This window comes from Castanea sativa, chromosome 4, assembly GCF_040712315.1.
Source record: "Castanea sativa cultivar Marrone di Chiusa Pesio chromosome 4, ASM4071231v1".
NCBI classification, from domain to species: Eukaryota; Viridiplantae; Streptophyta; class Magnoliopsida; order Fagales; family Fagaceae; genus Castanea; species Castanea sativa.
The window spans coordinates 2,897,419-3,008,892 of record NC_134016.1 but is presented as its reverse complement, the minus strand read 5'-3'; the positions used below and the strand labels follow the sequence as shown (position 1 = coordinate 3,008,892).

Sequence of the window (111,474 nt, the reverse complement as noted above, 5' to 3'; positions counted from 1 at the left end):
AACATTGCTGCCAGCTTAGGTGATTTGAACATCAGAATGAACAGAAAATCCATATCCTTTTTATTAGTCTAATCATTGTGGCCAAGAGTTAAATGGACAATGTCTAACAGGAAACACAATTTAATAATGAAACAACATCTTGAAAATGATCACAACTACAAAACAAAGCATTCCTGATAAATGTTATTTGTATACAACGAGCTACAATGACAAATTTCTCAATATCAAGAAAAGGGATAAACACTGTAAAAGCTTTTGATCATGACCCATATACTTGACCTGTAATCTTGCGAGTCCCAGTTTTGTCTTTCTAAGGGCAAGTTCTAGTTCTGACTTCTAAGTGAGTTTCAATGATGATTGATGATGCCAAAGAAAGCATTAGACATAGAAAGACATGGTTGAAGTGGCTATATTGTTAGATGTGCTTGTGCAACACTGAGTAGAACCTGTGTATGCTATTTTTGGTTAGCGTTTTGTATAATCAATCTCAATATTGCTCCAACTCATTTCACAAGAATCAGAACTTACCCATTTGTCAGAAGCTCTAACAAGCTAGCATGGTCATGCATATATCCAGCCACTCAGGTGGGTCAAATTAAATAAGGATATGCCTTATACCACACTGTTGTGCATCTTGCTTCCCCCCCCCCCCCCCCCCCTAAAAGATGAATGAATGTGAAGTCATCAGAATCCATCAACACAATGAATCTTCAAACTATTACACGTCAGTGTTATTCATAACTGACTTAATTATTAGGAATTTAAAGTCATATTTGTTAGTAATATAGTTAATGTTTAAACCAAATGTCACTAATTGAATAACAACAAATATAATTCAAGCTACAGAGATATATGTCCATTACCTTATCTAGTAACTGTAGGGAATTATCCTCCGATCCTTAGTGTGAACTGGGGCACCCAAACAAGTTGTCCTCTTAGTTAAGACAACAAGGCTGATGAGAAGAGAAGGCTGCAATAGAAGACACATGGGAAATCCATTAATTGATGCTAGTAGTATTAAATGCTCTGGTCGAGATATGTAGAAGAGATTATCAATGAAATGAAATCAATGTGTATAAAATGGATAATCTTCATATGTATACCTCGGTGTACAGTAAAGTGTTGAAGTCATTGGAACAAAGGGCATTATGAGGCCATGAGAACAGCATAAGATTAGGTGGATGAGCTGTTGGGAATTCTGTTTAGTAGAAAGGATCCATGGTTTAGCATATAGATAGGAGATGGAAGTAACGATGGTGTAGAAGCTAGAAAACCTTTGCCTCACCTGACATATTTTTGGTTGTCAACAACTTATGCCAACTTCAATCCTTAGAGAGAAATGCGGCAAAAGGAAGGAAAATTCATGGGCCAATCCCATCATCTCCACCTTGTAGGAGCTAGGAGATCATCCCAGGACACCTATGGCATCCAGGGGTCGCAGGCCGACCAAAGAACCCTGTTCATTTAGTGGAATGCATTAGCTGTCCCTTCTAAGGTTGTTTAGTGAGGGCTGGAGAAGGGAAATCATTCATTCTTCAAACCAACATTTTTAAGAACAATTATTGATTTTTAGGTATAAAAATAAACAATATACAAAAGAAAGAAAACTCAGAAACAGTAATATGACTTACCAAAACCCTTAACTTGATCTGAGGTAAAAAAAATGCATCAAATTTGAACATCAAGTTGCTCTTCTTTATTGGGCTCTTTATCTTTTGGCTTAGGTCTAAAGACATCATAGTTTATCATTAATTATTTCTAAAGCTTGAACATTCAAATCAAGATATATACGATGATAATTTGTATGTAAGAAGGCTAATTCATCATGTAAGTGTGATTTATAAATGTGTTGAAGTCACCAATATGTCCAATTAATTCCAATTTATTATCACAAAATTTTCAGGGATAAAAATAAACAAAAACAAAAGAAGAAAGAAAACTCAAAATAGTTATAGGGCTTACCAAAATCCAAAACTTGATCTCAGAAGAAAATGCATCAAAACAAGTGGTTCTTCTTTATTGAGCTCTTCAATTTCTTGCAGAAGTCTAAAGACCGAATTTCATTGTTTGTGTTGTTGAATACTAAAGTTTGAACATTCAAATTGAGATATATATGACAATAATCAATATGTAAAGCTAATCACAGATGAGTACCCCATAATCTAGAAGAGTGCTGAAGCCACTACTACAGAGACTTTAAGTTAGGAAACCATAACATAAGATTGAAAAGTGGATGAATTGTCAAGATTCCTGTATATTCAGGAAAGAAAAGAGTTATTTTTTATTTTATATATAATGGAGATGGAAGCAACCATGGTGTAAAGTGTAAATGCTAGGAAAGCCTAGGCTTACTTGATGCATTGTGAATGGTGATACGTAGAGCCAATCAACACTTGCAGATACATTCAAATTATGGTTCCAATTGATCCACACCTAGAAAATTTAAAGTAAAAAAAAAAAAAAAAAACTCAAGAAAATAAAATTAATGTAGCTCAATAATAACTACAATCTTGAAGTAATCCAATGATAAGCAATACATCTTACCCAACATTATAAATTGATCTCAAAAGAAAAAAGATGTTAACCTCTTGTTCAATTTGATTCGAATCCCAAGTTGTACTTATAGTGTACTGTACAGTAAACCGGACTTATATGAATTCAGAACATTAACAAACTTTGGTGAAGCTTGAAATTTGAATGACTAAAGAGCCCTAATTAATCCAAAATTGATAAGTCAAAACTTAACAATGAAGACAATGTAATAGTAACAAAAGAGCCCTAATCAATACATTGTTGGTAGACCAGAATAAACACACACACAAATAATCTCAAGAATTTTCAAACAAAATACTTCTTTTTTTTTTCTTTTTTTTTTTGTAGGGATTAAAATTTGAAGATATAAGTATGCTATGCAACAAAATATGTTACACTATATGAGCACACGATTGACACGAGTTTGAAACAAAAATTCTAAGGATATTATTAAGAAGAAAAAGATGCATAAGCTAGTCTATTTTTAAGCAAAAAATTTGAGCTTAGAATAGGAATCAAGAGTTATCTAGATATTGGGATCATGGGTAACCTTGAACTATCTATGCTGAAGTAAATGATCTTGAGTTAAGAAATGAAAGATTAACAGCATCTGTTATTTTCCCTGCTAGTAGATATCTTAGCTTCCAGCAACCATTCAGTGACAGCTCATCAAATAAATGAAAGGTTCTCCAACTATATCGGAAAGTCATCCACTCTTTGATTTCAAAATATGTTAATTTTGCTTGTTTAAGTAGATGAGGCAGCAACTTGAGCCTAGGCCACACTCACATAATGTTTGATTTGTGTGCAGCCTGAAATGTCAGACATCCTTTAAACAAAAATAAAAAATAAAAAAATGGTTGTCAATTAGCCACTAACACATTAACAAAGAACTTAATATAGGACAGCAAATTTAAAACTAAGTGATAATAAAATTTGTTGGAAGAGAAGAAATAGATGAGTAGAACAAAACTCACAAATTAAGTGAGAAAAAGAAATAGCCTTAGAATCAATTTAAAAGTCTGCCTATTATGATTCTTGGACTATGACCATTCTTTTATCTCCTTCCTTCTCCTTTTCAAACTGAATAGTTTGAAATATCCAACTTTGACTATACTGTAAAGCTTCACATGCCTTTACTCAAAGGTAGTGACCCAACAGACCAAATTGGATCGAGTAGACCGAAATGAACCAAAATGTATCAAAGTGAACCGATGGACCGAATTCAGCCGAAGCGGACCAAATGGACCGAAGTAACCGAATAGACTGAAGTGGACAAGAATATACCAAATTGAACCGAAATGGACCAAGTAGATCGAATTCGACCAAAGTGAACTTAATGGACCGTATTGGACTGAAGTTGACCGAATAGACCAAAGTGTACCAAAGTGAACTGAATTGGACCGAACAAACTGAAATGGACCGAATTTGATAGGTTGGGTGGAATTAGGCTCGATTTCAAGTTCAACCTACTTAGATTCAGATCAAAATTGGGTTTGGATTAAAGCTATATATTCTCACGTATTGTGTGAGGTTGCAACTAGCTAGTTAAATTTTTTATTTTATTTTTAGAAATAAACACACACAAGAGAGAAGAAAATTGGTTCTAACATAAAGGCTCTTCACAAATTTCACTCAAAAGTCATGGTAACTTTAAGCGGCGAATAGTTAAGTTAAAAGAAAAAATCCATAAGACTAATTTTGTATCAATTATGCTCATATCCTTCAAAATGTTAGGTTTTTAAAACTAACACATTCATATTGGAAATGTAGCTAAAATAAAATATTTAGATGGATGTGTGAAAGAAAAAAAAAAAAAAGAGAAAAAAAAACTAAGAAAGCTAAGATAAAGAATTAAGTTATCCAATCAAAGTGATTCCTGTGGGGAGTAAAAGGACCCAAGCAGGCATTTGGGCCTTTGGGCTCTAGCAAGGAGGGCCGATCTGTTCTTGAGTTAAGAACTTGTTAGTACTGCAAATCGGCCCATCCGCCGAGGGTCCGAGGACATATCCGAGGGTAAGTTTCTCCTCGGACAGACCCAAGAGAACTGGGAGGTTCACTATGAAGGTCAAGGCAAAATCCTGGAAAGACTGTTGGTTAAAAGGGGGAACCCTTGAACTTTTTAGATACACCGGTGTTAGAAAAATATTATAAGCAAAGGCTGCCACCTCCACATTAAAGACTCTGCACCTACCTCCCTGGCCGCATTAATGGGGAAGTGACCCCTGAACAGTAGAACCGAAACTTCTGGTTACTATTCAAAGCACTAAGAGAAGAAATATCTAGGGGGAGGAGATTGGAGCAACACGTGGATGAAACACCAAGAGAAGAAGTATTTAAAGGGGGTGAAGGCCAAAGAAAGGGGAGGAGTCAGTTGTAAAGAAAGAAATTAAGAATTGTAACCTTTAAGAGAGGAAGAGAAATAATACAGAAGGGGTCCTCAGCTCACATCCGAGGAGGTCCATTTGCAATTATCATCTATTATTCACAAGTATTTTTTTGTACCTTAGCCTGTTGTCAAGTTCTCAGTACCTCTAACTTAGATTTCAAACCCACGCTCTACAAATTTCATTGTTTAAGGCTCATTGGGGCCTGAGCCCATAATTGTCTTGGGGTCCAGGTGTAATTGTGCACTTACAATTCCCACTGAGGAAAAAATTAAGAGAGAATAACTTATAAAGTTTCGACTGTGTAAGTATTTTACTTTTTACCATTAAGATAAAGAATTAAGTTATTCAGTCAAAGTGATTCCCACTGATGAAAAAATTAAGAGAGAATAACTTATAAAGTTTCGACTGTGTAAGTATTTTTACTTTTTACCATTAAAATAGAATTATAGAATTCAATTTACAGAGTGATAAATATAAAGAAATAATTCTTCAAAAAAAAATATAAAGAAATAAAATTGTGAGGAATTAAACTCCGCATGTCTTTATTGAAAAATTAATAAGTGTTAGTTGAGGTACAAAACTCTTGGCTTGATTAAGCAACAAGAGTGAAATAAAATTAAGCTGGTTTAAAAAATAATAATAATAATAATTGTGTTGGTTTATTACTAGTTGTATAATGTGTATGGTGTATTCCATATGAGGAGCCTGAATCCAAATGAACAAGGGTAATTCGCACTATTTTAAAAACATATCGGACCGGACTGAATCGGCTGGTTCAACCAATTGAACAAGGCATGGAATCGGTCCAATAGAAACTAGGAAAGCTAGTAAAAAATGGTCAAAAACTGGGAAAAATAAAAAAATCAGTCCCTTTTTCGATTTTTTGACTGGTTCAGTTTTTAAAACCATCATTCGCCCAAGACTTAGACCAACTGAGCCCAACTTTATGCAAATGAGGCTGCAATCGCCTCACCTTTATGCAAATGAGGCTAGCTAAAAGGCCGGACAAAGAGTTTTGACGAGAAGAAAGAATTGGTCTGGGCAATGAGTTGTGCAAATTACAACACAACCCAACCCAACCCAATTTAATTCCTATCTTTGCTTTTTATCAAGTGCCAAGCAATAATTTGACAATTGTTTCTTTCACTACTAATAGAGAAAAAATGAACTACGGAAAATATAGGAATTCCCATAAGGACATAATAACAATAATATGTTTTTTGCATAATAAAAACTAACTTCCTTCCGAATTAAATCTTCATTTCTATGTTTTCCTTTTGTTTTTAAGGGTAAAAAAGGAAATGTGGATTAAGACTGTTTAATGGAAACCTTAGGTGAGTTAGCAACACTTTTCAAACCAAGAATAGATATGGGTTACTTCAGCGCTGTAGCGCCTAGTACTCAAACATTGGCTCGAGGCATTTTCTCTACCCTTTCTTACCCTGAAAAAGCAGGGGCACCTTGCATCCTTGAACCGATAACCATCTTTCGGCTAACTTAGCCTCCTCCGTCCCTCGGGACCAACAAGGGGCAGTACAGGAATATTCATCTGTTGTCCATCGACTACGCCTTTCGGCTTGATCTTAGGCCCTGACTCACCCTCTGTGGACAAACCTCACAGAGGAACCCTTAGGTTTTCGGGGCATTGGATTCTCACCAATGTTTGCGTTACTCAAGCCGACATTCTCGCTTCCGCTTCGTCTATCGTGTTTCTCGCAGGTGCTTCCCTCTAAGGCAGAACGCTCCCCAACCGATGCCTCTTTACATCTCACAGCTTCGACAAATCGCTTAGTCCTGTTCCTCAAAAAATCTGATTTGTGCGGATTCTTTCCCCAACTAAAGAAGAGATCTTGGCGGAATTGCCACATATGAAATTGAGCACAATTTTGCAAAGAAATGGCCCACTTGTTTCTTGAGAAGAGACCTAGATACACATGTCGTGATATTTTATTTCACAATTGAATCAATTTAAAAAATACCTAAAGTTAAGGATTTATCAATAGGTAATGTTGCTCCAATACCCAACCAAAGGGCTACTGCGGTACCAATCAAAAAGACTGTTGTTGCTACTGGACGACGAAATGGATTTTGGAATTTATTAACATTCTCCAAAAAATGATACCATTAAAACGGGTCTAACCACTAGTGGATTAATTGCAATGACCTTTTTTTAGTATTGTGGAACATGACTTAATAATTAATACACATTGCTTGACTTTGACTTGTACTTGATTATCCTGAACATGGAGAAGACAATGAAGATTATGAAAAATGAGACAATGAAGAATATGAAAGATGGTAGTCATTCTTAATCTTGATTCTCCATAGGCACTTTTATAGCATGAAGGATTTTATAATAACATGCAATTCAATAGTTAGATTTTCAAAATTCACATCCAATAAAAAGATATTGGCAGAGTTTGAAGAGAAACCTTTTCCCTACCCAAAAATATGAAAGTTTAATTTGTTCTTTATAATGGGTGAGTAAGTCCAAAGCACTAAGAGCCTCTTTAATACTTGTTTGAAGTGCTAACATAGTGCTTGGAAGCTTGTTTTGGTTCTCTTGAGTGTTCTCTTTTTGAAGGTGTCGGATTGGGCTATCCCACCAGCTTTCAAGTGGATCCTTGAATTATAGCGGAGGGTCGAACTCCCTAGCATGAGCTTGGACCTAGCTGATGTCCAATTTCTCTCCTCAGCTTTGTACTCTTCAAACGTTAACATAGAATAGTGTCCAAAAAGAAGATCAATTGTCAATGGAGTGAAAACATTTCCTTTAAAATTTTTGGGGGAGAAAGTAAAATCAAAGGAACAAAATTCCAAAACAGTGCAAGCAAGCATACAAAATTGAAGCAAATCTAGCTATTAAATGTGAAGGAACAATTGGTATAACTTTGCACATAACAAGAGTAATCATTTTGAGGTGGCATGGATTATAGTTAATGGGTATCATCCGTGGTGGGATGAGTGCTTGTATAGGAGAAAGCCACAGGCCCACATCCCACAGCCCACAGAGAGGGGATAATTGACGGTTCACATCACTTAATCAAAGTGTTCGTTTAAGCCCGTGAATGGTCATTTTAAAGGGAGATCAAATATCCATATTATGAGATAAGTGTGAGAGCCCACAACCTCAAAGATACATGTGTGAACAAGGTCAGTCATTCTAATTGTCTCTAAGAAATGATGGTTTAGCTAATGATATTTTCTCTCCCTAAATTAAGAGTTTTATATGGGGTCATCATTTATTTATATTATATATAATAATAGCAGACTTACCTTTAATTTTGCAAAACCCTTGTTGTGATATGTCATTAGCCACGTCATCAACCTTTTATCAACCAAATTTTCTTATAATTTCTTTTTTTGGTAATATTATGAGAGAATTTTACTTAATCTAATCTCAGTAATGATTTAAACCCCAAATTTGAAAATTACGGCTTAAATCACTTTTAAGTTAATCCAACAATCCTTTCTCAAAAAAAAAAAAAAAAGTTGATCCAACAATTAACAACAAATTTAAGTGATTAACCAATTATATAGTACATGGACATCAAAATTAGCATGGATAAACATGTAAAACATAAACAATTAGCAACCCACATAAATTTAAAGACTCTGTGGTACCCCTACTAGAAACAATCCGCTAAAATGTGGAGCAATCGTGTATTCGAAACCAAGCACTGATTACACCTTCAAGCCTCATGGCTAAATATGGGTGTGCTCCACTGATTCCCAAAACTCCAATCAACACTCAATTGTAGTGATGGAAATCATAACTGATTTTTCTCTCGACCAAGACTCCCATGAAAGTCAGCCGAAGTTGTCTCTCAACCATAATTCAAATGCCCTGACACCTGCAACTCCAACTCGTTCGACCAAAACTTCTTCTTCAGCAACTTCCGTTTTAGCTCTTGAACCCTTATAACCCAGTTACAAATGAATCCACAAAATACAAAAATACAATGCATCTCTCCTGCTAATTCAGGGTTTGAGTAGTTTGTATCCTCTGAAGCTTTAATTTGTTTGCGTAGTGTCTCTCTTTGCCAATCACCCACTTTCACATGCACGAAAATTGTTTGATAAAATACCTGACTGAGAGTGTTTTGTTCTTTTTCTTGATTTTGATTTTGTACAATGCCCAGGTTTAATAAGTGGACAAGTACACTTCTTCCTACAGTAAATTAATGATTTGGTTATGGCCAAATTTAGCACGTGGTTTTTTGTTTTTGTTAATGTTTGATGTACTTTTATTGTAGAAAAGCTAAGGTTTTTCCCCCTTTTGTTGAGTATATAGATACTCATTAAGCATTAACTCAAGCTTGACTCACATTACAGATCAATTATAGTATACATGGTACACTAAGGACAGAGCATGCTTAATGTCTTACAAGCATCTACACTCGACAATACATATTCCATGTCTTAGAGATAACCAATATTCAAAATCCATTTGCAATCCTTGAACCCAGTACATATTCTATAGAAATTAAGTTCTTGGTCTCAGCTTCTTAAAAGATTTTCTTTGAATTGTCTATATAAAATATTTTTGAAAAATTATGTTAATCTATAATTTTATAAAGAACACTCTTCCACCATTGAGTTGCATGATCAGAATTGAAATTTACGTAGTCTTATTTAAATCTAACCCACATATGTAAGAGGTTTGTGATGTTGCCGTGTTTAGTGTCCATATGTTGTATTCCTTTTTTTGGAAAGAAGAGGAGACATCTAGACTACATGGCTTAGTCTTTTGTGACAGGGACCAGTTATAAGGCATCTAAATGACTTTCTATGGTTCAAGTTGAAGACACCACTAATTTGATAGGAAGGCCAAAAGGAATTTGGTGGAGGTTTTGAAACATGATGGTGCCATATAACCTTTAGTCTTTTGGTTAGAGTAGGGGTCAAGAGAGAGCAGAGTATACCACCCTGCGATTTTAGCCCAAGTTGGGGTTAGAGTGATGATGCCTTCATCCCTCTCTATATATGTGCCTAATTTTGGTATCTTACTGGGCACATTACTAATGGCATAAGCACAAGTGTAATGAGAGTCAGCTGATCATTGACATAGCTTTTGTCTAGCTGAAAAGTAGTTTTCTTTTTCTTAACATGCCTTTATTTGAATGCCTTTCTACTAGAAGTTTCTGCTTTTTATTTCTTTTGAGAAGCCTTGAGTAGAGTTAGATAATGCAGTTGCTTCAAATTTAGTGATGGCATTGACTTGACATGTGATTATCTCTGTCCAACATTTAGTTGATCTATTCTAAAATTCTTTATTCACCTTTGTCTTTAGATATCAGAGCAGATTGAAGATGCTACTCTTTACTTTGATGCTGGATCTACAGAGAGTTTCCAATTTATGGGGGCATTTCATGTGTTGCTGGACCTTGGAGTACGTGCTATTTGTAGTTTCTCTTGATACAGTAAGCTAATAGTGTCATGTGTCTCCTGACATGTCTTTTATTGCTTCTTTCAACCTGATATGGATAAGTTTAAATAACTTCACATGTGAACATACTTCATAAACAGATATGTCTGTTTCAAAATATGTGTGTGCGTGCATGTGTGCCAAATATGGTAGCAAACCATCTTAGAGATTGCCCAGTTTGTTGCTCACATCTCAAGCATGTTGTAATTTGCATTTGCTTCAACTCTAGGTTATTGATTGGAATTCAATCTGATGCTGCAACAATGAATCGTTTATATAGTGATTTTTTTCGCTTTGTAAATCTGGTCATTCCCAAAGGAGATTGAGACAGTCTCATTAAGCTGAGGAGTTCATTTTTATTTTGTAGTTGCAAAATAAGTCCACCAAAAGTTGTAAATTTGATTAGGTAAATTGAAATTGAAAGTGACCTCTCTGTTTTTTTTTTCATTGGACACAATATATATGTAGAGAAGAGAAATGCATAGTGATTAGTTCTTTTAGATGCCTCCAACCTTATTAGATATGTTTGAACAGGTCTACTTTATCTGAAACCAGTAGGGGTAGCTAAATTGGACTCTGATTCAGTATCTCATTAGCAAAATTCATGCCTTGTTGTTGATTAGCTGATTAACCTCCAACGTGATATTGATGAAAGGTCAATACCATTAGGCCTAAAATGAATTTTCAAAATGTATTAGTTTATGTTTTCCTTTAATCTGTTTTAGTTCTATATCTATACTATCCTGGAGTAACCTTGAGTACCAAGGGAAAACACTTCACTCTTCTCTATGCTTTTTAAGATATTATTGGTATTCATTCTAAAATGGAACTCAATAGACCAAATTTATTTTTATGAGATTTGAAAAACTCATTGGTTTGTGTGGTCTGTAATTGTTATTTATATTTTCACAAGAAATGTCCTTTTATTTTTTAGTTTACAAACTTTGGCATTACATTTTTATTGCTAAACAATACTATGCGAGCTTATTTAATTTAAAATCAAATGATTATTTTTTTCTTGCTTTGTGTGTGAGTGGTCTTAATAGTCTACTTGCCATATATTAACTTACATAATGTCATTAATAATTTGAAATGAAAGGTTTAGGACCGTGAAGAGATCAAACAAGAGGCGGTTCCAAAGCTACTACATGAATCTTCAGAGAACAAGAGTATAGTAAAGTTGAGCATAGATAATTTATATAGCTTTTACACAAAAGCATAGACTATATGTTCAATTAATGGCTAAATCATGATCAAAATTATCAAATGCACACATCTAACTATTACTGATAAAATTTAATTAAAAAAAATTGCACACATCTAACTCTTGCTTTGAGCATGAGGTGACGGTGTTATTTCTTTTTCTTACCATTATCCTGATTTAAAAAAAATATTGACATGTATAAACAGTTGTGCCATAAATTAGTTTGCTTCTTTTAATCCCCCCCACCCCACATTATGCTTTATTATTGATTGACTAAGATCTTCAACAGATTTTGGGGAGAAACATTTTTGTAATAATTGATTCTTATATTTTAGTGTAGTGATTATAAAATAAAATTAAAAAATTATGAAAACTTCATTTAATAATTCTTATGTTATAAAATGAAAAAAAAGCTTTTATAAAATGCTTGATAACTCTCCAAAAATGGTAAATAATGTTAGCTTCCGTATAAAATAATCAAAGATCAATTGCATGTTCTAGTTAAAATTATACATTCTCCAACTTTTCATTTGCATACACATCTCACTATATTATAAATTGTATAATACATTATATTTCCTTGAAAACAATTTTTAAAATAGCTATTCGCAATATGACGCACAGATTGTTGCTGAGGCTGTAAATGGATCATGTGACGCACCAATAGCTATTCGCAATATTGTTGAGGGGATTCAACATAAGTAAAAGGAATTCAGGGGAGTACAAGTCTCTCATGTGTTATGTTAGAGAAGAAAATAATGCCTTGGGCAAAAAGAGAGATTTATGTACCTGAACTTGTTTGCAGATAAATATATTTCAGCCCCCCCATGGCCTCAATTGGATAACAACCATCGAATAACCTAAATTTTGTGAAGTAAACTAGAAAAGTGAGTGAGTGTATGCTGGGAAAAGGAAAAAGAGATTGTTTCTGAATTATGGAAAAATGGGCAATCTTGTCTTGGGCTATTTTTCTATGACTAGAGAGGAGATACTAAAAAATCTGCCATTTTTCTTTAATTTGGAGAGCCTCTTGAATATTAATCATCTGCAGCTATTGAATGAGAAATTAATGAAAAAAAAAATAAAAAAAATTAGGCCTAGAAAGAAATAAAAGGACTAAAGAGATTTGATAAATAATGGAATATGGGCACTCTTGGACCAATTTAGGAGACAGAGAAAGAAACTTTTTTTTTTTTTTTGAGAAGAAGCGACAGAGAAAGAAACTGGGTGATCTTAAATGAGAGAACAATAGAAGAGAAAAGGATTTGCAGGTGTAAAGGTGTATACAGTGTGTGCCATATGAGGAGCCTGATTCTAAATGAACAAGAGGTTATTCGGCCCAGACTTGGACCAATTGAGCCCAGCTTTATGAAATTGAGGCCCGCAATCACCTTGCTTCATGGACCTAAGGCATAAGTATGTGCCATGGACCAAACTAGCTAAAAGGCCGTCCTAAGAATTTCGACAAGAGAAGGCAAAATTGGTCTGGGAAATGAGTTTTACAAGTTACAACCCCACCCAATCTTATTCCTATCTTTTGCTTTTTATCATGTGCGAACTTCAATACAATCTGATAATTGTTTCTTTGACTACTAATAGAGAAAAATTGAACTTTGGAGTATTTAGGAATTCCAAGGACATAACAACAATATATTTGTCCCAGAAAATGAAAGATCCTCTGTGGAACAAGACTTCTTTCTTCTTTTTTCTTTTTTCTTTTTTCTTTTTTCTTTTTTGAGAGAAAATCTAGTACTGTGGAATACAGTTTTATATAATTATATATAAAAAGTTCATATTTCATAATTAATCTCATTCTAATTAGCCAACTTCATAAAAGATATTACATTTAAAAAAAATTAAAGTACATAAACTCTTATACATAATTAAACATATTAAAAGTTAACGAAATCTCATACATAATAATAATAATAATATTGTTTTTAAATTTTTTTTATAAAAAAATCTCATGCATGATTAAACTTACCAAAAAAGATTATAAAAACTAGTAAAGTGTTTTTTTTTCTTTTTTTTTAGTATAAAAAGCCACAAAAGCAATTACAATTCATAAATGCATATTCTGCCCAGTATGCAAAATTTCGTTAAAATGGAAAATATAGGCCAAAATTTGGACCGAGATGAAATAGGAGTTTAGTGTATCAGTTTATAATATTCCAACTAGAACAGCCAGAATGGAATGTAATTTAAAATTTGTTCATATCAAAAGTATCTAAATTTAAACAAGTCACTTTTTTTTTTTTAGTTCTATGAGAAATCAACTTAGTAGTAGGTTTTAATTAGTTCAACTAGTAAAATCTCTTGTTGTTGAATAAAAAATCTGAGACTCAAACTTCGTCTATATCAAAAATTAATTGGTGTCTTCATTTGATAATACAAATAAATCAATATAAAGTAGATTCCATAAGATGAAATTCTATTTTATCTATAAAGGTAAATAAATCAATATGAGTTTTGGTTAACGCACGAGCCCTCTCTCTCTCTCTACCTAGATATTAATAAATATCTGGGGGAAAATATTAATAATAATTTAATCAACTAATTAGTAACATGAAAATTGATGAATGCTTGCTACATCCCTCATGGAACCTCAAGTTGAATAAATCCCTGCTCAGTTTGCATTAGAATGTTGTCTGTTATTAGGAAAAGTTGTGTTTATAATTCTTTGAAGTTTTCCTATTAATTAAGTGAAGTTTCTCTCATACAAAAAACTTCTTGTATGACAGTAACGTAGACAAGTATGCTAGGTAAATTATGTTCTTGCAGGAATTTTTCTTTTTCTTTTGGCCACCATGATCAGCATCTACATTTCACTTTGAATTGTTCTTTTATCACTTTTGGATGAAAAGGCCTGGGTTTTAATAATGAGCATTGTTATTATACTGGAAGAAAGTTAGAGCACCACAATATCTAGGGACCAGGAAACCAAGTAAGAACCAGTATCTCTGACTTAACTACGCATTTTTTTTCGCAAAATTGTAGCCTGGCATTCATAAGTACCCTTTCAGATACCTAATATTTTTGAAAGAAATGCACTAAGGGGGAAGATACAGCATCATTTTAGCATACATATGAAAGTTCATTTTAGTATTCATGAACTGTACAGGAAAATCTATACAAATATTTGATTTCTTCAAAATGTGTTGGACGAATCATGGACACTATCTAACCTCTGTACACCTCTAAACATTACAAAAGATATATACAAAGCCTAGATTAGCTGTTTGGCAAGAGGACAACTAGAAGAAATTTATTTAATAACTTTTTACACAGCTCATCAAGAACTTCCGCTTTCACAGTTGTAACAGAAATTGGATTGGGTATATTCAGAGTCAGATTGACTGAGTTTGATCCCACTTGATGCCTATTTCCACCAAAATCTAGCTTTGCTCAAACACCCTCCAAGTTCTGGAACATTAAGAGAGGAAAAGATTGTTTCAGATGAGAGACCCCCTTGGAAATTAGGTTCAGCCAGAATGGTCACAACTGGATGATAATAAAATAACACTGCGTGCAATACTTCTCTTGTATTGACATACGTTTCTGTTGACAGCGGATAGTCTTCCCTTTCTGCAGATTGGTTCGAAGATAGAACAAATCAGCCACCTTCTTGGGCAATATGGATCATTGTAGCTTGCCATATCTCCCTTGCTTCGGCTGTAGGTCGAAAATAAATTTCAATGCCTACATATGGCAGCATAAGTATTAAACAAAAGACTGAAAAACTATAGTTTGTAAGGAAACTCAAGAACATAAAGGGAATGCTGAACAACCCAGTTTAGACCTTATAAAAACACCTAATTGGGAAAATGGTGATGAATCATGCTAAATTATTCTATAGATATAGTAAATTATTTTACAGATAACAGCACAAAGTACACAAAAGAGATTTCTTTGTATCCTACAATGATGTTAAATTGAATGACAAAGGAAAAGACATTAAAATAACAATCACTAGGAGTTCTTTTATTAGTAACTATGACAAGACTGTAAGTAAAAATGACAAAAGGTATACCTTCAGTATATAAATCAGTTCTTAGAGAAGACATTCTATTGTCGCGGCAGATGAGGTCACCTATTATCAAGATTGGAGTCTTAAATACAGGCAGCAATGATGTCTCTGCTGATCAGCACACTTCACATTCTGATGCAATTGGCATTACCTTTTGATGTTTTCCAAGAGTCCAGCCCATGGAATCGAAAACTAGAATGGCACTAAAGAGTGAGTATCCAGCGCTTTTAACTATTCCCTTCTGGAAGTGGACTTCATATTTACCCATTTAAGTAAAAAACTGTCAACTTTTCAGAGCTGCATAAACAAACATTCAACATGATTCAGTCACAAGAAGAATAGAATTACATTTTCCAGTGGGTTATATGCGTCACAAGAAAATGCATTACAGGGAGTAATAGTAAAGCTTAAAGCTGGAAGTATTGACTAGGTACAAATTTGTTCAACCTTGATTAGCAATTAGCTACTATCCCTTGTTCTTTTCTGGGTAGACTGCAAAATTAACTTATGTAACCATTGATTGAGCATTCACACCTGTATGTTCTAAATTTTTCCCTAAATTTGTGATGCCTCCCTCTATTTTTTCAAATCAGTTTGCAAATTCTCACAAAATAATCATAATTCTATGGCAAGAAAACTGCGTTGTGTCTTGTTTCAACTCATCACTGACAATTGGGCTTTTAGTGTAGGAAATACAATTCAAATTGGATAAAAAGCACAGCTACGATATTTTAGATTTTTAGTTATAGAAGATTTCATTGATAGAAGTTATTTTTTTTGGTAGAACATTGATAGAACTTTCAGTCTTATTTCTGAGTAATACAAATTAAATTATAAGCCATATTGTATTAAATGAATAATTACAAACAAAATTCGGTTTACAGAGACTTATGTCCATTGCCTTGTCTGCAATCTGTAGGCTGTTACCCTCCATACAGGGATATCAAGTGCAGCACCCAAACAGGTTGGCCTCTTAGTTAAGACAACAAGACTGACAATAAGAGATTAAGAGAATACTGAAACAGAAATTTGGAAATCCATTAATTGAAGCTAACTATTATATGCTCTTTGCAAAGATTTGTAGCAGGGATTAGTGCATAACTTGATCTCAGACAAAAAAAATGCGTCAAATTTGAGTTTCAAGTTTCTTTTCTTAATTGAGTCCTTCAATTTCTTGCAGATGTCTGAGGACTGGATATCATAGTTTATGCCATTGATTAGTACTAAAATTTGAACATTCAAAACAAGATATATATATATGATCATAATCAGTATGTAAGGGTAATCGTTGATGTGTACCTCATAATCTAGAAAGCTGCTGAAGTCACTGCAACAGAGACTTTAAGTTAGGAAACCAAAACATAGGATTTGAACAGCAGACAAATTGTCAGGAATCCTGTTTATTCCACAAAAAAAAGGAGTTATTTATGATTATATATATAGGAGATAGAAGCAAACTTGGTGAAAAGTGTAAATGCTGGAAAAGCCTAGGCCTTACTTGATTCATTGTCAAAGTGATACCCAATTGACCCTTACAGGTACATTCAAGTCATGGTTCCAGCTAACCTACAACCGGAAGTCTTTTAGGAAAAAATAAAAAGAAAGAAAACTGAAGACAATAAAATTAGCTTAGCTTGAGAATAAATGTAACTGCAATTATGAAGTAATCCAATGATGAATAAAACAGTTTACCCAACATTATAATTTGATCTCAAAAGAAAAAAGATGTTAACCTTCTCGTTTAATTTGATTTGAATCTCAAGTTATACTTCCTTATAGTGCACATTGTACAGCAAACCGGACTTTAAGTTCATCTACAAATCTGTTTAAAATAGAATAAATAATTTGTCTCTGAGTATTTCACACATTTAAAACTAACTTCAAATGAATTCATTACATTAATTAACTTTAGAGAAGCTTGAAACATGAATAATGAAAGAGACCTATTTAATTCAAAATTGGTTAGTGAAAACTTAACAGTGAAGACAATGTAATATTTACTAAAGAGCCCTAATCAATGCATTGTTGGTAGACCAGAATACACACACACACACACAAATAATCTCAAGAAGTTTAGAATTGATTGTTCAAACAAAAATACTTGATTTTTGTTGTTGGATGGAAAATTTGAAGATCTAAGAATGCTATGCAGAAAAACGTGCTACTCTATATGAGCACACAATTTTGAACAAAAATTATGGAAATTAAAAATTAAGTGCATAAGCTAGTCCATTCAAAGTGATATATTAAACCTAAGGACATTTGAGCAAAAATACCGATTTTAGATTCTTTGAGCTTAGCATAGGAGTCAAAAGTTTGTCTAGATAAATGGAACATGGGCAATCTTGATCAATCTATGCTGAAGTACATAACCTCTATTTGGGAAATGAAGGATTACCAGCATGGCATCATCTGTTATCTAGTGAGGCACCACACCCTTGCTGGTAGATATCTCAGCTTCTTGCAATTGTTTATAGACATCTCATCAACTAAATAAAGGTTCTACAACTATAGTGGAAAGTCACCACTCTTGTTTACTCCTTTTGATTTTAAAATATCTTACTTGCGATTGTTGAAGTAGATGAGGCAGCAACTTGAGCTTAGGCACACATAATGTTTGATTTGTGTGTAGTCTGAAATGTCGGACATCCTTTAAAAAAATAAAGGCTCCACTAAGTATACATCAACTAATTTTTCTTTCTTATATGAGATTATTCCACCAAACTCAGATAACACCACAATGCAGGGTTAGTATTAAGAGCATTTACTCTTGAAACTCTGAAGAGAATCTAACAAGGATACAAGAAGGTTTTGTTTTCCATTAACTGGATATGAGAATCTTAAGTAATAGGGAAAACTTAGATTTCACAATCTGTAATCCAGGAATAAATCCATGTATGTCGTCAGAAATGGAAAAGAAAAAAGTTTCAAAATGAAAAACATGGAAAAGAGCAAATTAAGAAATGTGTACATGATTCTGAAGAATTCCATATAACACGAACAAGGTCATCAACACTCCCTATTGCAGTCAATTTTCCACTGAAATATAAAGAAACAATGAATTTGAAAAGAATAACAATTTTAGTGAATAGTATACAAAGTTGAGAATAGGAAAAAAAATTGATAATAGAATTTTTTGTAAGAGAGACAATAGAAGAGAAGAAGAAAACTCACAAATTTTAGTGAGAGGAAAAAAAAGCACTGGAATCAATTTTAAGTCCGCCTTTTATGATTTCTAGATTATGACCAATTTTTTGCCTGTAATCTAAGGCTTCACAAGATTATAAGTTAAAATAAATCCTCAACCACTATGCCAAATCTTCCACTTAGGTTTCAATTGAGAGGGATCCCACCTTTCTTTACTGGAAGGTAGTGCATTCTTGTTCTTGGGTTTCATTTCTTGAAAAGATATGAAGCTGCCCCACTATTGTTGCAGAAGCTACAAGAAAACAAACACGTTACTTTCTAAATAAAAAACAAATTAAACACGTTAACTCCTACATGAGAACCTCGAATCCACAAAGGGTTCCTTGAATTCATAAATTCAAAGGGCTTTATGAAAGAATTTACCTGAAAAGCACGTTTGATCATGGCCGAAGGCTATGAGTTTTACTCCCAGCACCATTTCCCTTCATGTCACCAAATTTCACGCAATTTTTCTGTGATCTCCGATGACTTCTAATAGTACTTTTCTACTTCTTGAATTTCCCGCAAACTGACTTCTAACGAGCTCTGTTCTACATCACCCACCACTCTAGAAAGGTTCCAACATCATTAACATTTAGTGACTCCAACTGATGATATAAATAGGTATCAATATAAAAAAGATGAAATGACATTTACTCACCATAAACTTTTGAAGGAATTTATAATAAGTAGGGGAAGAAAATGAATGGTTCCTATCCTTGCCGCCCTGACTAAGTTCAGCACAAAGTCTCATATTTCATCTTTTCCCTGTCTTTGCCTTCATCAAAAAGAGAACATTATGGAAAGTATTGATGTAAAGAGTCTATTTAAAAACTTGAAGAAAGTAGAATGTGATGTAAGAAATAGCAAATAATTTATGAATAAAAATCCTCTAATATGAAAAACAAAATACTAGTATTAGAGACGAGAGAGAGTAGAAAGTCAGTTTTGGATGGACTCACCACCAGCCTTTCCTAATATTACAGAAACTTCAAGATGCTACTAGAAAACTTGAGGCATTACATTTGCCACATCCTTCCTCTTGATGATGTAATAATGTGGTGAGTCGTTGTGTGGGTGTACATGCATCAGCTTTGTGCAATCACATAATTCCTATATGCTGGTCCTAAATAGAATCTTCCCCTACGACCATCAACAATAGCTAAAAGTTAAAACAATTATAATATATAATTATTATTCTGAATAACCTTCTCAAATGAAAACATTGCGGTAGCACATGAACCAAGCACAAATGATTCCTTAGTTTATTGTTATTAATGTCTGGCCTGGGATTAATACCCAATAATTTGGCATGTATTTTATTGAGCTAAATCGCTGGTCTAGTTTATTGTAATTAACGTATGGTAGAGTATAAAACTTCAAGTTCTTCAAAATTTGAACCCATCATGAGTAAGGAACTTTATATGATATTGAAATCTCAAATGCTAAGAGGTTGAGTCTTGGTGGGATGGCAAGTGTCTTTCACCAAAAGCAATAGGTCATGAGTTCAATGTTTGGGAATCACAAAAAGTGGGAGCTTTGTGCACTGTATAAGACTTTTTTTTTTTTTTTTAAAATCTCAAATGCTCAATTTAATTAGCTAGATTTTAGTTTTTCTATAGGGAAAAGTTTAATATATACACACCATTGGTTGTCAATGATTAAATGGCTGAATAAAGAACACAAAATTTTGCTAGATTCATAAGAGAGACAAAACACGTTAACAATTTTAGTTAGAAAAAACAAAGAAAAAAGATGAGGTTGGTGATGATTTGCTAAGTTTAATTACCTTCAAGACCAAATTGTATTCCATTATTACAAAATGGTGGTCTCAATTGTTGGGATATGAACAAAATGAGATTTCATGTGTTCTTGGCCATGTTGACTAATAGAATACAACCAACACTAGTCATGCCAAAATAATTTCATAAAAATATTTGGAAAATTTTTTCTTCATCTTTTTCTAAGTAAAAAGTTAGAGAATGTTGTAGAAAAAGTGATATTGAAGAGAGGATCTTCGGAATGAATACTATATTATTTGGATTGAAAAAAATACTTCATAAATGAGAAGAAGTGAAAAAAACTTACCACCTTTGACAAACTTCTATTAAACTCCATAAAATTAATTAATTCTTCTTCCAACTGAATATAATAGAATTTGGCCAGCACATCAAGGCAATATATTTAAGTAATAAATAAGAAATAGATTCTAAAAGATCAGAGGACAAAGAAAGGAAGATATTAGGGAAATTATGAATGTAATTAGTTGATTTAAAGTAGATTGTCAGAGAAGAGAGGGGGATTAAGTTTAAGATAACTGACCACACACATTGTTGTGATAATATATGTGTTAACTTCATACAGCTTCCTCTTTAATCCATTCCATGTCATTGGACAAGAATTGACTAATACTCTCAGCACTTCTATCATTTAACTTGAAGCAGTTATGAACGAATAGGTGTTGCAAATTGGTGAGCCAATACATGGCATCCACTTGCATCCAAATAAGTAACCAATGTTGAAGAGAGAAAAGGTTTTTCAACCACTCTGCCTATTTTACTGTCAATATATCAACAAATTCAGTAAATGTTAGATGAATTAGAGAAATCAAGAGGGTAGATTTTGTTAAAACTTAAAAGGTTGATATCAGAGGAAAAGAAGATGATATTTTGATGAACTTCACTCAGATAATAATTAAATTCATACCTCACTAAACTGTGTGCAATCGTTAACCATTCTGACAGCAACCAACAAAAAATATTCAGCTTTTACTGTAAAGTGAGCATAACTTCTACCGAACTATCGACCACCAGAAAGAAATCCGTAGAGCATCTCTTTAGTAAGGGATTGGTCCTCTTCCTTTGTTCCCTGAAAGCAGCATTCTTGTACCCAAAATTCAGATCTTGAAGAGAGAAAAAGTTAACCCTGTGCCAAATCAGAAGCTACCATTGACGCCTCATATGTGCAGTGTAAAGATCCTCAAAATATGACTCCTCCAACTAAGAACGTGCTTAGGTGTTGAAGTTTGGCTGATTGAAAACCGGGGCTAGAATGGCGAAGAATACTCTGCCAAATCAGAAGCTACCATTAACACTTATATCAAAGAAATGCTAAGTACCACTAGTGGCTTATATATTTTAAAATATTGTCTAAGGATGCATTGCCATGAACAATATACACTACATATATCAGAAAATGAACACAAAATAGATGCAACGCTACCCAGATTTACAAACTCACTTTTTTTTAATTTTTTAATTTTAAGTATTAGAAACAAATAATTTTTGAATTTTAGAATTATAAACAAAGAATTAGGCTAGCATTTTGTTATGTTGGAAAAGAAATAATGCCTTGGACAAAAGGAGAAATTTAAACACCTGAACTTGTGTGTCAAAGAAATAACCTAAATTTTTGACAGTGAGTGTATGTTGGGACTGAAAAAATAGAAATCTATAAAAGAGAAGAGGAAGAATAGGAGATGGATTTACCACATTGTTTTTGTATTACTTTGACCAAAAATATCTTCAACTTCTCTAATTTGGTGAACGGCCCTTGAATTTTGATCGTTTGCAGCTCTTGAAGAGAAGAGAACTTTCCTTCTTCTTTTTTCCCTGCGAAAGAATAAGGAATAAATCAAATTAAAGAAAAAAACAATGCGTAATATTTGATAATTGTCTATTTGATTAATTCAATATGAGAAAACTTACCACTCTGATCTGTTTTGGACCAATATGCACAACTCCCCTTTTATCCATTCTCAGTAGAGAGAGATATTTGCTAAGTTTAATTACCTTCAAGACCAAATTGTATTCCATTATTACAAAATGGTGGTCTCAATTGTTGGGATATGAACAAAATGAGATTTCATGTGTTCTTGGCCCTGTTGACTAATAGAATACAACCAACACTAGTCATGCCAAAATAATTTCATAAAGATCTTTGGAAAATTTTTCTTCATCTTTTTCTAAGTAAAAAGTTAGAGAATGTTGTAGAAAAAGTGATAGTGAAGAGATGATCTTCGGAATGAATATTATATTATTTGGATTGAGAAAAACACTTCATAAATGAGAAGTGAGAAAAACTTACCACCTTTGACAAACTTGTATTAACTCCATAAAATTAATTAATTGTTCTTCCAACTGAATATATTTAAGTAATAAATAAGAAATAGATTAAAAAAGATTAGAGGAAAGCAAACAAATGAAGGAAGACATTAGGGAAATTATGAATGTAATTAGTTGATTTAAAGTAGAGTATCAGAGAAGAGAAGAGGATTAAGTTTAAGATAACTGACCACACACATTGTTGTGATAATATATGTGTGAACTTCAAACAGCTTCCTCTTTAATCCATTCCCTGTCATTGGACCAGAATTGGCTGATACTCTCAGTACTTCTATCGTTTGACCTGAGGCAGTACTGAATAAATAGGTGTTGCAAATTGGTGAGCCAATACATGGCATCCACTTGCATCCAAATAAGTAACCAATGTTGCAGAGAGAAAAGGTTTTCCAACCACTCTACCAATTTTACTGTCAATATATCAACAAATTCAGTAAATAGTAGATGGATTAAAGAAATCAAGAGGGGTAGATTTTGTTAAAAGGGTTATATTAGAGGAAAAGAAGATGAGATTTTGGGGGAACTCACTAATTTTGATGAACTTCACTTAGATAGTGATTGACCATTCTGATAGCAACCAACAAGAAATATTCAGCTTTTACTGTAAAGTGAGCATAACATGGCAATAACTTCTACCGAACTATCGACCGCCAGAAAGAACTCCAGAGAGCACCTCTTTAGTAAGGGATTGGTCCTCTTCCTTTGTACCCAAATTCAGATCTCGAAGAGAGAAAAAGTTAACCCTGTCCAAATCAGCAGCCACCATTGACACCTCATCTGTGCAGAGTAAAGATCCTCAAAATATGACCCCTCCAACTAAGAAAGTTCTTAGGTGTCAATGTTTGGCTGATTGAAAATCAGAGCTTAGAGTGGCGAAGAATCCTGTGCCAAATCAGAAGTTACCATTGGCTCTTATATCAAAGAAATGCTACGTACCACTATTGGCTTAAATATTTTGAAATATTGTCTGGATATATTGCCATGAACAATATACGCTATATATATCAGAAAATGAACACAAAATAGATGCAACGCTACCCAGATTTACAAACCCACTTTTTTTAATTATTAGAAACAAATAATTTTTGAATAACCTAAATTTTTTAAAGTGAGTATATGTTGGGACAGAAAAAGGCAAAATCTATAAAAGAGAAGAGGAAGAATAGGAGATGGACTTACCACATTGTTTTTGTATTACTTTGACCAAAATATCTTCAACTTCTCTAATTTGGTGAGCGGCCCTTGAATTTTGATCGTTTGCAGCTATTGAAGAGAAGAGAACTTTCCTTTTTTTTTTTCTTTTTTTTTTCCTGTGAGAGAATAAGGAATAAATTAAATTAAGGAAAAAATCTATGCGTAATCTTTGATAATTGTCTGTTTGATTAATTCAATATGAGAAAACTTACCACTCTAATCTGTGTTGGACCAATATGCACAACTACCCTTTAATTCGTTTTCAAATGAGAGAGATACTTGGAATATGGGCAATTTTGAGCCACTCTGCGCCGCTTCCCTTCTCACATCTGTCCTTTAATTTGGGGCATTGCCAAATATTTAATTTGGTGAGGTGTTGCATGGCTCCTGCTGTTGGCAGATACATCAGGTTCATGCATTTGTAAAGATACAACTTTTGAAGAGAAGAAAGGTAGCCCAACCACTCAGGCAAAGCTTCAATCTGGTCAAAATTCTGTATCCAAAGTTCTCTTGGGGCAGTAAATCGTTGAATATCTTCTGGGAGAGAGTTGAGTTTAGCCCATCCAAACAATTCTAGCGTTTCAAGGGATGTGTGTTGGATGGAACTGAGACTAGGGAAAGTATCCAACTCCTCACAAAACCCACCAATACACAAATACTTCAAGCGGGTGAGGCAGTCTAACCCATCTGGCAAATCCATCAATCTTTTATCATATGCAATTGATAAAGAGTAAAGCGAATGCAAATCCTGTAGATTTGGAATTGATATCAGATTAGGACAATCATTTATCTCCAATGACGATAGAGATATACATGATTCAAGACCAATTGGTAGAACTTCATCACTACATGATATCGCTAGACTTCGAAGAAATAACGCCAAACCTTTTATACTTGGAAAGCTTCAATTTCTTCAAAATTTGAACCCATCGTGAATGAGGAAATTTGATATGAAATTGAAATCTCAAATGCTAAGAGGTCAAGTCTTGGTGGGATGAATTTGAAAAAAAAAAAAATCTCAAATGCTCAATTTAATTAGCTAAATTTTAAATTTTCTATAGGGAAAAGCTTAATATATACACACCCTTGGTTGTCAGTGATTTAATGGCTGAATAAAGAACACAAAATTTTGCTAAATTCATAAGAGAGACAAAACATGTCAACAATTTTAGCTAGAAAAAAAATAAAAATAAAAAAGATGAGGTTGGTGATGATTTGCTAAGTTTTATTACCTTCAAGACTAAATTGTATTGCATTATTACAAAATGGTGGTCTCAAATTGTTGGGATATGAAAAAAATAAGAATTCATAAGTTCTTAGCCTAGTTGACTAACAGAATACAACAAACACTAGCCATGCAAAATAATTTCATAAGAATATTGGGAAAATTTTTTCTAAATAAAAAGTCAGAGAATGCTGTAGAAAAAATGATAGCGAAGAAGGGATCTTGGGAATGAATAGTATATTATTTGGAATGGACTAATACTTCATAAATGAGAAGATATGAGAAAAACTTACAAACTTTGACGAACTTCTATTAAACTTCATTAAATTAATAAAATGTTCTTCCAACTGAATATAATATAGTTTGGCCTGCATATCAAGGCAATATATTTAATTAATAAAGAAGAAATAGATTAAAATTGATCAGAGGAAAGCAAACAAAGAAAGGAAGACATTAGGGAAATTATGAATGTAATTAGTTGATTTAAAGTAGACTGTCAGAGAAGAGGATCAAGTTTAAGATAACTGACCACACACATTGTTCTTCAAACAGCTTCCTCTTTAATCCATTCCTTGTCATTGGACCAGAATTGGCTGATACTCTCAGCACTTCTATAGCTTAACTTGAGGCAGTACTGAATGAATAGGTGTTGCAAATTGGTGAGCTGATACATGGCATCCACTTGCATCCAAATAAGTAACCAATGTTGAAGAGAGAAGGTTTTCCAACCACTCTGCCAATTTTACTGCCAATATATCAACAAATTCAGTAAATAGTACATGAATTAAAGAAATCAAGAGGGGTAGATTTTGTTAAAAGGGTGATATCATAGGAAAAGAAGATGAGATTTTGGGGGAACTCACTAATTTTAATGAACTTCACTCAGATAGTAATTGAATTCACACCCCATTAGACTGTGTGCAATCGTTAACCATTCTGACACCAACCCACAAGAAATATTCAGCTTTTACTGTAAATTGAGCATAACATGGCAATAACTTCTACCGAACTATTGACCACCAGAAACAACTCCAGAGAGCATCTCTTTGGTAAGGGATTGGACCTCTTCCTTTGTTCCCTGAAACCGGCATTCTTGTACCCAAAATTCAGATCTTGAAGAGAGAAAAAGTTAACCCTATGCCAAATCAGAAGCTACCATTGACGCCTCATATGTGCAGCGTAAAGATCCTCAAAATATGACTCCTCCAACTAAGAATGTGCATAGATGTCAAAGTTTGGCCGATTGAAAACCGGGGCTAGAATGGCGAAGAATCCTCTGCCAAATCAGAAGCTCCATTAACTCTTATATCAAAGAAATGCTAACTACCACTAGTGGCTTAATATTTTGAAATATTGTCTGGATAGATTGCCATGAACAATATACACTACATATATCAGAAAATGAACAAAAAATGAACCCAGATTTACAAACTCACTTTTTTTAATTTTTTACTTTTAAGTATTAGAAACAAATAATTTTAGAATTTTAGAATTATAAACAAAGAATTACGCTAGCATTTTGTTATGTTGGAAAAGAAATAATGCCTCGGACAAAAGGAGAAATTTGAACACCTGAACTTGTTTGTCAAAGAAATACATTTCAGCCCCCCCAATTGGATAACAACCATCACATAACCTAAAATTTTGAAAGTGAGTATATGTTGAGACAGAAAAAAGTGAAATCTATAAAAGAGAAGAGGAAGAATAGGAGATGGACTTACCACATTGTTTTTGTATTACTTTGACCAAAAATATCTTCAACTTCTCTAATTTGGTGAGCGGCCCTTGAATTTTGATCGTTTGCAGCTCTTGAAGAGAAGAGAACTTTCCTTCTTCTTTTTTTTCCCTGCGAAAGAATAAGGAATAAATCAAATTAAAGAAAAAAACAATGCGTAATCTTGGATAATTGTCTATTCGATTAATTCAATATGAGAAAACTTACCACTCTGATCTGTCTTGGACCAATATGCACAACTCCCCTTTAATCCATTCTCAGCAGAGAGAGATATTTGGAATATGGGCAATTTTGAGCCACTCTGCACCGCTTCCCTTCACACATCTTTCCTTTAATTTGGGGCAATTCCGAATATCTAAATTGGTGAGGTGTTGGATGGCTCCCGCTTTTGGCAGATACATCAGGTTCATGCAATTCCGAAGATACAAGTTTTGAAGAGAAGAAAGTTTGCCCAACCACTCAGGCAAAGCTTCCATCTGGTCAAAATTCTTTATCAAGAGTTCTGTTAGGGCAGTAAATCGTTGAATATCTTCCGGGAGAGAGTTGAGTTTAGCCCATCCATACAAGCTTAGTGTTTCAAGGGATGCATGTTGGATGGAACTGAGACTAGGGAAAGCATCCAACTCCTCACAAAACCCACCAATACTCAAATACTTCAAGCGGGTGAGGTAGTCTAACCCATCTGGCAAACCCATCAATCTTTTACAAGATGTAATTGTTAAAGAGGAAAGTGAATGCAAATCCTGTAGATTTGGAATTGATATCAGATTAGGACACTCATTTGTCACCAATGACGATAGAGATATACATGATTGAAGACCAATTGGTAGAACTTCATCGCTACACGATATCGCTAGGGTTCGAAGAAGTAACGCCACACCTTTTATACTTGGAAAGGATCTCAGATTAGGACAATTTCTTACCTCGAAATTCTCAAGGGAACAAAGGGTGTGCAATCCATCCGGCAAATAACTCAATTTCTTACAGTCTGATATATACAGTGACCGAAGAGAAGTGTAGAAGCCCCATACATCCCCGTGTGGTGATAGGGATACCAAATCATCACATCTCGATATACTCAAAAACATAAGACTCGAATTATTTTTCAATAACTGCTCTGGCAAAGAAGCAAGTTCTGAAATTCCCCAAATATTGAGAAACGTTAGTGTTGTAAGCTTGCTGCTAATTTTTTCAAATGTCGTGCTATTGGTTTGGGAAATATGTAATACCTCAAGAGAAGGAAAATGACATGGAGCACTTTTCAATTGCTCACAGTAATCAATGGTCAAATTCTTAAGGCAAGGAAACACCATTCCCGTTGTTGTTGGCTCCATCGCATCCGTCCATTCAACTAGATTTGGCATCAACTCCAATTGAAGACTTTCCAAACACGGGAACAATATTTTGTGGTAACCACCATCATTATAGTTGCCGTAAAACTCGGTTCCTATAGATCTTACATTATCCATCCCACTTATATAAAGATCCCTAAGACAAGATAGAAGCCCGAGAGTGGGAAGAACCTCACATTTCTTGCAATCAATTAATTTGATATTAATCAAATTGCCATATAGCAAAAAGCCATCCCTTGCTTCATGACTTGTCAACATCCATGATGGGAATTTCTCCCCTCCAAAACCCATAATTGTTAAGCTCTTCAAATATCGGTGAGGTTGGAGTCCTTCCAACACCTCTTCATCATTATTGTGGGTGCCTTCTCTAATCCCACTCCAGTTAAACCTCAACTCATATACTTTGGCCTTCTCTACTAATTTTGCATTTCTGGAGGCTTCTTTATCTTTCACAAGCTCTAGCCACTGAATGTCTAATTTTCCTTTTAGTTGATTTAAGCGTCCCAATTCTTCAATTTGAAAACCTATGCCTTGACCCACAACGAAACATTGCAAAGTTTGAAGACAAGACAACTGCCCTAAGTCTTTAGGCATTTGGCTAAATCTATAACCATCAAAATAAATATGTCTCAAGTTAATCAAATTTTTTAGATCCTTTGGAAGCTCTTTGAGATTATCACAATCTTCTATTCTTAAAGTTTGCAAATTATAGAGCTTGGTGATGGCCTTTGGTAACGCTTTAATGGAGGTTCTTGAGATGCTGAGAAGTCTCAAATGTATTAAGAAGCCAATTGAACTTGGCAATTCTTTTATACTTTTTCCATATAATTTTAAAACACGTAAGCATTCAAAATTGAATATTGTGTTGCCAAGTGCAGCATATTCAGAAATAAATGTGCGCAATTTCCAGACACCATCTTTTAAATATGGAATTCTTGGTATACTTTCACCTTCAAATTGGATCACCAAACGTCGTACAAGACTGATACCATCTACTAAATCGTCATTTAAAATTAGGGTCTCTGATTTTGAAACTAAAAGAGCAAGATCATGTACCAAATCATGTATCTTGCATATGATAATATTATCATAATCATCCTTTTGCTCATCTTGGAATAAGGAATTTGCCAACAAGATATCAAAATACATGTTGCCAATATCCTCCATCACTAGACAACTTCCTAGACATGGTTGAAGAAACCCTTCAGCCATCCAAAGCTGAATTAATTCTTCCTTATTAATCCTATAATCTTTAGGAAAAATTGAACAATATGCAAAACATTGTTTAAGAGATGGTAATGGAAGATGATCAAAGCTCAATTTTAATATTGGTAACAGTTCATTGCTACCATGTGGAGAATTCAAAATTTCATTGTCTAGAAGTGTTAACCATTCACTTTTCTCCTTTTTACGAGACATCGTCCCTCCTAGAACTTCTGCAGCTAATGGAACCCCTCCACATTTTTTTGCAATATCCCTTCCAATAGCCTCTAACTCTGGAGTTAATAGAACTCTTTCATTAAGAGATACTTTTTTCTTGATGATGGACCAGCATTCATTTTTTGATAGTTTTTTCAAGTTATGTTGTGGAAGTGTCTTTGTGATTTTTGCCACATTGTCACTACGGGTTGTTAAAATAATGCTGTTTCCCGCATTCAAATTAATTCCTAAGAGACAATTCCTTAAATTATCCCATTTCATAGGTTCTTCATTCCACACATCATCAAGTATTAGAAGATATCTTTTGCCTTGCAACTCCTTTTTAAGGCATTCTAATATTGTATTCTTATTTTCTAATGCACTTGACTTCTGGGTAAGGGATTCTAGAGCCTCTCTCAAAATCCTTTTATCATTGAAATCATCAGAGACACATACCCATATTGTTTTATCAAAATGTATCTTTACTAGCTCGTGATTGTACACGAGTTTTGCTACGGTTGTCTTCCCCAAACCTGCCATTCCTACAATAGGAATGACCGAGAGTTGTTCATTGGTTGCACTAAGCAGCATGTTTACTAAGTTTGAGACTTGATCTCCCCTTCCTACAATTTCTGAAAGATCAACAGAGGAATCTGTCTCTCGGTATGGGATTATCTCAGGATTTGCATTTACTAGTTTTGCTCTAGTAAGTCCAAATCCATCTGCTTCTTCATTAATATTTTTTAGCGACTCGCTAATAGTCTTAACTTTGTTAGCCATCTTGATACGAAAGGCAATCGGGTTTGAAAATGAAAAGAAGAAGCATACCTTTCTTTTCATTTGATTTCGGATCTCTACCTTTCGCCGGAGATTCTCGTAAGCAAGCTCACCCAGCACGTCATCAGCATCATAAGCAAGGTCTTTAAGCCTCTGCAGCCAGTTCTTCACCGACAGGTCAGTCACTTGCTTTCTCTCTGCATCAGCCAGCACATCTTGGATCATCTCCACCGACTGACGAAGCCGTGTCAGCTCCTCCTTGAAACCCCAAGCAAGGCCGATCTGCTCGGTAACAAGTGGATACAGCTTGCTTAGTATTTCCTTAGCAACATCAGTAACGATAGCCTCAGCCATGTTTTCTTTGGTACGTACTCAGGTAAAAATCAGAAATAAGCAAAGAAGTATTTGGAAACGAGAGGAAACAGGATAGTAAAGACTAACAGCAAAAATATTTAATAGAAGTGAGTACATCCACTTGCACCGTCTATTACGTGAGAGAGCTAGTGCACCATCATTACTTAAATATTTATCCGTGGGCCAATGCATATATATATATATATTAGTCAGATTCAAAACACATTTAGTCAGTCAACAAAGGTCATTGATGTACTAAAACAATAGAGCAGTTGAAGTTTATAACATGGTATGCAGTATTGCATGTGAATTTCGGTCAACATCTATATTCTTTATATATAGATTCACATTATGAGAGAATCAATACAAAAACACTCAGTCAAGAGAACTAAAGTATAATACAAAATTAAAATAGCTGGCCACCATCTACTTCAATATTTCTTTATATCGTTATGATAATGTGTGAAATGAAGTGTTGAAGCTAGTGTGTAGAGAGTCGTAATAAAATTACTCTTGAGATTTTCTTCAATGTATACCATGCAATAAAGCTAAGTCTATCATGGACATATATGACTCATTCTCATCAGTTATCAATGAATTTGCAAAAGAAATTTAAGATACGCGAGATACCTCAGGCTCTCAGCAATGTTTTGTTTGGTGATTGAATATTTCAGAAATAAATTGGAAGTATTTCAAAATCATAGAAGAAATTGTGATGTCGTATTATTACATTGATAGAAGAGAGAATCACATCAACTTGCACGCGTGCCTATTGGGGGTCTCTCTACTCTGTCTCTTTTATCCAAATTGAAATTAATGGGGACATGACCATGTGATTGTGCTAGTTAATCATCATTAAATATTGGTCCAACATGCGTTCACATTTTGAGTTTTGATAGACTCAATACTCATGGTAGATAAGCCGACAAAGTTAATTAAAAAACAATACTACTGCAGAAAAAGTTGGCCACCATTTGCATGTGAATTGTGCATGCAAATATAATAGTTTCACTAAATCACAGTATTTAGAAAGAAAAAAAAAAGGTTTCAAATTGCGAAAAAACGATGCTTAATATTCGCTCAAGAGACCTGATATATGTATTATTTTATTACACATGCATTTCAGCATCAACATCAATCTTCCTTATGTAATTTGCTATTGTGTCTAATGAAGTCTTAAGTCAGCGTATTCTCTTATCTTATCCCATTTCCTTATATATATATATATGTGTGTGTGTTTCTCAAAAAAAAAGTCTTAAGCTAATGTTTCCTCACCAAAAATAAAATAAAATAAAAAAACTTAAGCTAATGTAGAGAGTCGTTAGGAACAGCTCTACAACATCAACATTTTAGTAATACATTTATGAAAAAAAAAAAAATTAACGAATGCCCCAAAATAAAAGTAATTAATTTTTTTAATAATTTTTTATATTTCTCATAAAAGTGATATTAAAATTTTTTAAAATGGCATCTTAACAAATGCATTAAGAACACTCATTAATCAGACCCTACAAAAACTTAATTGTCATCATCTATAATAGATTAATTTGTTTAATAATTAATGGCCCAATAACCTATACATGGATGGAGATAGTGTTATATTGAAACAGACCTTATGTACAAAGGGTTCGAGGGATACTCAAGTCGTTCCACCACCTTTTGTTAGTTACGCTCTGTTTGTTTTGCTGGAAAACTTTCTATATGGGTTCGGTTAATAGAAGCTCTTAGGGTATTTGTTAATTGATCATTTTAGAAAAAGATTTGTACCACTTTTATGAAAAATATAAAAAGTTGTCAAAAAAATTATTTACATTTTTATTTTTCTATAAAAAGTTTCTAAAAATATTTCTTGACCCAATGTCCTTATGAAGAGTCGTTCCCTTCCTCTGGGCAAAGGGACACTTTGCCTTGGCCACCAAAATTTTTAAAAAGTTTCCGAATGTATATATTTTATAGTTTTTTTTTTGTGTTAATATTAGAGCCCAAAATTGAGAGTAGCCCCCTCCCAAAAAAAAAAAAAAGATAAAAAAAAAGGAGCTAACCAACCCAAAAAAGAGTTGAGCACATAATCAGTGATCTCCAAAAATAGTTGTTAATAACAGGTAATAATAGTCCATTTTTTTAATTAAAAAATACTATTAATATTAGAATAATGTTTCTCTTTTTTAGTTCTTTCCTCTCTTATTTGGTGAGTTTTAGTTGTTTAGTTCAAAGAGTAGCTTTTTAATTAAAAGAGAAAAAATTCTCTTAGAGATTTTTTTTAAAATTATTTAGGACTAAGCTTTCTGCTGTTGTCATTAAGTTTCAAATTTTTTGTCAATGTTTGATTTAGACTTAAAATGTTAAATGAAAGAACTATACATTGTATACAAAGGCGATTTAATGTTATTAGGGGTGCTTGTACTCATAAAGAAATTTTCTCTTGAGTATTTTTTTATTATTTGGAACTAACCTTTTTGTTGTTGTTGTTGTTGTTGTTAAGTTTCCAATTGTTTGCGTCAATGCATGATTTAAACTCAAAATATTAAATGAAAAAAGAAACCCTAAATAGGGGACATTTGATGATAGGGAATGATAGTACATTGCTCAAAAAAGGGGAAAAAAAGAAGAAGCTTTTTTTTTAATAAAATTAAAAATACCAATAAAAAAACACTAAATAGAAGAGATTTAATTCTAGGAGTGATTGCAAACTACTAAAAAAAAATACAATAAAATGATGGTGATTCTTTTCTTTTCTTTTTTGTTATATCAATTGCAAAGTAGGGAATTTGTGTATGCTTAAAAAAGTTATAAAGATGACAAGTTCTTTTCAATATATATACACACACACGTTTGTGTAAATGTATGTACGTATGTATATGTGTTTAGAATTTCCCTTTATTCATGTATCAATATGTAATTCGTCTCACCAAACCAAAATTTCTGGCTCTGTCCTCAGCTACTTGCCCTTACTCTACCTCGAAGCCCCTTTCCTCACCATGATGTCAATTGCTAAAGCAAGATTTAAAAAGGAAATTTGAATGTACCAGAAAGAAATAAGGAGGATTCCATGTAAAAGTTAGACATGATAATGAATAATTCTTAGGTATTGCTAAAGCACAGTGAATGATGCTCCCTACTCTCATATTCATGGTGGGACTTATTAAATTCATGATGAAATCCACCATGAATGTAAGAAGATGAAACACCATATCACTATACTCCAAAGCTATCTATATATTTTCCAGGGTTAACCCACGATTAGAGCTCAACAACCACTATAATTACCAAATACCCACTTGACCATTAGAATTGTATGGTTTACATAAAACTAACACATTATTTTTATTTTCAAAATTTGGGAACTATGTATCTCCGTTTAGTTGCCAATGCAAGAAAACTTTAAGATGGTTACTACTTATATTCTTCTGTTGATTAATGCTGTACATATCCTTCAAGTTCATAGCAGCTTAGGTGGAGTTTGGATAGCGCGTCCGCGTCCACATCTGGGTTTCTTTTTTTTCTTTTTTTTCAGCGCGTCTGTCACTGTTCATTGGCCATGAACAGTGATTTTAGGCCAATAAACAGTAATTTTTTACATGAACAGTACTTTTTACCCATTTAAAAATTATTTTGCTACAGTGTTTTCAGTTTTCAGCAATAAGTTCTATCCAAACACACTCTTAAGTTGCTGTAATCCTTGTTTAGTTTGCATTAGTATGTTGTCTATTATTATAAACTAGTCGTAGATCCATGTAAAGTGTGAGAATATATAATTATTTTGAGATATGGTATAATATAAATATATATATATATATATATATATATATATATATAATTCAATCTTTAAATTTTATTGTAGATAATCTGTTCTCCCTAAAAATTAAACAATTTCTAAAAGTAATTTTCATCCCTCTATTTTTAGAAATATATAACTTTATCATGTTTTAGTATTTTTATTGATATTATTCTTTTTTTTAGTGGTCCATATTCCTCTAAGTCTCTAACTATGATTGTTATTATATATTATATTTTCCTAACTTCTTTTGGTACAACTAAAAGTTTTAAGTTTCAAATTTATTATTCAAATTCTCATTCTCTTAAGGAGGAGGTTATATTTTTCAGGTTTGGCTTACCTCTAGTACTTTTTTAACTGGAGGTCTCCTTTTATTTTAAATACACAATGACAAGTGGTAGCAGGTTTTACTCTTTACATTTTATTTAGTTAGTAAGTGATATGACAATTCCTCTTTAAAAGAAAATGAGATTCCAATAAAAAAAAAGCACTAGAGGAAAGTTAAACTCATATTTTTCTAATTTCTTTCGGTACAATTAAAATTTTTTAGTTTCAAATTTATTATTCAAATTCTCATTCTTTTAAGGAGGTTATTATGATAATAAAAAATTATCATATAATTACAATAGGTATTATTCAAATAATTGATAATACTCTCAACCCAAACTTTTCTTTTTTTATTCTTAAGTAGGTACATTGAAATGGATCAAAATGGAAAAATGGACCTAATTGGACCAAATAAACCGAATTGGATTGAAGGAGACTGAATTGAACTGAATAGGTCGAAGTAGACCAAAATGAATTGAATGTCGAAACACAATAAAATAATTTCTTTTAAAGTCAGAAAAAAGTGAAAAGAGGGAGGGAATGATTGTGTGAGGGGGATCCTCGCACTCTAAATCTGTAATCATCAAGCACAAATGCGCAATTGACACTTGGGATTAGCATTCAATAACAATTTTTTATCCTAAAATAAAAGAGAGGCTTAATAATCACCATTAGCTGCAAATATTGTCCAATGGCTAAAAGTTCGAATAGAGAATAGATTACAGTTGATAGATATATGAAATGCTTTCTTAGTCAGTCAAAAAATAACTATAATACACTTTATATCAATGTTATGAATACCGTTTCGAACCCCGTTTCGGTTTGTCCATTGGAACAGAATATTTCGGTACCGGCTTATTTCGGCATACCGTTTTAGGGTGTTTCGGAGTTACCACTATTTTATAATAAAAATATATATATTATTAATAAAAAAAAACCCATATAAATTATTAAGGGTTTTAAAGAAGTTATAAATACATATTTCAACTAATATGTAATCTTTAAGCCCAAATAATAATAATAATAATAATAATAATAATAATAATAATAATAATAATAATAATAATAATAATAATTGTGGGGGAGATAGGTCCGAGAGTACGTATTTATATACATATTGGGCCGGAGACCCAATCCGAGGATGTGAAGCAGTCCGAGGATGGATAAATATCTTACTAAGGGTCCGTGTTGGTATATAGAGAGGTAAAGTCTGATCATGATCATCCGAGAAGGTAGTCCAAGGAGGAATACTTCCTCAGCTCAGCCAAGCGAAGGTCGGAATGGATTGTCTGCCGTCTAGAGGCAACATCCCATGGGACTCTATTGATAAGGATATGCACCACCAGAGTATAGGACAAAAGAAAACCATGAAATATCTAAAGGGAAAGCTGCTACCATCGCATTAAATGTCCTACAGCTAACTCTCTGGCTGCATTAATGAAGAAGTGATGTTTAAGTAGCATGGCTCAGCCTTACAGCTGTTTCTAAAGGCTTCATGAAGGGATTGATGGGACAAGTATTCGAACGAACAAGCTGATCCATGCGTGGAGGTTAGAGAGAGGTGGAAGAATGATATAAAAGGTAGAGGAAACACTCAGAATGGGGGATCGGAGAAAAAAGGAAAGGAAACACAGTAGATTTAAGGAGAATATCTGTAATCTGTCCCGAAGAGAAGGAAATATAAGAATCAATCTCCTCGGCTTGAGTTCGAGGACAATTTACACTATACAAACTATTCCATCTTCATCATACTGTAATTTTGGTCCATTATCATTGTTATCTAAACTCATTAGAACCTAGATTTCTAACTCACTCTCTACAAATTCATTGTACTGGGCTTTTTGGGCCTATCTCCTTCCTATTTTTAGGCTTAGGTGCAAAACGTGTCCTTACAACAATAATAATAATAATAATAATAATAATAATAATAATAATAACTAATCGCTAACCCGTGCTATGCACAGGAACCTACCTATTTGTGAGGTAAACTAAAATAATATTATAAAATCTTAAATTGATTAAGAAACTACACCATTACATGATTTCCTCTTTTATGACTTCAATTTCTCTTACGACTTGATGAAGAGCCATTGCTTGAACGTGCAATGACTTGCATAAAATTTGTCAAACAATTTCAGATACTGCAAAAAATAACTTAAAAATTTAGATATTAAAACTTCTGAAAGACCAAAAAATATTAAAAAAATCAAATGATTCACGGCTTAGAAATTATTGGAACAAAACAAAATATATATGACTAAGAAATAAAAAAATATAAGAAAAAGATTGGGTTACATTCAAAAGAATAATTTATGGTTATAAGTTTGTATCTTATCATAAAATATCACGTTAATAAAATACAAAGATAATAATAATAATAATAATAATAATAATAATAATAAGTATCAGTTCAATCATTTATTAAATATAATAAGAGTAATAATATGAAAAGTATCAGTTCAATCATTTATTAAATATAATAAGAGTAATAATATGAAAAAAAAAATTGATGTTAATATTAGTAGGTGGAACAGTAGAAGAGGGTTAAGATTAGAACATTCTATTTTTATTGCTAGTCTTGCAGGGCTCACAAAAACATAACAAAGGAAAAAATCAAATTTTAAAACACAAGTGACAAGAGAGAAGAGTATCACATGGCCGGCAAAACAAACAAAAAATTTAAAATAAACGACAAGCATTTAAGGAAGAGCAAGGAGGCTGACAAACAGTCAAATACATTACCATTTACCTGTACAACACAATGAGCACACAAACAAAAAACGAAAGGGAGATTGGCAGGATCGAAACCCACCAGAAGAAAAAAAAAACGAAGAAGATGGGTTCGAAACCCACAAGAAAAAGAAGAAAAAAACAAGAAGAAGAAGGGTTTGAAACCTAGAAGAAGAAGAAAAAAAATAACAAGAAGAAAGGTTTGAAACCCAAAAGAAGGAGGAGGAGGAGGTAGGATTTTTTTTTTTTATAAAGCTAAAATCTGGTACCAGCCGAAATATGTATTTCGGCTGAAATTGGCCGGAATGGCCGGAACACCCCGAAATAGGCCGAAATTTGACCCAAGTGGAATAAGGGGTATTATGGTACCAGTTTTCATGCCGGTATGAAATATTTCGTCCGTTCCGGCTGAAACGGAATTGATAACAATGCTTTATATCATTATGACAATGTGTATTATAAGGCCGCAATTTGCACCTAAGCCCAAAACGAGATGGAGATAGGCCCAAAGAGCCCGATACAATAAATTTATAGAAAATGGGCTCTAAATCTAAATTCTAGTGAGTTGAGTTAATGATGATACTAGGCTTGAAATTACAGTGGGATGAAGATGGAATAGATTATACAATGAGATTTGTCCTCAGACTTAAGCCGAGGAGATTAATTCTTGTATTTCTCTCTTCTCAAGACAAATTACAAACATTGTTCTTAAGTCCACAATGTTTTCTCTCTCCTTTTTCTCTGATCCCCTCTCCCATGGGGGATCTTTTATCTTATATAGGCCATTTCAGACGATCCTAGCCTTCCACCTGTTGATTGCGCAGGTCATTCTCCCAATTCCAGTCTTATCTAACACTTTCTTCAAATTCCTGAGAGATACGGCGCCCAAGGCAACATTGTTCAAATGTCTTCTCTACATAAATGCGGCTAGAAGATTTGGTGGGATACATTAAATGTGGTTGCAGTTCCTAACTTTTCAATCACATCAATGCCATCCCCCTTCCCAAAGCCCTTTCTGCACAATAGAACCTCATCTAATAGCGCATTGATAACGTGATCATAAAATCCAAGAACGTAGCCTCCTCGGCCCAGCAATAATTTTTCTCGGTCAGGCGTGACACGTGATGTGACCACCTTATTTGGAATTCTCATACCCCACATGTATAATGAAGTGGTGAAGCTAGTTTAGAAAGTCGTACTGAAATTACTCGTGATCTAATATTTCAGAAATAAATTGGAAGTATTTCAAAATTATAGAAGAATTTGTGATGTCGTAATATATATACATTGATAGAAGAGAGAATCACATGAACTTGCACATGCATGCCTTGGGGGACTCTCCGTCTCTTTTGTCGATATTGAAATTAATGGGGGACATAACCATGTGATTATGCTAGTTAATCATCATTAAATATTGGTCCGACGTCCTAGCTAGGTTCAATGTGCATTCACATTTTGAGTTTTGATAGACTCAATACTCATAGTAGATAAGCCGACAAAGTTACTTAGAAAACAATATTACTGCAGAAAAAACTGGTCACCATATGCATGTGAATTTTGCATGCAAATATAATAGTTTCACTGAATCACAGTCTTCAGAAAGAAAAAACAATGTTTCAAATTGCGAAAAAACGATGCTTAATATTCGCTCTAGAGACCTAATATATGTATTAGTTTATTAGTTACACATGCATTTCAGCATCAACATCAATCTTTCTTATATAATTTGCGTGGGTTCCAGTTAGCTCAACTGGTAAAATCTCTGATGGTTGTATAAGAAATCTGGGATTCAATTCCCGCTTACACCAAAAACTGATTGGTATCTTGGCCTGATGATAAAGAGCAATGATCAGGAGTAGACGACATAGGTTCAAACTCTCTCCTTATATAATTTGCTATTGTGAGTAATGAAGTCTTAAGCTAGTGTAGAGAGTCGTTAGGAACAGTTCTACAATATCAACCTAGCTTTTAGTAATACATTTATGAAAAAAGCTAATGGATGCATTAAGAAAAAAATAATTAATTTTTTTAACAATTTTTTATATTAATTTCTCATCAAAGTTATATGAAAATATTTCTAAATAGTATATTAAAAAATGCATTAAGGACACTCATTAATCGGACCCTATGAAAACTTAATTGTCATCATCTAATAGATTAATTTGTTTAATAATTAATGACCCAATAGCCTATACATAGATGGAGATAGTGTTATATTGGAACATATATATCTTATGTACAAAGGGTTTGAGGAATACTCATGTCGTTCCACAACCTTTTGTTACTTAATATTTATATGGGTCCACTTAATGGAAGCTCTTAGGATATTTGTTAATTGACTATTTTATAATATAAAAAAAATTATAATATTTTTATGGAAAATATAAAAAGTTATCAAAAAATATTATTTACATTTGGTCTAATTCGGTCCTATTCAGTCCACTTTGGTCCTATGTGGTCAATTATGTTCAATTCGGTCCACTTCAGTTTCATTCGGCCCTATTCGGTCCAATTTGGTTATTCTTAGTCCACTATGGTCCTATTTGACTCATTTGGTCTTATTCGGTCTACGTAGGTCCATTTAGTCTTACTCGGTCCTATTCCGCTCACTTTGATCCTGTTTAGTCCATTATATTCAATTCAGTCCTCTTCAGTCCATTTTCTCTTATTCAGTCTACTTCGGTCCATTCAGTCCAATTTCGCTATTCTTGGTCCATTATGTTCAATTCGGTTCTCCTCAGTCTATTTGGTCTTATTCGGCGTACTTCGGTCCATTTGGTCTTATTCAGTCCACTTTGGTCATTGGTCCACTACAGTCTTATTTGGTCCATTTGGTCGACATCAGTCCATTTGGTCTTATTGAGTTCTATTCAGTCCACTTTGGTCTTATTTTGTCCATTCTGTCCACTTTGGTCTTATACGGGCATATTCAATCCACTTTGGGCTTATTCTGTCCATTCGGTCCAATTTGGTTATTCTAGGTCCACTATGGTCGAGAATTGACAGAAGTAAACCGAATGGACCTAATTGAACTGAAATGGACTGAAGTAGACCAAATTGGATCACAATTAACCAAAGTGGATCGAAGTAGACTAATTCAAATCCAATTGATGAAGTGGACTGAATGTCGATCTGTTATTTAGCATAGTCAAGATTGTGTTTTGATATAAATTTAAATCCTTACTTTCAAAATAATCAAGTATTAACTCAAACAAAAATCAATCTAAAACTATAAGAGAGAAAAATATGCTACTTGTAATGGGAAACTAAAAAATACAACACTAAAATGTATGAACCCAAAATAGAGTTTTAAAAATTACAATGATTCATCAATATAAAGAAGAGTTGTAAGAAAGAATAAAAAAAAATGAAGAGAGAGAGAGAGAGAGAATAACCATGTTTCAAGAGAGAATGTGAGAGAATAATAAGAAATTTATAGAAACTAATATTATAAGAAAAAAAAGTAAAAATAAAAAAAATGTTATAAATACCAAATTATCCAAATCATTTTATGTTATGTAATAAAATAATATTATATTCTTATATACTATCTTTACATATGATGCAATAAGATAATATCTATGAAATCAAAGAGAAGAAAAAAGATAACAACTTAAAAACAGTTTCAAATAATACAAAAACTTATCAAACTAAAGTAGAGATGTAAGAAAAATAATTTAAAAAAATCCACCAAAAAATGAAAAAAAAAATGAGAAAGAGAGAAACAACCTTATGTGTGTAGGATAACTATGTATAGAATGAAATTGAGAATTGTAAATTTATAGTAACAAGGGGAATAAGAAAAGGCAAAGATAAAGGAAGATAAAGGAATTGAGAAAAAGTGATATTAAGATAGATATTAGTGGAGAGATGAAAGGGGCGGGAAAGTTAGTGAAAGAATAACATTAAGTTGGGAAATGAATAAGAGAAAAAAAAGTTAAAAAAGAAGATGAGAGATAATGTTAGAAATGGGTGGATAATGTGGCTGCTAATGTGGCTCAACAGGAGCGAAGCAGCAATTAATACTACACTTCAGCTTTTAGAAATATATAAGACTAGTCGTAGACCCAAACTGTGAGAACATATAATTATTTTAAGATATGGTATATTGTATAATTTTATTGTAAATAATTTGTTCTCCTTAAAAATTGAACAATTTCTAAAAGTAATTATCCCTCTATTTTTACAAATATATAATTTTATCATTTTTTAGTATTTTTTATTGATATTATTCTTTTTTGAAGTGGTCCATAATCCTCTAACTATTGTTATTATATATTATTTTTCCTAATTTCTTTTGGTACAACTAAAATTTTTAAGTTTCAAATTTATTATTCAAACTCTCATTCTCTTAAGGAGGTTATATTTTTTCTAATTTCTTTTAGTACAACTAAAATTTTTGAGTTTCAAATTTATTTTTTAAATTCTCATTCTCTAAAGGGGGTTATTATGATAATAAAAAATTATCAAATAATTACAATTGGTATTACTCAAATAATTGATAATACTCTCAACCCAAACTTTTCTTTTCTCATTCTTAAGTAAGTACATTGAAATGGATCAAATTGGACCAAATGGACCTAATTGGATGGAAGTGGACCAAATAAACCGAATTAGACTGAAGTAGATCGAATTAAACTGAATAGGTTGAAGTGGACCGAAATGGACCGAATACCAAAACGCAATAAATTTTTTTGAGTCAGAAAAAAAGTGAAAAAAAAAGGAGAGAAGGATTGTGTGAGGGGGATACTCGCACTCTAAATCTGTAATCATCAAGCACAAATGGGCAATTGACACTTGGGATTGGCATTCAATTACAAATTTTTATCCTAAAATAAAAGAGAGGTATAATAATCACCATTAGCTGCAAATATTGTCCAATGGCTAAAAGTTCGAATAGAGAATAGATTACAGTTGATAGATATATGAAATGCTTTCTTAGTCAGTCAAAAAATAACAATAATACACTTAAAAAGAAAAAGAAAAAAAAAGGCATCTTCTAAGGAACTAACAAGAAAAATGAGTATGCATGCAGTACTGCAGTTTGTTCAGGAACCTGGTTTGGGTCAGTCCAGTTTTGAAGGGGACTCTGAGAATGTCATCAAGGCTTTACAAAAAGGAGATATATCCCTGTCTTCCTTTGGTCACTTAACTAAAGACATTTTTTTTCTCTCTCATCCTATTAAGTAAGGTAATGCAATTGCTCATGTCTTAACCTAAAGAGTAAAGTTTTATTTTCCTTTATTTGTTTAGATGGAGTCTGTTCCACCAAATTTAGATAATGTCGTTGCTATTTACCAGCATCTTTTTATTAAAAAAATAATAATGTTCCAACCCAATTAAAGAAAGCTTAGGTTATGTTTGGTAACAGTTTTTGTTTTCTATTTTCAAAAACTTGTTTTTGGGAATATAAAGAAAAAAAAACAATTTTCTTATATTTTTTAAATCAAAAACATGTTTGGTTAGTTGAAATTAAAAAATAATAATTTTTTGAAGAAAAAAATAGAAAATACTAAATTATATTGTCACTAGGATTTGATCTCTAATGATAACTCATTAAATGAGACAAATTCATTAAATTAAATATGTATTTTCATTAACTTTTGAAAATTAGAAACTAAAAACAGTCTTTTGCATATTTTCAATTTCCTTTACAAATTGAGTTTTGAGAATAGTTTTTGTTTTCTGTTCATTTTGGGTTGCCAAATAAGATTTTAGTCTCAAAAATAGAAAATTGTTTTTGAAACAAAAAATAAGGGGAGAAAATAGTTACCAAACATACTCTTAGAAATTTATGAAAATAATGAGCTGCAAAGGAAAACCATATACATTAATGATAATTAATAGAGTCATTCGAAATCTTCTTTAATAATAATAATAATAATAATAATAATAATAATAATAATAATAGATAGGTTCAAGTTACACCTGGTGTAAAATTACACCTTTTTTACACCATAGATTTTTAAAATATTTAACGATTAAAAAAATATCATTAAATGCTATTACTTTCCACCTTATTCCTAATTAATACCAGCATTTTTTTCCTTATTTAATGTTTTATTATTTTTCACTTGATTAAAGGCACACGCCATTTTTAACAACCTAGAAACCATACTAATCTACTAAAGAGCATCCCACCATGGCCAAACCTCCCATTTCATTGACAGGCAAGTGAAAGCTACAACAGAAATTTCTAAATTTTCATCGCAATCTAAAACTTTTTTGGTTCCTCAAGTCTAATACTTATCTTTTCAGTAGAAAGATGGCATGATCACAATTGCTAATTACTTTCTCATATTGAATGCCGAAATGGCATGATCACAAACAAATAGAAATTATTTAATTAACCCCCTTAACTCCAGAAGGTCTACCTTCTCAAAAAAAAAAACTCTAGAAGGTCTAAATTCCAATCTAAGTAACAACCCCCTCGTTAAAATCCACCACACTTGGAAAACAATGAAAAATACTTTAAGCTATTTGAAGATCTGTTTGAAATCCGCTTATTTTACTGAAACTGAAAACAGAAAATACTGTAGCAAAATAATCTAAAAACTGAATTATTTTTTTTAGCTGAAAGTATTGTATTTGCAACTAAAAGTAGTCTTAAAAATCTAATATTTTATTCTATCTCTCCCTTTCTTCTCTGACTCTCCCTCTTCTCTGACTATCTCTCTATTTCTTTGTCTCTCCTTTTCTCTCAATATTATTTTTTCTCTCTTCATTATTTTTTCTCTCTTCTTTCAGTTGTTTTGGTTGGGTTGAATCGATGTTTACTGGGTTTAAAGTGGTGGTTTGAATCGGCTGGGTTTCAGAGGTGGATTGAATCGTGGGTTGAATCAGCGTGTGTTGAATCGGTGAGTGTTGTTGAATCGGCGTCATTGGTTGAATTGGCGTGGGTTGCTGAATCGGTGGTGGGTTTTTGAATTAATTTCGGCTCCAGGAGCTTGTTTGAATTGGTGAGAGTGGTGGTTGCATTTTGCTTGGGTTTTCAGTTGTTGAGTTTTGCATTGTGAATTGGTGTGGGTTTTTGTTACTGAGGTTTGAATCGATGGTTGGAGCTTGTTTCAATCGGTGTGGAGAGTGGTGGAGCCATGGAAATCAGATTGGGTGGTTGCATTTTTGCGTGGGTTTCATTTGTTGTGTTTTGTGTTTTGAATCATGTGGGTTTCAGTTGTTGTGTTTTGCATAGAGAGGGAGGGGTAGAGATCTACATGGTGGAAAGTTGCAGAGCTTATAAGCTCTGGCCATGGAGATTTGGCCATGAAAGGAAGAGAGAGCTACGGTGGTTTAGAAAGAGAGAGAAATAACATGGGAGAGGAGAAACGTACCCTTCCTTCTAAGGGTCCGTTCGGTTGGAGAAGTGGAAAAGTGGGAGGATGGAAAATATTTAGTTTTCCCTCTTGTGTGTTTGGTTAGAGGGGGTGGAAAAGTGGGAGGATGGAAAACTCTTTTATTCAGTTGGAGAGAAAAATGGAAGAATGAAAAATGTAATTTATATAAATTGACTATTATATCTTTGTTACATAATATGTAAGACATAGATTTATTTGTACTCATTACATAATATAAAATTAATTACATCATATATATAAATTATTTTTTATTATTATAATGTAAAAATTAGATTAGGTCACGTTGAAAAAAAAGAAAAAGAAAAGAAGAAGAAGAAGAAGAAGAAGAAGAAGAAGAAGAAGAGAGAAGATAACGTTAGGGTAACGTTGAAAAAAAAAAAAGACGAGAACGTTTCAGGTCACGATGAAAAAAAAAAAAAAGAGACAGAGAAGAGAACATTGAAAAAAAATAGGTGGGAAGAGGGTATTTTCGTAAAAGTGCTACCATAATACTTTTCTCTCCAGATTTTCCTTCCGATTTGAAAGGAAAAAAAATGTGGGCCTAGAGAGAAAACTTTCTCCACCGGTTTTCTCTCCTTCTTATTTTCCTTCTCCAAACGAATAGTGAAAAACAGTATTTTCCACTCTATTTTCCTTCTTCTATTTTCCATCCTTTCTATTTTCCACCCAAACGAACGGACCTTAAAATAATTTGCGTTTTTTCTTTCAGCTATGGGTCCCATGAACAGTGAAAAGAGACCTACAAAATTAATCCAAACGCACGCTGAGGTAAGTGAAAATGAAATGAAACTGATGGTTTAAAAAATAATAATAATATTTATTCTAGAATACTAGCTGTATTATGAGTACACAATGTGTGCCATACGAGGAGCCTGATTCTAAATGAACAAGGGGTGATTGGGCCCAGACATGAGGCTGCAGTCGCCTCTCCTCATGAACCTATAAGGCATATAAGCATGTACCATGGACCAAACTAGATAATAGAGAAGAAAGAATTTTTCTAAAAAAAAAAGAGAGAAGAAAGAATTGGTCTGAGCAATGAGTTGTACAAGTTACAACCCAACCCAGTTTTCATTCCTATCTTTGCTTTTTAATTTTTTATCAAGTGCCCAGTTCAATACAATCTGATAATTGTTTCTTTGACTACCATAGAGAAAATTTGAACTATGGAGCATATTTTGTTGACAAGAACTTCCTCAATTCATACTTAGGAGCTCAAGATAAGATGCCTGCATATTACACATACAAAATGTTACAATACAGCTTAGTAGCATAGGCATATCTATAGTTCAAAATTCAAATTTTATCGGAAGTCCTCAAAGGGACGGGAAGATGGGAGTAAGCATACTGGTCCTCGGTAATTGGTGGCAACATAAATTATATCTACCATCTTAAGAATAAGGTGGTCAAGGTAATAACAAATATAAAAATCTAACTAATTTAAAAAGTTCGTATGAAAAATATGAAGAGTTTGGCTGGGCCCAATCATTTATTTTTTGTTGTTGAAAATGTTAGATAAATTTAAGGGTGAATTCTAATTCTTGAAAAGTTTGGGGGAGCCATGGCCCCCAAGCTTAAGTATGTAGTTTCTCTCCTCTACCAACAATACTAACACTCATAATTGGGTCCAAAAAGATGACAATGGAGTGAAATAATTCCTTTAGAATGACAATAGACACTTGTAAGATGGATGTACCAAAAAACAAAACAAACAAACAAAAAATAGAGACAAGATTCCAATACAGTGTAAGCAAGCATGCAAATAGAAGCAAATCTATTAAATGTAAAGGAACAATAATACAGAGCAAGCATGCTCCCAAAATAGAAGCAAACCTAGTAAGTGTCAAGGAAGAATTTCATATGATCAAATAACTTCATATAGAACAAGAGTGCTAATTTTGAGGTGGCATGGATTATACTTCATGGACATCGATCATGGGTTCAACCCTTAATTGTCTCTCAAAAATGAAGATTTGATTCGACTAATGATGTTTGTTCCCCTAAATTGTTTTACATAAAGTGGCCACTTATTTTAATAAAATGGGAAAAATAAGAAAAATAATACATTCCTTTATTAATTGGACTATAAAAAATTCACCTTTTTTTTTTAATGAACAAAAAATGGGTAGAGGCGATCAACGTAGCAATCCTACCTAGGTGTGACCATAACTCAGCGCATCTTATACATTTTCCAAGACCACTAAACCACACTTCTCAGTGGTTCAAAAATTCATGTCTTATGAGAATATAAAAAGAAAAATTACATAACTTTGTTTCTAGATATAATCTAAAAAAAATTACTTGGCTTTAAGCCCTTTTTGCATTCTAAACATAATTTCTTTCACTCTTTATGCGTTCTATCAATTCAATACATATACGGATAAGAAAACGACAGAACAACAACAGACACTATATATCACTGCCAATCTCATATTGGGAATAATCGCAAGATGAGATAATGTCAGAATGGCCAAATGCAACAAGATGCTTCTTAAGTAAATAAATTGGAATTAAACATGCAGATTCTTGCATGTTCGGCTTTAAATATGTTACAAAAAACTTAAAGCTAGTTTTTAAGCAAAACCCAATCACACAACATTTTTTTAGCTGCTGATTTTTTTAATTTTTAATTTTTAATTTTAGATGTAGGGTTTCAATTTATGACATCCATTTCTAATGATTGTCCATTTATCCTTTATCATTAAACCAAGACACTAATTAATGTTTGTTGTAGATAGAAATAGAATCACAAATCTCTTATTTGACGATTTGTGTGCAAATTAAACATATTTCCTTCTAATAAGAAAATTTTAATGGACATTTGACTCCTTTGGTTTCTGTGTTTTTTTTTTTTTTTTAATGGGATAGATTTCATGTTACAAACTTTGTTTTTGTGGGAAATTTAATATATTATACAAGAAGGGAAGTCACAAACACGTTTCCACTTGAAGTACCACAAGATAGTTCTTCACCTAATAGTACTTTCCAAATTTCCTCATGAGACAATAAAAATGACGTAAATAAAATCTAGGCATTGTCATGTACCGATGTGCGTGACAATTTACATTGATTTTTTTCACCTAACCTTTGACAATGTATCAACATATGTTTGACTGTACAACACAGAAAGTTCTAAAGGACATACCCTGCATTTAATAACCCATATATGTCACCGTATCTTCTTTATCATTTGAATCATTTCTTGGAATGCTGACCGACTTCCCATACCCCTTATAATTTTGCTAGACTTTATAATCATCATTAATTTAATTAAATTAACAAGAGGAATTCAATCTTAATTCATTCTTAATATTTAGGATCCTAAATAGTTGAATGAATTTTCTAATCATATATAATATAGGCCAAAATGCAAAATGCATCCTCTAAGTTTAATTAAAATTTATTTTAGTCCTTTAACTTTACACTTTTTTAATTAAATTCTCTAAATTTCAAAGTTATTTAATTCAGGTTTTTGTCCAATTTTATTAAAAAAAATTGTTAAAAATGCAATTAACTAATAAAAAATATTTTTAAAAATAAATTATTGCATAAAAATCTTTAAACTTTTTTATTTCATGTAAAAATAATTTTTTAAGGACAATTTTTAACAAATTCGACATAATATCTTAATTGAATAAATTTGAAATTTAGAGTATTCAATTAAATAAAAGTAAAGTAAGATGACTGAAATGAATTTTAGTTAAACTTAGAGGGTGCAGTTTACATTTTAACCCATAATATATTACAACTCTATCAATGACACAGTTTTTTTTACAACTTATTAAGGTAGTAATTTGTAAGTTATAGATAATTACTTTCACACAAACATACTACTAACACTACTTTTATTTCTACCACTCATAATTTATCAATAGAATATGTGAGAGTGAGTTGTATTACTACACTTGTTAATATATTAAAATGGAAACTCAATTAATAATCCAAATTAAGATTCTAATTGTACTCTAATAAGAGTAGTGCAAGAGATATAATTTTTTTTACAAACTGGTGATGTATAGTGAATGCTTATTGGTAAATGAAAAAGTGATATTAATAGTAGGCCTAGATGAAAATTAATAAAAAGCTAGTCACATTAACAGTTTGTAAAAGTGTTGTAAAATAGTTTGTGGTTGTAGCATTACTCCTCTAATAATGTGTGTGTCTAAGTGTTTTTTTCTTTTTTGAGAATTGTGTCCAAGTGTTCTTTTTTTATTTTTTGAGAACTGTGTGTAAGTGTATTTAATTATACAATACATTGATGTTAGATTTTAAATGTACTCCAATTTCATATCAAGTATCTTTCCAGAAATACTGTCAAATATATTTACATGCAAATTCATGCATCTAAAATTATAAAAATATAAACTTGGGCTAAATTTAAATTTATTATACTTCTATATAATACTATAAATGTCTTCACTTCCTTGCTTATTATATAGAAACATTATAAATATAATTGTGGTTATTTTTAATTGCACATCTTTGTATATGCACTAATTTTAAGTTAGTCATCCACTAATCTCAAGTTTATCATCCCTTTTGAGTCATTTATGTTCATGTTAACCTTCAGATTAAACAAATAATTAATTTGTCAATTAAAATACCTAATTAGTCATTGAATTTTTATTCCATGCACTAAAAAGTACATCCTTCTCTTGGAGTTGAGCCAATGGGACTTTAATACTTCATTAATTATAATTAATTCTTTTAATAATCAATTATAATTACTCATTTATTATTATGACTTGTTTTAAATTATTTAAAATTAAACCTGTGCTTTAATTCACATACATGATCTTATAAATCACTAAGTAATGGATTAAAGAAGATTCCTCCAACTTGATTTGGAGAAACACTTCATCTAAAATAAAAGTAAATTGTAATTTTCTAAAGAAATTTTTTTTTGAATTTTTTATTATCAAAAAAATTTCAATTTTTTATTTTCAAAAAAATTATTTTTTGGGTTACACACTTACACTTACACTTACACATCTCCAAACCCAATTTTTTATTATTATAAAAACAACAAAAATAATTTTTGCTTTGAATATTGGAAACAGAATTAAGTTAAATCAATCAGAAAACAACAAACAAAAAAAAAGTAAAAAACAAAAACAAACTCACAGTTGTTGTAAAAACAGAATTTGATTTTTTTTTTTTTTTTTTTTGAAGAAAAAAACAGAATTTGATAGATAAAATATATTAGTTAGATAAAATTAGTTTTTTTTTAGTATTTAAATAAAAAATCCAAAATATATATATATATATACACGTCACACATTGCATTCGCACTCATATATATCAACAAAATTAACCAACCCAAAAAGGAGAAAACATACCATACATTCACTCACACACAAATACATACACAAACACAACAACAACAACAATCATTTCATTTCATTTCATTTTCTTTTATACTTTATATTGGTTTTGTTTTTTGTTACTTTACAACAAATTTACGAGTAGAAAGAAAGAAGAGCTTTTGAAAGACAGAGAAAAAAAACAAAAGAAAAACGACAATCATTATCGAAATCAATCAGATCAGAAAAAATGGACGGCGGAGGAGCAGTGGACGGTGGCGGTGGTGTGCCAGGTCATCCTGGCGGAGGAGACGCCGTGATGACGGAGGCTCAGCCGGAGTCTCAGAACTCGATGATGCCGATGTCGGCGACGGCGACTACGACGGAGAACATATCGGCGACGTTGAGTCACGGAGGGAGGTTTATTCAGTACAATATCTTCGGCAACATCTTCGAAGTCACCGCTAAGTATAAGCCTCCCATTCTGCCGATCGGCAAAGGCGCCTACGGCATCGTTTGGTCTCTATTTCTCTCTCTTTGTTTGATTTCTTCAATTTCGTTTTTTTTGTTTTTTTCTGAATCGGAGAATTTTTGGTTCAGCTCGGCTTTGAATTCGGAGACGAATGAGCACGTGGCGTTGAAGAAGATTGCGAATGCGTTCGATAACAAGATCGATGCGAAGAGGACTCTTCGTGAGATCAAGCTGCTTCGTCATATGGATCATGAAAATGTAAAACTCTTTCTCTCTCTCTCTCTCTTTTAATTTTGCTTCGATTTAATGCTTAATTTGGTTTAGTGATTATTGATTACTTAGCTAAAACTGGAAAAAACAGCTGATTAGGTATAATAGTGTGTTATGAAGTGTATTTAATTAATGGTAATGGTGAATGAGAATTGACAAATTTTTTCAATTTATTGCTTAATTGGTTCAGTAGTTAGTAATTATTTCGTTTTTAATAGAAATTTGATTGCTTTATGTCACTTAGCAAAAACTGGAAAAACAGTGAATTAGGAATAATAGTGTACGTAAATGTGTTTTGTTGTGTTGCTTATTTAATTCAAGTTGTTAAATGAGGAATTTAGTTATGCATTGAAATTATGTTAATATCGCCTTTTTCAGGTATAAATTCAAAATAAGTGTCGATTTTGCTAAAAAGTTCAGTCTTTTGTATTTTCTTGATCTCTTCTAGTGTTTTAGGAAATGAATGATAATAGAAAGCAGTCTTTAAATTAAGCCGAAACTAATTCAGATTTAAAAAAAAAAATTTGATAAGTAAATAACTTCATTGAAAAATAGGTGAGAAAAGACAATGAAAAGAGAAGGTATAAATCATGCAAAGAAGCAAAAGTAGGTACTCAAGAATCAGTTGCCCACTCAAATGAAGTCTTAAAGAACAAGAGCTTCAAATCATGAATCGATCTTTCATTCCCTTCAAAAGTATGTGCATTCATTTCTTCTCAAATACCCCACATTAGGCAATAAGGGATCATACTCCAAATCACCGTAGTTCTGTGTCTATTGAACTTGCCTGGCCAACTAGCTAAAAGCTTCACAACACCAAGTGGCATGACCCAATGGGCCCAAATAATGAGCACACCCTATTCCATTACTCTTGAGCTATAGGGCCATGTATGAGTAAGTAATCAATAGGCTCCCCATTCTGCTTACGCATACACCGCCAATCCACCACAACCACTTGCCGCCTCCGGAAATTATCAACAGTCAAAATTTACCCCAACACTGCAGTCCAAATGAAACTAACCTCTGTAGGCACTTTCAGTTTCCACAATGGCTTCCATGGAGAAAATAACGGATTAGTGGGTTTTAGTGACCAATAATAACTGATTAGCATTGCGTATTATGGCGTCTGGCATTTTAGTAAGCTTGTGATCATTGTGGTGTAGTTCCCAATCTTTGCTTAGCTGAATAGATCTCATTCTTAATTTTCTTAACTGTACACCATTTTAAGTTGCTACAATTATACAAATACCTGACCAATGCAATAATGCAATGATTACACTTATCTTTGGCAATTCAGCACTGAATTAGATTTCTTGATATGATCTTGAAGGGTCCTTGAATAAGGTTTGATGTTTAAGGGTTTAGGTAATGAAAAGGTTAGATCTTTAATATGTTTGATGGCTGTTTAGTACTACAACAGAAAATAAAACGAGAAATAAAGAAAGTTGTTTTTTGATGATGTGGAACTTCACCGAGGCAGGGCTCTTAGGACCCACCACAGGGGAGTAAACCACGGATACACGATCCTGCTTGCCAAAACCATGTATCAAGTAATCCAGGTGAACTCTTACGGTTTTTTTGGAATAGAGAGGTCAAACCTAGAATATCTTAGTCTATAGCTCATCCCAAGCCTCCAACCACTAGCCTAAACACTGACGATGAGAATAAATAAAGATAAATGCTAGGTAATCACATTTAGGTTTTCCTAAGCAATTGCGCTTAAGTACAGGGTTGTGTTCTTCTCTATTATATATCTTCCGCTACTTATAAAAAAAAAAAAGTAAAAGAAGATAATCACATGAAGTTTGAAACAATATGCTGGAATTTTAATAAAATTAATCTTGCTATCAATGTTATTGACTACAATAAAGCCTTTGAACCATTTTAGGCTATTGCTAAATCCTTTAAGGACTAGGACACTAAATAAACTACTTTAGACTTATCAAAATAACAAAGAAAACAATAGTTAAGAATTTTTAAACCAATAAGAATTTGACTCAAGATACAAAATAAGACTCATGGACCGTGGGTACAGCGAAGGACAGTCCATTTCAGAAAATCCAGATGTTACCAAATTGCCCTTAGAAAGAAATGTAATTGTACCAGCTAAAGTAAAGAAACTTTATGCTAAGACTTATAAAAAATAATAATAATAACTAAAGTAGCTTATGAAAGGTGGCAAGGAGGCCCTGCATCACAATTTGACCACACTTCTTGAATATTTTTGTTTTTAATCTTGTTTTTCCTCAAAGTCCTCTTTACTATCTGCATCATGTACACCATTTTATGTTCCTACGCTTATACAAACAGCTGGCTACTAAATTAAGTATGATCTTTACCAATTTAGGATGAGTGTTGCATACAAAATATAATTTTATAATTCTTTAGGTGTACTTTGGGTACTTTTATTTGGTTGTAAGATAGTAGCAATTATTAGATAGCATATCCTAATCTTTTTCTTTTTGGCCATAGTATAATATGAGGTCCATTATATATTTTTGTCTTACCTATTTCAATGAGCTCTAGATCAGATTACATCTCTCCTATGAGATAGGATGGAGGATGAGACCCATTGGATTCATGTGTAAGTTACCAATAAAAAAATGTTTACTTTTCTTTCCTACATATAAATCATCACAAGTTTATGATCTTGTGGTAGGCATGCTGTTTAGCTGTTGTTTTGGTTGTGTTATTTATTCTTTTCATTGGTATAAGAATCTCCTCTAACCCTATGTTTATTTATTCTTTTTGTGGTGGGCATCCTGTTTAGCAATAATTAGCGTATTCCCATTCAATTAATATTGCTTTCATTTGTTATGCAGGTTGTTGCAATCAGAGATATAATACCACCACCACAGAGGGAGGCATTTAATGATGTTTATATTGCATATGAGCTAATGGACACTGACCTGCACCAAATTATTCGTTCCAATCAAGCTTTGTCAGAGGAGCATTGTCAGGTTCAATTCTAAGAATTTCGCTATATTTTGTTTCCCTTTATGATAGCACCAGTTTGTTGCATCAGCAAAGACCTCATATGATTTGAGTCTTTGACTTCTGACAGCCCTTATTAGAATCAACAACTATACAAAAGGCAAAAAACTATCAACTGGACAAAGTTTGACAGCACAGCAGTCTAGTATTAACTGCATTAAATTGGTTTCTTAATTTGCTCATCCGGGGTCATGCTTCAAGCCAAATGAGAGGCACCATGTCTTTTCTTACTTCCCTTAATGTCTACATCAAGTTCGCCTGCATTTCTTTTACCTGTTCAGTTAAAAATTGAATGATATTTTTCCATTGTGGGGCTGTCATTTTCCTTTATTAAATGTGACATCCTTGCACACGAACTGAAAATCTGATGAATGCAAAACCAAAGTGGCACTATCATTTATAACCTTCTTGAAGTTGTTTATCACTGAATCTGTTCAGCTTGCTGGTGAAAACTTTAAAGAATCAAAGCATGGCCTATGGGGACCCGAATGTTCACTTTTAAATCATTTCTTGACATCTTAGTTAAGCTATATAGAAATTGTTACCTGGAGAACATCAATACCAGAACTTTGTTGGAAAATGCCTTGTACAAGAACAAGCATTGTAGGGGTTAAAACTTTTCATCTTGAATTGGGTTTGAAAAATTTGTACAACAACTTCCTTTGTATGATTGGATCCAAATGGTACTAAAGCAATCAAGGTAGCTTGGAGATTTGTAGCACATGTTTTAGTTAGGTGTTATCCTTATAGAGATGGTTGTTTAGAATGCTGTGGAGCCATATGTCTCCTTGCGATGTTTCTTGGCTATGTGATGACCTGTACCTGGTTCTCTCTCCCCCCCCCCCCCCAAATCCCCAATTATGGCTTTGACTTGTTCAACTGTAAATGTTTAGAAGTCACTGTATCTGTCAGCCTCAGATTAAAATAACTAATGCTTTTTAAATGTTTTATGCAGTATTTCCTTTATCAGATCCTTCGTGGATTGAAATACATACATTCTGCTAATGTTCTGCACAGGGACTTAAAGCCCAGCAATCTTCTTTTAAATGCTAATTGTGACTTGAAAATATGTGATTTTGGACTAGCTCGTGTCACCTCTGAAACTGATTTCATGACGGAATATGTTGTTACAAGATGGTACCGTGCACCAGAGCTTTTATTGAACTCTTCAGATTACACTGCAGCTATTGATGTGTGGTCAGTTGGTTGTATATTCATGGAATTGATGGATAGGAAACCTCTGTTTCCTGGAAGAGATCATGTGCACCAGCTACGTTTGCTTATGGAGGTAATCTTATCTTCCATCTTTCTATTGTTATATTGTTAGTTTCTGGAAAAGCAGGATCTTCCAATTACAAGTTCTCTTATATTTATTGCTTTTTCCTGCATATTCTCTTTATTCCATCTACTTAAAAGACTTTATAAATTTTATGCTTTTTGCTTAATCTGGAGCTTTTTACATAATCAGGTGACATTGAGGTTGTACTTTTAGGGTCATTGAACAGTTTTTTTTTTTTTTTTTGGATAAATAACGAAATATCATTAATCAAAAAGACCCAGGTACACTGAGAGTGTACATGGAAAAGAGTACATCAAGATTGTAAATTACAATGATCAAGCATAGCAAAAAAATTAGAACAAGAAAAAGAAGAAAAAACAGAACACCAATCAAACAAAGAGTGGAGGAGGAGAGATTTGATCTCAAGAAATTGAACAGTTTTATTTAAATGGCATTCTTCCACCTCACCTTTATTGAACTGCATACCATCTCAAGTACATGTAATCATGAATGAGATTCTTACATTTTAAGTGGACCATTTAAAAATAAAAAAAAAAAATCAATATTCATGCTCTTGCAAATCAAAAAAACGTCAATGCATCAGTCCGATTTATCACTATAAATCTTCAATCTCCTTTGATGGGAGAAGGGTTAGGGATCCATAAGCTAAGCACTTTTAATCCTCTTAGGTTTATGGTTATGCAGACTAGAGAGGAATGATCCAGCCCCGGAATTATTATTTTTTTTTAATCAAGTTCATTGGAAGATTACTTTATTACTACTTCACAAGTTTGTCTATTCAAGACTTATTTTATGGGGCCCATGTGTGGCCTCCAATTGAAGTAAAAGTCATGTGGTTTTAAAGGTCTAGTTATTTATTTTAGGGTTAAAACAGTTTTAATGGTTTTTATTTAGCAAGTTATAAAAACCATGTGTCTGGAAAGCATGTGTCTAGCATTTGGCTGCAGATACTCTATTTGCCAAGATCGGTTGCGGATACTCTATTTGGCTGGTGGAATTGGCCTGGAAAGCATGTGTCTAGCATTTGGAATTTAGTTCTATTATGCTTGATGTGGTGTCTTTGGAGGGAGAGAAATAGGAGGACATTTGAGGACATAGAAAGTTCGGATGACCAACTATTGGCTACTTTTAGTGGCTCACTGTTTGACTGGTCTAGGGCTTGGGGACTCACCTCTAGTGACTCTCTCCCTATGTTCCTTAGCTCTCTCATGTGTAATTAGTATATTTTCCTTTCTTTTTTCTTTTTTCTTTTTTCTTTTTCTTTCCCTTTGTACTTTTCTCTCTGCCTTATGTTTTCTGCATAAGGTAGTGTTCTTGAATATATATCTTTATTACTTATCAAAAAAAAAGTTATAACAGTTTGTCCATGCTAAGACGGCAACTTTGGCAGTGTACTCTCTCTCTCAAATACGGTGAAGCCTTTGTTGGGAGGGGGGAGGGAGGAGGGTGGGGGGGGTAGTAGAGAGGGTGGTTAGAGATTATATGGAGTTAGTCTTTCAAAAGGCATTTAGAAGGGTGGGATACTCTTTCACGTTTTGTAAAATTCTCTTGAGGGAGACAGCCTATGAAATTGATTACGGCATGATCTGTGGTGTGGAAAACTGTCTAAAAAATGATTTTCTTGAATTATTTTGGATTGGAACTGGTAAGAATGCCTCAGCTGCCTCGTATTTGAGTGATTAACGTGTATAGAATACTCAATTTACCTGGTTACCTCAGGATTGGGAATTGGAGGGTGGAGATTTTCTTGGATTTGTTATAATTTGATCTCCTTAATAGATTAGAGGAGGTTCAAATAATGTGAAAACCTTTCAAGGCTGAAACATTTGGAGTTTGGTCTTACCATGAAGCTCTGAGGGGTGCTATAGGGGTTCGCTTTCCTTGGAGGAGTATCTGGGATGCAATGGTACCCCATTGCATGGGCACAGCCTTAGACAAAATTTTAACTGTGGAAGATCCTAGGAAATGTAACATGTTGACTGTTGAATGGTGCTGCATGCCCAAGAATAGCGGGGAATGAATGGAACATCTTCTACTGCATTGCATGGTAGTGGTAACTAGGGATATTTGATCTTTTGAGTGGGCTCTATATACAGTTTCATGGTTAATGCCAAGAACAGTGGCACAAATGTTAAGCTTTTGGATAGGAAATTTTCAGAAGCATGGAAATTCTAAAGCTTGGAATGTGGTACCTTTCTTCATCTTGTGGAAAATTTGGCAAGAGTGAAATAGTAGAATGATGAAGTTGGAACAGCCAACCCATAAGATCAAACAATCTTTTAAAGATATTTTTATAATTGAGTGATAGTGGTAGGACATTTTCCTTTGCTGTTTTAAAATATGTGGATACTCAATTTTAAAATTGTAATCCTTGTAATGCTGTTGTACTCGTTGGTTTTTATCGAAGAAAAAGTTTTTTATTTTATTCAAATAAAATCTTGCAGCTTATTGGCACCCCAACAGAAGCTGACTTGGGATTCTTGAATGAAAATGCTAAAAGATACATTCGGCAACTTCCTCTTTACCGTCGGCAGTCCTTAACTGAAAAGTTTCCACATGTCCATCCTGCAGCCATTGATCTTGTTGAAAAGATGTTAACATTTGATCCCAGACAGAGGATTACTGGTGAGTTTATGCTTCTTACTGTTCTGTGCATAACAATACAAGTATCAACTCGTATCATCTAAGCCCTACTCTCAACTAAGCTTTGCAGTACAGTAGTAGTTTAATTGTATAATTTATACCACGTGTCACAGTTTTATATATAAATGGATCTGTTTCAGTGTTTAGACACATTTTTGGTCTGGCATAACTTGTTTTTGTCACGTATCTTGTGTGCGTGTGTGCTACTACAGATGTTCATGGATTTAGTCAATATATTGAAAAAAAATTTGAATTTTTTGACATATTCCTTTAGTATGCCATTCTTTTGTGCATTTGATATACGACATTTGTTTAAATTTATGGATTGGATTGACCTACCCTCATACTTGGTCTTGGGTAGGGTGTTCTTTAGCTTTTTGCCTAATTTTTTGTTTAATATTTCGAAGTGGCAATATTATTGTTACATGTGAAAGTGCTACAATGTAGACAAACATGTATTGCATATTTGATATATTAGCTGCAGTCTCAATTTTATATATCTTCCAGTTTGGAAAGAATCAAGGTACTAGCCTTCTTCTCTTTAGGGGGAGGTGAACCCTTATACTTTATATGAGAACAAAAAACCAGAACTAACACTGAGCTTATTGATGTGTTGTGCACTAAGTGCATATATATAGGATATCTACCTTTAGACCAATGGTGCTGATATTAGAAGAATTAAGGCATATGATGATAGTGGGTGAAAGGTGCATGTAAAAAACATGTCTGGACAGCATGTATGTCTATTTTCAGCATCTCTAAGGACTTATTTTCTCAGGAATGCCCACTTCCATTTCCATTTACTGCCTATGTTCCTTAATACTGTGGTAGGTAACACTAGGAGACATTAGATGCCTGACTCACTAAGGGCATATCAGAAGTAATTTGCGACATCAAGACCTCTTATTATAACCCCTCACTTGAGAAAACTCCTTTTTTTCCCTTTAAAAATCTTGTTGGAAGCTTGCAAGGAGTAGAGGTTTTGAGGTTAGAGGTTTTTATCTTTCTTTCTACACTCCTACTTGCTCTTTCCCATGGAGGTTGGTGTGGCAATCAAAGGTTCCTCCAAGGGTGGCTTTCTTTTCATGGTCAGCTTCTTTAGGTAAGATTCTTACAACTGATAACCTTCACAAAAGGCATATTATTGTTCTTGATTGGTGTTACGTGTGTAAGAGGTGTGGGGAGTCGCTAGATCATCTTCTTCTTTATTGCCCTATAGCTTTTGAGATGTGGTCCTTGGTGTTGTGTTTGTTTGGACTTCAATGGGTTATGCCTTTTAAGGTGATTGAGTTGTTTGAGTCTTGGCAAGGTAAATTCAGGCGATATTGCAATATTGATTTTTGGAGACTTGTGCTGCATTGTTTGATGTGGTGTATTTGGAGTGAAAGGAATGCTAGATGCTTTGAGGGATGTGAACGGTCATTGCTAGAGATTAAGTTATTTTTCTTACATACTCTCCTTGATTGGAGTATGGCTTTGTTGCATTTTTCTTGTTTTTCCCTTCTTGTTTTGCTTAAACATTGTAATTTTGGTTCTTCATTTTTGCCCCCACAGTACATCCCCAATGTACTTGGGTTGGCTATTTTTTTTATTAATAAAATTGTTTGTTATCTATCAAAAAAAAAAAAAGAGAAATTAAGTCATAGGTTCAATTTCTGAATCCAAGCTCAACCATGGTGATTTTGTACAACCTTAGTGGTGTAATCTTGCCATTCAAAATGCTAGATTGACTACCTAAACTCTATAATTCATATATATAGATAACTTGTTCTTTAGCCATTATTTTTGTCTTAAAAAAGATTTTCACATAAATTTTCCCTGAAAACCGAGGTGTCTAATGCATCAAATATATGCATCCTCTCCTTCACAGCAGGAGTCCACACTCTATGAGGTGGAGGAATGCATAAAATAATTATTGCACAAGAACCTCATCCATTGTGTCCATGAACATTACAGAATTGCATTTTCATCAGGCCACATATAGTTTTAAATTTGGAAGTCAATTCATGTTTTTTTTTTTTTTTTTGGCTTCTGATATATTACTTTTCTAATGATTAATAGTGAAGTCACGTAATTCATAATTTTTTGTGGTTATTTCTGTAACAATATTGAAAACTCTGACATGTGATTTTCCACTTGGAACAGTTGAAAACGCGTTGGCTCACCCCTACCTAACATCTCTGCATGACATCAGTGATGAGCCTGTGTGCATGACTCCCTTCAGCTTTGATTTTGAGCAGCACGCACTGACTGAGGAACAAATGAAGGAGCTGATCTATCGAGAGGCCCTTGCATTTAACCCCGAGTATCTGCACTAACAAGCTGTGCTTTATTTGATCAGTGTTGTCTCTCTGCTTTATACCCTCGCTGATTGATCTCTTCATGTATATATATGCTCCATTCCAAACTGGGTGGATCTGGAATTGATTGGTTTATGGGCAGAATTAAGGGACTGGAACTAGTGTAATGGTGTTTGTATCGGCTGTTTTGCTGTTATTTTTTCTATTTATTTTTATTTTTATTTTTATTTAAGCCAACATCTGATGAACAGATCTCTCTCTCTCTCTCTCTCATAAGTACGTGCAAATTTGTAGTTTCAGATTTGAGAGTAGAAAACAAATTAAAAAAACAATTTCTGATCCTTTGTACTCTTTCTTCCACAAATTCTGATCGTGGTTTGATTCTTGGTTTATATTTTGGAATAAATTAGTAGAAACCGTTCCAGTAATGGCCTGATCAATGAATTTTATATGAAGAATTGTGGTCTTTGTACTCAAATTTTCCAGGAGATAAAGCCATTAGTAATTGTCATGTTCAAGGGGTATGGCACCCGTGATTGAACAAACGTACATTTGTCTTGGAAAGCTGTGTATATTTTGGTAGCGTGGAAGTCTAGGCAAGCAAATTTTGTAAAAAAATTTCTACAACTCTAGTATGGTTAACTATGAGCAAAAAGTCAATATAAAAGTAATTGTTCTCAACTCATAATTGACTACTTCAACAAGTTGTGACAAATAATATGATCCTAGAAGAATTGTTCAATAGTAGATGCTTTTTAAGTAAAATTGTACCATAACCTTCTCTTTGATGCTCATCCTCAGCACACCTTCACTTCCAATGCTTCCCTTCTTTTCTTTTTCGAGTGGGAACTTTCATTTGCTTATAATTAAAATATATATTACTACTAGATATAGCGCATGGGTGGAGGTTTGGCACAATTCTTGAACAAATAAGATTATAAATCCCAATCAAGAGTCAATATATCTTGTGTGCAAAATGTACAACCATACCTTTAAATATAACTGGATAAGCTCCCGCACCAACTCCTGTGAAAATTTATTAGCAGCAACTAAAGACTACAGTTTTATGCTAAAATTGGAGTGATGTTATCAATCACAGCATCTGGAAAATGCATTGATAATGGATGGTTTGAGGCTGTTCATGAATTGTCCATAAAACCGGATCCGAAAAGACACAAAGCAACTAGTTCAAGTATGACCAATTTTGAATAATTCAGGGGGGCTGGGGGGGACCATCATTGCATGAGTAATGACTTCAATTTTCCTGCTCAAAGTTCTATAAAATTCTTACATGAACTCGTATAATACAGTTCATTACACACGATAGGATACATTCTACCAGACTAGTACATAAAATTGAACTTTAGAAAAAGAAATGGCAAACAAAATATTATCTCAAAGAGCTCACAGTTGAGAAAGGGAAGAAACGATGCAATCCATATTTGCTAAGAGCTAATTAAGAAAGAACGAATTCATCTCCTATAGTAGCAAGAGAATTTTTATAAGTACAGAATAATAACTTCAACATGTTAGCTCTTTACACTCTCAAAGAATCTTGAAAGTGGCACGGGGCCATCAGCCTTGTCATCGTCACTGCTACAGTGCTTGGATCTTGACCTGTGCTTCTTTTCCTTCTTGGTTCTCTTAGACCTGGATTTAGATCTTCTTGATTCTCTATCCTCTTCATCACTACTAGAAGAATCTGAAGATGAACTTGAGGAGCTAGACTCAGAAGATCTCCTCCTTGAATGCTGCAGGGACAAATGAGGGTGGGTTTAGAAATTGAGTCAGAAATAACTGCAACAATTTAGTTGCATGGCTATGATCAAGTAATTTGGAGACATGACACGTATTAAATGGTCGTGTATAAATTTGAATAGTTAACTTTTGGATTCCAACAAATCTTCACCTAACTTTAAAAATTAAATTCTGGTTTTAACTTATAATCAACTCCATGCAAAGTTTGCAAGGGATTGGAGCCACTACACAATTCAAAAAATAAATTTTTGAACTATGATTGCAACCCAAAAAAGAAATTTACTATTTTGTAACAATAAATAAAATATTAATATTGATAGCATTTTCAATCCTGGTTTTAACTTACATCAACTCTATGCAAGTTTACAAGGGATTGAAGGCACTACACAATTCACAAAATAAAGCTTTGAAGTATGATTGCTACAGATAAGTTTCTATTATTTTTTTACCAATAAATAAAAGATTAATATTGATGGCATGACAACAGCAAACAAAAATGTTTACACCTTTGGAATTGGGCAACGGGAAGCAACCCAGAGACAGAGCATTAAAGCACCAAAAAATGAACAGGAAAGGGTAATGAAAATACATACAGCCACCACTGCCTCTGGCCTACTACAAATTCTGCAGTTCCCTTCAATGTAAAATGAAATGCTCCCTTCCTCTCCAACAGACAGGATAAGCAAAGGGAAGTGGGGGATTTCAATTTTACAGCCACCAGAAACAGCATATGCATCTAATTTCCAATGGAGGAACTCATGCATATGCCAAAAGCATGTCATAGCAGACTTCAGTATAATAGAAAGTTATAAACGGACAAGCAAGATTACAGTTAAATTTTCAAGCATGACTATAAAACTAATTCCTTTACATTAGATTTGAGGAAACACAAAGAAAGTATCAGTCTTAAAATTTCTGAAGGAGAGAGAGGGGGGGAAGGGGGAGGCTTGCTTCAGAAGCTCACTTTGTATATGACTCACAGTATGACTGGTCCAAAGGGTGCCATGATCACTAGACATTGAAAATGGTTCCCTCACTATGGTAACAAAAGGTGATGATCACCCTATTTGCTCATATTTTATGGGAGGAAGGTCAAGTAACATCAAATTTTGCTTATAATCAAGTAATGTAAGCAGATACTATTCTAGAATGTGCAAAGTGTCAAATCTGAGTAATAACAATTTAGGAAATTGTAGGAACCTTTCTCTTTCTGCTGCTGCTGCGTTTCTTTAAATCTTTGTCCTTCTTATCTGCAAAGATACATATTGCCTTCAGGAAGAAGAAAACATACTAGACAACACGACAGGGAAAACCTCTTTTTTTTTTTTAACACTTTACTGCACATACCTTTTTTGTGACTAGATTTACTACTGGAGTGGTTCTTTCCCTGGGCAAGTTTACGTGCCCTTTCAGCATCCAGTTGAGCTCTGTACTCTCTCATCATTCTATCTGTATCAGCTTCCATTTCCCCCTTTTTCAATTCATCTTCCTAGTATATCTCATACATATTTCATAAGTGAGAATAGTAAAAATAAATAAAGAAATCAACAATAGAAAATTTTGCAAGCATATAGGAGGCATGCATGCATAGAGTGAAATAATACATGAACATGATAAGGTACTGAGCATTGTATGTAACAAAAAACAATACACAAGGAAGTTTAACTATTACAACCAGACTATAGATCATTTTCAAGTACTCAGGAAAGCAGCCTTGCGATTAAAAAGCATTCAACAGCCCTCAAATGATCATTTAGTTCTCTGCAACAAAATGCTCCAAATTAAAAATGAATCAGCCTCCCAAATTAAAATAGCAAATGTACAAATTTTGGATAATCTATCACATAGACTTTAAGTGCAATCTCTTCATTAATCTCATCATCCATGCCCTCAGTTTAGGAACAAAATTCTTTCTCGTACTCTTGTAAACAAATTTGCGAAGAAATATTTTCTTTTAAACCCTGCCCGAGCCACTTTTAAACTTATGGCTTTAACTCAATGCTTCTATGCACAACATTTTTTTTATTTTAGTTAATGTGATTTTTATTTTTAAGTTTAGCATAGAATTTGTAGTTTCTATATAATTTAGAGGATGCATGCAAAGTGCAATGTTCATGATAAGAAAAACCAATACTAGCAATGAGCCCTAGTTCAAATGGAACCTCCACCCCTTGTAAGAGCAAGTGGAGGGTGAGGTCATGGACTAAAATCCACCAAGTGATTGGGTAACTTACCAATAATATATATATATATATATATATAAGTACTTCCCCTCTTTGTTGGACCTCCAGCAAGAACACAGTAGTGAGTCTTTACTGGTGTTGCCCCAAAAAACAATTCTTCATTCTAATTGGAGAAAGACTCTCCAACAGCAAGGTTTTACACAGCCAACACATTGCAGCTTATTGATACTAATGGATATAACACATCATCCATGTTTGCCTGAACATTGTTATGAGTAATATTGTTTAAGTTGTAAATGCCATTGGGTAATTCAGTATGGTAGGTCAACCTATAATTATTACATGTGTATTACAGTCAATTAGCTTTTTAACCCTAAGTATAATAATACCATTATTGTTAACATGGTATCAAAGACCTCAATGTAAGCCATGAAAAAGCCACTGTGCATAGTCAACCACCTAGACAGCCCATTCAACCATAGCCGACCATCATCAATCAGCATTGATCATCATCAGACCTGAGATAAACCCTGCAATCAAACCCACCATCAGCAAAGGCTCTCACAATCGACTTCTTGTGGAACTTCCAACCCTTGGACTAACTCTCAAACTCGAGTCTGGTTCACAGCAACAGATCTAGTCACAAGACCCCGACATCGATTCAGGGAGAACCACTGTTGTCCTGTGCTTATCTCGTTGCCTTGCCATTGCCCAATTGTTTCTCAGTTGACCTTGTCGTTGTTCATATCTGTCATTACAGGTTGGATCCCTTATGATTGACTGGAATGGTTCCATGCTGACCTTCTCTTCCTTTCTGCTTTAATGCTGTTATTCCAGTAGCCAGTGTTTCTGTATGTTGGTTTCTTGTTTTCTTGATTCAGTTGCTCTGGTTATGGAGTTGCAAGTTGCTGACTAAGTTGTTTGTGAAGTTTGGGTTATGGAGTTGCAGGCTGTTGATTAAGTTGTTGGTGAAGTTTGGTTTTCTGAGTATGTTTCTCTAATAATTTTTTTATCAGGAAAATAAAAAAAGAATTGGGCCCCAATTCACTGTGTTCTCCTTTATTGTTTTCAATGACTTCAATCAAATTAAATAATAACAATTATACTCAATGGGTGCAGTCAATAGAAGTCTTCTTGTTAGTTAAAAAGAAATTATAGTACTTGGTGTCATATCCCAAATAATATTGGAGAGTTACTGATGCCCAAATTTATAGCTTTCTGTGGAACAGTATGAAAACCCAAATTAGTACTACACTAATCTTCTCTCAAGTCATTTATCTTATCTTATGAAAGAAATATCAAAGTTATACTCCATTTTCAAATTTTCTTTATGGAAATAAAAGACTCAGCTTGATGTTTCAAATTGCATTCTTTAATCAGATAATGCCCATGAATTGTTTCATACATGGAATCAATCTTTTTATAATCATGGCATAATGCATCAGTCATCCAGTCCACGTACTTGACAAAATAATTGCTTAACATAGCATAAGTTAAGACATCTGTTGAAAGTTACTCGTGCACTTTTGCTCCAAATGAATGTTCCAAAACCATATTGCAGTGGTGTGCTTACTGCTTGTTACCTTATTAAGTAATAAAACTGTATGCCCTCCACAGTTTTGGGTGGTCAAATACCTCATGTTATCTTATCTCTTGATACATCCATGTTCCATTTACTCCTAAAATCTTTGGATGTGTTTGCTATGCTCATGCTTTAGGTCCAAAGTGAGATAATTTGGGTCCCAAATCTATTAAGTGTGTGACTGTGTTCTCCTAACTGTCATACTTTGAGTATATTTCCTATTTTTCTCCTCCCTCCTTTCCTATAGATAACCTTTTTGTTTTGCCTTTCCTATTATTCTACCAACCACCACTTCAGGGAAACCTTTTCAGGTATAGAGTCATCAGCAACCACCCTCTGCTGAGCCTTTCCATGTCTGCAAATTCATCTCCAACTCATCCTCAACTTGTCTTTGATGTTGTTTCTGTCCATTGCATTTCGCAAAGGTAAGCACAGTTATACTTTTCACCCAATATCTAGCTTTATGTCATATGAACACTTGTCTCTGTATCTCAGTGCTTTCACTACCTCTATTTCCTCTGTGGTTGTTCCTAAATCTATCCAGGAAGCCCTTTCTCAAGGGGTGTTGTATCGTGGGGTTAAACCTTAAATAGTACATGCATATTAGGGTTAATTAAATCTTTGTACTTTTGAAACTCATCTAAATATCCAAATACTCCACACTAAACACAACGAGATGGCCTTCCAAATTTCAAAACTAATATTCTTTCCAAAGTGTCCTATACAATAGGCTATAAAGGCAATCACAGACCTTGGCATAACCCACATCACCCCTAAAAAACTCAGGACTAAACACCATAATTCTCTAGCAAACTCAAAATGTAAGAACATATGGTCCACCGACTCACTACAAGCCCTACGCATGCAAAACCAATCAGCAATTATGATTCCCTATTTCCTCAAATTAAGTATTGTTGTTAGAATCTTGTCCTTTGCAGCTGTCAAAACAAAAAATGCCACTCGTGGAGGAGCTCTAGCTTGCCATATACCCCTCCAAGGAATTTACATTCAACATCTTTCCTGAAGGCCATATATAAGGTTAACACAAAAGCCTCAACTCTTTGGGAAAAAAACACACCAAATCAGCTTATCTTCCCCTCCAAGTTTACTTTGGCAACATATGAAGCATCCAAAAATACCTCCATCAATTCTATTTCCCAATCCTACATGCCACAAATAAATGAAGGGTCACTGTATGTCTCCCCTCAAACAATCACAGTAGCATCTTTGTTCCTGGCTATCTGAAATAATTCCATGAATCTGTTAATCAGTATCCTCTCCACACCAAAAATACCCCAAAAATGGATTTTTGAGCCATCAACAACCTCATCGAAGAAATCCAGAGAAACTAGACCATTAATTTCTAATGTTCTAACATAGGCTTACTCCATAGGGATCCCTGCCAACCATCAAGCACCACCCTCCTAAAAGTTCCCATAATTTATTTTTTTTCTATTTTCCTCCAAAGAAAATTGCTCCACTACATACCACCATAGTCATGTAAAACTTTGTTCAAAATTTTTTTACTTGTCAAAGACTACTTGGATCAAAATTAATGAAAGCAAGGTTTCAAATAATTAAATAAACTTATTTTATAAATTCTTGGGCATATATTTGCACATAAATAAGAAATGAATTTTTTTCTTATGCATATCCATGCATTTCATTTGCTCATATGATATCAAAACCCATTTGCATTCCTTTTATGAAAGTAAAAGTGTAATATAACAAAAAAATCTGCTTTGACACAAATAAACCACACAAAAAAAACCTTAAATTCACCATTATAAATACTCATTCTTGTGAAATCAGATTATTTACACAATTATGACACATCTATGGGAGATGATTGCGTGAAGGTACTGAGGAAACAGATGAAGAAAACTCTCATAAACTTGCAATAAAGTTTAGCTATGTCCAACAGATTACCTTTTGCTTCTTTTTATACTCTTCCCAGGTGATCGTGTGAGAAGTTTTAAGGCTGGCCAAACGAGCAGCATGCCACTCTGGTGAATGAAATGAACCATCCACCTGCGACTGTCCTCATCAGTTACAGAATAGGAAAAGAAAACATCCAACAAGCAACTATTATACTGGATTATTTTATCAAATTTTTATAATATACATAAAAAAAAAAAAAAATAAAAAACCTTGCTTAAGATCTCACTATGGTTTAATCATAAAAGAGAGCAATAAAAATCAAGTTATAAGATTCAGGCAATGTCCTACAAAGTGACATAGTTCTGCATTAACAAGAAGCTCTTCCTCAAAAAGGGGCATTAGTTTGATGGAGAGATTGGATTCAGTGGTGCTCATCAGAAAATCTTTTCTTGGTTATACAAGGGTGACAATCAATTCAAGAAATCTAGAGGCTTGAGGAAGAATGACCACTATTTCAGTAGTGACAATTAACAAAATCATTGTTGGTGTGGACATTGTTACTCTAAATAATGATCACTGAAAGATGCCAATAAGATGCAAACAGGGATGCGGTAGGCACCCCTACATTTAGTGCGCGTGCGTGCACTCACACACATCTATATAAAAGACATTACAAGGGTAGGGTAGCTACTTCATAAATAGAATCAACCTATGCTAATATTCATCACCAATGAACTACAATCTAAAGGGAGTAATCAATCATATGATACACAAGTGAAAAAATCATCTTGATGATATAAAGATTTAAAAATTATATACAGGTGAAAATCCTAGTCATTGCAACAGTCAAATCCTAGTCCTAAAGTATTTATCTTTAAAAAGAGACAACATTGATCCAAGAAGTCAAACAAACATTTTGATTTCTATCAAATAAAATTGAACCATGGATATCTCATTAACTCATCACAATTCAAAACAACCTTAGAAAAAACATATCTTTTGCATGAAATACTCACACACCTCACTCAATACTAGGTCACCAATCAAAACCATAGATTTATTTTAACAAAGACTTAACAACTAACTCATCCCAATTCAAATCACAAACCTAAAAGACACATCTTTTGCAGAAAAATTTTCACACAATACTGTTAATTTCATTAAGCATGAGCTTAACTATTAGAACCAGACATCAATTTAATAAACACTATACAAGCAACTACAAGCATGAAATTCAAGTATTTAACATTTTTAAAACCAAAATTAACATAAAAGGATTAGAATTAAGAATGAGAAATAGTATGAAAGGGTACAAACCATGCCATCTTCAACCTCATCAGGCCCAGCAGAGCTAGAGCCCAGCCTGGCTCTCTGCATAGCTTTGTAAGCTTGATTTTTCCCCATTTTGAGAAACACCCAGATGAGAAAACCAAGCAAAAAAATCAAAAAGAGAAAGATAACCCACCAAGAAGAAAGATAGAGAAAATATGGGAAAATATTTGATTAAAGCATTAACGGTCAGAAACCCATGTAGAGGGAGAGAAAATATAGGGTGTGTGAGGGATTAGAGTTTAGAATATAAGAGAGAAAAAGGTTTTTTTGGTTGAGAAGGTTTTGATTTGTGTTTCAAAGGGATACAAAGCCAAAGGTTTGAGGCTGTGACGCATGGGATTGATTGTTTGGGTTAGGTGAGATCATGAGCACGTGGGTTCAAGCATGTTGGTGACGTGGCAGGTTTTGATTTGTTAAAAGAGAGACAAGGTCAAAATGAGATTAGTTTTATCAACTTATTATAATTATATTATTATCTACACCCTTCTACAGATTGTGGATTTTTTTTTTTTTAATGTGACATACAGATTGGGTTAATTAAATGAGCAATGCTACCAATGCATTTTCCTTTTTCTTTTACTATCTTTTGGATAAGTTTTTACTTTCACAAGTTGCGAGCATAATATTATTTTCACAAAATTTGTTATTTTGATAAATTGTGACATGAATTATATAATTTTCACATCAGTTTACCATTGATACTACTTTCATAATGCAACAATTCAATTATATCACATCAACCTTATAAATGCTAGATTAATTTAAATAAGCAATGTGATTTGATCCCAAAATTTATGGGAAAAATTTGGATTCTGTTTATTTTGTTAAAACTAAAAAATTTTTGTTAAAAATACTGCAGATAGAAGTAAAGTTAGCTGAAATAATACAGTGGAATCCATAAATAGTATTAAAAAGTGCATTGATGCCCATAAATAGTAGTTGAAATAAGCTGAATAGTAAAATAAGTTAACAAAAATAAGCTTTGCCAAACAGACACTTTGAGAACAGCTTATTTAGCTAGAACTGAAAACTTTTTTATAAAAGTACTGTAGATAAAGCTAAAAGTAGCAAAAAATAGTATAGTGGGAATTATGAATAATACCAAAAAGTACAATAACACCATGAATAGTAGCAAAAATAAGTTGAATAATAAAAAAAGCTGGATTTTTAAGCCAATACCAAACGCACACTTAGGGTGTGTTTGGATATCGCTTATTTTGCTGAAACTGAAAACTTATTACTAAAAGAACTGTAGATAAAGGTAAAAATTAGTTGAAATAGTAAAGTAGGACCCATGAATAGTACCAAAAAGTGCAATGGACCCATGAATAGTATTAAAAAATGCATGAACAGGTACTGTGGGACCCACCATTTTTTCAGCAAAACGCAAAAAAATTTCATCCCAAACGCAATCCAAATGCATGCTTAATCTATACATGTTCAAACGCTAAATAATCTCACACGTGTGCATTTGATATAAAATATTTTTGCTAACTTATTTTACTATTCAGCTTATTTTTGCTACTATTCATAGATCCTACTGCACTTTTTGGCATTATTCATAGATCTCACTATACTATTTCAACTAATTTTTACCTTTATTTACAGTATTTTCAATAAAAAGTTTTCAGTTTCAGCAAAATAAGCGGATCTCAAACGGACACTAAATTATATAACAAATGCAAGTCAATGTTTGTGTCCAATGAGGAGGAAGAGGACGAAAAAAAACTATAAAAACTCAATGTTTGTGTCTCTAATAACATTGCCATTTTTTGTTATGGACCAAGATGCATGTCATCATATCGAAGAATTGGGATGCTTTTAAAGTTGGGATATTGTTGGAGTAAGAAAAGAAAAGGTAATTACGATCATGATGAAGAGGTGCTTAAAGGTCTCTAGCCTCACCATTATTTGAAAAGCTTAAGAATCGAAAACAATGAAGGAAAGAAATTCTCATCATGGATGTTGACAAGTCGTGATGCTAGGGATGGTTTGTTATGATAATTTGATTGAGAATCAAATTTAAGGATTGTAACAAATAAGATGTCCTTCCCACTCTCAGGCTTCTACTATGTCTTAGGGTTTTGGAAATAAGTAGAATAGGGAATGTAAGATTGTTAGGAGCTATTTTTCTTTTTTGGCAACTACAATGGTGGTGGTAGAAATGCGTGTTTCCCAGTTTTAAGAAGAATTGTTTTGGAGAGGATGCCTAATCTAATAAAATGGAAGGACAAAATGGAGGCAACAGCAACAGCAACAACATATGTGACTAACTAGCTAGTGCTCCATGCCATTTCTTGTCTCTTAAGAATTTAAAGATTAAAGAAATTAAAAGCACAACATTCAAAAATATTAGCAGCAAGCTCACCACCCTTAAATCCCTTAATATTTTTTTATTATAGAACATTCATGTAAAATTGTGATGATATGGTGTCCATCTCACTAGATGAGGATATATGACCCTTTTGCATCTCTCTCCGTATAAAATGATGTATGAAATCGAGTTGTTTACTAGATGCACTACACAACTTTCTTATTCTTGAGAATTTTCATGTAATTGATTGTCTTACACACCTTTCTTATTCTTGAGAATTTTCATGTAATTGATTGTCCTAATATGACACCCTTTCTAAGTATGCCTGGAGGTTTTGAGTCCCTTTTTCAACACTAGGAAATAAAATGGGGCAATATTAAAGTTCTATCGACTGGGCTACAATCATGTACGACAATAGAATATATGGAAATGTCCCAATCTGATATCACTTCTAAATTTAAGAAAATTGAGTTCTCTTATTTGTTTAAATATTAAAATTTGTGAAAAGTTGGGTATCTGCCAGAGGGGTTTCTAATTGCTTGAAGACATTGAAAATCGGTAGGTTTTGTACCTAGTCTCGTCAATTTCTCTTTTATTCAACCCTCGCACGGGTCTCTTGAAAGATTAGAATTGTATCGACTCTTTGCCAAATGAAATTCAACACTTACTGCCCTCATATATTTGAGGATAGAGGAATTTGATGGAATTGAAGCTTTGTTTTAAGTGGTTGAGCAACCTTAATTCTCTTCAATGTTTAAGTTTTTAATTTGATATATCTGTCCACAACACAAGCGATATGATGTGCCCAAATTAGAGAAAAGATGTGCAAAATCTTAGAAATACTACGGATTATTGATTGCCCCAAATCAAAGAAAATATATTCAAAGTCAATCTGCATAAAGTGATCTAAAATTGTTAATATTCTAAATATCAGCATCAAATAAAAATGTAGAAAAAAAAAACAAAAAAAACAAAGCAATTTGATCAAGCAATAAATGTACTCACTCATACTCCAAATCCTCTCATATTAACTCAGTAAAGTATGTTGCCTTGATATCCAAGTAATGTGGATATCGCATGCTATTGTGTTCTACTTGTAGAAAAATCAATTAATTAACCTTATGGAAAAGTTAATCCAATCACAAGCTAATAAAAGATCATAAGCGTTGGCTAAAATTTTCCCATTATTTTCTTTTTTTATTTATAGTTTGTGTGTACTGTTTTTTACTTTGAATTAGAATTTTGAAAATTTTGAGTAGATCATCTTGACTTTGGGTTTGAATTTGGATTATTATTCACTTTATTTTATATCTTTAGCAGTTGTGAAATAAAACTCATGTAGTATATTTTGTTATTAGTTTCCTCCAATATGATAAGAGTTGTATTGGCTTGATAGAAGTGTGTGTGTGTTGTACTCTGTGTGTAAGTATGTTTAGTGCTTCTGTGTGTAGGTGTGTTAGTGCTGGAAGTAGTTATAGGAGGTTAGTTGCTATGCCAGCTGTATGTGCCAGCTAAGGGAGGATTGATGATGATTGTAACTGATTATAACTACCTAACTGAATGGTACTAAACTATATATAAGGTAGAGAGAGGGGTATGAGAAAGGCAAGCAGAAACAATACCAATTTTACTGGATTCATTCTTTCCTAAACCCCCAATTTCCCTCTGTTCTTCCTATTCTCCATTTTTCTTCCCTTGGAGGCTGGTTTCCTCGAAACAACCTTCGAACACAATTACCTTTTAGTTGATTCTATCACAATATTTCCTTGGATAGATGTGCCTCCTTGGATAGATGTGTCTAAACCCTCTATCTTGGACCACCACCAGCAATCAAGAATAAAAAGATGGATGTTAAAACTTCCAAATTTCCTATTCTAAGACTACCTGCTGCCCAGGTTGAAGAAAGAAGGAAGAATGGAATTTGTTTTCGTTGTGAAGAAAAGTGGCATGCAGGTCATTAATGCAAGACTCCAAAAATTTTCCTTATGGAAGGTTTATCTGAATTCCACTCCAATGATCATTTGCAAGAGGTGGAGTCTGATGTATCTAATGGATTGGTGCAAGGAATGGTTGAAGATATGGTTGGGTTCAAAGGCAGTGGCATTGAAGGGGCTGCAGAATTGAAAGGTAGTGTTGCTAAGATCACCCTTTATACATACTTGGTAGTCCTTCCCCAGGTACAATGAGGGTTTTGGCTAGGATCAAGCAACAAGATATGGTTATTTTGATTGATAGTGGCAGCACTCATAATTTTTGGATGAAGTTATGTGGAAGGCATTGAATTTACCTTTGTCATCTAAGGACACATTTGAAGTCCAAATTGCTAATGGTGCTTTAATCAAGACTAAAGGGGTTAGTTATGGGGTTCCACTTAAAGATCAATGGCATATCTTTAAGGTGGATTTGAACATATTGCCCCTTGGTGATTGTGCATTAGTCTTGGGTACCCAATGGTTGTATTCCTTGGGGTTGATTCAATAGGACTTCAAGCATCTCACTGTGCAATTTTGGTATGAAGGCATTTCTATTTTGCGCAAGGGTTTACAACCCCCAAGGCCTTCCTTGCAAGAGGGTGAAAAGTTTTTAACACTTGCTGTCAAGAAGGGGTTGTTGTTGCAGATTGTAGCTACTCCTCCAACAGCCTCAATAGTGCAGCCACATCTTGTTTTAGCCCAATTACTTCAGGACTTCAGCAAGGTCTTTGAAGTACCTACTGGTCTGCCACCACTTAGGAATCATGAACATTCTATCATTTGAAGGAGGGCAGTCAACCCTTCTATGAAAGGCCTTATAGGTATCCTTTTTATCAAAAATCTGAGATTGAAAAGATTGTCAAAGAATTGCTTGATGTAGGATCTATTAGGGCTAGCCAAAGCCCATTTTCTTCACCTATGTTGTTGGTGAGAAAGGCAAATGGCAATTGGTGCATGTGCATTGACTATAGGTCACTTAATAAGGCCACTATTACAGATAAGTATCCAATTCCAGTGGTAGATGAGTTACTTGATGAGTTATGTGGAACAACAATCTTTTCTAAACTAGACCTTAGGTCTGGTTACCATCAAATTAGAATGAATGAACATGATATTCCAAAAACTGCATTTAGGACTCATGAGGGCCACTATGAGTTCTTGGTCATGCCCCTTGGCCTAACAAATGCAACCTGTACTTTCCAATCCCTAATGAATGACATCTTTAAACCTTTCTTAAGAAAGTTTGTATTGGTGTTTTTTTATGATATCTTAGTCTTTAGTAAAACCTTAGAAGAACTTGTTTCTCATTTACAATTAGAGGTGCTGCTTAAGAACCAATTGTTTGCTAAAATGAGCAAATGTGTTTTTGGGTGCAAAGAAGTGAAGTATTTAGGGCATTTAATCTCACGTGAGGGGGTTAGAACTGATCCTAAAAAGACTAAGGCTATGCAAAATTGGCCTACTCCCACTTCCGTTAAGGCTTTAAGGGGGTTTCTTGGATTAACTGGGTATTACAGGAAGTTTATCAGAAATTATGGAGTCATTGTGCCCCACTGACTGCTTTACTTAAAAATGAATCTTTCCATTGGTCCTCTGATGCTGACTTGGCTTTCAATGCACTTAAGCAAGTTGTTTCTAATTCACCAGTCTTGGCTTTACTTGATTTTTCAAAGCCTTTTGTGATTGAATGTGATGCTTTTGGTTATGGCTTGGGTGCTGTTTTGATGCAAGAGAATAGACCTTTAGCTTATCATAGTGAGGCACTTAAAGGTAGGTGCTTGCATCTGTCTACTTATGAAAAGGAGCTATTGGCATTGGTGAAGGCTGTTAAGAAATGGAGACCTTACTTGGTTTGCAATCCTTTTTTTATTAGAACTGATCAGCACAACCTCAAATGCATACTTGAATAGAGAATTGACACTCCTACTCAACAGAAATGGATCACAAAGTTGTTGGGTTATTCTTTTGTGGTAGAGTATAAAAAAGGGAGAGAAAATAAAGTTGTTGATGCCCTTTCTAGAGTGCAATCTTTTGCTGACAGCCTTGCCCCAGATGCTTCCCTTTATCTCCTTTCATTTCCTTGTCCATTGTGGTTGGATTCACTCAAGGAAAGTTACAAGTATGATGTGGTTTACCAAGATTTACTTTCTAAGCTTGCTGATTCTAACCATCTCCCTCCAGCAAGTTATTCTCTGCAGAATGGCCTTATTCTTTACAAGAATAAGATTTATCTCAACCCCACATCTTCCTTAATTCCAATGTTTCTTCAGCAATTGCATGACAGTCCAATTGGTGGTCATTCAGGTTACCTTAAGACTTTTCACAGGGTTAAGCAAGATTTTTATTGGCAGGGCATGAAGTTTACTATTAAGGATCATATCAGGTGTTGTGAGGTTTGCCAAAACCAACAATGATACGTCTAAACCAACTGGTCTGTTGCAGTCTCTTCCCGTTCCTGATAGGCCTTGGATGGATATTAGCTTGGATTTCATTGAAGGGTTGCCTAAATCTCATGGTCAAGATGTTATCTTGGTAGTGGTTGACAGACTTCCCAAGTTTGTGCACTTTTTCTCTCTTCATCATCCTTTTACTGGTGCAAAAGTGGTTGTTGTGTTCATGCAGGGTGTCTTCAAACTCCATGGCATGCCCAAGTCAATTGTCAGCAATAAAGGGGCTGTATTTACTGCTGCTTTTTGGAAGGAGTTGTTTCGGTTGCAAGGCACAAAATTGGCAAGGACCTCAGCTTATCATCCACGGTTTGATGGTTAGACTGAGGTTCTTAATAGAAGCTTGGAATAGTACTTAAGGGCATTTGTGTGTGACAGACCTCATGTGTGGACCGATTGGTTGCATTTGGCAGAATATTGGTTCAATTCTAATTACCATACTTCTACCAAAATGACCCCCTTTGAGGCATTGTATGGTTACCCCCCTCCTATACTTTTAGATTATGTTTCTGGTGTGACTAAGGTTAAGGCTATGGATAACTTCTTATGTGCTAGGCAGGAGCTTCTTCCTCTTTCAAAACAAAATTTGACTTCAACCCAGGCCAAGATGAAGCTTTTGGTTGACCAACACCGATCTAATAAGTCCTTTAGTGTTGGTGATTGGGTTTACATTAAGCTCCAACCTTATAGACAATCTTCTTTGAGAGTGAAAGGGTATACCAAGTTCTCTCTGAGGTTCTTTGGTCCATTCCAGATTGTTCAACGCATTGGTGAGGTGGCTTATAAGGTGGCTTTGCCAGTGGGTTGTCCTATTCACCATGTGTTTCATATCTCCTGTTTGAGACAGAAATTGGGATGTCAGGTTACTCTATCTTCTTCTCTTCCTTCCATGGATTCAGATGGTCTACTTTAGCCTGAACCTGTTGTAATTCTGCAGCAGCGGTCCAAGCAGCTGAGGAACTATGTCATACTGAGGTATTGGTTCAATGGCAAGGTCAATCTATTGATGATGCAACTTGGGAGTCACTCTATGCTCTTCATAACTAGTTCCTCACCTTGTGGGCAAGGTTCTTTGAGTGGGGGAGGGGGGGGGGGGAGGGAGCTTTGTTAAGCTATCTGACCTTGAGGACAAGGTTTTTTAAGGGGGGTGGATTGATAAGAGTTGTATTGGCTTGATAGAAGTATGTAATGTGTGTGTATGTGTGTGCTGTACTTCTATGTGTAGGTATGTTTAGTGCTTCTGTGTGTAGGTGTGTTAGTGCTGGAAGTAGTTATAGGAGGTTAATTGCTATGTCAGTTGTATGTGCCAACTAAGGGAGGATTGATGATGATTGTAACTGATTGTAACTACTTGACTGAATGGTACTAAATTGTATATAAGGTAGAGAGAGGGGTATGAGAAAGGCAAGCAGAAACAATACCAATTTTACTGGATTCATTCTTTTCTAAGCTCCTAATTTCCCTCTGTTCTTCCTATTCTCCATTTTTCTTCCCTTGGAGGTTGGTCTCCTCGAAACAGCCCTTGAACACAATTACCTTTTAGTTGATTCTACCACAATATTTCAATAATTTTCCTTCAAAAAATTGTATATTTAGTGTTTTATTTTATAAACATAATAGAAAGACAATAAGAGTGACATAATGATTTGATCATACTATATATGTTTACAAATTTGAAAATTGCATAATATAATGACTAATATAGATGGGCATATTTCATATTTACTCAACAATGCAAACATCATTTTGATAAAATAAAAATGCTTTAAGTTTTTTTTTTTTTTTTTTACATTCTTGATTGTGTGTTAATAAATTATTTCTCTTTTTCTGTTGTTGGACTTTGTTTCAATTATTTCAAAAGTAAATAAATTTGTGCAAGAATGTCATATTTCAAATTAATTGTTTCTCATATACACCTTAGAAAAATGACATCAAAATTTTATTATACTTTAATAAGTAATGCATCATTTAAAATAATTAATATACGAAATAAAGATATTTATCCTATTAGTAATATTTTAATTACATAGAATATATATATATATATATATATATATATATATATATATATATATATATTACTAATATGATAAATATCTGGTTTATGGGTTGTCGAAGAAGAATGGGCCTAATATATGGGCCTTGGACAAGCTTGGGACATTGAGCCCTAGACAAGGCATATGCTCCTCGAATTTGGGCATGAAATAATAGGCCCAGTTTAGACTCCTTAGTCCTTAAGCAGACTTGGGCATAATAATTTATAAAGCAAATTCTTTCCCTCTTAACTTGACACTTGACTGATGTTAAACTGTGGATTGAAAAATAGTTCCAACTCTTAACTTCTAAGAACCCACATATAGTGCTGGAGGAATAGGTTCTAAGTAAATAAAATAAAATAAAATAAAATAAACAACTAAAACAACTTGACAGATTTTTTATCTGACCAACTAATCCTTATGTAAGTTGCATTCATATTCCTAGAGTTGCTTTTTGTACAAAATGTCATGTCACCAAATACAAGAAGAAAAGCACTCATCTCAAGCCTCTTCTAGGTGAAGCTGCTGCTGTTAGTTTGGCCATTTCCTTGACAAAAGATCACAATCTCAACTTTACCTTTTTTTTTTTAGGGTGATTTCAAGTCAGTTATTGAGCTGAATCTTTTTTTTTTTATGTTAAGATTTCATTTTGTTACGAAAAATGTAATCTTTTTGGTTCATAACATTGTCCGTTCCACCAACTTTTGTACGTAAGATGGGCTTCTCACCATTTTCTCTCTTGCTTCTTGTGTCTTTATTCCCGAGGATAGAGACGGCTGAGGCCTTCCTCTCTTTCTTCTCTTAATTATTTATAAAAATTTAAGGGTGAAAAAAAAAAAAAACACTCATCTCAAAATTTGCACGAAACATGGTGTTGATGTAAATTTTAATGCATATTAGGATTGTTTGGCAATGGTATAATATTTATATATATATATATATATATATATATATATATATATATATAAAGGGTCTATTTAGATAGAATTTATTGTTAAAATTAAAAATTAAAAACTAAAATTATTGTAGTAAAACAATTTTTAAATATGTGAATAGTACTCTAAAACACATTTTTAATGAATAATTATTGAAAAATAATATTTGTGGTCCTATAAACAGTATACTGTTCATGCAAAAAGTCCAAATCTGCCCTGTAAACCATACGTAACAGTATGTAAACAGTAAAAACTATCTCATTTGAAAAGCGTGAAGCAGGTAAAAAAAAAACGTGAAAACACAAAATTCAGACATGAAAACGTAAATCCAAACAATCGCCAAGTAACATTTTTCAATTGGCATACGTACCATTTTTTTTTACTGTTTCATTTTAACCTTAACCTTTATATTGCTTTACACTTTCCCGGTTTCCTGTGGTGGAATTTAGCACGAATCAAGAATTCAGTGGACAAAACAAAACACATGCATCGCGAGAACCCAACGACAAGTGGACCTTAAACTTGAGACCACAAATCTTTGTCATGGGTCCATTTCAAGTTAACGCATCCTATTAAACCAAATATATATATATATATATATATATATAGTCCTGATTTTTTTTTGGTAAATTACTTTTTTGAACTTAGAAATTTTTTATTTAAAATGTTTCATTTAAAATTCAAATTTTTTTTAAAAATGTAAAAAATTTCAACCTTATAGTTTTACGTGTGAGTTTCATTTTGAACTTAAAATTTGAAATAAATTTAATCTAAACTAGTTAGTCATGACTCATGTGATATTAATTTAGTTTTAACAATCTTAATAGGAAAAAAAATGTGATAAAATGTTTAAATAAACGTCATTTACTCTTTTTTTAGCTTACAAAAGTAAAGTTAAGAGGATTTGAAATTATACACAACCTTATAGAAGTAACCTGATAATACCATTGAACCACAAAACTTTTAAGTATTTAGGCTTGAGTTTTAAGTAAATAATATAAGTTTCAATCAAAGTCAAGCAAATACAATAAAAACCTTCTCCATGGTGACAACTAGCAATTTATATAGTGTCAGTATATATTTAACTATATGGATTGATCCGAATTCAATATATTTGATAATTGTGTCAAACTTTTTATTTTAACTTGACATATTTGTTAAGTGAGTTGATACAATTGGACACATGTAACACACTAAGTATTTATTTGGAAATAGCTTATTTAGCTGAAACTGAAATTTTTTTACTGCAAATATTGTAAATAAAACTAAAAAGTAACTAAAATAGTACAGTGAGACCCGTAAACAATACCAAAAGTGCAATGGGACCTATGAATAATAGTACAGTGGCACCCGTAACTAAAATAGTACAGTACAACCCGTAAATAATATCAAAAGTGCAATGGGGCCTATAAATAATAGCAAAATTAAACTAAATAGTATAAAAAAAATTTTAAAAAAACTAACTTTTTTAAGTGAATACCAATTTGCACACTAAATAACATATTTATATCACACCATAAAATATGTAGCTTGAGGGAAGGATGATTGTCACATACTATAGACCAATCGTGCTCCATTTAGATGCATAAATTCTCCTTTAAACACTGGCCGTTGTTGATTTGTTCATCATCAAATAATTATCTACCTAAGCGATTGAAAATTACAGTATTTTAAGTACCTCCAAAAGCTCCCACAATTAAGCCAAAAAAGGAGAAAAAGCACCCACCATAGGTCATTATTACTGTTTTTATAGACAACCGTGAAGCATATGAGTGGGATCTTTATTTCAATTTGAGGACCCACCTAAGCATTTTCTAAGTCTAAAGTGCACTTAGAAGATCCAACTTTACATGATTATGATCATTATTATATGTAAGTGATATTTAAGGTAGCACTTTGAATGAACACAAAATCAATTTATTTTGCATCTTAGAGCAACTTTAGCTGGATGGGGTTGCCAAACAAAATGGACTTACTTCTTAATATACCACTAAAACTTTGAAACAATAAGATAAATAAATTGATTGATATCAATGGATTGGTCTAGTGATTTTTTGTGGTGTGGTCTTGACTCTTGTGTTCAACTCTCTCTATATTAGCATCCAACCAATTCCATAAGATAATCTCTAAAGATTAATCTTAGTAATTAATTAGTGTATGCATCATGCATGGAATAGGGAACCGGAGACTAATCAAATCTCGATAAATATCCAAATATTATTTCAACTTAATATATGATTAGAATTCTTTGCCTTAAAGAAAAACCTAAACATTATTTTGACTTTTGATTATTTAATCTAATAATTTTAATCAGATTTTAAAAATAAATAAATAAAAATAAAAAATAGTAGAAGAGAGCGATCAAAGTAGTTCATTACCTGAACGTTACCATAATAACATCTCATCTGTTGTGTTCAAGTATGCAAATAGAGAAACCTGTCAGCCACAGCTTATTATGTACCAACCTTGTGAGAGCTCTAATGGATATTAAATCGGAAGCATGAGGTTTTCTAAGCGTTTTTCATTGCATTATTCAAATTTGAGATCTTTCTCTCAAACCAATTGAGAGTAAGCCTAAATGTCCAATGACCACTAGACCACCACTCCTAGTGGTGATAATGAGGAACAATGAGAGATTGTTTTGATTGTTTACGTTAAGCATGAAAAATGAGAGACCCGTGTGCCTGCTTGGGTTAACACAAAGATCAATTGATTTTGCATGACTTGGACCCCTGTTTGGCCAACAAAATTCTCCCCAAAGTAAATCTCCCATCAATTCTTACAAAATTTTAATGAGAGCTATAACTACATTTATATATTGTTTATTAATAATAGTATCAATGATTAACAAAATGACATAAGCAATTGATTTTGGAAGTTACTGTTCCATTTGACGACAGTGCATATAAAGACATTCTTTAATTTATTACTTATTGTTTATACAATCAATGTCACATAAACTAAGCAGACCATGTAGCTATAGTTGACTAAGTGTCCCTTGGGTGATAATATACACACAGTGCTATACTCCAAATGTGTCGGTGCTTATACGGACTACGGAAATTGGTATGACTGCTCTAAGATTGAAAATTATGCTCCATTTGTTTGTATGTAATCATTCTTTTGCTTATTCAACGTGTACTACATAGAACAATAGTCAAAAAATACGGTTTGCTATGTCTCTTCACATAGGACAAGAAAGAAATAATATTTTCGAGAAATTAGGGTGTTCAGATGGTAAACTCATTGGTCTGATTTAGACGCGATATAAACTTTTAAAGATCCTAAATTCAATCTGCCAGACTATCAGTCCATAATATTCTGGACATGCCACAGGAATGATGAGAATATGACTATTTTAATATCGAGATTCTTGATTTTGGGAAATTTACATTTTGCTCCAAAGTGTAAATTATAATAGATATTTATGCAAAACTTTGTTTATATATCTTTGATATCATGCATTACATTTTTTAAACACATGTTTTTAGTTTTTAAATAATATTACATGTATTTTCATACATTTCAAAAAAAAAATACAAATAACGTTATTAGAATTACGTTACTCAAGAATCTTAAGATTCTTGTGATAAAATTTCTGATAGCAAACTACTATTGTGTGATGTTATATGTAATTGGAGAAAGCACGAAACCATGTGAATAATGCTTGAGAAATACGTCAAGTGCTTTGGATTGGGACTGAACAAACTTGGGCATACGTGTTACATTTTTTTTTTTATAAGACATGTTACATCTTAATTGATGCTTTTAATAGTAGTTCATTAGCCGCATTAATAGATAGACCCAAAACATTGTGCATTTAATAATACATTGCGCATTAGCCGCATTAACAATTCTATCAAAACACTGTGCATTTAATAATACATTTAATGCTGTTTTTACTTTTTATATATTTTTAAAAGAGAAAACCAATTTGCGTACAAATATAATTATTAAAAAAAAAAAAGGTGTACAATGACAATCACCATGAATTTATGTATGTTACCAAAGAAATGATTTCTTAAATTTAAATGGTAGCCAAACACAAGAAGAAAAAAAAATTATATAGTAACTTATAATTAAATATTTATAATATATGCTAGCACACTAGGGAAAAAAAAAAGTAGTTGCAAGCCAGTCAAAACTGGCGTGCTCAAATTAATGCATGAGTAATGTTTGCATGATTGATTTGTTCTCATTTTACATGTTTCCCTTTTGATCTCTATAAAGAATTAAACCTTTTTTTTTCTCCAAAAAAATAATGCATTTTTGCTTCTTTTTTTTTATTGCATATTACACTCCTAAAGTTTGAGGATATTTAAATTTTACACTCTAAAATTTTAGAATTTAGATTTTACACCCTAAAGTTTCAGAATTTTAATTTACCCTTCAAAATTTAGAGGTATTTGAATTTTTCACTACCAAATTTTGAAACTTCACGATGTAAAATCCACATATCCCAAATTTTATGGAGTAAAATTTAAACACTTCCTAACTTTAGGGAATAAAATCTAAATTCTAAAACGGAAAAATGTAAAATCTAAAAACCTCCAAATTTTGAGGGGTAAAATTAAAATTTTGATATCCAAATATCCCAAATCTTTAAGGATCTAATTTGCAATTTAGCTTTTTCCCTTCCCTACCCCCTAACCAAATGATTTGGAGGACTGTGTGTAGTGGTGTAGCCTCATTTGATCCGTGACCTTACCTACCATCCTCCTAAAGTTTTAGCGGAAGAAAGGTGTTGGGTAAAAATACCTGGAAATGCCATATTTGTATAAGTATTATTTAGAATTTAGTGGAAGATAAATGTTGGCTAAAAAACAACGTTAATGCCATGTTTGTATTATGAATAGTAATTGCCGTGACATATTAACAAACATGAAGCGATTTTGTATGATAATGACATCTTTTCACTAGACTATACGTGGCAATGAGATTGAGACCTATCATTCAATCAATAATTTTTCCCTTTTCAGGTTTCGTATAAATGCTAGGCACAAATCACAGAATTTTTTTGACTGCAATATAATCTTGATTTTTAAAGTTCAGATTAAGATCTTTTATATTTTATATAATACTTCAATAAATTTCCTTAAATTTTAATTATTCTTTTATAATTTAAAATTTTATCATGTCCGCATCTCACTAATAATACTTTTAAAATTCACCTATTAAGTATTTTTTATCTTAAAATATTAAGTAAATTTTATTGATTCATAAAATTTCAAATGATTGCTATTGGTGTTTAAAAAAAAAACGAGTTTGGTACCAAACGAGTTTGCATCTACCGATTCTACCAAACTCAAATCAAATTCAAACTCTAACGGCCTAACCTACTTGCATTTTTAGTTATTTTACTCAAATTGAAATGTGTACAGTACTCTCTCTCTCCAAACCTTGATTGGTGTACTGTTTATTAATGTATGGTGTAAATGCACAGGGCTAGACTATAATAAATTATAACGGACTTCAGAAATTGACATAAAGCAGCCATATATGCACAAATACTATTCGAGTTTGGTACCATTTTTTTTTTAAATAGAAAATGCAGTGACATATTAACAAACATGAATTAAAATAGTTCATTAGATGAAATTAAAAGCAGGCCAGTGATCGAACAAGTGTGAAATGGGTGATTACGAGTCAACCTTTAGCTTTGGTTACACACAATAACGTCGGTTTGGTTTAAATGTGCACAACAAGCCAAAGCTTTTTGCCCAATGCAGCCAACATTCTTTTTTGAGTCAAGTTTTGGCAAAGGGGTTTTCTACTTTCCACTTGGGAACTGAGTTACGTTTTGTGCAGAATTTAAAAGCACATTCCATATCTTCATGCATACAATACAATAAGCCATTCTCCACTATCAATTTATTAAATTTATCTCTCTCAATATTTTTATTTATATGGTGTTGTTTATAGATAAATAAAAAAACATAAAATTTATATGGCGTTGTCTTTCATAATCAGTACTAGAGGGGACAAGAAAAGACGCAAGAGACTGAGTCACTGAGAAGATTATTTTAGTGCATCATATCATATCTACTTATTTTTTAGTTAATAAGGAATCTATTGGGTCCAGTTCAACTCCAGCTTGTGGATGCCTTGGAGGGTAAGAACGAAGAATCACCAGTGTGAGTGATTTTTTTCTTTATTTCGTAAATTGAAACACTGGACTACACTACAGACTACTACTAGTGCTGGAGTTAATGAATCATCATAAATTCATACATGCAAATTCCATATTGCTACCTACTTTGCATATATACTTAATATTTACAGTTTATACATCTAATTAGAATAAGATATCTAAAGATCAATTTTCACTTACACTAAAAATTGATTGGTGTCTAGATAAATTAATAAATAGCACAAAACTCTATAAAAAAAAAATTAGAATAATATTATTTAGTATTCACTTTTTTCTATCTCTGGAATACCCTTAACATTACTCCAACAAAGAAAAAAAAATAAAAATAAATGATTGTGGAGATTTTTTTCCATATGTTAGGTATATCATACATCTAGTGCATGTATTCTCTCTCTAACATAGAGCTGAACTCTACATATATGATGTATGGGGTTCACCTCTATGCCAGAAGGATGAAACATACACGAAATACATTGTGTATTTTCCTCTCGAATTGATTGGACAACCATTGGTCTCGCCAATTCAGGAGAAATGGGGGAAGTCAGGCTTGAAACTCTTGCTTTTAAGTCTTATCCTTCCGCTACCAACCTGCATGCAAATGTTAAAAGCCAAAATTCAACTATCAGACAACATATACACATGCTCACATTTTTCTTATAACATTTCAAATTTAAGGTACAAGAGTACTACTCTTCTTGCTACGAGGAGATTGCAGCATAGCTTGTGCTATTCAAACCTATGAGGTTTGAGAACCCTTGATCTAGAGTAGCTTGCATGTCAACATATATAGGAAATCAATCTCTTTTTTTTTTTTTGAGAATCAGGAAATCAATCTCTTTGTGAATAAAGAAAAGTATAGGTGAGTAAAGTTATAGGGAGACATGAAGAACTAAGCAGTGCATGCATGCCATAAGGATTTTGATGGGTGAGCCTTTTGAAAATAGGCTTGTAGGCTTTAAGCCCTCTTTACTTGTCTTGTTTAGGACACGTACTTGTACAACACACTTGTCTATTACATAAAGACATTTTTGTACGTGTTATTATTTGAAAAATACAATACAATTCATTCCTTATTCCTAACAAAAATGATGAGATATTGATAAATTTTTAGATGAGGGTTTACATCTATAGCTTTCTATTTTGCTAGATTATTCTCACTCTCTTCATCCTTCTGTCTTTCAGTTGATCAAAACCTCCATTTTATACCGTGTAATGCTAGGAACACAAAAAATTTCACAACTTTTACCACAACTAGTCATGTGGGCAAATTATGAGTGGTGAAGGTGTGGACCCACCATTTAACCTCCACCATTCACAGCTTGCCATGTAACAAGTTGTGACAATAATTGTAAAAATTTTTGTGTTCCTAATATTGACCTTTTATACCCAAAGTCAAGGGAGTGTTCTGCCCATTTACCTCTCCATCGTTACCCAATCCCAAAGCCCTTGGCCAAGGAACTTTCGATTTGTCCCTGTAATTGTAAGCTTTATTTCTACTTTGGTAATTAGGGTCTGTTTAGAATTTGTTTATTTTGTTAAAATTGAAAATTTTTTGTTGAAAATATTGTAAATAAAGGTAAAAGTAAACTGAAGTAGTACAGTAAGACCCGTAAATAGTATCAAAAAGTTCAGTGAGACCCATAAATAATATAAAAAAATAAGCTTAATAGTAAAAAAAGTTGACAAAAATAACTTTTGCCTAACACTTTAGTAACGTGACAGCATTCCCTCGATGTAGCAAAACTGTGTAGGGACGAAAGCTGTGGTTAAGGGTAATGCATAGTGATCGGATCAGTTTAATGGCAACAAGCTTAAGGCTATGAAGAGATGGACTTGACATGCACCTTGTAGCACCTTCCCTTTCATTAATTCTTTTCGAATGAATGTGTTTCCCTACAAACACAATAACCAAAAGTCGCAATACATAGAATGCTATAATCTTTGAATCTTCCTCCCCTTCAGATCATGAGTTGTTGATTGTACTAATCCGTTGTGTAGATTATGGTTGTACTAGTCCATTAGGATAACCTTATTCATGTAAATATTAAAAAAGAATTTTAATTAATGATTAACTTAGAAATTTACAAGAATGTATCAATCCTCACTTCTAAATGATTGCAAATTTTTTCTCGATTAGTTTTAGCATATCAAAGTGAACTATGCATGTTAGAAAACGAATAAATGTGCAGATACTCTTACTAAAGGGATGCTCATTATCCACAAATTTTGTAGTGCCGCTAGTTTCAACAACAACAATGCTTGATTTGTGATGTATATGTATATGAAATTAAATTGATATGTTTGACGAGAATTTTAAAATTATGTAATAATCATTTGTTTAAATATTATTATTTTTTAATAAAAGAACATATCATATAATTTCATAATCAAGATTCAACATCGTGCAAGGTACCAAAAATACATAAAAGTAAAGTAGAAAAGAAAAGCATTTTTTTAAGTGATCCCATTCTTTTTGAGAAGCATTTTTGGTCATTTCCATTTTGCACTCTTGGGACAATTTGGACCCACTTGTCAATCGTATCTCGAACGAAGATAAATCCAAGCACTCAAAATTCATTGCTTTATCACAAAATTCTTGCCTTTCTCAATTTCTTTTTTAGTATCAAAGGAAGAATAAAATCTCTCTCTCTCTTCTCTGTTCTTTTTTTGAGTTGAATATAGTGTTCTCTTTTTGTACGGTACACATTGCACTATAATACTGCGAGTGGGGAAAGAATTAACCACGAGGGTAAAAAAATCTAAAATGGTGGTTGATGGTAAAAGTTAAAACAATTGATGATGATTACAAATTACAATGAGGGTTTTACTTTACTATTCTATTTTCGGTTCAGAGATTTATTCTTTTTCTGCGACTGACAGAGTACACAGGCGGTGACGAAATTGGGCACGGGTATCTAGAAACTGACAGGTGTCGTATTCTCAAGGCTCCTCTGATAAGCGTTTATCACGGGTTACTGCCATGCATTGTTGTTCTTTTCTCCATTTTAGAGTACGGTTTTTCTATTTACGTCGTGAGGTTAATTTTCACCGACTACTGCACGACGTCGTGTGTGTAAATTGAGAAAATCTAGAGTCACGACAAACTCTACACTCAAATCCATAACATGTTTATTTATTATTATTTTTATATATAAATAAAACACTTTATCATTAAGGAAAATAGACTGCACTAGGAGGGTAGATACCAGGACCAAAACGACCGAAATAAAAATGACTATGGATCATTTGGCTGGTTCAACGTAATCAAGTTTGATATATAAAGTATAAAATTGAGTAATATTCAAGGGACTTGATCAACAAGAGCTCTTAGAATCTATGCATATTGAGAGTTTATTTGAGATCGACTTATTTTACTAAAATTAAATTTTTTTTTGTTGAAAGTACAGTAGATAAAGATAAATGTTAATTAAAATAGTATAGTAAGACCCATGAATAATACTAAAAAGTGCAATGAGACCCATGAATAATAGCAAAAATAAACTAAATAATAAAATAAGTTGACAAAAAATAATTTAAGCAAATAGACACTGAGTTTGTGATATCCAAATCCAAGTAGGTTATGAAATTGGGTATGATAGTAAATGCCTTGATATAAATTTGCCTTAACATTTTTCTTTTTTTAAAGTATAATTATAGAGACAACCAATGACACAATCAACTTTCAACTTATTGAATTAAGCAATTGTAAATGCTGGACATTTTCTACTCATGTGAACCCATTACTTATTGTTGGCCACTTACAATTACACAAATTAATAATTCGTGAAATTTGATGTAAAAAGATTTTGGTTGAAATATTGTTATTTTTCAAAGCTTAGAAATATATAATACGTTTAGATTGATTTAGAGTATGTCTGGATAGCCTTTTAATATTTGGTGGCTTAATTATTTCTGATCATTTTATATCTCATTAAGCAAATAAATTAATTTAACTATAGCTTATTTGCTCATAATATGATTGAAATAAATTAACTTATTTACTTAAAATCATTTTTCACCTTAAAAGCATTTGCAATGGGAGACCTCTAATTTTATAAGTAATTGTTTCTAATGCTCTCGAATGCCTTATACCTTTTTTTTTTATGAATTTAAATTCAATACATATTGCCCATAAGATAGTTTGCTCTTCACTTGAGAAGAAGATATTCATAAGTCAGTTTTATGGGACAGTTCTTTCCCAATTATATAGGTGTGATCAACATGAAATCTTCATATATATTATGAGAGAGATCTCATAAAATCTTCTCATAATATAATTTCCCATAAGATGGAATGGTCTCGTAGTCCTATGTATTACATTCCTGTCGATATAGTACATACAAAAGGTACTAACATGAACAGATCCAGACGTTGCATGCTGCTACAATATTGGGTAAACTTGCATTACAACGGTTAACTCCTCCCAGTACCCACCCCACTTTTTTTGCCTCTTTTATTTTTAACTTTCATCTACCAAACGTTTCCTCGATGAAATTAGGTAAGGAACCAAATCAAAGGCTAAGATACACAGCAGATGTAATAACATTTTATCATTTGGGGACATGTTTTCTCTGAAGATTTTACTTCAGAATTTATGGAATATTTCAAATTTTGTAAATAGATAGAGATGATTTTAATGACAAAAATAGCTAAGATCTCACACTCTAATAAGGGATGTAAAAAAAAAAAAAAAAAACTGATTGGTTTTAGCTAGGTTGTGAGTTTTTTTTTTTTTCACCGACGTGTATGTAAATTGAGAAAGTCTAGACTCTAGAGTCACACTAAATTAACTATACACCCAAATCCATAATATACTTAAGTGCTATTTTGTGATTAGTTATATGTGTAAATACTGAAATTCAATAACAAATAAACATTCAAGTAAGTTGTGAAATTGGGTGTGGTTATTGATGCTTTGGTGTAAATTTACCTTAAAATTTTCTTTTTTTAAAGAATAATTATAGAGACTCAATCGATCGCATATCCAACTTCCAACTTATTGACTTGTGTAATTGTGAATGATGAACACTTTCTACCCATATAGACTACCACATTTTGTCGATCACTCACAATCATACAAATCATCAATTCGTGAAATTAAAAGTAGAAATGGTTTTGTTCATAATATTGTTATTTTCCAAAACCTAGAAGTATATAATGCGTTTGGATGGATTTAGAGAGTGTGGGTGTGTGTGTGTGTGAATTAATTGCCTTTAATATATATTTGGTAGCTTAATTATTTATAGTCATTGTAAGTAGGCAAAAATAAATGTAAACTCAAGTTAGATAGAGAGTTAATATGTGACGGTCTAGTACAATTAATTTGTAGGGAATGGGTTTCCGAGGTCAACCTTTGTATGTCTATATGGTTTAGCTTTTAAGTTAATGGAAAAACATTAAGTAACACATAAGAGAGAAGAAGATTTTGATATGAATTCTTCCTCGGGTTAGTCTGAGGAGCACCAATTCATATAATGTTCAAGTCTTGGTTACAAAGTAATGATACATATTACATAGAGTATATTTCTCTTTCCAGTTTTTCGTCCCCCTGTTTGGAGGTGTTCCCTTTATTTATATAGTTATCTGAATTGCATCCCAAACCTTCACATGTATAGCCACTGATCTTTCTTTGGATGCTTGTCCCATCAGGGTTTTACTGGAGGTGGTAGAATGTGCTATAAGTTGTGAGAGTACTGTTCATGGTTCATTCTGCCATTAATGCGACTAGCTGAGTTGATGTATTGCATTGAATGTGGAGGTGATGGGTGCTTTACCTGGATACTTCCCTTCTTTTTTGCTTGTACGTCTCTACCTCATTCTTCAGTATTTTGTCTTTTGGTCCAAGTGGCCTACTCAATGCCTCCCAAGGAATGCTTGCCCTTTGGGTTCCTCGGGCTGTCGGCCTCTTCGGCTTTAACTCTTGGGCTCTCATTTATGTATTGGATCTTTTCATCTCCTCGAGTTGAGTCCATGGGATTCTATTCTGTATTCGAATTTGACCCCTCCCATGGTCATTTTACATCTCGCTAAGCGAGTAAATTAATTTAACATAACTTCATTGCTCATAATTTTTTATGGAAACTTAATTGCTCCTGATATGATTGAAATATGTCAACTTATTTACTTAAAATCATTTTCTACCTTAAAAGCATGTTCCACCAAAGGCCTAATTTTCTAAGGACCTGTTTCTAATGCTCTTGAATGCATGTGTACTTTTTTTTTAATTTTAATTATGACTTTCAAATTTCAATTCAATACAAATTGCTTATAAGATAGTTTGCTCTTCACTTAAGAAGAATATATCTTATGAGATGATCTTCAGAGACATTTCTCTTATGAAATCAACAAGAAACGCAACTCACATATATCGTTAGAGAGATCTTATAAAATCTTCTCATAAAATAATTTCCTATAAGGTACTACTTTCCTGTCGATATAATATAACAAAGAAGATTAACATGAACAGATCCTCAATGACACAAAATTCTCCATGCGTTGCATGCAGCTTCAATATTTGATAGACATGCATTTACAACAGATAGCTACTCTACCCCAAGTTTTTCGCATTTATTTTATTTTATTTTTTACTTTCTTCTATTAAACGTTTCCTTGATGAAATTAGGTAAGGAGCGAAATCAAAGACTAAGATACATAGCAGATACAATATCGTTTTCTCATTTAGGATAAGTTTTCTCTGAAGATTTTACTTCAGAATTTACAGACTAACTTAACTTTTGTAAATAGATAGAGATAATTTTAATGACAAAAATAGCTAAGATCTCACTGTTGAGTTTTAGGTTGTTTTGGCTAATTACCATGTTAAACTAAGGTTTAATTTGAGTTATATCAATAAAATTTTTATCAGGGTAGAATTTAGGTCAAAAGCTACCCAAAGAAAACGAAGTTATATTCTAATAAAAAACGATGAATTAATAGTCTTTTGTTCATTTTTTTACATTATAAAGAACTTTTGAAATGTAACTAGTTTTTTTTTCTTTTTTTCTTTTTTAAGTAGGCTTCTGAGGCTTCAAAATAGACACAAATTAGATTATTAAAATTCCGAAAGAAAGTAGATGAGTTCATTTGTAGCATTAGTTTCTATAAAATATTGAGTTTAGACTATAAAGATTTTATGAGTATAATTTTATTATTGTAATTGTTTCCTATACAGTGAAAATTTTCGCAAGTGATCGACCCGAGTTGTTTTCGTTTGATTTTTTTTTTTTTTCAAAAGTCTTTCACTTTATCACCAAATTAGCACGTGCTTTTACTTTTTTTTTTTCTTTGTTTTTGACTTTTCAATTTTGGTGATACCTGCTATGATAATTCAATCTTAACTGTTTGACTTAAATTAGAAGTTAGTCAGTTAATTTCAATGATTATACAATATTCTTAATTGTTGACTTAAATCTTTGCATATTCCTATAGCTTTCTTTTTAAAAATGCTTCCTTAAATTGAACTTTTACACCTAAAAGTCTTAAAAGAAATATAGCAAAACTGAACTTTTGCACTACCTAAAAATATAAATGGTCTTAATTTTTTGACAGGGGCAACCAACATAATGACTATAGTAACACTCTATACGCTAGACCGGAGTCTTACTGAGAGGCAACTCAAGTAAGTTCATATTACTAATCTCTGAAAAAAAAAAAAAATATATATATATATATATATATATATAAGTATATGATATTGGACCATATAGAGTCCTAGTCTTTTTGCCTAACTTTAAAAATAGTGAGCATTTCATACTTCTTGAGCTCAATTAATTGCTGGTTATAGTATACGTGGCTAATCGATTTTTATAACATAAAACAATTAAGAATCCAGGATTCTTAATGTGTATTTAAAGTATGATTCTCTCACATAAAACCTCATTGAATAACTACCCATGATATCAATTGTTGATAACTACAGACCAAAATCTCAACGGGGACCTCTTATGCAAAACTATTTAAGTACGTGTAGGATGAAGATTGAATTCTATTAAATTTAACAACCTCCTTCAACTACTTTATAAATATTCTTTTAAGTTTTGTGGCAAAGACATATGAGTGTATGACACATGTGATAGGAAATAAGCAACAACCGTTTGGTCCCATTGAAGAAGTAGTTCATGCTACCAAAAATTTCATAGAGGAATAGTTGTTTTCAAAATTAAAGTTTCTTGCTAGAAGGAAGGGAATAATTGTCCAAGTACTTAGAATTGATGTGGAAATTGTGGATGCCAGCAAAACTATTAAAATAGACAAAAGTAGAGGAAGATATATATTTTTTTCTCCTAACAAAAAAGAGAGTAATGATCGATCTATGAAAGGTTGAGCGTAACCATAACTTGATCTCAAACCATTTGGATTCCAATAAAATCTTTCAGTGAACGTCTAAAAAAACCAATTTTGTGTCTCGAAAGTTCAAGCTTAGCCTAAGTTCCAATCAAACCATATGGGACTAAATCATTGTTACAAAATCACTCATCCTTTGTGCATTTTTATTTTGTTATATTAGATCCTAGTAGTAAAAGAAACTTTATTGACCTCCAAAATGGAATAAAGTTTAACTAAAGCATTACGATTTCTATTTAGACCTGACAAAATGGAATTCAGACGTGTTAAAGTGACTCTAAAAATGATGAGAGAGAGAGAGAGAGAGAGAGAGAGAGGAGAGAAATAAAATACTTATAAAAATAAATTATAAATAATATATGTATAAAAAAAAGATTAGTTTATATATATAATTTGAATATAGATTAAATAAAAGTATATGCACACTTTGTGTGCGGTGGGTGGGATTAGTTTTGTCATTACGAAGAATTCAAACAAAAAAATTTATGAAAAATTTTAAATCCATATACTAAATTTTCTTAAATAACATTTATAGGCCTACGACAGATAATACTTATATTTATATACTAATACTATTTTTTTAACCTTCCTAAATTGGATTTTTAAAAAAAATTCAATTCTAATTGATCCAATATGATAGGTAAAAAAGTAGTTTTTCTTAAAAAATTATTGCGTAAAAATTGTTAATATTAGTATAATATCAATGCCACCCATCACATCCATGCCAATTATAATTATGAGGGCACAACGCATGTGATAAAAAATCAAAAGTAGATATGCAATCTCTAAATACCAAGTTTTTATTGGTTAATAACATAATTAGAATTTTTGATAATTAACCAAAGCAATATGTGACTTAAAAATAATTTATTGTAAGAAATTGATATGGTATTACCTTTTTTTTTAACCGACAATATGACCAGAACTGCAGGGGATGGAACTTGACATCATCAAGTGAGGAATATATAAAAAGTTTAATGACAAGAAAGCTGTTATAACGCTGTTCTTTAGATTCCCAATTTATGTTATGTAAAGATCAAAGGAAGTAGGATTTTTGTTTGTTTGTTTGTTTTTTATTTCATTTTTTTTACACTGTGCTCAAACCAACACCGAAACTCACTATGGCAAACAGGACGGGTCCTGTTGGGTTCGCGTCAAAAAAATTCAATATCAATACAAAGTCAGTAGGAATTTTTTTTTTTTTTTTTTACACTTTTCTCAAACAACACATAAATGTAGAAGTGGCAGACCCGGCTTATTGGGTTGGGTTCAGCTAAAAGGGGGGCCATCTTAAGAAGGTTAGAAATAGATCAGGTCTATTGAATAATTTGAATTATAAGTTTAGTCTGGTTGAGTTTACTTGTATTTTCTTATATTAATTTTTTTTTTAAATGTGTTTGTTATTGGTAAGTCATGCATCAAATTTTCTTAATGTAAAATGCATTACTTTCATCGGCGGCGTTACATTATATTCAGGGGTTCAAATGAATCCCCTGACTTCGAAAATATATATATATATAATTTTTTTTGTTAGTTTAATACTTTGATTTATTCTTAAAAATATTTTTGCACACCCTTATTACAAGTATTTTCAACTCTAAGAGTAAGTGTTTGTAAATTGTGTCACTCTTTTTTTATAAATTAATATTATGTGTGTTGTGTGCATTACTTTTTGTTATAATGTTAGTTGTGTAAATTATGATGTGGGTGGATGTTTATGGGTACAATATAAATTTAATAATTAGGAAATAGAGATGATTTGTTACATGTGTGCATATTGTTATCATGTTATAATAAAATTTTGTTATAAAGTTAGTAAAATTCAAGAGAAAAATGGTAAAGTTAATGATTGCCCAGGCATTTGATTGGTTAAGTAGACACATAGTGTATAATTTTATGTATAAATGAGTGTGATTGTGTGCGTCAATAATTAATACAAAGCTAATAAATTTAATTTAGTCATTTAGTTTAAAATATTTTTATAAAAACAATTACAAATAGATAATAACAATTGTACAGTACGAGATCCCTAAGCCCTTTGGGCCTTCGACCTCGGCCTTATGGAACGATTCCTGGCCCAACCCTTTATACAAGGTAAGGCCCTAGACCCACAAAACCATAGGCCCAAGCCTCGTGCTGCAGTGCTTAGTCCAAGACTCATCGGGCCTATGATCTCGGTCAATTACATCTCAGATGGGAAGGTGACTACTCGGGGTACACGTCTTAGCTGCCCGATAGGACCTTGGGGAATATCGCCACCGAACAACCCATAAGAGGTAGGAACCAGTTCCAATGCCACTACTGCCACTCTCAACAAACATCCACTTCGAAACAATGGAATTGGACCCCATCTCTACTAATAATCATGACATTCCCACTAACCTTACACTATAAATAAGAGACGAGGTTGAGGAGGAAAGGGGTTGGGAAAATTGGGAAGAGAGGACTGATAGAGAAGAGTGAGGAAACTAAGAAAGGAAAGCAATCTTGCGAAGGAGGGCTTGCATAAATTGGTGATCGTTTGGGTCACTGAGCACAGGGTCACCCATAGTAGGAAATCTCAAGCCCACGATACAAATAGATTGTGAGCCCAATAACGCACATTTGGGTATGCACAACAATTGTATAAAAATAAAAAATGTTAGATAAGCTTAACAAAATAAAATGGTCATAGGCTAGCTACTCACATTGGCAATAAATACTTATAATGAACTATCATATAACAATTCAAAATTTGAAAACTTGTAGAAGAAAATTGTAAAGTTTCATTTCTAAATTTTATTTTTTGATAACTGGATATATTCAAAAAAAATTATTCAATTTTTTTAATGACCCTCCTAAACAAAATTTCTGAAGCCGCCATTGATTACTTTGAATTCACCACACATATTAAGAAAGAGCATAAATAAACAAATTGACTTGTTCAATAATTAAAAAAATAGGACAAACACAAAGGAGTCTAGTTAAGCATTTGAAATCTAATTAAAACAAACACACAAGTTTCATTTTTACAATCAACATCCCAAAACAGAGAACAAAATTACAAATTATATAAGAAATTATATAAGAAATTTACAATTTTGATAACTAATTTCATAATATAGTAATTGTGTTTAGTTTTAGATGTACTATCGTCGATACTCTGTTTCAATTTGGAAATATACATCAAACTTTGATTGTTTACTTATTTATTTATGATCATTTTTTGTAAATATTATGTAATTGTTAAATAGCACACATTTTAGAAAATATTATCTTTTATTTGAAAAAGCCATTTATTTTGGTTATGGACTATTAAAAGATAGGCTTTGGCATCCATAATTTATGTCAATTTCATGTCTATAATTTCAAATATATATATTTTGCCTCTATTTGTATAACCAAATTATCGTGTTATTTAAGTGTAAAGAATGCCTCAATTATTCATTTTTCAATTGTTTTCTTGAGGTAATTGTATTTAAATGACAATGTAAAAAAAATTTCAAAATTGATTTTATTTTATTAAAAAAAATAATTACATGGCACTAGCATTATATTTGTCAATTGATTTTAAGTTGTGAATTATAAATGAATTATAAAGCTTAAAACAAATAAGTAAATGATCCTGTCATAATTTTATTATTATTATTATTTTTTTAAAATATAATAAAAAAAATGGATCTTAGTCGGCTCGGGTCACAGCTCAACCCAATTTTTTGGGTTCAGGTCGGTCTCGGTCGGGCTGTCATGTGCCGACCCTTTTTGCCGCGTCTACAGAAATGCAAAGTCTATTCTTTCTAAGCGCGTGGCACTAAAGTTGACAGTGAAAAGTGAAAACCAATTTGTATGGTCAAATTCAAAAGAAAACACTTTTTACGGAGACGTAATTTCCACACGCACCATTGGAGCGTGGTTCAACACTCCCCACCGTTCAATAAAAGCCTCCCCTACTTTTTCTGCCATGGCTAGGAGTGTCACCAGCAGACAAAACCAAAATCAAAACCAAAGCCAAAACCAAAAAAAATGCCCACTTTTTTTCAAACACGTAAGGTTCAAAGGACAATGAAAAAAAAAGAAAGTTTTTTCTCTCTCTCTGATTACTGATTCCTTTCACTTTCACCACTACAGTGTAACCAGCTCATCTGCACCAGTGTTTTGATATTATTATTGTTTGTGGCGGTAGTAAAAGACTGAAAAGAATCTCAATAACATTGAGAGAGATATCAGATATATGAGATATGAGTCATGAGAGAAACGAAATACAAATCCCAATAATGAACTATATATCTTAGTCTGTCAGAAAGATTTTAACCTCTTCTACATATCTATCTCCAAGATTTCTCTCTTACACATTATTATCTCATCTTTACCATACTTTCCTCACACAGTGACACACACAAACACCCCACATCTCAATTTATCATCATCACCATCACCACCTACACACTTTGCAGCAGGGCCATCTCTCTTTTCAGAAGTAGTGTGTTACTGTAGCTGACCCTATGAGAAGAAAAGGAAGCAGTTTGCTGTGAACACTGAACACTGAGCTACCATTCTTTGTTGTTGGTTGTGTATAGCATAGCATCATGAATCAAAAAACATCACACAATGTTCACTGATTAAGGAAAAAAAAAGAAAAAAAAAACATCACACAATGCCAACCATCACCAGCATCATTGTGTTGCTTTGTATCACACTCTTCTTCTTTACTACCATTCTTGCCACCACTCCTCACCACCGCCACCTCCTCCATCAACCGTTTTTCCCACCGTCAACTACCACCACAACTGTCTCCCCATCACCATCACCACAACCATCTCTCTCCCCAAAACAACAACCAAAACAACCCTTCTCCTCCACCTCCTCAACTCCCACCACCACCACCACAAACCAAAACCCATTCTTCCCAACTTACCCTTCGCCGCCACCGCCGCCGTCGCCAAACGCACTCGCCACTTTCCCAGCCAACATCTCCTCACTCCTCCTCCCTCACACCACCACCACCACCTCCTCCTCCCACCGCCACCTCATCGCCATTTCCGTCTCCACTTCCCTCCTCCTCCTCGCTCTCCTCTCCGCCTTCTCCGCCTTCCTCTACTACCGAAAATACACTCACCACACCACCGCAGACGAAAAGGCCTCGCTCTCTGTTTCAGACAGTATCCACCTTTACCCTCCGCACCTCGCCACCTCTGATGGAACTCGCAAACCTCGCTGCTCTTCTTCACTTCCTTCACATTCGAACAGCTCCGAGTTTCTCTATCTCGGTACTTTACCCGATTCGAGAGCACCAAACGACGAAACTGTAATAAATTCATCGACTTTACAGAATTCAACCATTACCCATCTCCCACCTTCGACTCAATATCACAAACTCGGGTCCCCTGAGCTCAAACCACTTCCACCGCTTCCAAAACACAATTTCGGGCCGATATATCGGAATGCCGAAATGGGTTCTTCGGGAAATGAAGAAGAGGAGGAAGAAGAAGAAGAGTTCTTCTCGCCACGAGGATCTTCGGGCCGAAAAGATCAGAGTCCGGTTTTTAACGGGTCGAGCTCGCAAAGAGTGTTCAATGTTGAGAATTTCGGGAGTAGAAGCTTCAATTCGAGAACTCCTTCGTACCCATGTTCGAATTCGGCTTCTCCAGCTAGTTCTGTGTCGAATTCTGTATCCCCTGCTTTGAATTTCAGTCCTGCAAGCTTCAAATCCAAGTCTCCGGACTCTGTGATCAGTTTTCCGGTTCCGGGCATGGTACAATTTCCCGGTTCAGCTCCATTTCGGCCGATTCTGACATCGCTGCCGCCGATTTCTTTGTCGGCTTCGTCTTCGGAGAGAGGTTCAGGGAATACTCTGAACTCTCCGGCGAGGACTTCTGATGTTTTGGGGCAGAGCAGCAAGCAATCTCCAAGGATGATTCGGAGTGTTTCGAACCGGTATGTGCCGAGAAAACTGCCTCCACCGCCACCACCGATGCCGCCACCGAGGTATTGGGAGGGTCCGGCAGCTCCTAGGCTGAGCAGAGAACCCAATTCAGGGCCGCCAGTACTTGTTCCGCCTACTAGGCCTGTGGTGTTGCAGAATTTGGCACCAATGTCAGGTAGTGAACAGCCTCAAAGCAATGAGAATTTGGAGAGGCATGAGGAGACTCCAAGGCCAAAGTTGAAACCTTTGCATTGGGATAAAGTTAGAGCAAGTTCGGATCGAGCTATGGTGTGGGATCAGCTGAAATCTAGCTCTTTCCAGTAAGTTATAATTCACTTTCTTAAGAATGTCTCTTAAAAGTTCCTTGTTGATTAGATTCTTGTTTTGGATTGTGTTTTGTGTGTGTCACTTTTTCTTTTTTGTTTTGTGTTATGTTAAAGTTTGTAGAATCTTGTTGTTTTTGTTGCAGATTGAATGAGGAAATGATTGAGACACTGTTTATGGTTAATAATGGTAATTCCAATATGAGTCTGAAAGATAATGGCCGGCGTCTGGTTCTCCCTTTGTCGAGCCAGGAGAATCGGGTGCTTGATCCGAAGAAGTCTCAGAATATTGCAATTTTGTTGAGGGCACTGAATGTGACCATTGAAGAAGTCTGTGAAGGTCTTTTGGAAGGTAACTGATTTAACTTTATGTTTAACCTTAGTAGTATTGTGATGTCCATTGTCAAAATAACAATTACCTCCGTGAATGTACAGTCAATTGCTTTTTTGATATGAAATTTGTTCCTTGTTTTGAACTTTTGTTGGCAATTTATGGTTACCGGGCATTGCAGTTTAATTATTGAAATTGTTGTTTATTTGTGCCGCCTAACTTTATGAGCTTGAAACATGAGGCATGTTTAAAAATAATCTCAAGCTTTTGGACACCAGATATTCTGAATGCGACAGGTTTTTTTTTTTTTTTGTTTTTTTAAATCAGTGGTTTTGTTTTAAGATGGTACACTTTCCTTATGGGCCCTGCCAGTCTAGAAAACACTACCATCAGTCTTTTTCTTACTGCATAGCCTTGGTGTTTTTAATTTCTGTGGTTCTGTGACTGTAAGTAGGCCCCAAAATCCTGTTTTGACTATAATGATCAGAAATTTAGAATGGAAAGCATTAGCACTATGTTTGGCAAAAAAAAAAGGAGAGGGAAGAGAAAGGAAAGGGAGGAAGAGAGGAGAGGAAAGGGTAGTGACTTTCCTTTCACTTGTTTGGTTTGTAAGGGAGAAATGGAAGGAAATATACTTTATTGGTGGGTCACACAAACCAAACAAGTGAAAGGAAAATGAATCCCTCCATTCTCTTTTCGCTCCAATACATCCTAATTCCAAACCAAACAAAGGAATTTATTTCTCTTCTCCTCTTCTTTTCTTTTCTTCCCCAATCCCTCAAAACCAAACGTAGCCATAAGGTAGCGTTTAATTTTTGTACTTATAGTTAATGCTAGTAGCATTGTTCATCTCAAAAGCCGAAACCAAATTATTAAGATCTCTATTGTTGTTGAACCTTTTATGTTCACCATCTCCTACTTAATATAGCATGTACCATAGTGCAGTTCTGTCCTTGAACTTGAGACATGGCTACATAGGAAGCACTCTCTGTGTTTGCGTGTGCTGCATGATTCTGGGTGTGACAAATCCAACACCACTCTATCCTTATGAGCAGTGCCATTCCTAAATTACAAGTTTCATGCATTTACTGATTTCATATTATAGAAATTTGTGTTTGTACTTTCTAGATACCAGAAGTTAAAAGAATTTTCCTCCTTTCTAGAATGGGTCGCTGCATTTCATTCTTGTCTCATTAGGATTGTTAGTCTTATTATACCTGTGTCAAAGTCATCAGCCCTTTTGTATCTGCCATATATATAACAAATGCATTTGTATTTATATAATCCTTAATCACCCAATCAATTGGAGATCTGAATATTTTGAACTTCTATCTACCTGCAAACAGGCAACTCTGATACATTGGGTACAGAACTTCTTGAAAGTTTACTGAAGATGGCTCCTACAAAAGAGGAAGAACGTAAACTAAAAGAGTTCAAAGATGAATCACCCTCTAAGCTAGGCCCAGCTGAGAAATTTCTAAAGGCTGTGCTTGATATACCATTTGCATTTAAAAGGGTGGATGCAATGCTCTACATTGCCAATTTTGATTCAGAAGTAGAATACCTTAGAAGGTCTTTTGAGACTCTGGAGGTACGTCTTTAATTCTCCGATATGTTCATATACTTATAGTACCTTAATTTAATTAGGCACGCTCTCCTTTGCTATATGTTTGGTGGGAATATTTTGAAATAAAAACCTTTTCGCTCTATCACAGTACCACTTGAACGCTTGCTGCATATCTATCTGGATCAATATGGTCCTTGCAGCTCTCCTTAGTCTTAATCATTTTTCGTCCCAATATACATATGCCTTTATATCCTGAACAGTGATCAGAAGGCTGGAGCACATGAGCTTCAAATTAGTCAAAAGTTTAACAATGAAAAAGGGGGGAAAAAGGAGAGGATTCTGTGGTACCTTTTCCTCTTTTTAATTTGACTTATGTTTAAACTTTAAAGCCAATCCATTTTGACAAACAAAGCTTATGATAATTTGTATTGTCTGGTCACTTTTTCATTACTTCCTGGGCTCTTTTCCCCTCTTGACCTACAGTGGTGCAACTGCAACCAATCTAATTATGAATATATACATATAAAAAAAAAAAATCCTTGGCCAAATGCTCAGGAGCATCTTTTCTTGCAATGTTTTAAAGAATCTCTCAAATGGTAGCCTTGAAAGGCTAATCCAAGCCCCTATTCCCCCATCTCCTACCACTGCTAATGCCTAAAGAAATATAAATAATATTCAGGACCTTCTTCCTGAGTTATGATTACCCAACAGAAAAGCTTTAGTTTGACTGTTTGAGTTGCATAACATTTTGAACTGGAAATGGATGGACTCCTTCAGTATGAGACTAATTAATTTCACGCATGGCTAATATGGAATGAGCGGTAGGTATACCTTCACTGTCAATTGAGCAAAGGGGGTTCTATCTATGGCTCCAACTAATTAATTTGGCCTCCCCACTTATAATAGCAAGGTTGGCTTATCCAGTTAGGGTAAGAAACTGCATATTTCTGTTGAGCAGATCCAGAAAGTATACACTTTATATATATATATATATATATATATATATATATATATATATATATAGAAATGTAATTGGATTGCTTTATATTGAAAACACCAGTTTTAAGTGCTCCACTAAGTTATTATATAGTGCATTCAATAAGTAAAACATTGAGATTGGGTGAAATCACTATTCTTCTCCAAGAAACTTGGTACTTCAGTAGCGCCAAGAGTAGACACGACCACTAAAGTGCAAGTGCGTGTGGTGATTGAGTTATATCTTATACGGTGAATGAGTCAAAGTAAACAAGGTTTTAATCCAGATTACATGCGCTGTTATATGTTTTGCCTGCTTAGTATAGAGTTGTATAGCCAGTAACCTGGATCAATCACTTTGTCCAAGTGCACCTGGCCAAAGTAACATATGTGACCATCTCTCCTCTACTAGTTTCTTGCTGCCCAAACATGAGGCAGAGTATAGGAGAAATATTAAATTAAGTCCAAATAAATTTCTCACTTTCAATGATTCTAGTGGCTGCAGTTCCTCTTTAGTTCTCCCAGCAGTATAACTTCTCCCTGCTATTTATTATTTCATTTATTCGAGAAGTCAGAATTAATTTTTCCTGATTATGTAGATATTTACCAGCTGCTGTTCACACTTCATTTTCAACAGGTAGCTTGTGAAGAATTGAAGAACAGCAGAATGTTCATGAAGCTTCTTGAAGCAGTACTCAAAACTGGGAATCGCATGAATGTTGGCACCAACCGTGGAGATGCCCATGCATTCAAGCTGGACACACTGCTCAAGCTTGTTGATGTTAAGGGAACTGATGGAAAAACCACTCTTTTGCATTTTGTTGTACAGGAAATCATTAGAACTGAAGGTTCTCGTCTCGCTGGTGCCAATCAGAGTCAACCGGCTGAGAAAAGTCAGCAGTCTGCTTTGCGGGATGAAGTTGAACATAGGAAGCTTGGCTTGCAAGTTGTTTCGGGTTTGAGTGGGGAGCTCACCAATGTAAAGAAAGCTGCTGCAATGGATTCAGATGTTCTCAGTAATGAAGTTGCAAAACTTGCTGAGGGAATCTCAAAAATATCTGAAGTTGTGAAACTAAATGAAGAACTTGCATTGAAGGAGACTAGTCGAAAATTTTCAGAGTCAATGAATGTGTTCTTGAAGAAGGCTGGGGAAGAGATTGTAAAGATCCAAGCCCAAGAGAAAGTTGCTCTCTCTCTGGTGAAAGAAATAACTGAGTATTTCCATGGGAACTCAGCTAAAGAAGAAGCTCATCCATTCCGGATTTTCTTGGTGGTAAGGGATTTTCTTTCTACTCTTGACCAGGTATGCAAGGAAGTTGGAAAAGTTAATGAGAGAACTATAGTTGGTTCATCCCGCCAATTTCCTATGCCTGTGAATCCAACCCTTCCACCAGTATTTCCTGAATTTAATGGAAGGCAGCATTATGGCTCCTCAGATGATGAAAGTTCATCCTCATCGTAGCACTTAAAATTCACATAGCATGTCTTTTTGTGCTTTTCTTCTGGATCTCACCAGCCACCTATTAACTATTAAGTACTGGGGGCATTTGCGGATGCTCTTCGGGGTGGAGCTTGCCAAGTAACTATCAAGTATATTATCTTCTTCTGTTTGGCACCTTTTCTTGTAGTAATATACCCACAGGATTTTGGAATTGTTTATCCTATATGTAATATAGAGGGAATTGCCTGAAGATAATAAACTAGTATTTGCCAGAATAGTTGGAATTATCTTGTAAATTTGTTAGATATTTAACTTGCTCAGTGATAGTTCATGATTACTCTCTCTCTCTCTCTCTCTCTCTCTCTCTTAATTTGTGCTATTGGTGTTCTGGAAAAATGAGGACAGGACATGGATACCTGGTTAATTTCTGTCTGTTTCTCTCTATTATCTTTCTTTTACATTGTGTCAGAAGAATGAGGACAAGGACACCTGGTTAATCACCAGTAACAGAGAGTCCTGAGCAATCATGTATTAAAATGCTTGAGAAGAGAGATCATGAGCGTGACAGTATTGAATACACTGGCTTTGTGCAGATGAGAATATAGTGCTAGAAACTACAAGCCTATCCTGCAGCTCAGGTCATAAAACAAAACAACACTGCTAGCAACCGCATCAGTTTGTGTATTTTAAACATTTATTTTTTCACTAAAAACTTACTTTTTCTATTTTACACATCATTTTTTCATTTTTATTATTATTATTTTATCTCAAATCCTCTCTCCACTCATAAGACTATTTTAGAGTCTTCTCTAAAACTCCTCTCTATTTCAAACTCCTCTCTGAAATTTCGATCCAAGCAGGGAGCACGGCGCTGGTCTGAAACTCTGATCCAAGCTGAAATTTCCTCTCTATTCCAAATGCCGATATGAAATTTCCATCTGAAACTCCGATCGGAAATTTCCATCTGAAACTCCGATCCAAGCACGGCGAGAAGAACGCCGATCTGAAACTCTGATCCAAGCACTCCGATCTAAAACTCCGATCCAAGCATGCCGACCCGCCACAAGCACTGATCCACTCTCTCTGTCTCTGTTGGTGTGCCCGTGCGTGGGTGTGTTTGGTTTTGTAGTGTTTGTGGTTGATTTTGTTGTAGATTTTGTGGTTGATTTTTGATTTTGTCTGTGGGAGTGTGTGTATCAGAGGAAGAAGTAGATGATGAGGGCGTTGGTTTTGCAGATGGAGAAGAGAGAAAAAAAAAATGAGCGAAATTAGAAATTATTAAAATAATGTATAAATGAGCTACAGTAACCGTTACTGTAGCTCTTGTATATTTATGCACAATTTTACACCCACTGATGTGCGTGAGTTTTTGGTTAAAATGTGTAAAAAGAGCTGTTTTTTGTATTTTGCAAGATTATCCATGGACTGATGTAGTTGCTCTAAGGAGAATTTGAATAGGAGGAATGACAGCAAGGACTCCAGCTGAGCCTTAGGTAGCTTTACTTGTGTAACAGATGACTTGGAAAAAAAAAAAAAAAAAACTCTACTGTCTATACCGGGCAACCATGGGGTTGATCTCAAATCCTAGGAAGGTCAAGTAGGAAGCATTTTTTAGCAGAGGAATTGTAGCAGAATAAGGTTCTAGTATTTGTTCTGCAATACCTCTCCAGGACAGAGTCACTTCCAGTGGAATCTCCATGGATGACTGCCCAACTCATGTAACATGCAATCAAAGCTCTCTTGAATCTCTACCCATTGTTCACCAAACAAGATCAACAAGACTATATATAGGAATGTATCCCAATATCATAATAACGTTCAGTTTGTAAATGACAAAGTCACTTCTACATTGATGCATTTAGCCACTTTAAAATCAGAGCATATCAATGGTGTCAATGTTGTGCTTCTATTTAAATACATCATCACACAACTCAAATTCATGGCTTGCACCAGTGTCTCCAATGGAACACAACCCCCCATTCAACAAGCAGTCCTTTCAGTATATTCATGACTCGATGGGAGAAAACTCTCATTTATTTGTTGACATATTTGTTTTGTACTCGGCCTCATCTGTGGAACCTAATGTAAAATACATGTCATGATTCATCATTTGCTTTTGTAGACAATTTCTTCATCGTCCACATCAAATGCTGGATTACAAAGGCATCTAAATAGTCTGCCAATACCCTGTCATATAAGAAAAACGAAAAAAACCCAATAATGATATATGTCGTTTATAACTAATTCGTATCATATATCAATACATGAACAGCGCATAACAGCATAAGTGAGATTTGTTTGGTCTAAAAAATTTCTAACATGCCTGAGTAAGTAGGGGGGTTCGATATGAAAGTGGTCTTGGTGAATCATCGTCAGAACTACTATCAGAACTGCTTCCATCATCATCATCATCTGTGTCAGCAGTTTGTTTACTCTTTGATGTACCTCCAATTTGTGCACGCTTTCCCTTCTGAAAGAAACAACAATTTACTAGCTATAAACAATTAATTTTTTTTTTTAAAAAAATTCAGTATCATCATCATCATAAGTAGCTCTAGCCCTGTCTAATCACTGATTTACAGCTTATTCAATAAAATCAATTCTAGCAAAAAAAAAATATATATTCTCAATACATAAAAAAATAAAGCAAATGCAATTTATTCCAATATTTCATAAAAACTACAAAAATAAGGTTCTTTGCAAAATTGTAGTAATTATTTCACCTGAAATATCTTTCCAAGAATTTTTAAAGCCATTGCACGAGCTTTAAGTTCTTCTTTCCTAATTTGGTTTTCCCTTAGCACCTGCAACAATATTTAAAATTCATGAGCGTGACGTTCTGTATGAATAACTACTTATTAGTAGGAAAGAACAAAAATGGAACATGAACATGTTTTAGTTAATTGGAGGAAACAGGGAAATTACCATTTGGCACACATGTATTAGAGTTACTTCAATATCTACTACATTCAATTTCCATAACGAGTTCATCAATGTGTCTTTATTCAGGCGAACATGTGATTCAACATCATTTTCAGGGGCACTACCATCCATTTTAAATTGGCGCCGGATGTCTTCTTGAAGTTGCAGTAACTGAAAAGCACCTGAATATATTTTCTCAATGCAATTAGGCAGCAAAGCATCAAAAGTTCCAAGCAGAAATGTGGTTTTAGGAAGAGAGAAAGAAGAGAGAGGAAGGAGGAGGGAGGGGGGGGGGTGTGTGGTTAGCTCATATATTATCAACATACCTTTAGCTGCAGTTATCTGAGACTTCCAGAAATGTCCTTTATTGCGAACCCACTCAGCTAAAAATGGGACTCCTAGATAAATGGCTTTCTTTCCAAGCTCTAGTGCTGCTTGTCTAGAATATATGTAGCCAATAGTGTGTAATATGTCAACTCCAGAAGCTGCATATTAAGACAATAGAAATCATTTACCAACATCATGTGTGTGCACTAGTGGCAGGCTCAAACATTAATTTGGTGTCTGTAACATTTTAGAATAGAATTACAAACATTAATACATTTATCAGTGAAGTAGAATATTAACTAAAGGCTACTTAACAGGTTTGTACAAATGACTAACTGTTGCCTATAATTTATTTACACAATGAAAACTTTTGGGTTCTCTAAATTGATAGAAATCAACTTTGGTTAAGCCTGTGTAAGAGTCTCATCCCAAAGAACATGCTTCCATAGTTGAGGCATAAATTATAGACAACATTCCGCCTTATAACGCATCATCATCTAAATTTCATAGCTATGAAAGAAGTCTTTTGCTTCAACTGAATTACAAGAGAGTGAATATGATTGAGGAAACTAATTTTTTTTTACCACAAAGAAGTAGAACTTTGAAAAATAACCAACTTATACACTGAAGAAAGTGAAGAAATTGATGTTGGAACTCTTAGGAACCAAGGTGTATCTAAGTTCAAAAAGGTATTTTCATCAGGAGCCGAGACTAATTAATCTTTCAATGTAGATTGTCATATTCCCTTTTTCATTTTCCCTTACTTTCTTTTTCTCTCAATTGTCAACTCTCATTCTTGGCCAAGCCCTTAGAATCTGAGTGACTTCTTTAGTCACCACTTTTCCCTTTCCTTGTTCATAATTTAGATTAATGATTATCATGGAATATAATCATTAATGAAAAACAAAATAAAATAAAGAGATCTATGAAATGTATATATGAATCAAGTTTATGAAAAACAAAATAAAGAGATCTATTTGAACTCAATTGTTTAAGGTATAATATTGTTGAAATATCATAAATTCCTTTCCTGTGAAATGTGAAACTACGTGGAGAATTATTTATACAATATAAGCTCTTATTAGGGGTAAATTTTATTAAATCTGGCAAACAAAAAAGAAAAAAAGAGTCCTAAAAGACGGCATTAATCATTTTCTCTACCAACAGTAGCAATTGTTACTAAAGTTGAGAGTAAAAATGTGACTTACCATTTATTTTTGTCAATATTGTAGAGTAATGGAAGACGTAATGTGCTGAATCATTCAATATTAGTTGTTAAATTTTAGAGTTAGAGATCCCTTGCATAGTTTAGGAAGAAAATCATTAAAACACATAATATATAGGCAAAACAAATAACCCTGCACTACCAACATTATGTTTAAAATGTAATTTGAAGGGACAGGATGAAGCTTAACTAACCTGCACCAGAAAGCCGTCTAGCTTCAGATTCTGCACGCCATAAGAATCCCTCTTTGTCACCTTGAACGTATTGATTAAGAAAACTTCTCAGTGATCTAGCTAGCTTTTCTTCTCTTTCTCTCTGAACAGCCTACATTATATATAGTTGCACACCAGGAAGTTGCTGGTATAGGTTAGAGAAATTTACTATAGAAACCAAGTAGGGTTTGATTATTTTTTAATGTACTAGAAAACATAAATAACAGTAGCTATCAGTGAAGGATGATAATTTAAGCGAGGCGTAAGTTAAAGCTACATCTGGCTGTAACTCGGGAGATCTGAAAAAGGCCAAATGATGTCCAGGTCATATCAAGAGGGATTCTAATTTCTATTCAGATCCACAATGGGTATTTGGCTGATGGTTGCAGCCAGCTAATGCTTCTGATTTGTTTGTGTCTCAGAATTCTAATCACAAAGCATACAAACTGAGAAACAGAATGACATTTAGCTGGGTACAATGTGAAAATATCAACAACAACAAAAAAATTCTGACCAAACATCTTGCAACCATTTTATTTTGAGTTTGGCTAACTTACATGGAGAAATATGCTAAAAAGACTGCTACTTCCAAAGAGTTAATTACTTGCAGAACACAATGATATTTTTAAATTAACTGGACTTGCCTTCAATTTCTCATGCAGCTTCTCAGGATTGTCACTCTCACTCGCTAATTCAGAAGAAGCCATTGATGCCACAGCTAGATGTCCTATATACTCCTCAAATAACTCACTTCCAAAGAGTAGAGCAAAGACAGCCATGGGGTCAAGCATGGTGTCTCTGGAATGGAAAAACAAAAAATTATTAGGAGTGTAGGTGAAAACCTTCAAGGAAGAACATTAAGAAGAAAAAAATTCTTAATGATACTATCCTGGATTCTTGTTTTTAAATGTAAGTTTGCTTCTCACAGAACTCAAGTAGCTAAAGACAAATTTATAAACTAACACCTTGTTCTACCATATGTGTTTACATTCACTTTTTTTTTTAATCTGCAATCATAATTAAATTTAAGACAATGCAATGTTGTGTTTGACTGTTGGTCTGGTCTAACAACACCTTCTGAAATAAAAGTTGAAGAAATGAAGCCAAAATTTGTGTAAAAAAGGTCATTCCACAACACTAAAGTAGAGGAAATAGTATTGAAAATCAAAACTTTTCTGCTAGTAGATTCCTTATTGTTTCTTTAATAGTAATATGAAATTCAACAGAGCATTAATAAAATAACTCACAATATCTCCATGAGCGCAAGCTTAAAAACAGTACCTAGATATGCAATTTTTTCCATTTTGATCATAAGCATCTCTTTGCACCGGATCACTTAAAACTTGATAAGCTTCACCTAATACCTGCGAACATAAAAAATAACATGAGTTCTATGATAAAAGAAACATCAACTATACTTTGGAACTAAGATTGCTTGCCTATGCTCGGCTATAGTTGCTTCTTTATGACAAAGAAGTGGAAAATTAAGAAAGGTGTAGCAGGCTTATAGTTTTCTATAAGGAAAAAAAATTAGTAAATTTTTATCTGGATGAACTTGCCTGAAATCTTTCAGCAGCTTGAGGGTCGTTTGGATTTTTATCTGGATGAACTTGCCTAGCCTGCACCAGAAAATTAGCAGCTCTCTTATATATATCATTCACTATATGATCTCAGAGGAGGAAAGGAACATAAAGAAAGTCCTACCCCATAATTTAAATGATATTTCATGAAACAAATACATGCCAATTAAGGAAGTAAAAGATAGTTTGATTTCGGATAGCATAACGGCCAAAAATAATGCATTTATTCAATCCTCCTGACTAGACTATTTGAGGATCCACAGCCGATCCCAAAATTTGGAACTAAGGCTTGATTGTATCAAACAAAGTTTGTATGACCAATCAAAGACCATCTGGTCTCATAATTATTATGTCATAGTCTCCTAGCTAAGCTTCCTCTATCAATCCTAACAATACAATAACAGATAAAATAAGACAACCCCATTTAGTAATTGTCCATGAAGATCTAGAGAAAAAAAATGATAAAAAAAAAAAATGTCATGTGAAATATTAGAAATACTAATACCAATAATATGTATACCAAACTATCACCAAATAATAAAAAAAAAAAAAAAAAGAGTTTATCAAAAAAACAAATATAAAAAAAGAAAGAAAAAATAACTACCACCAAGTAAAGACAACCTTAAAACTGTAACAAACATGAGAGAATCAAACATTATATATATATATATATAAAAATCCAGACCTTAAGATAGTAAGCCTTGCGGATTTCTTCCTCTGAAGCAGAGGGACTAATGCCAAGAACATCATAGTACTCGGTTTCCTTAACCATTCTTGAATCTTGATCCTTTCTGGGTATTTTCGTAGAGTTTGTTGAATGCAAGAAAAAGATAAATTATAAATAAATAAAAAAACACAGAAAGAGAGAATAAGAAGAAAGTGTCTGAGGACCACGAGCCTCATTTAACTTTCCAGTTCTCAACACTAATAGACTAATACCTGAAAAACCACTTTTTCGCGGGAGGAAACAGTTTCTTTTTAACTGTCACTTATGATTTTGCTATTTGGTGTTGGTGAGCTGTCGGTGGGCTTGGTTTGGGCTTTGTATGGGGCTATTGTTTTGGTGGGGATCCATTTGGGGATAACTTTTTTTATTTATTTATTTTTATTTTAAAGTTTAACATGTGGGGTGGGCCGGGTTTCACTTTAGTGTGGGCTTTTTGAGGGTGGGTTGGGGAATTATTTTTATGAGATCGGCTTATGAAGCGCTACTCTCACCGTGTGTAAGTCTTATAGAAGTCTACAAATAGTACGGTCCACCAAATGTGAGAGGAGTGCTCCATAAGATGGTCTTGTGATATACTTTCTCTTTAAGGGATTT

At 33.5% G+C, this 111,474-nt stretch overlaps 7 protein-coding genes and 1 long non-coding RNA gene across 30 annotated transcripts; 4 read left to right on the top strand and 4 right to left on the bottom strand.

The window, feature by feature from the left end:
- The first annotated feature begins 8,533 nt into the window (after positions 1-8,533).
- Positions 8,534-12,463, top strand: LOC142631115 (uncharacterized). The gene is made up of 3 exons (XR_012843517.1): positions 8,534-10,345; positions 11,450-11,529; positions 12,179-12,463. It is a non-coding gene; the product is annotated as an uncharacterized LOC142631115 (long non-coding RNA).
- A 2,117-nt stretch (positions 12,464-14,580) lies between these two features.
- LOC142631039 (putative disease resistance protein RGA3) lies at positions 14,581-30,997 on the bottom strand. Of its 23 annotated transcripts, XM_075805105.1 has the most exons (17): positions 27,250-30,997; positions 22,256-22,378; positions 21,474-21,833; positions 20,856-21,326; positions 19,730-19,910; positions 19,429-19,545; positions 19,152-19,335; positions 18,935-19,020; positions 18,756-18,846; positions 18,553-18,620; positions 18,145-18,231; positions 17,980-18,041; positions 17,315-17,403; positions 17,080-17,147; positions 16,881-16,977; positions 15,585-15,878; positions 14,581-15,253 (listed from the first exon to the last, which is right to left on the bottom strand). In XM_075805105.1, exon 1 carries the CDS (start codon positions 30,942-30,944, stop codon positions 27,300-27,302), a length of 3,645 nt encoding a protein of 1,214 aa, XP_075661220.1. In that variant the 5' UTR covers positions 30,945-30,997; the 3' UTR covers positions 14,581-15,253; positions 15,585-15,878; positions 16,881-16,977; positions 17,080-17,147; positions 17,315-17,403; positions 17,980-18,041; positions 18,145-18,231; positions 18,553-18,620; positions 18,756-18,846; positions 18,935-19,020; positions 19,152-19,335; positions 19,429-19,545; positions 19,730-19,910; positions 20,856-21,326; positions 21,474-21,833; positions 22,256-22,378; positions 27,250-27,299. The 23 variants fall into 23 exon arrangements, 22 of the variants coding, with proteins under 22 accessions (XP_075661220.1, XP_075661227.1, XP_075661233.1 ...); XM_075805112.1 differs by having other exon boundaries at positions 14,581-14,977; positions 15,109-15,253; positions 17,315-18,231; XM_075805118.1 differs by having other exon boundaries at positions 15,585-15,644; positions 15,733-15,878; positions 17,315-18,231.
- Positions 23,529-25,012, bottom strand: LOC142631468 (uncharacterized). The gene is made up of 3 exons (XM_075805641.1): positions 24,977-25,012; positions 24,362-24,830; positions 23,529-23,665 (listed from the first exon to the last, which is right to left on the bottom strand). The coding sequence occupies exons 1-3, from the start codon at positions 25,010-25,012 to the stop codon at positions 23,529-23,531; spliced, it is 642 nt and encodes a 213-aa protein (XP_075661756.1).
- Positions 30,998-50,466: 19,469 nt separating the features above from the next.
- On the top strand, positions 50,467-60,756 carry LOC142631304 (mitogen-activated protein kinase homolog MMK1). The gene is made up of 6 exons (XM_075805448.1): positions 50,467-50,953; positions 51,035-51,164; positions 53,999-54,136; positions 55,126-55,458; positions 57,915-58,095; positions 60,259-60,756. Exons 1-6 carry the CDS (start codon positions 50,685-50,687, stop codon positions 60,429-60,431), a joined length of 1,224 nt encoding a protein of 407 aa, XP_075661563.1. The 5' UTR covers positions 50,467-50,684; the 3' UTR covers positions 60,432-60,756.
- Positions 60,757-61,651: 895 nt separating this feature from the next.
- LOC142631580 (uncharacterized) lies at positions 61,652-69,466 on the bottom strand. The gene is made up of 5 exons (XM_075805779.1): positions 69,135-69,466; positions 67,866-67,967; positions 63,519-63,660; positions 63,372-63,421; positions 61,652-62,164 (listed from the first exon to the last, which is right to left on the bottom strand). Exons 1-5 carry the CDS (start codon positions 69,219-69,221, stop codon positions 61,943-61,945), a joined length of 603 nt encoding a protein of 200 aa, XP_075661894.1. The 5' UTR covers positions 69,222-69,466; the 3' UTR covers positions 61,652-61,942.
- A 6,868-nt stretch (positions 69,467-76,334) lies between these two features.
- Positions 76,335-76,796, top strand: LOC142631466 (uncharacterized). The gene has a single exon (XM_075805640.1). It carries the CDS (start codon positions 76,335-76,337, stop codon positions 76,794-76,796), a length of 462 nt encoding a protein of 153 aa, XP_075661755.1.
- Positions 76,797-97,520: 20,724 nt separating this feature from the next.
- LOC142630488 (formin-like protein 2) lies at positions 97,521-104,224 on the top strand. Its single transcript, XM_075804487.1, has 4 exons — positions 97,521-99,570; positions 99,720-99,925; positions 101,251-101,495; positions 103,084-104,224. The coding sequence occupies exons 1-4, from the start codon at positions 97,982-97,984 to the stop codon at positions 103,906-103,908; spliced, it is 2,865 nt and encodes a 954-aa protein (XP_075660602.1). The 5' UTR covers positions 97,521-97,981; the 3' UTR covers positions 103,909-104,224.
- Positions 104,225-105,689: 1,465 nt separating this feature from the next.
- LOC142630489 (chaperone protein dnaJ 10-like) lies at positions 105,690-110,985 on the bottom strand. Its single transcript, XM_075804488.1, has 10 exons — positions 110,839-110,985; positions 110,133-110,192; positions 109,855-109,937; positions 109,218-109,371; positions 108,556-108,685; positions 107,136-107,294; positions 106,813-106,991; positions 106,611-106,691; positions 106,211-106,357; positions 105,690-106,074 (listed from the first exon to the last, which is right to left on the bottom strand). The coding sequence occupies exons 1-10, from the start codon at positions 110,923-110,925 to the stop codon at positions 105,994-105,996; spliced, it is 1,161 nt and encodes a 386-aa protein (XP_075660603.1). The 5' UTR covers positions 110,926-110,985; the 3' UTR covers positions 105,690-105,993.
- Between the last annotated feature and the right edge of the window lie 489 nt (positions 110,986-111,474).

Bases quoted from the DNA above. Each gene is read 5' to 3' on its own strand.
- LOC142631466 (XM_075805640.1), top strand. From the start codon at position 76,335: ATGACCCCCTTTGAGGCATTGTATGGTTACCCCCCTCCTATACTTTTA.
- LOC142631468 (XM_075805641.1), bottom strand. From the start codon at position 25,012: ATGGGTTCAAATTTTGAAGAAATTGAAGCTTTCCAA. The intron at 24,831-24,976 runs GTATAAAAGGTT...CCAAATCTACAG, and splicing joins AAGAAATTGAAGCTTTCCAA to GATTTGCATTCGCTTTACTC. The intron at 23,666-24,361 runs GTATCTCTCTCA...TACTCTGCACAG, and splicing joins CAAAATTGCCCATATTCCAA to ATGAGGTGTCAATGGTGGCT.
- LOC142631039 (XM_075805100.1), bottom strand. From the start codon at position 30,944: ATGGCTGAGGCTATCGTTACTGATGTTGCTAAGGAAATACTAAGCAAG.
- LOC142630489 (XM_075804488.1), bottom strand. From the start codon at position 110,925: ATGGTTAAGGAAACCGAGTACTATGATGTTCTTGGCATTAGTCCCTCT. The intron at 107,295-108,555 runs GTTAGTTAAGCT...CTTAATATGCAG, and splicing joins TAGACGGCTTTCTGGTGCAG to CTTCTGGAGTTGACATATTA. The intron at 106,075-106,210 runs GCATGTTAGAAA...CTTATATGACAG, and splicing joins GAACCCCCCTACTTACTCAG to GGTATTGGCAGACTATTTAG.
- LOC142631304 (XM_075805448.1), top strand. From the start codon at position 50,685: ATGGACGGCGGAGGAGCAGTGGACGGTGGCGGTGGTGTGCCAGGTCAT. The intron at 54,137-55,125 runs GTTCAATTCTAA...TGTTTTATGCAG, and splicing joins TGTCAGAGGAGCATTGTCAG to TATTTCCTTTATCAGATCCT. The intron at 55,459-57,914 runs GTAATCTTATCT...AAAATCTTGCAG, and splicing joins AGCTACGTTTGCTTATGGAG to CTTATTGGCACCCCAACAGA.
- LOC142631580 (XM_075805779.1), bottom strand. From the start codon at position 69,221: ATGGGGAAAAATCAAGCTTACAAAGCTATGCAGAGAGCCAGGCTGGGC. The intron at 63,661-67,865 runs GTAATCTGTTGG...GAGATATACTAG, and splicing joins AGTATAAAAAGAAGCAAAAG to GAAGATGAATTGAAAAAGGG. The intron at 63,422-63,518 runs GTATGTGCAGTA...GTATCTTTGCAG, and splicing joins TAAATCTAGTCACAAAAAAG to ATAAGAAGGACAAAGATTTA.
- LOC142630488 (XM_075804487.1), top strand. From the start codon at position 97,982: ATGCCAACCATCACCAGCATCATTGTGTTGCTTTGTATCACACTCTTC. The intron at 99,926-101,250 runs GTAACTGATTTA...ACCTGCAAACAG, and splicing joins CTGTGAAGGTCTTTTGGAAG to GCAACTCTGATACATTGGGT. The intron at 101,496-103,083 runs GTACGTCTTTAA...CATTTTCAACAG, and splicing joins GGTCTTTTGAGACTCTGGAG to GTAGCTTGTGAAGAATTGAA.